The 144179-nt window shown below is 44.9% G+C and overlaps 1 protein-coding gene across 1 annotated transcript; it reads right to left on the bottom strand.

Moving 5' to 3' along the window:
* Window positions 1–64586: 64586 nt before the first annotated feature.
* Window positions 64587–138148, bottom strand: LOC147700935 (C-type lectin domain family 2 member B-like). Its single transcript, XM_086929777.1, has 5 exons — window positions 137921–138148; window positions 135155–135256; window positions 130627–130823; window positions 96112–96212; window positions 64587–65501 (listed from the first exon to the last, which is right to left on the bottom strand). Exons 1-5 carry the CDS (start codon window positions 137973–137975, stop codon window positions 65387–65389), a joined length of 570 nt encoding a protein of 189 aa, XP_086785903.1. The 5' UTR covers window positions 137976–138148; the 3' UTR covers window positions 64587–65386.
* Window positions 138149–144179: the final 6031 nt, after the last annotated feature.

Genomic DNA, 144179 nt, shown 5'->3' with positions numbered 1-144179 from the left:
ACACTGAACCTCTTCCACCTCACAGGTCTGGAATATATCTAAGCCACTCCTTTTGGGATCACTCCCCAATGCCTCCTCAGACTCTCTGGAATCCACCAAGAGGTCTGCCTCCAACGCAAGCTCTCTGGGATCAGAGAACTCACACTCCACCGGGTGTTGGCATAGCTCTGGAAAACAGGGACTTAATAATATGCTCTCCAACAAATGAATCACACAGCCGCCCACAGTTGTTAACCAAGCTACCCTTTGCCTCACCCTCCAGTGCCTCACACAAGTACCCCACACCACTCTCCTGAGACTGGCAAGACAGTATCTGACTGCCTCTGTCACACAACCCACACTCTTCTGGCTGGTCTTCACACACACAGACACCAAGGTTTCTACCATGGGGGAACGCCTCTCCCTGTAACTCTCATCTAGAGTCAGTAGAGTGTCTCTCCCACCACTAGGAATATGGTCCCCTGTGCCAGTCCCCCAATCTACTTCAGGGACACTGCACTCCACTGGAACTACATCATAAACCTGAACCCCCTGGTGTATGTCAACCCCATCCCTCAAGTCAGGCGCCACATCTCTGGGTGTTTGTACCTTTCTCTCAGCACTGGAAACTATAATCTTGCTGCCACCATCTGAGCTGGAATCCACCTCCAACTCAGCAAAGCTCACCCCTTGAGCTACCCATGTTTCTTCTTCAGCTGAGACCCTCATGGCCTCACGCCTCTTGAGCTCCAATTCAAGTTTCCTCATTCTTAATTCATGGGCCAAGGTCAATTTCAATTCTTCCAGGGCACGGGCATTTTTGCTCTCCTTCGCCGCCCTTTCTCTTTCTTTTTCCATCTGCTTCAACTCCATTTCAAGCCTCAACATTTCCAACACATGATCTCTAGCCCTTTAGTTTTCCTCCAACTCCTCTGGGGGAAAACTGTCAGCTGAATGGTTGCTGCTAGCCCTTGAGGCCGCTCTGGACACAGACAGATCCTGTGGCCTGAAACCATCCTTTTGTGCATCCTCATCCACTTCTGCATCATCTGTCTCCCCAGCCTCTTTGGTCTCCCACCAGGCCCTTACGGCCTCCTGTAGCTCCTCCTTCTTGGAGCTGCGCTTCATGGGACATCCAAAGCTCCTGCAGAACTGCCTGAGTTGACCTACTTTGTAATCGCTTAACATTAAAATATCAAACTCCAGTTCTGCAACATCACTTGCTGGTTTATCATTCTGAGACATGATGCTTGGATCCTTTCAGGGTTACGATCAAAAATAGAACCAAAAATAAAAAACGTAACCGTATTATGCGGCGGCGTAGTGGTCTGCACTCACTAGTGATGTACACCAATCACTGTGGGTCTAGTACAAATACAAGTTCAAATCCCCACCGCTGACCAACAATGTTAGAACTGGGGGTCTCTAGTTGGCAGAGGTAGGTACCACTGTCCAAATAGGGACCCTTGATTCTAGTGAGGGTAAGGAGGAAACCATCTGGGATAACCTCTGCTCACTCTCTAGGTAGCTTGGCACGAGCAGACAAGGCTAATCAGAAGGCAATGTGTAAAGTATTTATACCAACACTCACAGTAACACAGTGAAAACACCCCAAACTGACTCCACAACAGTTTAGAAAAATAAAGGTATTTAATCTAAACTACACAAGACCAAAATGACAAAACTCCAACATTCACAGTTCAAGAATATGGTTTAAAAAGAGTTCTTAAGGTTGCAATAAAAGTTCTTTAGGTTGCGATAAAAGAATCCACAGATGCGTGAAAAGTTCACAGTTGCGTCACATTTAGCCAACAGTACCTTTAAATGCGACAAAGTTCCAAAAGCAGAAGCTGGTGCGTTGGAAAACAAGCGATGCGTTGCTCCTGAGACCCTGGGGAGCCGTTTGCGACAGCCCCGCTGCAGCAGCGGGCGTGTTGCGACGAATCCGGTCTGTATGGGGAGGAAGGCCACGTGTATGGATTCCGGTGCGTAGGTTCCGTGGGAAGTTTGTTCTCGTAAAGGCACGATGCGACGGTCTTTGGAGTTGCGACGATCTCCGAAGCGACGATGCGCGGACCAGTGGCGATCTCTCCCGCAGCTCCTCGATGCGATTGCTTCGGCTATGACTCTCGCAGCGACGTGATGCGGCCCGCAAGCAGGCAGTGCAGCGATCTCACCCAGCGACGACAGGCTCTGCAACGACACTCGCAGCGATGTTAGACTTCCCGCACCGATCGGGTGCGTCCCGCAAACGAAGGATGCAACGGCTCTGACAGCGGCAACAGGCGCTGCGACGATCTCGACCTTCGTTGCGGCGGGAATCTTCTCGCACTGTCGGGGATGCGCTCCGCAGCGAGCGATGCGATAACTTTTCTTTAGCAAAGTCTCTCAAGCTTAGTTTCCAGCTTCCCAACACAGGTACAACTTCCAGAGGCATCACACATGGGTCAAGCACTCCGGGAAGGACAGAACTCTCTCAGTAGAGCTCAGGGGAAGTTGGGGGTTAAGTCTTTTTGTTCCTGGGACTTCAGAACAGGGAGCCAGCTCTTCTTCTGGCCCTTGGAGATTCCTTCAAGCAAGGGGACACAGCAGAAAGCAAAGTACTTCCCCTCTCCGTGGCAACAAAGGTACTGCAGGTCAGCCCTGGCAACACATCAGGGCATTCTTCCTTCTTCAGTCTTCCAGCTTGATCCATGGCAGCGGTTCCTTAAAGTCTTTGTTCTCTTTGTGCAAGTGGGCCCTGAGCCCGGTCTGAACCAGTTCTGGGTGTTTCTTGAGCACTTTGTTTTCCTGGCTTTTCCTTTCCTTTCAGAGTGAGGGCCAGGGTCATCAGCCACCCAGCAGGAGGTGGAGCCAGCATTGTGGAAGGCAGGCACAGCCCTATTAAGGCCCAGGTGCTATGTCCTCCCACCACTCAAGTTGCAAATGCAGTCATTCAGCCTAGGGCTGACTCAGCCAGCCTCCTGGGGAATCCCCAGCCCCTGTCACTCTCAAACCAGACAGTCAATACACAAACAGGCCAAGGCACACAGAAGGGTCAGACAAGAGAACAGTAACTTTCTAAAAGTGCTGTTCTCAAACACAGAATTTAAAAACAACCTTTCCTAAAAGATGTGTTATTAAATTCTGAGTTCAGGGATACTAGACTCTTATGTCCTATCTTGTTCCTATGGGAAGAAATGCTGGTAGCCACTGTAGCCAGCATCCCCCATGTTAACCTATAGAGCAAGATAGCCTTACAATAGTGAAAAACGAAAAATGGCTGTAATTCAGTACCAGAGCATGTCACCTGCACCAGTACATGCTCTACCTTTCACATACACTGCACCCTGCCCAGGGGGGTACCTTGGGCCTTCCATAGGGGTGACCAATGTGCACAAAAGGGAAGGGTTAGGCCTGGTCAGTGGGGACACTGACCAGGAGGACATGGCAGTTCACAGACTGCACACAGGCACTGCGGTGGCAGGCCTGAGACACCATTTTAGGGCTACTCATGTGGGTGGCACAATCAGTGCTGCAGGCCCACTAGTAGCATTTGTCATCACCAGCCCTGGCACACCCAGTGCACTTTACTAGGGACTTCATGGTGATACAAATATGCCAATCATGTATATCCAATCATAATAACAATTTACACAGAGAGCATGTGCACTTTAGCACTGATCAGCAGTGGTAAAGTGCGCAGAGTCCTATTGCCAACAGCCACGGGTCAGGAAAAATAAGGGAGGAAGAAGCAAAAAGTTTGGGGATGACCCTGCAAGAGTGGTCAGTTCCAACAGACCCCAAACCCCATTTTGAGGAAAATCTTCTCAAGAGTGGCCCAGTGCATCGGGTATGTCACAGATTTTACAAAAAATATGCATTTTCTAAACTACTGTCAATCCCTTATGTTTCAAGACATTTACCACCATGTGCAGCTTATCATCATGTTCACTGAGGTACCCTATGAAATAAGAAAAGGGACAGGGTTACAAAGTAGAATCACTAATAAAAAAGTCTTCCTTTTCTCCGCAAGCATTTATTGACTTATATCCACCGTTCAAACTGACTACTAAATGACTGATTGTCAAAAGAAAAAATCTATATCACTAAACATCATTTAAAGATTACCACTGAACACCAATACCTGTATTTATGTAAAAAGTCAGATTTATTACGGGTTGTAACCCCACGCAGGTGAATTTAAACCTCAAACCGGTAAGGGAAGCTATGGGAGGCACAAAGGTAAGATATCCCTGCCCCTAGCTTGTGCCTCACCATGCCGACCAGCTTGAGCCACTGTTTACTTTTGGTGGAGGCAGGGGCAGGAGGATAGGATGGGAGGAGCAGTGCAGCCAATTCTACTACCTCTTCTATAAATCTTCATTTTTGATTCACTTTCATACTGTTCCTTACTCTCCCAATGTTGATCTATCCAAGAGAAGTACCTTGAGAGATTGGAACTGTGTGTCTGTGCCCCAGCAAAGAGCTAGTCACAATTTAGATTTTTTTTTCTTATCTTTACAAGAAATCCTGTATTCCAACAAGGAGCCAGATGCTCTTTAAATAGCCTATGGAATTATATACAAACATCTTCCTCACTCTCTGGTGAACCAATGAAATGTCTTCACCTGCAGTCATCGGGTATGTAAGCAAACGTTCTAACCCCAGAAATTTCTGATTTCAGTTCCCTTGAGAAGTTCCGGGTGGTGCAGCTTGCATGGGATGCCACACAGAGCCTCGTTTGTTAAAGAATATGAGCGGGGGCCCAAAGTTTTGCTTAGAAGCCTGCGGCCAGCACTATCGTAGGTAGGGGTGCCAAACGACAAATCTGAGTAGTCTTTATTTTACCTCATGCCTTTTTAATTTACCACCAGAAACTCCCAGCTTCTTCATCTTAGTCTTGCAGGCCCTGCTTTCTACATTTGTCATTGTTTTTCTGTCTTTCTTTCTCCTTCTTTCCTATTGTTTGGGTTTCTCTATCATGCTTAGGTCAACGTTTTTGAGAAATTAAAAGTCCTCAACAATGAGTATTGGTGCACCCTACTTGCAACTCATGGCTCAAATTAAGCGCCATTAAGTGTCCCCACACTTCTACCAATACAATCAGAAACTTACATGTGGATGGGTCGATCATAACTGACAGAAACAGACCAAATGTTTTCAATGTGTGAAATAACTACAGTGTCAATGTTACCCTCACCTGGTAACAATTTTTGCTTAGTCCTATTCCGTTCAAACAACCCACCCATGTGCAATACCATTTTTAACCACGAGAAGTGTGAAAAACGTGGATGGTCAGACTTTTGTAATTTGCCTGAAGTTCTGACATTTTAAATCACAGAAAGCACAATATCTGTAACTTTTGTTTACTCATAGTGGACATTTGCAGCAAATTCTGAGTAATAAAGCATGCTGGGATTCAGGCAAGCCACATCCCCATGGATTCACATATGTTTCTTGTTTTCAGAAATGTTTTGGTTTGGTAAATTCTGCTTGGTTCTTGTGGACACGAAGGGCAAACACTGAAGGCATCCTCCATAGACTCCCCCTTCAGAAACATAGCCTGGTGTCTAGTGTATGGACTATTTCTCAAACCCATGCAGACACCACACATTTCTAATAAGCTCACACTCAAGTCCTAGGGGAACACAGATTTGGGGCAATACTGGTCATGGATTTTTCTTTGTGAGGAACACAGAAGGAAAACTACCATGTTTAAAGGAACAAAAGCTGACATTCAGAAAAAGAGTCTTGTTCAGCATGTTGGACCATACAGCCAACAAGATTGAGGATGGCCTGGCATACAGCGATAGAAATCTTATGATGTGGTAGGGCTCCACACAGCCCTAGGAAAGGCCTATGACCCAAATACAAGTGGATTAAACAAGCATTTTGCTTGTGGTTGCTAAGTAATAAAGGTCACAAAACAAAGAATGAAAGTGTTTTCTAGCAGCCTTTGACTGGTAACAGCTCCAACACCAAGTACAACTGAATTTGAATAAGAGGACGGTGAGAGTGCATGGGAGAACTGGCATAAAGGAAGACAGGTAGAAAGAACAGGAGGCACGGGGACTAAAGGGGAAAGGAAACAGGAGTCAATGTGAACGGCAAAGAGAGAAATCTAAACATAAGCAATAATATAACATAGTAATCAGAACACATTTCATCCTGTAATAAATTTAACAAATCATGCATAGTCCTGGAGGAGATTTATTTTGTAATAAAGTCTTGTGATATAGCTCATAGTCAGCAAATGAGGAAGAACTTGAGAATCACCTGTGTCAAGAGTAGGTGAACCAGGACTTCCATCTTCTTGAGTATCAAGGATGACACCACCACCACACATAGCTGTAGGAACTGTAGGTAAAGAAGCATCAACAACATCATGAGAAAGAAACTTCTGATGAAAACCCACTGAGTCAGATCATTTTTATTGTATTGAGAGTCTTGCAAATTATCTTCTTTTGACTAGAAAATGTAGATCAAGCTTAATATCTCTAGCACAAACTCAACAATTTAACTCACTTTTTTAAGTTCTACCATACACATATTAATTGTTGATTCCTACACACGTTCTAACTCATGCGTAGAAACTTGTACTTTTTTTCTTGATTCTATCCAACTGGGAGGGACTCCAGCCAGTAAACGTGGTGCAATTATTCATGGTTTCAAATGGAGAAAAAAATGGTTGAATGTGGTGCACAACTGTAAGACCATAGATTTTAACGTACCAACCTTTCCACACTAAGGGCTCGATTACCTCGGGACTGACAGACCTCTGGTCGGCGGTCCCGACACCACTATTACGATGCGACCATTTCTCTATGGGAGCTTGTGTTGTGGCACTAAAACCGGCCGCAACACAAGCTCCCTTACAGAAATGGGAGATTGTGTTAATCCCTGCACCCAGTGGCAGGCACCTCAGGGTGCGTGCCACAAGGTGCAGGGATGAACAAGGCCCCCAACCGGAGGCCGCAATCAGAAGGGGGCCCTGCTAGGGGCCCCCAAACATGCTTTCCAACAGGATTTCCATGTCGGAAAGCCCGGCATGGAAAGCCTGTCATAAACAGTGCATTGTAAACTGGACAGCGTAAAATGCCGTCCTCATGAATTAAGGGCCGGCTTTCAACAGGTTGATGGGCTCCTTGAGCCTGTAGGAATCTAGCCAGCATGACCATCCAGTTTCAATTCCGACTGGCTGTATTTTAATCTGCGAGTCGGAATAGAAACAGACGATCCCAGTTGGAGGCTTGCTGATTGTATCGTAATAGGCTCCTAAGTCTGTTGGAAATTTCCATTCAACCCATTTTGAATAATAATCAACAAGATTGATAAAAAGACTTTTGTAACTACTAGTACCTTGATAAGGGTCAAGAAAATCTAGAGTTAGATGTAGCCATGGAGCTTCAGGAAATGGTGTAGGACAAATTGGTGCACTTTATCATGCAAGACTAATCAGAACATGAGCAGTTCACATAGTTCTTCACAAACAAGGATCAGGAAATTCATGTAGTACACCAATTAGTGGTCGAGGCAACTTTCTTTGTCAAATTTTCACCCATATATCCTTTGTGGGCAATTTCAATGATTCTATTATGGACATTCACTGGAGGAATAAACTATTCATTCCTTATAATAATGCCATTTTTTAGAAGGCAATATATATTTCACTATCCAGAAGACTTACAATTCTTTTGACAAAGAAACCTCTCTGTGACAACTACTCACAATGAAACTTTGAACTTGATTCAAAACTGTGTATTGTCTAGAAAAAGCATTACTAGTGCAATTTTGGAGAAGAAAAGTAAAAAGTTTGTTATCTGTTTTTAAGAGAAAAAGTCTTCACCAAAGAAAGGCCTTAAAATGATTAGCAGCCTACATACAGCAAATAGCTTTGTGCTCATCGATATAGTATATTTCTTCTGCATCAAAAAGTGCCCTAGATGCGAAAGCAATGGGGTGGTAGGGCTTCAGAGTACTTTTACCTGTCTATCGCATCAAAATAGCTCTCAAACCAGTCTGACTAGCATAGAGAGTAACAATGCATGTTTGCTTTGATCTAAAGGTGTATGGGCAGAACTGTTAATGATCTTACTCGTAATATCTTCAGAATTGCACGTGATCTGCTATATTCAAACAAACTTGTCATGTTGTCCATAAGGTTCCTCGTGGAAGAAGTGATAGAAGAAAACCCTCAACGAACCTGGAATAGTACTCCTACAATCCAAGAAACAAGGATAAAGTGGTCTTTGTTTCTAGGCATCTGTACATTCCAGACAGCGTGCAAAGTGACTTTGGAGGTTTGATACCATTAGAGTGACACAGTGAGCCATCTACTCTACTTTTTTGCACAAGCATTTGTTCAAATTGCATTACAGGTTGCCTTCATGGTGCCAACCAAACAAATGTTAGTTTTTTTGCAACATGCACTTTACCAACAATAGAATTATTCTTGAATTGGAATATCAATTGAGTTGCCACAACAAAAAAAGTTTTGCCAATGTTGACTGAAGTAGTTTTAGCAGTTTAGAATTCCATGTAGGATACGTCATCAACATTTGAACATGAAAAAACAGAGACTGCTAGTATTTGACTTCAACTGCACCGAGAAAATATGACACAGTCGGAAAGCAAGGTCCATTGTAGTTATCTTTAAGTTGGGAACAAATTACTGCAATACTATCTTTGCCATTAGAATCTAAGATGGAAGTTTCAGTGTTGTCAAGATATCCATTAGAGTTGTCCTATATCCAATATGAGATCTGATTTTGTTCTCTACAGTGAAATCCTCTCTTTATTATAATGTATTGGCTCTTCTTGGAAGGGCTTTGCAAATATTAGCTAAATGGCCTGACTTGGGACATTTTAAGCATCCCTGCCACACAGCGTTAGAGGCAGAACTCTTTGTAGAATAAAAGTGCAAACCACAGCGATGGAGATACTTTTATCCCTAGTTTTAAACTAAGTTACTTCTTCTGGCATGGCTTTACTTTGAACTTAAAATGAACCCATACAATAATGATTGTGTAGAACAGTATGCACTACATTATGAATTTATCGAAAAGTCATACACAAATGTCATCAATATATTGAGTGTATACATATAATTATCAATTGTCACGCTTGTTTCAAAAAAAGTTTGTTTAACATAATACAAGTTAGCATCAAATACTGCTATTTTACAAAATCATTTTTATGCTTCATGGACATGTGCTTCGTGTGATTTATGCCCAATGCATTTCGGAATTCGAGGATTCTTTCAGGGGCAACTGAAAAAGTCAGGACAGGATAAATATATTTGAAAGTTTATCATGGTTCTATGTGATCAACCATAAGTTAAACAAGCATTGGCATAGCCAATAGGTCTTGCTTTTGGGACTTTATATAAGTTTTTAGCCATGCAACAGTTGAAGTTGTTGCACAAAAAGGATATTGTGCTGCATTTTACAGGTGTAATGCCACCTACAGTTCACGGGATTTCATTAATTGAGTTATTTGAGAAAATATGTTTTTTCTTGTCAATATTGAGTCCATCGTAAAAAGCTCACAGTCTGAGAATCAATTTACTTTCCTTTTACATTGGTATCAATCGACTACTACAGCTTTTTGTGAGGGGGGGTGCAATAAGGCAGAATGCATGAAATCTTGAGTGCGTGGATGAGTTTTGTTACACAGCACAGTCCCACTGTTGTCATCACGGCTCTCTCAGTGTTTCTGAAGTCCTAGATGTATTGTGCTTCAAAATGTATATGTTGTGATGGGCTTTGCTGGAATATACATCTCCATTATTGGCAATTTTGGTAAACAATTTACACAGCGAGCAATATTATATTTCCTGCATGTGTTGCATATTGGGTTGCTCTGCTCATTTTGCACATTGTGCAGGTACAGAAATAACATGTGTTGCGCCAGAGAGGGGAAGCCATGAATACCCTCTTGCTGCTGAGATTGACTTCTCACCCATACACCACATTTTAGCTACATGGCAGAACAGGTCACAGGTCACATTTTACCTCACAGTCACCACCATCCAGCCCAAAAGTGGTTCCATTTATTAAATTATCGTCACCTCTACCAGAAACACCTCCGGTCAACCCTGATAAATCTTTGTTCTGCATATATTTTGTTGTAAAAATAAACATATTTTTCCTGCACGGTGCAAATTGGATCACCTCTAGGCGCTGTGAAGTATGGCCAGGCACAATTTCCGTGGTGGCACAGGGAGATAAAGGGTGATTGCCCCAGGAGCACACCCTTTGGTCCTCAAGTGAGGGAAGCCGTGACTCTAAACTAACTCTACTGACTGTAATAATTGCTTTTTAGCCAAAGGGCCCCTGAATATTTTAGCACCGCCAACCCCCTATTCTAAGAGGGTCTTTGTTGGCCTCAAATATCACACATTGGAACAGCACTTTTACCATATTAGCTGTATTTTCAGGAAATGTACAGCATCCAGTTTAATGGCAGTAGTGGGTCAGTTACCCTAGCGCATCCCTGAGTGAGGCTAACTGCATGAGCCGTGAGCCCAGGCCATTAACTCATCACCTGCTGCCGCAGGTATCACTAACGGGCCAGTAATAAAGGAACTACTAACACAGGGAGGCAGTTGGGAGCCGTGCAACCCTCAGCAGGGCCTGGCTCGGGTTCAGTGACCTCTAAGCAGGACATTCACTGATTCCCAGAAGCAAGCTCGCTACTGACGCAGGAGGTGAAGAGCAGTCCACGATTCCAAGAATCCATAAAAGGCCACCTCAGCCGTTCATCGTTCGGCAAACGGAGTACCATTAAATTGGGAGATAGTGACACCTGTTCCACACAGCATGCAAAAGTGAGACAAGAAGTGCTATAAGAAATCTTACTGACTTCCCCCAGCCATGCTGATATCGCCCTGCAGTCAGTAGTTGTGGTCATTGAGACATCACCTGCCCCCTGTCTGAGCCACTCAGCAAAGATTACAGCCGAGAATGTAAAGCAGTTGTCACAGCAACAGACTTACAGTCTGATTACCAGGGAAACAAAAGGTGCTTCTAGCGGCCCTGCCCGCCCTGGCACTCGGCAGTGTGACTGCACCAAACACCCTTTCATGTTCTAAGTGTGTTTGCAGAAGTCTCCTCCGCTGGTGTGAGCAGCCTGGGGCATCAAAAGCACGCCTGTGGCTGCATCGTGTGTCTGGGGCTGCTTGGATTTGACGAGCTGCCCATTGTGAGATCAGACCCTGAAGGCGAGTCTGACAAAAATCAGTTTATCCTGGGAATGCAGAGTATTAAAGTGCCTTAACACAAACCTGTAAAGCGCCTTGAGGTTACTGTGTTTTGTAAGGAGCTGGGGAGCATTGTGTTTTTTTGTTATCAGCGGCATCTTCACTGGAGCCCTAGGGGCCATGATCACGTTATTTCATATACGTGAGACTCGTGGAATTACCACCAACGATCACTATCAAAGCATATGCACTTATTTCTAATGGATATAATGTCTCAGAAGTTTGCGTTTGTTTTATTAATGCTCAAAAGCAGTCTCCAGCCTTTCTGAGTGCTAGACAAAAACAACAATCAGCTAGATATTGTCATAAATGCAAATGTAAAATGAACACGAAAAGCTGTTCCACCAATTACAAATCTCAGGTGTATTTTCCACATATTAATGAGCTGTTGACTTAAAAGGTGGCTCATAGTGAGAACCTGTAAAACCGAAGGGGGCATACATTTTGTTTGTGCATTTGCAAAAAGCAGTTTTTCAATAAATTCAACAAAAGGACTGTGTTTAATGTCATAAGAACTTGATATTAACTGTCTGCTGGGTGAGAAACGTCATGAAACTGTTATCTTACATGGCAGGGACGCTCACATCCTGTGATTCTGAGCAAATCACCTAATCTCCCCGTACCTAGCAAAATGAACGTGTCAAGCTGTAACACAACTGGTGCTCATGTAAAGAGCGTCAATACCTTCGGGTCGAGTTCGCTGTGCGCTATATAAAACTCTCCCCCTCCTGCCAACCCCCCCAAAAAAAACAAGCGCGGGCGCCTCGCGCTCACAAGTGGGTTAATGTGGGAAGTACACACAGCGTTTTCCTTTGCGGGAGCGAGCCAGGGGCACCATGTGTTTGTAAGTTAATTACAAACATATGGTGTCAAGCACGCTCCCGCAAGTGAATCGCCAAGCGTGCACGCATTGCCATTGAAGGCAATGGAACGCTTGCACGTTTTAAGGGCAAAAAGTGAATCCATTGCAAAGGTCTTTTTGTCTATGCAGTGCATGCGCGCTGCGTAGGCGAGACCTAAAAACCTTTGTGTTTGTGTGCACCTTCTCTCAACCATCAAGCCAAACACCAAGAAAGTGTGTAGTGAAAAAGGAAACCTCCTCATCCAACCATGGTAAATGCCTGCTACCAACATTGTTTTTAAGAGAATCCATGTTCTAGCATGCTTCAAAAAAAGTATTCAGTGCTCCATACTTTAAAAAAAACGTTAACACTCATGTAGTAACAAGACCCATGATATCGAGTCAAAGAAGACACAGGACCGCCAAAAACACTCCCCCGTTTATTGGTCGCACTATTCCTGCCGTGTTGCTAAACAATATTAATAACCTTTCAGAGATGGTCTCCATTAAGCGTTACCATTCGATTGCTCAAAAATATGAGAACTTCTTACCTAGCTAGCCACGCCAGCTGCAGGAAGGAGTGGTGGGGCCAGGTGAGGGGCGGGGTGGGAGGGGGGTTTTGAGAGACGACCGCGAGGGAAAATTAAATAAATAATTATCCCTTGTGGTCATATCTCAAAATCCCCCCTTACCTGGCCCCCGCCTCACCGCTCTTACCTCTAGCGTCCATGGCTACTAACCACTCTCTCGATCCTGTCCGTGATCACAACATCTCTACCACGCCAAACCGGAATGTCTTTGCCATCCCACTCCCTCCTGATTAAAACTAGATTGCATCCATGCTTTACTTTGAACTGCACAGATATCAGAATTAGGATTTAGCCAAGTCTTGCCTGAACATAAAGATACCTCCAAACCTTTCACAATTTCCACTGTTTCATCAAGAGATTGGTTTCTGTGCTAGAGTAGTTGCTCTTGCACATTTTTATTTAGGTAATGTACTACTATCTAGTATCCGATGTGCAAGTCTGAAGTACCAACAAATCCATACTAAGATGTTAAAACCCTTAACACTACACAATAATATTTTACAGGTTCATTACGTAATTGTACTCTGGTATAAAATATACGTCATTCCATTACAATATGAGTTTTATCTACAAAACAGATTTTTAACCTGTCAACAGTTTATGTGTATTAATTGGGGTCTCCTGATGCTATACCCAAGTGTTTAGGGCATGTGGTTAAACATCCAAATGTAAACAATGATTCTCCCAAAATTTGGTGCTCTGGGCTAATATTACAAATTTGATTGTGCAGAACACATTCCTTAGGAATAACCACCGATATCTGGTACTGCCAGACTCAAGGCCCCTGGTTAGCATTTGAGGATTTATGCATGTCCATTTGGGAAATCCAACAAAACATTGAGCAAATTTGTTAAAACATTTTCATATTTTCATTTTATCATCAGGATGAAATGAAATCTTGAAGTAGGGTTTGCACTACAACATGTATTCATGTATTGTTATAGATGCTCCATGAGCAGCAGCATCCCTCCACCACAACACAGAACTTTTCAGAATAACTGTCTTTAATTTGTGTGTGTATATATGTTATTGTTTGTTAACCTACTGGTGGTAGCCATTAGGTAGTTATAGTTAAGAACCAGTTTCCATAGGAAAAGCATTTTTTGTTTGACAATAACTTTGGCGCTATTTGAAGAATCCTCACAACATTTTCAAAACCGGTATCACAGTCGGTGCAGCTCATGTTTTTAAAGTGTGAGTGATTCATCAAGTGGGGGTTGAAAAAATGGAGGGGGGTCCCTAAATATGTTTTCCCCATGCAATTTCCTATAGGCATTTTAGACACAGCTACAGGCCGAACTGCTAAACGAAATTCCATCAAATGTGGCAGATAGGTAGCTGTAGGGCCAGAAAGCGACCTTTTTGTAAAATTGGAGTAAGTCAGTTCAGTAGTTTCGGAGATATTAAAGAACAAACAAATTTGTATATATAGGGACGCGAAGGCACAGCGAACCCTCTTGATCTCGTACTGAGATTTGATTGGCTGCCAAAACTTCAACCAGGAAGTGTTGGCAGCCATCTTTGGACTCGCTTCAGCCGAGTCCCAGAAAAAACATTTAAAAAACAAAATGAATGGAGGCAGGGCAGGAATACCCAGACACGCTAGATTTGGACCTGTGGTCCTCCTGGGACCCCAACAGGGCCAAAACTGCAGATCTGTGGATCTAGCCCGTGCTTGTTTTGAAATGAGATCCCGGGTGAGCCACGTACTGGGGCATTTGTTAAAAAAATATGTAGGAAAAAAAGGGGAGGGGGCGCATGAGTCTCCGAGACCCACCACTTCCCCGGGGTTTCATTTACATATTGGGGGAGAGCCACACAGACCCCGCTCCCCATGGGCTTTTTTGATCCCCAGGGACAACCATCTCCTCAGGACTTTACAGCAAAAAAAAGCGAGTGTCCAAGCAGACCCCCGAGGACCACCACCTTTCCGGGGCCAGCTAATAAACATGTGGGGTAGGGCCTGCTCCTGTTACCACCAATAAGTCCCACACAGCGGGATTGCTGAGAGCTTGAAGGCCCAGTCCCCTTTTTCCTCCTCTCTGCAAACATGCCTCCTGGTACACTATTGATTAGGGGATGAAGTCCCCTTGGATGTGGAGGGTCCTTGGGGGCCAATAACTCCTCCTGTTGCCACCAGTATGTCCCACACAGTTGTATTGCTGGGATTTTGTCAGAGGCCCTGCTCCATTTGTCCAGCATTCTGCAAACATGCCTCCTGGGGCACTACTGGTTGGGGGATTAAGTCCACTTGGATGCTGAGGATTGTCAGGATCCAAGAAACCCTCCTGTTTCCACCAGTAAGTCCCACACAGCAGGATTGCTGAGAGGTCAGAGGCCCCATCCCCTATGTCCAGCACTCTGCAAACATGCCTCCTGGTGCACTACTTGTTGGGGAGATGAGGTCTCCTTGGGTGCTGAGGATCATCGGGGCCAAAAACCTCTCCTGTGACAACCAGTAAGTCCCAGACACCTGGATTGAGGAAAGCTCATTGGAGGCCCTGTCCCCTCTATTCACTCACTGTCCAGATCCATATCGACACTCACAGACCCATAACGCCACTTGTAACCCCACTCACACACCCACACAGCTACTCACACCCCAATCAGAGACATATACAGCCACTCACACAGCTACTCACACACCCTCACAGCTACTCACATGCCTTCACAGCTACTCACAGACCCAGTTGTAGACCCATACAGCCACTCACACACCTAGTCACAGACCCACAGACACTCACACACCCAGTCACAGACCCACACGGGCACTCGTACACCCACTCACAGACCCATATACCCACACACATCCACTCACAGACCCAAGCAACCGCTAACACACTCTCAGACCCATAAGCAGGGACCTATACCCCCACTCACACAGTTAGGAAATAAAAAAAATGTAAACCATAGAAATTCACTGAAAAACCAAAGGTTACAGGGATGTTATAGTTAGGCTTAGATTTCACTCATACAAAACCATAGCAATTCAGCAGTTGTAGTTACCTGTGCGAACCATAACTTATGCCCCCTCACTGCACTGCTTATGACCTCACTTATTACTTTACTGATGACATCACTAATGACATCATCCACAGAACCACTCACACACACACTCACACCTATACAACCTCTCATATACCGACTCACACAACCATTCACAGACCCATAGAATTACTCACACAACTACTAACTAACGCATAAGGCCTCTCACATACCCACTGACTCACTCATACAGCCACACTCAAAATCACTCACTCACCCATACAGTACTCATACAACCAGTTTCACACCCATACAGCCAATCACACAGCCACACATTAAACCATACAGCTACTTACACACCCACTTATTCACATACACAGCCAATCACACACCCACTCACTCACCCATATAGTCTCTCAACACAGCTACTCACTCATCACACACAAGCACAAACATATCCATTCCCACATCCATACAAGCACTCACACATCAGCTCACTCACCCTCACAGCCATTTACACAAACACTCACTCTCCAATACAGCCACACTCACAATAACTCACTTACCCAAACACCCACTCCCTCATCCATACAGCCACTTACACACTCAGTCACTCACTCATTCAGCCAGTCACCCATAGTCACTCACACACACACACATTCACCCACACAGCCACTAATATGCCCTCTCACTCACCACTATAGCTACTCCCACAGCCATTCACTCACCTACACAGATGCTCACACCCCCACATATACACTCATACAGCTACTCTCACACCCACTCACACACTGATACAACCACTCACACACAGATACAGTCACATAGCCATTCACATATTTATGTTAAGTAGTATCACTCGGTAGTATATTAATATAAGCTTTGTAGTAGCTTAGTATATGTGTTTAACAATCAAACTCTTACAAAAAATGGACACACACTGGATGAGGTCATGAGTGATGTCACTGGCCATGTCATGAGTGATGTAATATATTCTGTCATAAGCAGTGCATTGAGGGTGCATAATTTCTAGTTAGCTCAAGTAACTAGAACAGCTGAATGTCTATGGTGTTTTATCAGTGAAATCTGAGCCCATCTAAAACATCTCTGTAACCTTTGTTTTTTTCAGTGAATATATAAATATCCAACAGCAGAAATGCAAGTCGAGTGAGCCACACTGGAGTGAAGTGCTTTTTAAGTAGATTTATTCACTTGGCTGAAAGAATAAAGCTTTTTGAATACAAAGTCTTGTTCACACAAACTCGATCCTGATACATAAGTGTACGAATACAAATGCAAAGACTGAATAACGATGTAGTGAAAACAAATGCATACCAGTGATAGTTCTAAATGGACACATACAGGCCGAACAGGCTCGTACTGATAATTAATCAATCTCAAGATACGTTAATAAAAGGAACAAAAAAAGGGCAAAATGTGCCATTACTCAAAGAAAATAAATACATTAAGTAGAGGTAAGTAATTCAGAATATTGGTTTCGTTTATACAATAGTCACTGAAAATAGACTATCGTATCATTGCAGCAATGATTAGGGCAGGAAACGAGCCCGGTCCATAATCATAATATAAAAGTAGATGATAAAATACAGCAACCTTTCATCAATAGCCATGTGGTGGCAAAATACATGATAACATAATTATTCATTGTACTTAATAAATCTATAATCTAAATTGTACTACTTAGAACACATCAGACCATGCATGGAGCCCACCTTCAATAATAACCTTGTGATTGAACACTACAGTATTGTATCCGATGTCTATGATAAGCTCTGTATCATGCATATCTGGAAAATGATTGGCATCCCAATGGGTGGACAAGGTGCAGCAGAGGTTGAACACAGATTAAAATTGCATCAGGGATAAGGGGAAGCTTTGCAGCACACCTCAATTAATCATGTCACATGGTGAAAGGTGACCAACCTTACCAATTGAGAGAACCCTATCAAGAAGGATCTAAAGTAATCGCACAGCATAGTATTGAACACAGAGTGTGCAAGTCTTCTCAACAGCCCTGACTGATGTACCATATCAAAGTCAAAAGAGAGATGCAGCAGTACCATTCTACCTGCTCTAGTTCTAGTATGGAGCTGATGTCCTCTGTCAGAGGCTAGTGCCATCTATGTGCCCTTCCTTTGCCCAGTCTTTCAAAAGTGTGCCTTCTTTCAGGACCATAGCAGTTGTTTATATAACCAGCTTTTCCACTCTAAATGAGGGCCCTCCTGCAGTGCAGGGTACAGATGTTCTACAATTGCATGCTACTTCCATCTTGAAGAAAAGTTCTACTAAAATGCTCTTGCTATTGAATGTGTTGAAACATATGTAAACGTTTGAAAGAGCTAAATTGTAGAGGAGTTATCCTTCATGCACTATAGCAGATTTTTATTCTCAGCTATTACCACTAATTTAAATTCTGCAACTGCCACAATTTATAGATGAATTGGAAGTTTGGGCATCCATAATTTGCTCCGGGGAACCAAGTATAGCCAAACCGTGTGCTCGGTTTCTATGTTTCTTTTTGTTTTATATCCTGTAGCTTTCCAAACAGGGACTGCCTTTACAGGTCTTGTAGTGTATAGCATTACAAAATCAGCAGGATTCAATGTTAAATGGAATTAATGGTTAATACATAGTACAAGAGTAGACACTTTCTGCATTCTGGGTGTTTAAGAGCTTGTCTACGAGGCAGCTTGCCCACGACAGCAAGACAGTCATCTTATGTTCTAATGTCCTATCCTATGAATACACTAAAGACAGGAAATGCTGAGGATGTCTCAATAGAAAGTAACTAAAGAACTTTGTTTAAATACACCACTGACCACTAATTTTCAAAAACAGTTCAGAGATGGGAGGGGTGGAGGTAGGCGAGTTATCCCAAATATCTGGAATAGAGGTTTTAAACCCTATTCAAATGAGCTCTATGTGTTTATAACGCACAATGCGCTAGTGATTGTCCTACAAACTGCAGCATGAATTTACGAATCTCACTGAGTGTTAAAATCAAACGTTTACCAGCGGAGGGAGAACCTAAGTGTAATTTCGACTCCAAGTTTGATTATGGCTTAGGTCCAACATCCAAATTCTAGCATTCCCCCTCTCCCCAAAGTTTGCGCCCATTTACATACCCAACAGTAAAAGTACAAAATCCATCCCTCAGCTATCATCCTGTGTTTATACAATTTATAACAACAAATGCAGGTGGTAGGTTCACACGCCCTGCTACTGAAAAAGTATATTAACTCACCTGCATAGTAAATTAGGCAAATTCCAATTGCCAATTTCACTGCAACAAAACAACATGTGACTCCTTTTTTCAAAATACTGCATTCATTTTCACCTAAAAATACATAAAAGGATGTACTGTCAATGGTTCTGAAGATAAACCATACAATCAACAAAATACATATTTAAGAAGGACTCAAAACCAATTGGTCAGATTTTTGTTTTTTTTTAGCAAGTGAAATTGCTTCTTCGTTGAGTGGATGAAAGCGAAGAGGACTCAATGGCTGGAAGAATGAATGGATGAGCGCATGGGTGAATGGGAATGCGAGTGCATGAAGGAGCGGAATGCCAAGAGTATATGGATGGAAGGATGGCTGGGTGAGTAAATGAGTTAGCGAATGGCTGGATGAACAGGCAGCCACTGAGAGAAACATGGAAGCATCAATCTCAGGAAGCACTAGTATAGCCTTCTTCTAGGAGGAGCTTGTGAGCTACTTGTAGCTCTCCAGCTATCTTTGTGCATCTCGCCTGCATGCAGCTAAGCCTATTGAATTAGAAGCTTTTGCATGGCTAAATTAATATATTCATACCAAAACTGAACGGTATTTTTCTAGATAAAATGAGTGCATTTTCAGAACGTATAAGATGGTGTACATATTACTGATATTTCTTTGTCGCCACAAGCACTGGAGTTGCGCGAATATGTGTTACCTCTGTAAAGGGATTTCAAGTTGACAAAGACTTTAAGCTACTGCTGGTAACCCTTTTTATTGCACTGAGGTGATCACTCAAGTGACTCTTGTACAGTGTGGCCACTAATATACTCTTGCAACACAAAAATTATACTTGAGGTATTCTTGTGTCAGCTATATCCTAATCGTTTCACTGGCTTCTCATAGGTGTGGGTCATCAAAAGATTTTTGAGAAGTTGTCTCAACCTCAACTTATCGTGACATGCTTCATCCTTTGACGACCTCTCACACCGGGGTAGGACCAGTGCCGCCCCAGCGGACTAAACTAAGGAAAGCTAATCTATCCCTAGGAGATCTTATAAATCTCAAATCAGGACAATACCCTGGGTCCTATTTTTTAGGGGGAAGAAAATAAATATATAATATACCTAGATGTATACTCAAAATCATATTTATTCAATGAGCTCCTCTGGTATGTTTAGGAGCCTTAAAAATAAGCGGTTGTAAGGGGAAGAGCAATGGATCACCTAACCTAATATGTGTTACCAACATTTTTCGTCCTAAACACAAGCCCAAAAGGGGCTAATGTCTTCTTCAGGGTAGAACAACTATAGGGCAATTGTGTGCATTCAAACCATGAGAGAAGGTGAATAATGGGCACCCTGCTGATCCTCTCAAGGTACAGAAAATGCCTGAAAGAAATGAGAAAGAGAAAAGGGGGGGGGCAAGGTGAGATATAAAATCTATGAGAACAATGAGACTCGTTGTTAATTAAAAACCGCCATTAGGCTTGTGTACCATAACACCTGATAGCCTTGGCTTACATCATCCGTGGTGGCTAACATTAAATTATGTACCTATTCTATCTGTAGCATTATTTTAAAACAAGGAAGAGAAGGAGGGTGGGCGAGAGCGAATTGAACTCACAAGCTGTGGGGGAGAAAATATATTACTGTATTAGTGTATCATATATAATGTGCAATTCACCTCCTGACGCTTACTTTTTTTTACATGCGGCTCTGCACTTTTACTTACCCCAGTCATATTAAACAGCGGGCTCCATAGCTAAGTGTGGGGTCCGCCTCCTCCAAAGTCACACACTAGTAGTACAAAATGGGTGTTAAAGAGAAACAGAACAATAAATGTTTATAGAGTCACACCAATCCCATGGTAGCATTCCTTATTTTGTGCATGCCCCTAGCAGGCCTGCAGGCAAGAATAAGCTTACCCAACACAATGGCAGCTGGCAACTGCAGGAGCAGAGGCAGTGTTTTTCTGAGCTCCATTCTCCTGGTGAAGAGAGTCCGTGATCTCCCATTGTCTTTCCCCCAATGACACATTGAGCGTCCTATTTCATCAGATGACCTGTAGGATGTCCTCTCTGCGATTCCATTAGCGATTAGTAAGTGTTCTTTCCCACAGCCTTGACACAATGATCTAAGGTCACTGTTCTGACCTCAAGGCGTCCTCTTGGCAATCGGGGGTCTCCAATTTCAACTCACACAGGCAACAGCCCAGGCTTCATGGTGGACCCCTCCTGTAAAGAAGTGGATGGCGACTTCAGCGCTCACAGCAGGACCCCCTCCTCCTGCCCAGCTTGTTGAACATTATGGGGATTTGCCATCACTGTGAAAATTATATAAAATGGCCAGTGACTTTTTGGAAACAGCAGATGTGAAGGGTGGGTGTACGAGTGGACACTGATACAACCTGAAGTGAGGCACAATGAAAAATGTAGAACTACCACCAATGAACTTAGTGAGAATGATATATTATGGTCTCTAATTAGTGTATAATGGTTACTCCCCTTTTCATGTTCTTCTCTGAGCTCAGTTATCCTCCTGAGAATCTGGCACAAGATGTGCAGCACAGTGGATTGTGACACAAGATGTATATACAGCAGAAACCTCGATGGACCTTGATGTTCTTCTTTCCACCTATATTCAGCTTTTTGTTATGTATAAGTCTTGGTGTCTATATTCTCTTGCAATAGAGTATGTAAAGGGATATTTGATGGTAATCCTACTTATCTATGTATACTTTGGAGGATGCACTTTGATTGATTGATTTATGTATAATTATTTTAATTCTTACCCTCAACATACACACTAATCATGCCTCCAGTACTCTGTGGACTCAACCGTCTCTCGGATTACTACTTTGACCTTCCTTACTCTCTGTTGGACCCCTACCGCAATGAGGAAGCATAGAGGGACATTGACTTAGATTCACCTCAGCCTCTTCAAAATACATTTTTTTCTAGCATTTGTGGCAAGAATTTTCAGTTCTATTAGGGACACAGAGGAAAAGATTATGCTAGACCCAGCCTTATATAACCCTAGACAGACTGTAATCACTCCTCTTCCTTTGCATCAGTCCAATGCAATAAGTAACAGTTTGAGACCCTGCAAAAACAAGATCTGCAACCACAAAAGTCAGCATCAGCTCCAATGGGAGGACCAATTCCAGAACCCGGATCATGAGCCCAGAATCCTCAGACTGATACAACAGACCATCACCAACCATGATAAACTCAAGAAAATAGTGAGGAACATCCCCAACGTCTGGTGCAACGTTGCAAAACAGCTCACTTGTCCTCATTTCCTATTGAAAGAATAAAATACCAAGCCAAAAAAACTGCTTCCCAAATTAAACGTATGACAAAGCAACAATATTACATGGGAGGGAAAAGCAAAATAATTGAATAATTCAGCAGAACACATAAGTATCAAAAATGTTATGAGCTAACAGTGGAAACTTCTCACAGCCAGCACCTAATCTATTATTGCTCTCAAAATTATTATCCCTTTTATGCTTACAAAGGGGCCGTGTGCACACCGAATAGAACCCGCCATTACAGTGCTTATTCCCTCAGGAACTTGAAAATTTAAACCAAAAAGCTAAGGTGCACCACATAGCAACAATAGATCAAAATAGCAATTACTGTAAAGTTCATATCCAACAGAAACACTAAGTTTATTCTCCCTTTATTCCATTTTCATGAAAAAAACACACAGTAGAGCCGTCGCGTTTCGTCCTAGTGTAGGACTTCTTCAGGGCACTAGATGAAAAGAGACAAATGTCTCCATGGGCTGGGGAAGACATAGAGAAAAGTACTGCTCAAAGGCTGTGTTCACTTCCGGCAAACTATTTATGCAAGAGTCTTTAATGCTGTCATTATACAGGCCGCTGCTGGGCAAGAGATTGAAAGACTGGACTCACAAATACAGAGTCCAGTACTGCCACCATCTATTTGCAGAGGAAGTACAGGTTCAAATCTTCGGAAAGTCAAATGGGGATCTACGTATCAGTAGGGACGCCAAATAAGATGAAAGATTAGTTGTAAATAGAAAACTGCTGGACCTATAATAAATTCAGGTGAAGGGATCATCCCTTCATCTAACAGCTCTTCGCTTGAAGCCAAGTAAGGTCGGAGAAAGAATTCTTGATTCCGGTCCAGGGAAGACATGGCTTGGCAGTTCGGGCTGGACTGTTCCCATGAGGCACAGGGTCACGGCTGATTTGCATGTGGCCATGTCTGAACTAGCTTGATGCGGTGAACAAAAAAACGATGGATTTAGGCCCAGATCTCTGTACTGGGGTGAATGTATGACATTGTTCTGCATTCTGTCCATCAACTCTTGTTTTTGCATTTGTCACACCGAGATGGACGGGTATGCTCAGACATGAGTCCCGTGCTCTCCACGCCACTGGAGTCAAGCTATCCTGGCTGAAGACGGCTGATAGCCAGAAACCGGTCCTAGGATGCTTGATTCCGGTCCAGGGAAGACATGGCCTGTGCAGTTAGGTCTGGACTGTTCCCATGAGGCACAGGGTCAAGGCTGATTTGCATATGGCCATGTATGAACTGGCTTGGTGTGGTGAGCAAAAAACGACGGATTCAGTCCCAGATCTCTTTACTGGGGTGAATGTATGACATTGTTCTGCATTCTGTGCATCAACTGTTGTTTTTGCATTTGTCACCCCGAGTGGACGGGTATGCTCAGACGTGAGTCCCATGTTCTTCACGCCACTGGAGTCAAGCTATCCTGGCGGAAGACGGCTGATAGCCAGAAACCGGTCCTAGGATGCTTGATTCCGGTTCAGGGAAGACATGGCCTGGCAGTTCGGGCTGGACTGTTCCCAGTACTGGGGTTAATGTCTGACATTGTTCTGCATTCTGTCCATCAACTGTTGTTTTTGCTTTCAAACATTGTACAGCGCAGTGCGTAAAATTTTCAATGAAAGCTCGGTAAGATAGGGACCTGTAATTACAATTAGTCCATCTTGTTATGGATAAAATAATACCGTCACGAGAAAAGAGTCTTCTGCCTAGATCTAAAGCTCGTATGTCGGATTCACGAAATCAAGCACAAAAGCATGGTCTGAGAGAGAATTTGTTCCCCAGCGAGGACTCTAAAAACCAAAGAACAACATTAACGTCCCTTAAAACTGAGTACTTAGATTGAGAGGGTCTGTCCATTCGAATACCCTTCAATAGTTTACAAACTATGGGATGTTCGCCTACAAGCCTACTATCAACAGGAATGTTACCAGCTGAAATGGTGGATCGAAAATTATTCACTGACCTGTACGCCATCCAAGATGAGACGAGAAAGAATACAAAATGTATTACCAAATGAAAATCCACTCCAACAGGATCTGCACCTTGCTCTCTGCACCAGCCACACCAGAGTCGCTAGGCTGACGCATATGTCTTGTCAGTCTTGGAAGACCAGGCCTGCGTGATGAAATCCTTGGCTTCCTGTGAAACTCCCAGGAAGCTCCACCTTTCACAGTAACTGTCCAAGATAGTAGAGAGAGGTATTCTGATAGTATTAGAGAATGTGGAATGCCCCTGGATCCAGAAGGAGGTTCGAACAGAATCAAAAACGTGTAAGCACAGGCCATCTCCAGAAGCCCTTGAAAGTCGCCCCCTGAAGGATCCAGCCCTGCCAAACAGTGGGCAGAAGATTTTCTTTAACCCCATTGATGCTCATGATGAGCTCAGCTTGTCATGTGGCACGGTTGACCTGCACTCATGACGAGCTGAGCTCGTCGTGAAAATGTCCACTAACATTAAGGCCCAGCACAGCATGATAATCTCCCTAGCAGCCAAGGCGTTAAGGACACCTGGGCTATATCCAGGTTACTGTATGTACAAATTTAGATATCTCCTTCAGAAAGGGGTTCCCAAACAGTAATCCCTGCGCCATGGGACCTTATTCAGATGATGTAATTTCTGGAATGTGAGGGTCCAGTTTGAGGTGAATGGAGCGGCGCCTTTCACTGGAAACAGCACAGTTAGCATTTCCAAGCTGATATATCGCTCTCAGAGCCCAACTTACCACGATGTCTGGATCAGCAGGGGTAGCCGACTCTTTAGAGTGATAATCTATCCCAAAGACCCTGGTTAAAGGGCCTAATTCATCCAGCAATTTATCCTGGCAGCCCTGATCAATACCCTTTTTAGGGTCTTTAGAGAAATTCTTGAGGTAAGTAACTAGAGTTGGATACATCTCAAGGGTGTCTTTGACCTATCCAGATCAGGGAGATCAGGTGTGGGACACCCGGAACGTATCCGAGCTCTGACATCCTTGTTGAATGCCTGCTGTATGTGTGATTGAACATAATCCGCCTCTTCCTGGGGTGGGAGTTATAAGTTAGATCTTGGATGCACAATATACTTAAGCTCAAATGTTAGGACATTCGGTTGCTCTATATCAGCAGAATGGTGAGACTTACACTTTCATTTGCTAGGGGCCGGTTCATTGCCCTGCGCAGAGCTCTGGGATGAAGAGTAATCTGAGCCATAATTCTTTGAGGCTCGAAGTCGAGGGAGCAACTGGAACCCTATAGTCGTGCTCTCGTTGGAGCGAGTCTGCCAACTTCTCAAAATCCACAGCACGGGGGCCTTTAGCAGCCAACTGATGTCTAAAAATAAGCAACAGGAGCTTTGGTAGCCAGATTTGCAGCTCTACATACCTCAGGGGTCCCTCCCAGAGGAGAGGCTGGACAGAGGTGAGATGCTCCCATGCACTTTGTCCAGTTTCACGCCAGAGCGGGAGACAAGGGCTCCCAGAACTGGATATAACTAGCGTATGAAATGAGGGTACCAAATGTTTCCTTCAAAGCAGTCTGGTGGCACTCGTAAGTGCCCCCATCCTTAGCCCAATACAGTAAGTCCTGCCTGGGAGGTGCTCACACCTCCCTGTGAATGAAAACCTATTGTTCTACCTTCTACTCGAGCACAGCAGCAGGAGGGCAGAGATGTGTCTGGGGTCAGCAGCAGTACTAGTTTGCTGGTAGACCTTGGAAGGCTGATACCGGGAGTGCCGGGGGCTTCCCAAAGGAGGACCCAGTGCATGGAATCATACCTCCAACATTGGTAACTGTGTTGGGGTATGATTCCAACATGCTTGACACAAAACATCCCCAGGCTCGGCACAGCCACTATATAGTTAGCCATTGCGTAATGACGCATGGGCACTATATGTATCAAAATGACTAACCACAATTACAAAGCCTGGAGAATATACTCCACGGTTTATAGGGGTGTCCTGCTCATGCAGGGGCACCCTCATGCTTATAACCCAGCACCCTGCCTTCAGGATTGAAAGGCCTATCTTAGAGGCGACTTATATGTTTTAAGTGTAGTGACCTCAGATATAAGAAAACATATCTGTTGTAAGGGATGCTAGCAACAGCTTACACAGGCTGACATGGCAGGCCTGTAGTCACAGTTTGAGTGGTATCTCATGGAAGGCCCCAGGTGTACCTATGCCCTGGGTACCTTAGTACTATATACTAGGGACTTACAAGGGTACATCAGTAGCCAATCGTGGTACAAAATTACTTAGAAAGTTAGATTTAGGGAGGAAGCACAGTAACTGGGGTCCTGAACAGGAGAATCCCAGTCAGACTAGTCAAAAAACCCACGAACACCAGGAAAAAAGTTGGGGTAAACATGCTAGAAGGATGCTACCTTCCCTCAATAGTACTCCTTTATTATATTCAATAAAGGTCTTCTTCAAATGATTTGTAGCATTAGGTCCATCTCCTTTCCTGTTTATGTAGGGTTTCCTGTAGATCACCACCTCTTAGTGGTTTAGTAATAATCAGCAGAATATGATATCTAATATTGCTCTTTTTGTGATCTCTCTCATTAAAACAAGTTACCAACAGGGCACTGGCTTCCTTAGATCATACCCTGCCCCTAGGCTGGCCTATTCTGCCTTTAAGCACACCATAAAGTATATTACAAAGGTGGCATGGAATATGTAAAGAAAAAGTTACATTTATGCACAATGTTGCATGGTAAAAAAATGTTGGTGTTGACACACTGGAAATGTTCCAACATTTATAGTGGTCCATTAATTCTGGTTAACGCCACTTACTGGTACAAGAGTTTTTTTGTCAACGTGTGGGAACCTCAAGGTGCACAAAGGTGACCCTAAAATCAAGGATTACATGGCACAGACACTGGGAAGTTGCCAATTTGTAAAACATTCCAACAACAAAACAGCTACAACTGTCAGTAGCCAGACCAAAAACAGACTGAGCAGTAGGATGCACCCTATGCATTTTAGAGTTTAATGATGGTGTCTCTTCATGGGATGGCTGAAGAGGTTTATGTATTGTTGGAACGTAACAGTCTACTCTACTTGGACACAGACATGCATCCTTGCCCTGAGTGCACAACTGCACTCATATCTAGATCACTAATGCTGATTTTTGTTGTCATAGGCAGACACGGAATTCATGCGTGCCATAACATAGGCCTGTCTCACGGATTGCAGACTTCTTTGACCCGGAGGGGTACCAAAAGCACTACCCTCATAGTGATGGATGCCATCTCCACCAGGAGTTAAGCAGTACGAGCACAGTAGTGGCAGCATACCATGAAGACATCAGTAGGACTGAACAGGTCCTTTTTAACCTGTGTCACTAGAATGAGGCCAAAAGGCTCACTAACTTTTAAAGTTCCCCTGCTATGTGCTTAACCCATCCATGGCTTACATCTGTTTGTTGTGAAGTGCTGCACAAAGGCGGTGCATCTCTGCTGGCTTTGTGTGCACCTGGGAAGGGTACAATACAGGGATTCTGCAGTGCGTGCATGGTGAATTCAAGGGAATGCGGGATATGTACCTGTGAGTGGTAAAGTCCCTAAATGGTGTAATGCTGTGCAGTGTACTGCAATGCATGCATGCATGCATGATAAGTACAATTGGTGGGTGTATATGTACCTGTGAGTAGAACTATACATGAAGGGTACAGTGCTGGGAAGTGAGTGCATGTTAAATTCAAGTGTTGGATGTATATGTGGCCCTGAGTAGCACAGTACATGAAGGAAAAAGTACTGTGTCGTGCATGTATGTTGCATACTGGCACTGGGTGCATGCGTGCTTGTGGATGGAACAATACATGGAGGGCCCTGGGTTCCAGTATGGGAGACTCGTGTGTGCATGGTGAAACTTTGAGGGGAAGTAGAGGAATCTGCCAGACAGATGTATGTATTACTGCATTCCTGTAAGCTTGGTGGGACACACACTGGGGAGAGGAGGACCACCCGCTCCCAGTACACTTCTAAGGGTGCTCTTTGATTCCGTGGGAAGTCACAAGAAAGGGTCCTGGGCCCATCTCAGGAAGTAGATGCGACTGATAAGAGAATAAAATAGTGTATGGCTGGGGCCCTGGGCTAACATTTTGATTCACATATCACTGTGGCTGACATCTAGTTGTGAACTCTAGTCACATGTTGTGTGCGGCCGACTCACATGAACTTGGCGGCAGCCGCTGCAAGCTCCCACGGATGGGGCACAGTCAAGAACTCGGAATGCTTCAAACCTGCCAGAATGGGTAACACTGGAACACTACTGACTTTAAGTCTTTGAGTCAGAGACTTAAAGTCAGAGCCATAGTGGACTCTTGAGACTCAGACTACTACTGCTGCATACCCCACTAGTTCTCTATTGACATATATTACCAATGTGAATGCTTGGGAAGACCACTGTCAGAAACCCTGCATAGGGAAGCCATGTCCAAATCTTCAGTGCAAAGGAACACACAGCCTGCGGATTGTTTTATGTAATAAAATACAGGCATGGCCCCTGAACAAGACATATAGAAGCATGTGCAAGTCGTCTCACAGCACAGTCCTTATTTTATTTTATTACAATGCACACACAATCCACACACTGTCTTTCTGCACCACATAAATACAGAGTACACAGGGTAAGAGAATATACAAGTTTTCATTATAGTGTTAAAATCATAAGTATCATTATTATTTCGCAATTTTTTAAATGCGAACTCAACCCAAACGTATTGGACGTGTTTACAGTAGCATTGGTACAATACACAAGGTCAGACTGAATTTCTTTTGGGCATAGGGAGATTAAGTGGATTCTCCAGATTCACAGGGTGTTGAGCCAAAGCTGTGACTAGAACCTAGCAGAAAGCTTTCAGAGAAGGAGAGAAAAAGGGATGTATGGACAGAGAGAGCCATCAGGAGGAGATGAAGGGAGTGGGCAGGTTTGTGCATGTTTGCCAAGGCTGCTTTTCGGTTACCAGTTCCAGAGTCTGCAGCTTTGGCCAAAAGGCTGCATTATATATTCTTTCTCCCTAGGGTATGGGTACTCACAGTCATTTTAGCGGGGGCCAAAAAGTAGTCTGTGGATGTGCTGAAGGGTCACATAAATGCCATGGCATTCCCAAAGAGATGGGGCAGGTTGGTGGATTACGGGGATGAAAAAGGAAAAAATTAACATTTCCAAAAATCCCTAGGTATAAAAATTATTTTTCCCATTTTGCACAAGTTTATCTTAAACTCTATATAGCCTATTGGTTAATTTGGGTAGCCTATGTACAATATAATAGAATTTATAAACTAATGAATTACATATTTAGAGTGCTTACTCTCACAGGATGGGGCCTCATAGAATTTTAAAAACACATCACTCTTCCCCTGAGCATCTGAATTATGTAGTGATTGCTGGTATTTTCTACCACAACAACGCATTTCTACAGTGTAGCTTAACTTGTATTGATTTTCATTTAGGGTGTACAATTAGATATTCAATTACCTGTAGGACATAAGACAAACAAAACAGTTACAGATTATTCGGTTCTTTTTAACACCATTTCGGATACCCTGCTCTCCAAACTCACTGACCCTTTTCCCACAGTACTCATGGTCACTGTTCTTGTGGTAACTTCCCGTTCTCACCGTGTTGTACTTGGCCCTTTTTTGCAGGGGCATCTCAGAACGTTTTGCCTTCCTCCTGTTTTGTTTCTGACCTGTTTTTGTCGGATTTATGACTCTGGGCACTTTACCTCTGCTGATCGGTGCTAAATTGCATATGCTCTCCCTGTAAATTGTTGTTATGGATTAGTGATTCCATGATTACTATATGATGTACTAGTCAGTCCCTAGTAAAGTGCACTGTGTGTACCCATGGCCTGTAAATCAAATGCTGCTAGTGGGCTTGCAGCACTGATTGTGCCACCCGCAGAAGCAGCCTGTATGATGCAAATATGACCTGCCATTGCGGAGCAACTGCACACACTCCCCAGTCCCTAAACCTTCCCTTCTCTGACATGTTAGTCACCCCTAAGGTAGGACCAAGATACCCCCGTGGGCAGGGTGCTTTGTATGTGAAAGGCAGGACATGCCCTGGTGTGTAAGTGGCATGTCCTGATAGTGAATTACTGCTAATTTTGTTTTTCACTATTGCAAGGCTACCTTTTCCCATAGGACAGAATGGGTAGTTTGTTAATTGCATCTTATAAACATAACTGGCCATGGGAACAAGGTAGGAAAATGCTGTTTAGTATGCCTGAACTCAGAATGTTAAAAAGCATCTTTTAGTGAGGGTTATTTTTATATTCTGTGTTTGAAAATACCACTTTTTAAAAGTAGATCTTTTCTTGCCTAACCATACAGTATGCTTCTGTTAGGTTTGCGTATTGCATGTCTGGCTTTTGGATAACATGGGCTGGATAGGGGCAGTGGCTCCAAGATCTCCAAGGGCTTGAAACTGAGCTGGCCTCCTGTTTTGAAGTCTCAGGAACACAAAGACTTCACTTCTTCTGTCTCTCTGCATCTGGAACTGCTGTTTCAGGTGCCACTGAAGGAAATTGCAAAACCGACGCTGGCGAGCGACGCCATAACCTGCACCGAAGCCGTGAACATTGCTTGTGAAGAGCACGATGCACCGCCCCGACTTGCACCATAGGCCCAACGCCTGCTGACGGCGTGCCGCATCGACTCCGAAGCCGTCATCGAGGCCACTGGCTGCACCGGAGCCGAGGACACCGTTCATGATGTCTACAACGCAACGTTATGACTCACACCATAGCCCCGACATCACCGATGCCAGTGCTTCATCAATATAAAGCCTATCCTCGACGTGGGTGACTTTTGAATCCATCAACACTGCACTGTCATAAGGAACCAACTCCTCGCCGCCATTTGTAACGTCATCTCCCTGACACCGTAAGGAACCAATGCTTCACCTCCCCTGCACCGCAGTAAGGAACAGGCCTCACCTCCCCTTGGGTCATAAGGAGCAGGCTCCGCTCTGTACCAACAAAGCATCACCTCGCCGATGCCATGCACCATCTTTACTTTCATCGTTTCCAAGGTACTGTTCTTTGTGGGCCCGACGCCGGGCCCCTCATCGTCGGAGCCGTACTTTGGGATTTTCATCTGTCACATGGTAATAACTCCAGTGGAATTATTTGTTGCCACAAACTTTATTTGAGCAAATAACCTATTCTTAAGGATATCTTGAAAACCGTACTGTGGATTTTTGTTGTTTGGTCTGGTTTTGGTTTAGATAAAGATTACTGGTGTGGTTTCCATTTGTAATGTTTTCCCTGTATTACTGTATGTGTTCACAAATTCTTCACACACTGCCTCTAAGATAAGCCTGTCTGCTCATACCAAGCTACCAAGAGGGCAACGCTGACTAGAAGCAAGGATCCCTATTTGGACAAAGGTGCAAACCATTGCCACTAGGCACCCCCATTTCTAACATTGGTGGTCAGCAGTGAGGATCTAGACTTGCACTTGTGACTTACATACAGTGATTTGTGTACACTACTAGTATAGTGCAGACCATTAATCGACCACATACTATCTTTTTCTGGTCTCCTCCTGGAAATATTTTTTGTTATTAGGACTCTGGTTAGTTGTTGCAAAATGGAACTTGACTTCTGGCACATGTTCATCTACACAATGAAGGAGCTACGTGTGTCCTGCAAGGAAAGGGGGGATCGCCTATAAAAAGAAGGTCCGGGGAGGATCTAGAGGGATCCCTATTACATTATGGGTTACCCCGCTAGGGGCCAACACTACCAATGGAGTCTGAGGAGGAGGACTCACCAGAAAGTGAGGGAGAAACAGAAAAAGATGGCTGGCTTCTGGTTTGTGAGCAGAGGCTGAGAGAGCTTGATGAGGAGCTCGAGAGGGATGAGACCAAGAGGGCCTTAGCTAAAAAAAAGATATGTGTCTAGCTCAGGAAGTGAGCTTGGCTGGACTGGAGGTGGAGCCCAGTTCAGATGGTGGCAGCAAAATTGAGTTATCTAGTGCTGAGGGAGTAGTACACACACCCGGAGATGTGGCGCCTGACTTGAAGGAGGGGGTTAGCATCCACCATTGGGTTCATGGATATGAGGTCGCTCCAGTGGTGCATAGTGTCCCTGGGGTGGATTGGTGAACTGACACAGGGGTTCATAGTCCTAGTGGTAGGTGGGACACTCTACTGACTCTAGATGAGAGGTACAGGGAGAGGGGTTCTCCCATGGTGGAAGACCTGGTGTATGAGTGCTGAGACTGCCCAGAAGAGTGTGGGTTGAGTGACGGAGACAGTCAGACACTGTCTTGCCAATCTCAGGAGAGTGATGTGAGATACTTGTGCAAGGCACTGTCTGGTGAGGCAAATGGTAGCTTGATTAACATCTGTGTGATTAAATTGGTGGAGAGCATATTTTAAGTCCCTGTTTTCCAGAGCTATGCCAGAACCTAGTGGAGTGTGAGTTCTCTGACCCCAGGGAGCTCACACTGGAGACAGACCTTTTGGTGGATTCCAGGGGGTCTGAGGAAGCATCTGGGGGTGATCCAGAAGGAGATGGCTCTGGTTTTCCCCAACCCAGTGTAGTGGGAAGGGTTGTGGTAGCCCAGATAGGTCCCAGTGTAGTGGGAGGGGTGTAGGGTCCCATGTCCTGTCTCAGAGTAGAAGGAGTGGGAGTGTGCTGTGTCTCGAGGTGCCTGAAAGCCAGTCTCAAGGTCTGGCTGGTTCCATGAGGGAAAACCAGGAGGGGGGGCCTGGTTTGAAACGGGAGGCCACCCCTCAGTGGGATCCCAAGATGTCAGTTAAGCTGGGGGAGACTGCTGTAACTCGCATCCCACCAGCTCAGGTGTCTGGCAGCACCTCTCCAGTAGGGAGAGGGCATTAGTCCAGGGAGATGGGTGAGAGGGCAACCCAGTCCCCAGTGGAAGAACCAGTGGGTCAGGTTGTCAGCTCTGAGGTCAGAGCACCTCAGGACTGACCCTGGTGAGACCACCTCTGGCCTGGGGGTCTTCTTGCTCTGTGAGGTGGACAGGAGGCTGGAGACCTGCATCATTCAGACCCTTAAACAACTCTAGAGGAGTGTGTTTCCCTTGGGGGGCTTGGGGTACTCCCCCAGAAGACTTGGGTTGCCAGGCACAGGACCAGCCTAAGGGTACAGACCCTAGCAGGAATCCCAGTTGCTGTATAGAACCCTGAACTGGTCGGCAAACTATGCAGGGCACCTGTCACAGGTGCCCTGACAATTCTGGAAGGGGGTACCACTCCAGGTGGGCTGTACAGAGCCCCAGGGAGGAGGACCCGGGTGTGGGAGAGCCCTTTCCTGCCCTGTCTCAGGGTACAGGCCCTAGGCTGGGGGGTTAGAGTCAGGATGTCATTCCTTACCTGACTGAAGCCAGAGTGAACAAAAGGTGCCTGGCACCTGGGGCTACTGCCTGTGGCCTGGCTCTCATCACTGATAGCTGTCAGTGGCCACTGTAGCTTTCTTTCCTAGTTGACAGTGTTGCCCCTGGGATGGGGACAGGAGTCACACTCGAGGAGTGGACTGGGCCACACCACAGTGTTTTTTTTCCATGTGGGTACTGTCTGTCTGTTGGGACACACCTGTGAGCCTGCTACGGTTAGGTGCTGCACAGATGATGTCCACAGGTGAGGAGAAGGGTTTCCTATGGGTTAGCTTAGTGGGCCCTGAGAGTATGGACAGAGGGATCCAAATGGGTTCAGATTGGTGTAGAACTAGAATATGCCCCTGTGATTCAGTCCAGGGTCCATGTTCTATCGCCCCAAGCAGGAAAGCCTATCAAGGTATTGAATAGTCTACCCTGGCTTTAGGCTGGAAGAGGGTCATGTTGGTCTTGGCCCTTTTTTGCTGGGTCATCCTAGAACTTTTTGCCTTCCTCCTGTATTGTTTCTGACATTTTTTTTGTTGACTTCATGACTCTGGATACTTTACCACTGCTGATCAGCACTAAATTGCATATGATCTCCCTGTAAATTGTTGTTATGGATTAGTAATTCCATGATTGGCTATTTGATTTACTAGTAAGCATTGGCCAAAAATCCGTTCCGCTCGCGAAATTTGCAGATTTTAGGCAATTTTGCGATCCGCAAATTCCGCAAAATTGCCGCAAAATTCGCAAATTCGCTCGCGTGCAGATTTTCTTTTTTTTTTTAGATAGCCAGCTCACTCAAGGGACCAAAGTTACAGGAACACACGGTCACTGGAGGCATATCTTCTGGCCCTTTACGCAGCTGCAGTGTAGGAAAAGCACTGTACATTTACCCAACGAGGTAGCACTTACTGATTAGCCAGTAGAAAGTACTCCAGTTGAGTAGAGGTATTGCACAAAACGGTGGCATCTTCGTGGATAACTATGCAGTTCAAGATTCATTCTGGCACGAGGCTCCTGTCACAAAAATAAAACCTCAACAGGAAGCACTTACAGATATAAATAAAGCAGGTGCCCGATTTGAAGTTCAAATTCAGTAATGTTTTAATCAGCCGAAAATATTAGTGAGCAGGGTCGAGGCTGGGCAAGTGTGCTTTAACCCCATATCTGCAGTCGAAAATTAGCTGTAATACTCGAGGGAGGTCTTTGAATCCATGAGTTTCTCGAGTGCAATCCCAGTGTAGTTCCTGTGACCAGGAGGCTGCTTTCTCCTCACCTGCTGCCCTGCTCGCTCTCTGACCCTTTATACACAAGAGGCATGTTGACACGCATAGAAGCCCCGCCCATTTGGCCCCGCACCATATACTAGCGGTATCAAACGTCTTCCCGCCCTTTCCCAACTATGATGGACAGCTCACTCAAAGGACCTCAGCGCCTTTTGGCGCGGTGGCAAAGTTACAGGCACACATGGTCAGTGGAGACAAATATTCTGGCCCTTTACGCAGCTGCAGTGTAGGAAAAGCACTATACATTTACCCAATGAGGTAGCACTTACTGATTAGCCAGTAGAGAGTACTCCAGTTGAGTAGAATGCAAAACACAAAAAAATCTGCGATTTCGCAGGAAAATCTGCGAATTCGCTGATTTTTTTTGCAATTTTGCGCGAATTCGCGGACCGCAGGTCGGCAAAATTCGCCCATACTTATTTACTAGTCAGTGCCTAGTACAGTGAGCCGTGTGTGCCCAGGAACTGTAAATTAAATGCTGCTAGTGGGCTTGCAGCACTGATTGTGCCATCCATAGAAGCAGCACCTTAGATGTAACTAGGGCCTGCCATTGCAGAGCCTGTGTGCAGTCTGTGACTGCCATGGCGTCCCTAAACCTTCCCTTTTATTAACTGTTAGTCACCCCTAAGGTAGGCCCAAGTCTGTGGGCAGGGTGCATTGTATGTGAAAGGTAGGACATGCCCTGGTTTGTGTAGCATGTCCTGATAGTCAAATACTGCCAATTTTGTTTTTCACTACTGCACGTCAACCTGTTCCCATAGGACAGAATGGGATGTTTGTTTATAACATCTTAGAAACATAACTGGCCCTTTTCGGAGACATCCTGGCACACTGAATTTTCAGGGAGGCTTGCCAATATTTTGTGAAGGAAAAAAAAAGAAAAGAACTGTAAATAATTATTTGAGGTTGGAACTTGGCCGCTTAACACATCGAGTTCAAAAATGCAAAATTGTCTGTATGCAAAATATCTCAGATGTTTGTCTCTGTGCATTCGTCCATCTACTTGTAACTACGTCAGATGAGACAAAGTACATTGAGTTGCACGTTCTTGCCAGGGCTTGAGAAACTTCATTTACTAGTCCAGAGGAAACCACTCAAAAAGAAATATATATAAAATTTCGGAAACATCATTTTATCATGCAGAAGAATAAAATACAATCTTTGGTATTTTAAGGCCTCCAAAAACACCATCACCATCACAAAAAGTTGTAGCTAAAATGTAGTGACCACCACCAATTATCAACAATCAAAGGCCTTACCCAAACAGTGCGTCAATATTGAACTGAGACTGCAAGTACTCCATCCGGAGGTCAGCCCTTAAAGTAGCTAGCCTTCTCACTATAAAAACCTAGTGCTTGAACCATTTGATGTGAGCTCACCCTTTGTCCTTGGTAATTATCTTGGTGTTTTTGTTAAGCACTAACTTGCAGCTGTTTGTAACATTAGAGCAGGACCCCACTGACTAGATAGTTCTACGGTCTTTTCATAATATTGTAAAAAGTATTAAAAAAAATACTCGTACTGCTTATGAATGTTTTATTTAGGTAACACTCTTAGAGCCTGTTCCAACTTTCTTCTAAGTCTTTCATTTACTGTGATACACCTGCACTTTATAGCCTAGATGGGATAATAACAGTTTACAGTGATCTGTGTTACAAATGGGATTTAACCTGTCTATTACCCATGTATATATGTTTTACTTTTATGGATTTTCAATGTCTATGACCATGAGATCTGATTATTCATACATATATATATATATATATATATATATATATATATATATATATATATATATATATATATATATATATATATATATATATATATATATATATATATGTATATATATATATATATATTTATATATATATATATATATATCTATATAGAGTCATTTTTTATTATATTTATTGTGAATATTTATATGAATAATTTTGCATTTGGTTGTATTCATTTTAGCAGTAGGAGGTTGAATCTGAATCAAAAAAGTTGCTGGCACAATATATTATATTTTACAGAATAATACACCCCCAAGGTGCTAGATCTCATTGAGTCACTATGTTTACATCCATTTCCCCAGGTCCCCTTATGTCAGCATCTATATGAATATTCCCTATTGATAAGAGGTACAGTCCAAATGTATTTGGAATATATGGATATGCTCAAGATTTATCTGATTATATAGTCTTTTGTATTTATACACTTGAACTTTAAAGAAAACTTTATTGCCGACCCAGAAATAATAATGCAGGAGATTAATGGCAATACAGAGCACATAACACTTTTTCACCTTGCACACTTTTTTCTTATAGGGCATCACTACACGTGTTATTTTATATAAAAGTACATGCACTTTAAAATATTTGCATAATTTGAAATTCAGACCTGGAAGGACAGGTATTTTGGGCATTTAAGCATATATCGCTTGGCGGATACAACGTCCATGTAGAGGTAAATCAAGAATTGCTGAGCTGTTCCTGAAAAGGGGGAGAGCGTATGTGCCAAGGGATGCGGTGGATATTGTTAGGGTAAAGAAGAATTACACCAGGGTATCCATTTTGTTGGATTTAATGCCCTCATACACCTTTGCAGGTGTCATGCTTCATCATTTAGGCCTGCTCCTCGTTGGGTCGGCGGTGCAATACCCAACTGGCAACACCTCAAAGAGGGGCTCTTTAGCGGAGATCTTTTTCCAACAGCCGTGTAGGTGAAGTGCGGGTGTGGGGCCAATTAAGGGTGTAGACGTTATAAAGTGATTAAAATAAAGCTAGGGGTACCAAGGAATGATTTATTCTGGGGGTCCGCTGCTTTAATTAAAAGGAGAATCTGGAAGAGACCATTGGAATGTTATGCTTCCAGAGGACTTCCAGAGTGTGCTAATGGTCGGTCAACATGTTTCTAGCTAATGTTTACTAACAGGCGATTCTTCAGGACCAACTGAACTATTTAGCAAGTATCTACAGGGTGACTGTCTACAGGAATTCCTAATGTATTCATAGTATACACTAGTGTGAGTTAAAAAAACAAATGTATTAATAACTGGAAAGAACTTGGGGGATTAATTGTATCCCTATGTTACCGTTCTTCCGTGAAAGGGCTGTGTTAAGCTGTCCATACCTGTTAAGGAAAGAGGAGAAGCAAATCACAGCAGGAAATTAATCAACGCATTAATTGGCTACATCTCACATGCCAGTGTGGTGTATCACTAGTGTGCATTAACATACTAATAGTTGTGTACATGCACTCTCCTATGTGGAACATACAGTGGGAGTGCTCCTGTGGGATAAAAACAGTAATTAGAGGAATAAAATAAAGTACCAATATGGTATGGGATGCAGCGTGTGTTCCTTAGGTGATGGAGGTTGAAACTCACCTAAAAAGTGTAATGTTCAGTTAACAACAGTATCCAGCGGGTAAAGCTTCAGGTTAGATCTTCCAACGCAAGGCTATGTATAGGGGGGGAAGACTTAAGGTTAAACAATCCTAAAAATTCTATTCTGTTTGTAGATATTGTGGTCTAAATAGGTGGTAATGTAACCAACCCAAACACATTGTATGATAATAAGTTCCGAAGTAATCAATGATAAGGGTGACCCAAAACTCTAGGCCACTATAGTCGGGGCTGGTATGATGCGCCAGGGTGCCTGTAACAACTGATCACTGGCAGGGGATGCCAGTTCGAACCCGTTAGAAACCTAGGTCACAGTCTCTAAGCTGCCTTCAGTATATCTTATATAGCAAACCTGGTAGCTAGACCCTGAACTAGGATGGGCTGGAGCCTATGGGTAGATAAAACTTACTAAACAATAAACAATCCACTAGGCAGTATTGTTAGTATGGGATCTCAATTAGGGCAGTATTAGTGGGGTCCATGTAGAGTCATGACAACAAAACATATTCATGCAATACAGGGATCTGTGTGCAGAAAATATTATATAATTAAAAGTTGTAACTTTTCTGTGGCCATGGTGAAATGGTTGCTATGGCAACAATGATGCCGCCGCGCAGACCAATGAGCACTTTGCATGTTTAAAAAGCACTCACTTACCTGAATTCTTTGTTGTGAGCAAGACGGTCTCATCCGTCGAAACGCGTCGAACTTTGCACTTGTGATAAATATTAAAACTTGTTCCTGAATGAGACCCCACGGTATCAGTGCCTGTTTATGATCGTGTAAACACAGGAGTGGAGAGTATATTATATATATATATATATATATATATATAGATATATATATATATATCTATATATATATATATATCCTTGTTATTGCCTCCAGCACACAGGAATCGTTTCTCCCAAGAGACGAAGCGTACCCAAGGTCATGCTAAATATTTTTATTATATATATATATATATATATATATATATATATATATATATATATATATATATATATATATATATATATATATATATATATCCACCCTTACTTCGGCGAAGAAAAGCTTTGATGGCCACTAGCAGCGGCGGGCCGGGACAGGATCGCCACTCCCCCGTATTCCATCGACATTCGTTCTCCCTTTCAGACAAGAACGATATCCAGGCCACAGTTCCGTCTTAAAGTGTATTTATTTCAAGAACGCACTCGACGCGTTTCGGGAAACAAGTTCCCTTGTTCACAAGGGAACTTGCTTCCCGAAACGCGTCGATTGCGTTCTTGAAATAAATACACTTTAAGACGGAACTGTGGCCTGGATATCGTTCTTGTCTGAAAGGGAGAACGAATGTCGATGGAATATATATATATATATATATATGTATATATATATATATATATATATATATATAGATGACAATCCTGCTTAGCACAGTGAAAAAACAGGCGCTGACTCCGTGGGTTGCGGTGCTCTCAAGGATAAGTTTTCATTCCTTTCGTGATGGCGAAGAGTTTCGGATGATGTATCCGCCTTGCTCACAACATCGCTACTCACTACAGTGCAGTGCAGTATAATATTGAAAAAAGAAGGTGTAAACGAAACTGAATTGTCATGGTTACCGACTTGACATCCAAAGCAATGGAAAAAATACATACAACCAAGAAATGCTTGTCATCGTGAGTGTGTGTAGTATTTTTTCTAATCCAAACGATATTGTCAGAAGAAACTACATCATTAAAAATATAAATGTAAATATATACACATTTGCTAAATAAGGCACAAATCTGAATACGCTTTTTATACAGTGACAAAACGAAATAAGCGCTGGAAAAAATAAATAACAGTTAAATACATGTGTGTTACGCCACATGCCTATTTGGTTGTAGGGGTAGGTAACATTTCCCTACATATGTGATTGAATGTTCTCACGAGCTCATGGGTGTATTGTATCTAACTAGGAAAGTAATCCTAAGTTATATAGGCACGTTCCTTATGACGTTCTGCGAAAGAATTGTGCCCAAGTGGGCAGTAGAGTATACACAAATTGTTGTGCGTAGTTCTGTGATGCCAAAAGGACGCCCACTGAGGATGCTCATGATTGTGTGATTGCGGTCTCAGGTAGTCGGTAAACAGATGTGCATGAATGTCCGTATTTTCAATATATATATTACCTACTGGCGGTCGCCAGTAGGTAGTTATAGTTAGGACTTATTTTCCATAGGAAATCCGCAACATTCTATTTGGAATAACTTTGGCGCCGGTTGATGAATCTTCGAGAACTTTTCAAAACTAGTGGGGCGCTCTGGCCCACTCCTATCCTGAATGTCTCGGGGTGATTCGTGAAGAAGGGGCAGAGAAAAAAGGGGGTCCTAAATTGTGTTTTCCCCATGCAATTTTCCATAGGAACCGTTAATCGCGGCTACAGCCTGAACTGCTGAACGGAATTACACCAAATTTGGCAAAGAGGTAGTACCTGGTTCAGACTCGTGCCTTTTGCTTAAATGATGTAAATCCGTTCAGTAGTTCCTGAGAAAATCACAATTAAAAGTACATATATATCTATGGCCTCGGTGGATCAGCGCGCCCTGCCGTGCACGAGCTGTATTCTAATTGGCTGTCAACACTCCAAATCAGGAAGTGTTGGCAGCCATATTGTGCCTCGGAAACCTAAATGCAAAACGTGAAAAGGGGGCAGGGTTGAAAACACTCTGACCTCTAGGCCTGTTCAGGGGGTCCCACAAGGACCCCCAAGGCCCAAAATTTATTATTTTCTTTTTAAATGGGTAAAATCCGCGCAGGATGCACAGATCTTGCCGATACATTAAAAAACGAAGCCCGGTCTCCCGTGCTTCTTTATTTATTTATTATTTATTTGAAGGTTTTATATAGCGCGAACAAGACTCTTCCGAGTTTTAGAGCGCTTTACATGAAAAGTAGAAATATATACAGTATATATTACAATATAGTGAACCACGAAATAAGTAAGTAATTCATACATCTAGATCAAGAGAAGGCAGTGCGAGGCTATTGCAAAACAGCAAAGATAAACAGAAGGACGAAGTAAAGCGAAGAAAAGCAAGTAATATAGTACAGTGAATAGAACTTGAAGGAAGCAGAGGAAGGGTTCATTCTAGTTTCACTGGGCAGAGCGTTCCATATCCTTGGAGCCATACCGGAGAAGGAACGGTTATACATTTTTTCTTGGCAAATCGTTGAGGTTGTAGGAAAAGAGTCTTGGCACTCCTGGAAGCTCTGCTGCCCACTGAGAGCACCAGTTTCTGAGCTTGGTATTGTGGTGAGGGGAAACGACCTTTAAAACGACTCAGTCACCACGAAGGGCCTGAACCACGACTCCTTAACAACGACTGAACATGAATCACGAGTCTTTTAACCACTAATGTATTTACAACTACCTCTGGCCAGTAGATGGCACTCTTGGATTGTATATGAAAGATGTATTACTATTGCTAAAATGATGGTTGGCTGTATTTTATATGCTTTTGTAGAGTGGATTTATTTTTAACAGAATAAGTTTAGGAAACCGTTTTTTAAAAAAGGTTAATTTGAGGATTTAGGGTGGGTATGGGTTTTTGAGATTGCAAGGGTATTTTTAGGGTTTAGGGTAGGAATGGGTTTTTGTGTGGAAAGGGATTTTTTTAGGGATTAGGTTGGGTGTGGGTTTGTAGGAGGCAAGGGTAAATTTAGTGTTTTGGATGGGTATGGGTATTTTGATGGTAAGGGAAATTTTAGCGTGGGTAAGGGTTTTCGGGTGGTAACTATATTTTTAGGTTTAAGGGTGGGTATGGGTCTTTTGGTGTCAAGGGTAATTTAAGGGTGGGTATGGATTTTTGGGTGGCAAGGGAAATTTTAGGGTTTAGGGTTTAGGGTTGGTATGGGTTTTTGGGATTGCAAGGGTATTTTTAGGGTTTATGGTGGGTGTGGGTTTTTGGATGGAAATGGAATTTGTAGGGTATAGGGTGGGTATAGGTTATGGGTGGAAAGGGAATTTTAAAGGTGTGGGGTGGGTGTAGGTTTTTTGGGTGGAAAGGGATTTTATAACATTAATAGTGAGTATAGGTATTTGCGTGTGTGTGTATATATATATATATATATATATATATATATATATATATATATATATTAGTGTTAATACTTACCAATATTAACTTTACAACGCTTATCTCTTTGGCATGAATGCCTTTACCACGAAGTTCAAGTGTTTTACAGGTACATACAAATCCATTACCCATACATAAATGTGTATATAAATATATAAATATGGATTTATACTAACCAGTAAAATAAATACATTAATGGGGTAAAGGCAAGCGAGGTAAAGGCATAGTTGTAAAAGATAGTTGTTGTTAAAACTTTAGTGGTTTAGACTAAGTAGTGGTTAAGGAGTAGTTGTTTAGACTGTAGTTGTTCAAGTGGTAGTTGTTCCATCATACAACCGTGGTGAGTTGTGGTAGAGAGCCTTCTGGGTCATACAAGTGATTTTTAAATGAATTCTGGCTTCAAACGGTAGTCAGTTGAGGGCCCTCAGGTCTGGGGAAATGTTGGTGTTTCTCTTAGAACCTGTGATGAGTCTTGCAGCTGAGTTGATCGTGGCTCTTAGCGGGGCTGTCGATGACCTCGGGAGTCTGCATAAGGTTACTGCTCCGTATTCCAAGCGGGGGATGACTAAGGCTTGAACTGCTTGTTTGAAATCGAAGACGGGCAGATACGGTTTCAGTTTTCAAAGGGTCTTTAGGTGGATGTTGACTCCCTTAGTGGAGGCGCTGATGTGTTTCAGCATCTTGAGGTTATTGTCCAGCGTTACCCCAAGAGTCGACTAGGAGTGGTTGCCCATTGAGAGCTGTTAGGTGCTTCGTCCAGTCTGTGATAGTTTGAGTTTTGTTAGCGGGAGTGATTACAAGGAATTCCGTTTTGAGGGCATTAAGTTTCAAGTGGTTTTCGGCCAGCCAGATTTGGGGTTTTTGTACTGTGGAGTTGGGTGATTTGATGTCTTCCAGAGAGTGAATTTTGAAGTAAATTTGGGTGTCGTCACCATACATGTGGAATTGAATCTTGGAGAGGCTGAGAAGATCAGTGAGGGGTTCCATGAAAAGGTTGAATAGGGTGGGAGAGAGGGAGGAACCTTGAGGAACTCCCAGAGTGCCAGACGAGGGGAAGGACAGGGATTGGTTGACCTTGAATCTATGGGATCTGTTTTGTAGGAAAGAGGGGAACCAGTTAAATATACTTCCAGACAAACCCAAATCCCCCAAATCCAGAGCCTGAATATCCATTTCTATTCTTTCGTGAACAGATATTTCGAGATATCACTAATGTGTGACGGTACGAATGGTTTTTCTAATACTGTCCACTGAAAATCTTCTTCTCCATGGTTCATATCTACAAAATGTTTTGTAAGTCTCGTCATAGTCTTTTTGCATCTGAATGAACTTTTGTGTTCCAACATGCATGCACGCACTTTACGTGTTGTCATTCTGACATATCTGGTGGAACATGGGCAAGTCAAAAGATAAATAGATTTGTGGACCTGAATGTGTGGTGCTGGGCCATGGGCAGAGGGTTCCGGGAGGCAGGGTTTGGGGATTGAAAATGGGGGCAACCGGGAGTCATGCAAGAGAGTGAAAACATGGGAATGGGCATAGAAGGTGCAGAGAAGTTAGTGTTAGATCTAGGAAACATGGTGTGGCGTCACTGTCTTGAGCTTTCTTCCCGAGGGTGTTTACAGCCAGCACCATGGGAGGGGAGGAAAGGAAGGGATGGGGGAAGGGGTCTTCTTTGAGATATCTTTGGGGGGAGGCATACCCTCACATTGACTACATTGGTAATCTGTGTTCTCCACACTCCCAAATAGCCAGTTCAACCAACCCAAGGCAGTTGCCAAAGGGATGTGGCCTGGGGGGCAGTGGCTAGTGCCCAGTGACCATTCAAGTGAACAAGTGCTCACAGGTTTATTTTTGGACAAACTGCTTTTGTCGTGACACCGAATGCATTTCAGAGCACAGTGCATAAAGGCTGCAACAGGGCACACAGGAGTGGAATAGAGCATCTCTCTCAACACCCCACAAGAAAATGTATCAAGACAGAATTGTCATGTAAGCACAGCCCTGTGTGGCAATGCAGAGCCCAACAGCACGAGCTAACACTAAATAATTTTCCATGTCATAATAATTTAATCTACCTTAAAGAAATGCACAAAAGAGTTTCTTTGAAAGCACAAATCTAATGCCAGTAAACAAGATCAACTACTCCATTAACCACTAACCCAGGGTCTCAGAAGTGCATGCTGCTCGCCACAAAGTTTCCCAGAGTCTCGCAGGGCTGTGCGTGCTGTATAAATGCAATGACAACACATACATCTGGCGAGCAATTGACAAGCAAGTGGGAACCATACTTCGGTCTCACTGATCGAATACCAAGAACATTCCCTTACAACTTCAGAATCAGAATCAGAACAAAGCTTTATTTTGATTGTGAAACAACAATCATAAAAATCACAGATAAACGTTAAAATCAAGTTAAAAAGCATCATGTGTTCTTAAAAGACATATTAAAAGTCAATTAATAGTACATATAAAAAGAAGCAAACATCCTGATTCTAGATAACAATGCTCTTTCTCTGGTTAAGAATTGTTTTAAAAAACATAGATAGCCTGCAAGCAACGCGTTCATTATCCAAGAGCTGAAGCTTCATAAAAGCTGTCCGTCATTGTCTCAGCCCCCATTTCCGTAATATTGGTAAAATCCAGACCTTTCTTGTCTCCCGATATAATTTACAAAATAAAACAATATGCATAGATGATTAGGGCGACCGGTTGTCACATGGGCAAGGTTGTAACTCGTTAGCCCAGTGATTCAAGGTGGGAAAAGAGACAAGCCTGTGTATTGTGCCCAGTCGGAATCTTATTAGGAAGAACTTGTCGTAAACACCCATTACAACAAGCATTTGCAATGCAATAGGTCCCGCATTAGGAAAGTTTGAGATATTGGTCTTGTAAATGACAATTTTTTTATTTATGTGTTGTTTTTGAAAATAGCTAAATTATTAGCTTTGTCATTTACAATGCCAATAGTTATAACTTACGCAAATGTGACACCTATAGCATTTGTAATGCAACATGTTTTGTATTTACGTGACTGAGATGTATTAATATTACAAATAACAATGGCTTTTAATTTTTTAAAATAATTAATACTTAAATAAAAGTGATTGTAATTTATAATGGCAATAGCTTAAACTTTTGTAAATAACTTTTGTGAAGATTATGTTCAGTGTATTTTATTGTGACGAAAATCCTAGAACAGAAGTGAAATATTAACATCTTTTTGTGACATTTGTAATAAAGCTTGAAACATTGAGAGAACATATTTGAACCAGTGGTGGTGCTGAGTGGTGCTGTGGTGGTGCTGAGTGGTGCTGTGGTGGGGCTGAGTGGTGCTGTGGTGTGGCTGAATGGTGCTGTGGTGGGGCTGAGTGGTGCTGTGGTGGGGCTGAGTGGTGCTGTGGTGGGGCTGAGTGGTGCTGTGGTGTGGCTTAGTGGTGCTGTGGTGTGGCTTAGTGGTGCTGTGGTGGGGCTGAGTGGTGCTGTGGTGGGGCTGAGTGGTGCTGGGGTGGGGCTGAGTGATAATGTGGTGGTGCTGAGTGATAATGTGGTGCTGCTGAGTGATGCTGGGGTAGCGCTGAGTGATGATGTGGTGATGCAGATGGCAGAAAGGCACAACAAGGGGCAGAGAGGAGAAGTAGAACAAACCCCAAGGGTAGAACAGGCCCAGAGGCCAGGGGAGGGTAGAACAGGCACAGAGGCCAGGGGGAGGGCAGACAGGGACAGTGATTAGAGGCAGAGAGCATGTGAAGGTACAGTATACCCTGATGGTATAAAGCAGGGGTACTCATAGTACGGCCCGCGGGCCAGTGGCGGCCCGGCAAGCCTTCCCTGGCGGCCCGCGGACCTTTCAGACATCGTACCCGAGTTTTTTTTTTTAAATTAAAGGCTGTCTGCAACCAGAGCTCGACTCATAGACTCTGCTGCCTGTGGGGGCCGGGCGATTTCCGCCGTAGTCAGAGTGGGGCTGCAGGGGCGCTGAGAGGTGAAAATAGCCTCATTAACATGCTAATGGTCTTTTGAAGACCTGTGAAATGCTTGGGTGCGGCTGTGTGCGCGCGCCTGGAAGCTGTCACCGGGGGGGGGGGGGGAGGTAGGGAGACACACAGGCAGGGTCACGAGATGGAGGCAGTCAGAGAAAAGGTGGAGGGACTGAATGAGGCACAGGCAGGCATTAGCAACAGGTTAATAACTACATTTAATTGTACATAGCATTACATGGCACACGGGGGTCTCGGAGCGCCTAAAAAGAAACAGCGAGGCCAAAAAGTAAGAAAAGTCGTAAAAACTGAGGAAGTCAGTGGGGAGCTCAGGTTCCCTTCTCCCGAGCTCCCCGTAACCCTGGCGCAGATGCCTCTGCCCTCTCCGCTGATACCCACCTCCTGGAAAGGGTGCCCTCGGCACTACCACACGCACAGACACAATGTCACGGGGCATCTCTGGCCCCACCACATCACCATTTCAGCCCTCTCCTTACTGCGCCCGTTTATATCATTCCTTCGGTATAGTGCCACGTGCAGCCGGGAGCTGCTTCGCGGCACTTGAGAATGTAGCGGTGCTAGTTTAGAATAAGCAGAGATGTCTACCAGGGCCCAGCCCGCCGAGGAGGACGTGTACAAGTGCCCACCAACTCCGTGGCTGGAACAAGCCTGCGACCACAGTCTTCGGGAACCATGAGGCTGGGCGGCGGGTCATAAAAAGGAGGGCGGAGAGGAAAGAGCACCTTGGCAGAATTAGGGCCCGGGGTGGCAAGAGTTTAGAACTAGTGAGGAAAAAATGTATTTGTTTACAACAGCTAGAGCAAACTGCGCCACTTTGCCTGCAAGTTCTCGCCTCCCGGCGTAGCAGTGAGTGGGCTGCTTGTCTGCATGCTGCTGCCTGTGTGTTTTATCTAGGATTGCGCATTCCATTTGAATCCAATTTCCTTGCATTGCGTCTGCCCAGGTCAAGGATAAATGGCTGTCAGATTCCCCGCGTAATGAAAAGAAGAAAAACAACAGCAGGAGCACGAGATAATCAGAGAAAAATGTTAATGGGCGGGAGGCGGGGAGGTGTAAATACACACTGCGAGAGCACAACCTGGAGAGCAGGTTTAGGCAGGAGGGGGAGGAGTGTTCATGCTGGGGTCAGCCGGGAGCAGCAGACTGGTGGGTCAGTTACTATACATATAAGTGGTTGTGCGCTGTAATTTGTATATAGCAATAAAGGGGATTACCACTGCCACCCTAGGGGTGACCTACCAAACAAGCCGAGTTTATGGGAAAATGTAAATTATTTGTAATCCACGCTGTATCTCCGCAGTCCGGCCCCATCCACAAAGGGGCTCATTGAGCCTGCCTCGTGCCTACATGAAGGGGGGATTGCAGGGCAACAGCAGATGGAGGGGCCGGGGAGGAGGCTGGGAGGAGAGGAGAGGCTGAGAGGAAAGCAAAGAAAGGTGAGAAAAGGGAGAGCAGGAATAGAAAGCGGTGCGAGTGGGAAGAAGGAGAGAGAAGGAGGAAAGGCGGAACAGAAAAGAGGAATGGTTTAGGGGTTAGATGACAGCTAGCATGGAAGATAATTATGTACAAAATTCCCTTCTGAAAAGCAAGACTGCATCTAGGGCCAGGACTCGGAGTCTGCGCCGACAGGATTCTGTTTAAATGACACTCACACACAGTCTCACAGAGCTCGGTAGTGAATCTATGGCCAGTAGATGGCAGCAAATGTATGGGAATGATTAATAGAACAGAATGCTAGTCGTGACTGAAAGTTTATTAAAGCAGATGGGCTATCTAATTTTAAATACTCCTCGCTGCTAAAACAAGGAAGCCCATCCATGCGGCTGTTGAACAGAGCATTTACCATCCCCCTCAGCATGAAAATAATTTAATAAAAATACATAAAAGGTGGCGCACGTCTACATAAACACGCTTTTAAACAAGCAGTGGTAAAGGAGTCACGGCCGAAAAAGTGAAGTGAACGAGCGCACACTGGGGAAGCCTGGAACTCGAGCTACCATATGGAGAGGGAGGGGGGTGGGCTGCCTGCTGGGAGAAGGGCTGCCTTTGATGTGGTGTCGCGACCATATGGAGAGTGAGGGGGGTGCCTCAAGTAGTGGTTGGGGCTCAGATTTGCATGCAGCCACTGGAGAAGCCTGCTTGTGGGGACTGGGAGGAAGGGTGACAAGACGCAGGCTCTGCAGTGAATAATTATGGGAGGAGAGATGCTGGCCTGAGGCAGAGCGCACCATATGGAGAGGGAGGGCGGTGGGCTGCCTGCTGGGAGAAGCTTGTGTGCCTTTGATGATCGAATGCAAGCTCGTGCACGAGGAGCTTGTGGTCACGTGATTTCACGTGAACTGTTGAAAATCCTCATCATAAAAAGTCAGCTTTGTGGATGGACGGCAAAAGGTCTCTCTACAAGACCTAAAAACTAGGTATGGTTGCAAGCCAAAAGTTGTAAGAACCATCTGATGCTTCATCACGCTGGGTTTAGTTATTGCCCTTGATAGTCTTTGGGTCTCCAGATATGAGAGAACTTCTTTTCTGAACATTTTCCTGGTGATCAAGGTAATAGTGTCGGGGTGGGTGAAATATTCCAGTTTGTCAATATCTTTCATAAAATCTTGGATAAACTTGGCCCAGGGTATCCTTTGTACACCATTCAAATTAAGACTATCCAGTAATAACTCTCTATTGAGGGTGGTCTCTTTGCACGACCAAATCCGGTGCCACAAAAGGATAGGCTCTACTTTAATGAGGTCTGATATAGTTCAGCATGTGAGACATAGGTGGGGGTACTGGAGGGGACTGATAAAACATATTTTAATAACTTGTTTTCAAATATTTGAAACGAGTCAGTATTCATAAAATCCCAGATATCCACCTCATAAGTGGCGGTTGTTACACACTTGGCTTTATATATTTTTAAAAGCTCTAGAGGAGGTTTACATCCCAGTTTGTTTGCGAAGCTGCCTAGAGCGGACGTAGTTCTAATTAGTGCCAGCTTCTTTGCTTCAACTGCCCTAGCCCAGGTGTTGTTATTACTAAATAAGACACTTAGATAAGAAAAGCTCTTGGTGGCAGTGATCCGATTTCCCTCCATGAAAATATCCCTACGCTTTTTAATACCATGTCCACATCTCACTATAAATGTTTTTGAGATATTAATTCTGAAATCAAGATCCTTCGTTAAATTATGGAAATTGTTTAAGGTCTTCTGCAGGCCATTATGGGTGCGAGACAAGATCACAGCATCGTCCGCATACTACAATGCTGGGATTGGGCGATTTCCTATCTGTGGAAAGTCATTGACATCTTAAAGGAGTGCCTTCCCTAACCCGTTAATGTAAAGATTGACAAGAAAGGGGGCTAGGACACAGTCTTGCCTAACCCTCCCTTCCTATCGGGAAAGCAGCAGTACGTTCTCCTCCCAATCCAAATTGCACACTTGATTTGGCTCCATTGTAGAGGAGGCAGATAAAATTAATAATGTTGCTATCGACCCCCAACAATAGCATGCTCTCCCAGAGCTTTGAGTGCCTTACGCATTCAAACGCTGCTGAGAGGTCTACGAAGGCCAAATACAGATTACCCTTTTTAGCCCTGGTGTACTTTCCCATGAATATCGCTAGGTTTAGGCTCTGCTCCACGGTCCCTAGGCCGTCTCTGAAACCATATTGAAGATCTGATAAAATTCGTTTTTCCTCAGCCCAGAGCTGCAGGCGCTCTAAAATAATGTGTCCCACGATCTTGGCCATCGATTCCAGTAAGGAAATGGGCCTATAACAAAGCGGATCCTGTTGATCCCCCTTTTTAAATATGGGGACAATGGTGGATTCCACCCAAGTTGATGGGAAAGCGGCCTTACAGCTGGCGTTAACTATTTGAGTTATTATTGGAACCCACGACCAAGGCCCGAGCTACCTCAACAGCCGAGTCAACTTCTACGCTCCCAAACGCCACCTCCGATCAGCCAACCACGCCCTCGCCGCCGTCCCCCGCATCCGAAGAGCGACTACAGGAGGAAGGTCCTTCTCCTACCTGGCCGCCAAGACCTGGAACTCCCTCCCGACCGACCTGCGCCTGACCCAAGACCACCTCTCCTTCAGGAAGAAGCTGAAGACCTGGCTGTTCGAGCAGTAGCGCCCCCCCCCCCCCCCCCCCAGCGCCTTGAGACCCTACGGGTATGTAGCGCGCTTTACAAGTGTCAATGATTGATTGATTGATTGATTGACAAGGTGACATTAGACTTATACAGGTCCACAGGAATCCCATCTGGCCCAGAGGCCTACCCACCTGCACTTGCTGAAAGAGCCCTACTCACTTCATCGATATTAAAATCTAGGTTAGAAGGATAAGTGATCAGTCCTAAATTTTCACTAACTTGGCAAGTGTCAGTACTTGCCCCGTTGTATATTTTAGAAAAATTATCAATCCATTGACCCTCTGAGATGGCTACTTCGATTGTTGGGCCCCCAACCGGGGTCAGCAACGGTGTTTTGACCACTTGCTAAAAAGCGGCACTATCTTTTGAGTGTGCAGCTTCAGAAAGCTTCTCCCATGCCTCTTTTCTAAGAGCGTTCTTCGTACCTTGGGGAGCTAATCTATAGTTCTACCTCTCCAGTCTAATAATACTGATGTTCCTGGGTACATTATGCAGTTCTTGTTTCAGATGGGAATGTGCGCGTGAGCAATTTAAATGAAACCATCGCTGCATGGCAGGCTTTTTACCCCAACGCTTGAACATTACGTCCCGAATTTGAAATGAGGTCAATATACTCTCAGGGGATGCTAATTCGTTAAGACAGATGTCAATGTCCGAACTATACATTGTGATTATTGTTTTATTGACTACCTCAGGGTCCATCATATTCCAACAGACTGTATAACCATTCGTTTTGTCTAGTTTTAAATTTACCAGGGTATCATCTATCTCCTGGTTCTTTCTCCCCTGGCCATTCACTACAAGAGTCAACGTGATCCATAAAGGGAAGTGATCACTCAGGGAGATTGTATCTACTTTAAAAGTGAGTAATCTAGGGGCAAGGCTGTTCGACAACAGAATATAGTCTATTGTGGAACGGTGGACCCCACCATTATATGCCTGCGGCATTGGGACAGATCTTGTACATAAATCATAGGCAAATCCTAAGTCTAGGTTGAAAACCAGTTCATTAAAAAGATTGCCTGTACCCTGGTGGCAGAAGTGCGTATTCTGCGTGCCTTCTAACTCATTGGTACTACATATCCTTTTGTCCTCAAAGGGACAGAGGGCACAGTTAAAATCCCCACATAAAATGATCATATTTTTAAGGCCCTTTGCATTACACATAGTATTTAACTCTTTAGGTACTGTGTAAACCACCTTGGAGGTACTATCAGGTAAAATGTTATTATAAAAGTTAACCAAAGGTATTGAGTTAGAAACAGATGAATGTAAGGTTAGAAGTTGGTAGTAAGGGGACACCAGGTGAGAGACAGTTCTAACAAAATTCAGCTTACTACTTACATATATACAGAGACCACCTTTAGCTCTTCCGTGAGACCCCCCTATCGCGTGGGTATCAAATGTTCTATAACCATTCAGGTGGATTTATTCATTTGACCAAGTTTCTTGCAGGCAAATAATGTACTGTTTTAAAACATATTCAGACCATAAGGGATTTCTAATCTTGGAGCGCAAACCAGCTATGTTTCAGGATGCCAAGTTTCACCCAGGGTTCATATTATCATTTGAAGAACTAGCTATCCCCAAATTGGTCACGTTAACAACAACATTGCCTCCCACGTGCCCTGTACTGGGGCGTAGGTTAGTTAAGGATTGCGGTGGTATTTGTTCCCAAGGCGAAAAGCCGTTTGGAGTGCCCTCATCCCCAATAGTATGCATGGGACAGTCGGTGCCCCACAGGAAGACACATTATCATGTAATTCAGCCACTGAGCCTTGTTCATGAAGTATAAGGCATTGGGTTTCTACTGTTGTATAAGGCAGCTTTCTATGGGTTCTCACCTTGCACCCCGGCTGCCCACCATTAGGACTATTATACTTCCTAGTGTATGGTTGTCAATCGATGTCATCCAACGTGCCGAAGACATCGAAACGATTACTAGTTGGGAGAGTGTATCTTACATGGTTACCATAAATGGGTGCCTTCTCCCTAGAAAAGTGCCATGGGTTGGCCGATGGAGCCTGAGAGGAAGGAGGGTAAAAGTGCCCTAAAGGTAGTATGGCTGGCTCATCTGGTCAAACTGGCCCATAGCCAGCCCTTACCAAAATTAAATGTACAAGGTCCAGTGATCTAAATGACATCACAATACAATCTCCTTTAAGCTGCTTCCTAGATTGACCCACCCAGCCAATTCTACGTGAAAATGTATATTCTGAGTACAAGAGATTTATATTAATCCCAGTCCTTGCACTAAGAAAGTAGAGAGATTTATTCCGCAAGGCAGACCATTGCTCACTATTGTTAGCTGGCAGTGTGGGAATATTTGCCACTACCGTAGTGTAGGGTGTTGTTTGCGGGGGTAAATGTAAATTTGTGACTGGTATTGGAATAGCATCACAAGCAGGGGACTTACTTCTCATAGAACTTGCGGGGGAACCACTCCCAGGTTGTATACATTTCTCCTTGCTTGTGTTGTCACTAGGGTAATTCCCAGATGCTCCGTGTAATGGAGGGGCATGGCTTTTTTCTGCACCTCCACTACAAGTGGGTGTTGAGGACACTAAACGTCCACTCTCCTTATTACTAGGGCATGTCTTCTGCCTTAGAGGGGCATCTAAAATGGGTTTTAAAGGCCCTTTATCAAGAAGACTATTATCGTGCCCACTGCACCCAGATTGGTACCTGACTGAGTTAACCCCCTTCAACCCTCCCCTGGTTTGACAGTACTGGTTGTGACGGGGTTGAGAGAATTGTTTCCAAGCTGGCTAGCCTGGCCTCGATATGAGAACGTTTTTGTACAAGAGGGTTAAGGAGGCGCGAGAGTATTAGTTCCATTTTACAGGGGGAATCCTCAGTGAATTAATTTGCTGAGGGTTCCACTATTGCCCCCTTGCCCCCTCAATCATGATTGAAGTTTTGCCTTGAGCATCTTCAGTGTGGGACTGGGAGGGTTTCCGACTTATATGTTTCCGTGTAGGTTGATTTATTTTTTGATTGCTCTGCCCTTTCCTTTTCTTAGATGGAGGCACTGAGACATGGGCCTGTGCGCTCTTTCTTTGCCTTTTGGCCCCTGGTAACAGTGGGGTGGGGGGAGCTCCTACTAATTACAGTCTGTGTCAGAACAGCTGATCCCTGACCTATAGCACCCACTTAAAGGGGGAGTAAACTCCACAATCTCCTCACTCTCCCCCGGACTCAAAGGGGGCGGTGTGGAACGATGGGGACTTTCGCATCAAAGGGCGTTGGGGGTCTAGGGATAGCCTCCTTTCCGTAAGTTCAATTTCGTGAACTAGAACCGATTTCGCCCTTTTCAGAAAGGCGTCCAAAGTCCCCACAACTCCCTGCCCAGATGGAAGCTTTTTACTCATGTTGAGGTCCCGCAAGACAATACAAGTACCCCCGGTATACCAAGGTGATTTTATAGCAGTTCAAACCAAAAAGGAGCTTAGAGGGATTTAATGGTGCTCAAGGGATAGCCCTCCACTCAACTACATACAATCACAACAAATCCCGGCACCAAGGACTGGATACAACTTGCTCTACTGGGCTAGATTTTGCGTGTATATCCTATGTCAATATACTTATTATTTGACATCAGTACCACTGAACCACTCTCTGTGTAGCTGTGGGTCAGGTAATGCCCGACAGTCCAACACTACATCACTGGTAGTGTAATCTCAAATTTATTTTAAGAGGCTCAAGCACATACATATTACAATTTGACAGTACCCGTACTGTCCGTTCTAAAAGGAACAGACCACTCACACATCTATGGCAAACATTCTGTCCAAAAAATATGTGGTGACAAAGAGAGGTACCTCACGGGCGCACACCATCGGGGTTGCTGGCTGATGGTACTGACTCTCACCCCTTTCTCATCATCGGTCACCTCTCTTTGTCGGAAGAGAAAAGAAATAAGTGTCCAACACAAAACTTATGAACAGAAAGTTCAAAGGAAAAACATTAAGGTGCACAATAAAAACCAAGTGTAGAGTCTTGGTGTGACTTATAGAGTGATGATTAAAATCCACAGCTACACTAATATAACTTTATTGGGAACCAGATGTAGGCTGAGGAGCTAAAAGGGCTGGTAGCTTAGACTAGCATACCATTACCTGTGGCCGACATGTTTCACTGCCTACTGAGTCTATTGGCAGTTTCATCAGGGCTCATCACATAGTCACTGCACCAGAGTTGGACTGTATCCGTACAGGCACTGTCAAATTAAAACCTACAGACAATCCTCTCTCAAACACCCTGGACCTCATCACATCCTGCTCATAATATATATAGAGTGTATATAATGAAAAATCATTTCTATATAGTCTCTAAAGCACATTACCCTAGTGTTGCCACGTCTTCTCATACCAGCAAGACAAGGTGCATTTCATAAAAACTGTCAGTTGTTGCATCAACCTAAGGAATAACATAAGAAATAGCGGGGTGTGAGAATCACCTCAGTACATTCATCAGCAAGGTATGGCCCTTATCCTAGATGGCATCACCTATAGCAAAGAGGTCATGTAAATAGTGCACCACCATGGCTCTGCGTTAAGGATACAGGCCCTATACGGTAAGGAGGTATCGGGCGGGAGCTTGTATTAAGCTGTTTAGTAAGCGTACCAACTGGGAGGCGCTATGGTAGCAGGCCCGTGGTGCCACTATTACACTAGAACGTTTTGCGAATGGGGACTAGTAAATATGCTGTAGAGGATAAAGCTTATGAGAGCCATAACACCGCACCCAATACGCCTTGAACACTCTTTCTATACAACGTGGGGCTAATTAAGAGCGCTAAGGCATTACTAGGGTTTGAGTTGGATTGCAATGTGGATAGTTAACATGAGGTAATGCTCCTACCCGGATGGGCTGTCTTTGAGGGTGCAGAGTGTGCTGTGTCCTTAACGCAGAGCCATGGTGGTGCACTATTTACATGACCTCTTTGCTATAGGTGATGCCATCTAGGATAAGGGCCATACCTTGCTGATGAATGTACTGAGGTGATTCTCACACCCCGCTATTTCTTATGTTATTCCTTAGGTTGATGCAACAACTGACAGTTTTTATGAAATGCACCTTGTCTTGCTGATATGAGAAGACGTGGCAACACTAGGGTAATGTGCTTTAGAGACTATATAGAAATGATTTTTCATTATATACACTCTATATACATTATGCGCAGGATGTGATGAGGTCCAGGGTGTTTGACAGAGGATTGTCTGTATGTTTTAATTTGACAGTGCCTGTACGGATGATGTCCAACTCTGGTGCAGTGACTATGTGATGAGCCCTGATGAAACTGCCAATAGACTCAGTAGGCAGTGAAACATGTCGGCCACAGGTAATGGTACGCTAGTCTAAGCTACCAGCCCTTTTAGCTCCTCAGCCTACATCTGGTTCCCAATAAAGTTATATTGGTGTAGCTGTGGATTTTAATCATCACTCTATAAGTCACACCAAGACTCTACACTTGGTTTTTCTTGTGCACCTTAATGTTTTTCCTTTGAACTTTCTGTTCATAAGTTTTGTGTTGGACACTTATTTCTTTTCTCTTCCGACAAAGAGAGGTGACCGATGATGAAAAAGGGGTGAGAGTCGGTACCATCAGCCAGCAACCCCGATGGTGTGCGCCCGTGAGGTACCTCTCTTTGTCACCACATATTTTTGGGACAGAATGTTTGCCATAGATGTGTGAGTGGTCTGTTCCTTTTAGAACGGACAGTACGGGTACTGTCAAATTGTAATATGTATGTGCTTGAGCCTCTTCAAATAAATTTGAGATTACACTACCAGTGATGTAGTGTTGGACTGTCGGGCATTACCTGACCCACAGCTACACAGAGAGTGGTTCAGTGGTACTGATGTCAAATAATAAGTATATTGACATAGGAGTATACACACAAAATCTAGCCCAGTAGAGCAAGTTGTATCCAGTCCTTGGTGCCAGGATTTGTTGTGATTGTATGTGATTTTATAGCAGTACCTTGTCGTTTTGTAGTCCAAGTCATGGATTCTCCAGTTTACCGATTAATAATGGAGCCCTGCCCAGCCTCCTTCGGGCTCCGACGGGCGAAGATGGGCCCGGGATATGCCTGCGCGCGTCCCGCGCTACGGGAGCCTGGCAGGCCTATTGAGCACCTCCTTGCACTCTGGGACAGCGCCAGCAGCGTGCGCGCCACAGGGGATGCTGGGAGGCGTAGTTTGTCTCTCTCGCAACCTCCAACTTCCAAGAATGGTGTTATGGCAGTGACTCTCAGCGGTGGCGGCCCCAGAAACAAAAGTCCAGCAGGTAGGTACGTTTTTCAATGAGCTCCAGTGCTGCGGGAGCCCTGCAGGCCTTTTGAGCGCCTCCTTGCGCTCTAAGACAGCGTCAGCGGCGTGCCTGCCGCAGGGCATAGTTAGTCTCTCCCCCGACCTCCAACCTCCAAGAATGGCATTATGGCAGTGGCTCTCGGCGGTGGCGACCCCAGAAACAAAAGTCCAGCAGGTAGGTATGTTTTTCAACGAGCTTACAACTTGTTAAGATAACATATTCCACAAACAGAGCCACATAACTGGTCAGACTATGGACAGCACATCTTTACAAGCGGAATCGGACTCTGCTCTCCAATGGAGGTAATGAATTCCATAGTTTGGATGCTTGAACACAGAAAGATGTACCATCCGTGATTTGTTTCTTGTATGCTAGGGTTTAAATGTGGGTTGCCAATCTGGAGCAGACGTTCCTTTGTTGTATGTATTTGGGTATTTTATTCCTGATGAAAAGTGGTCCTGTTCCATTTACTTCTTTGTGGGTGATACAAAGCAGCTTTTTTTTGTTTAAATGGGTTTATTTACATTATTTAGTGCACATTAACATTTTTACATCATCGTGTTGAATTGACACATAACTGCAATTAGAAACCGAGTGATTATAAAATACAGCTTACACACGTTTCCTGCATTCCAGTCCTATAAACGAGAAAGAGAATACAAAGGATTCATGACAACTGTGTGTTGATTCATATTTCTACAAGGATCCCATCTGTTGGTCCAATACAAATCAACTTAATGTTGCATCTTCTGGAAACTGGTAACCAATGCAGGGCCCTCAAGGCAGGGGAGATGTGGGCTTGTGGCTTTACATTTAGGTGTAGTCTGGCAGCAGAGTTCTGAATTAGTTCTAGTCTTTTCATAGTTGATAAAATGATCCGTGGTAAAGGCCATTGGCGTAATCAAGTTTAGACAGTACAAGGGAAAGAGTAGCTGGGGCCTTGTGTGGAAATCCTAGATGGGGAAAATGCTTCACAGATTTTTCATAATAACGAAGCTTGATCTTGATACCTTATCACTTGGGCATTCATTGATAGCTTGGGAGTCCATGGCAATTCCATGGTTTCGTAATTCCTTGGCTACTTTAGGAAGTGGTCCTAGATCATCAGGCCAATTGCAAAGTGGGTCATCATTTTTCCAAGCGCCATATGTATTTCAGTTTTGGACACATTCAATTTGAGATGGCTCCATATCATCTACTGAGCAACAGCTCAGAGGCAACTGAAGATTTTTGAAATTTCCAATGTTTTTGGGGCTTAACAGTTTAAGAAGTATTTGTATGTCATCTCCATATTTATAGCATGTGAGCTGAAATTCCTTGATAATTGCTGGTAATTACTTCATGTAGATGTTGAAAAGCATTGACAAGAAGATAGAACATTCAGGGGGGACTCCCTGCTTTTGTGAGGTACAGTTTGGATGAGAAAAGGATGGAGGGAGAGAATATGGATAACATTTGTTCTGTTTAGAAGGTTGGATACAATCCACTCAAGACTAATCCCATCTATGCCGGTTTTGCGGAGGCTTTGGTTAAGGGTGTCATAATGAACTGTGTTGAAGGCAGCTGAAAGGTACAATACAACGAGTGCAGTGACCACATTCTGGTCTACTGTGTTTTTAAGGTCATCCCAGATGACTGAGGGCAGATTCTGTACCCTTTCATGGACATAATTCTGTTTAATAGTCAGAAAGTATGGAGTTATCTTCAATAAATTATGGCATCTGGGTGACTGCTGCTCTTTCTATCAGTTTGACCAGGAAAGGTCCATTTGTATTTATTCTGTAGTTGTTTGGGTCATTTGTGTCCAGGTTTATTTTCTTAAATAATGGACCGATGTATGCCTTAAAGTCTTCTGTAAAGACTTGTAACGTTTAAGAATTATTGATTGTTCTCACTGCTGTGGCAGCAGATGTAGTTAAAAGAATGTTCAAGATTTGTGGCGACAAAGGCCAGAAGAACAATCCAGCTGCCCTGATTTTTTTTACAAGATTCATAACTTCTGTTTCTAATAGTTGTTTGAAGGAATGCAGAGGCTGGGTTAGCCTTCCATTGAAGGGGATTGATGGAAATGGATTGGTGCTGGTGGTGTTCCTTTGTTTTAATTCAGAGTCCAACATTTCTTCTTTGGTTGTGTAAATATTCACTAGTACATTTTTGGGAAATGGGATAAGTTCCTTCTGTGCATTTAGGTTTACGAAATTCAGTGAATATTGTATGAAATTCTATTTTTGCATATTTAGTACCTTTTTAGCTTTTTCGATTGTTGACTTGTATATTCTGTTAAGTTTGTGTAGGTGAAGTTTGTCTTTAGAGTTATTTCTTTTGAGCCAGGTGCGTTGCAACTTTGCAATATGTTATTTTATCTATTATATTTTTGTATTCATCCACGGTGCTTGTTTTCATGTGTCCTGTTTTGCTGTTTTTAGTGGTATCAGGGTATTAAAAGCTTACTGGAGCCACTCAGTTTTTCGGCTGAAGGTATTGGGTCTAAATCTGTGTTGGATGTTGGTTATGTTTGTAAGTATTCAAAATTGAGTTTGCTCCACGCTCGTATGTGGTTGGTTGCATGTAAGGTGGCCTTCGGTGTGCTGCATTGTGGTGTTTTGTGTTGGAAAGCTACCAGATGGTGATCTAACAATATGAATGGATTAATCCTTTGAAAGGTAATTTGTTCTGGATTTGCAAAAATGACATCTAGAATGTTGATGTGTGAGGGTTTGTGGATGATCTAATGTAGGTACAGTGTGTCTAGGCTAGTAATGCAAAAACTTTGATAAGACATATTGGGTTTGTCAAACCCATATGTTTAGGTCACCAAAGATGCATAGGTTGGAGTGTACAGTCATAAGGTTTGAAACTGTCTAGAAACGTGTCTGGGAATTTTTGGTGTACTTTAACATGTGGGGGTCTTCTCCTCAACTGCAATGGCTTCCTTTGGTAAAGTATAGAGAAAATGTACATATGTTTTTTAATTGAATTATAAATATTACAAATATTACAAATTAATGTAAATTAATTTGATATATTCACTTCAAATATAGAACAAAATAGAAAAAATGCTAAAGCACTATTCAATTAATTTTGAATGAAAACTAATGTAAATTCTTTTCCTGAAGTTTAAATTAAAACTAAATTCACACCTGAAGAATCGTTTTCAATGTGCATTATTAAAAGGGATGTATAGAACTAATTAACATTAATTTAATAACAGTTACATTAGTTTTAATTCAAAATAGGTTAAAAACTGTTATAAATGTACTATATTCATTTATTATTAACATTAATTTACATGTATTTATATTTTATTAAATGTAATTTGATTTTTTTTTAAATCCTATGGGGCTTTATTTTAAGTCTATATCTCCATTATTGTCTATGGGAGTGTGTTGCAGTACCAGCGGTTAGCCATCCGTAGTGCTGGGCTTACTAAAACATATACATTTATATAAAAGTTTAAGTTACTACAAAAGTGTAAGTTACTACAAAAGTGCAGTTTGTGAATCAGGCCCATTTAACTCAATGTATAATACATACATATAGAAAGTAGCTTTAAATCACTCTTTCTGTCACCTTAGATGCATTGGTTTGCTTTTTGAGGAATGCATGAAGAACTCAGCAAAGCAGACAGACATTACATGGTTAATTCGTCATCTAATTAATTAATAGTATACTCAAAGCAATTATTTTATGCTTGAACTGTAGCAGGATTTTTTATATTTGTTTTTGCCATTGGCAGACTAGAGGCCCAGAGCCTGCCAATAACCAAATATGTAAACTGCCAGTCCTCCTTTTACCCAATGCATCATGAGGTTGCTTCTGGCAACCAAGCTAGGACCAGGAAAGCTACAGTTTCACTATACAGCCAACAGATGCTTGAAAGCTGAAATTGCATGATAAAGATGTATTTAGAGAATAATGCAATGGAGATGGAAAGCTGCAGTTGCACTACTGTTTCAATAAAAGATGAATCCTCAGTATGCAGATAGTGTAGGATGTATGCTTAAGTTTATCTGAAGAACAAAGTCTTAGTTACAGGTGTCATATCAATGCCCCAGCAGAAGCAGCATCCTGCTGCTCAGCGCACTCTCTTCAACTGATCTCTCCAGGCATACATAAACATTCTAAGACATCACACACACACTGGCTGAGCAGCAGGCATCAGAGAAACTAGGGTGAGAGAATGCATTATACCAAAATCAGGATGTATCAACTATACTACCAACATATGTCCTCACAGACAATTGAGGACTGAAGTTGTACTAAAGGGAAGACAGGTATGCTCACATTAAATTATAATGTACGGGGGAGAGAGAGTACTGGGGCTGCATTAAACAGCCTCTTATAAAAGATTAAAGACAAAGTGACACAGGAGGGAGCATATAATTCAGAGGATGACAGCACTCTCTAAGTGTTACAACTCTTTCTGGGCGAGCATTCATCCATTTCAACCTTTCCACTGCATTCAGTTATTTGCAATCTTTTATGAATAAATACAGGCAGTAATAGCAGTATCCGAACCAAAAAGAAAATAAGTCTGACCTTCTTGTACTATTCATACATAGACTTAAGAAAGTGAGTTATGCATCCTCTGTATTTATTCTCTGCAAATACAAAACAATATAAGTATCATACAAAACAAAGGTACGAGTGTGCACTCACAAAGCTGACGTGACATTTTGAGAAAATGCATGCAGCCCAGCTCTGTATCTAGGTCTGGGATATCCAGCCTCAGACAAGAACTGGAAGGCCAAAGTGCCACTATGGAGCCTACAAATTTACTCACATGAGAGTACAATGAAGATGGAAAACTTATTGCACTGTCGTGGAAACGTTTGTCCTCAGAGGTGAATACAAGGGCACTTGAAAGCTGCACTACACTAACAAAAGAGGTCTTCACAAAAGAGTGCAATGAAGATGACAAAGGTTGTCAAACGATACTAACAACAAACGTCCTCAACAAGAAAGATGGCGTCATAGCCCATCCTGTTTGTGTACTTAAACATTTTAAAAAATAGGATATGTAAAAGGCACACAATATTGACACCATAAGAAAATACATACTGCACTGCTGTGCACCTAGATCCAAATTGTCCTATAATAAATGTAATCAACAAACATTGACTTCTGCAAGATCACATTTGCAATGGACTGACTTCAACCTTCAAACATTTTTTAAATCTTTTTAAGAATCAGGATGTGCATCCCATTGAAGTAGCAAAACTACACAACTATTCCACGATGACAGAAACATCCTGGAACTTTTGCACACAATGAATACATGTACCTGCAAAACCAGTGTATCAGAAAGAAGTACAAGGACTGCAGTTCCTCGAGTTGTTTTTAAAGACCCCTCTCAAGTCATATACCATAGCTTGAAATCACAAAGCTGTGGGGGTATAGCTTCAATATAGAAATCTGCATATACACTTGGGCTACTCTAATGCCTTGTGCTAGTGTTCCTATAGGATGAAAAAAGTATATCAAAGCTAGTTGATAGTGATCACTTCATTAATCAGAGAGGGTAGAAGCTATTTGTTTTGATAATACTTTGGTAAGGAAGCTTACATACTTTACAATTGCAAAAACAGAAATGATAACTCATAATTAATACCGGACATCAGGTGGGTAGATCCTTGTGGTTCTAATTCATTCTGATTAAAGAGCCTGTGCATCTGGCTTGCATCTGATTGTTATTAGCGGTGTGCCTCAGTTACAATTGTGAACATATATCGGAAGCTTATATCGACTCCATTACATAATCCCACTCCTCAATGGAATCTACAGAAAGTAATGTAAAGTAAACCACCTAAATAAAAGAAATAAATAAATCAGTAGAAAAGAGAGAGAGTTAGAAGAAAGGAGAGCTTACTCAGGGCCAAGGGTTACTCACTCACACCGCATTGGAACAGTTTGCATGTTGCAAGTGTTGCCTTCTGGCTCTTTCAATTTGATTTTACGGGGGTTTAAAAACCATAGCTGCCTCATCTAGGGACTTCCATATCTTCCTGTGTCTTGATTTCCAAGGGAAAACTAGTAGAGTGGTCTTATTTGCACCCCTCAAGAAGGTGAGCCACGCCTGCCAAATTTTGTATGAAATTTTATTAAAGCTTTTCCAGTTACACAGGACTATTTTACATGCCAAGGTCTGCATTAGGTCAAGCAGAAAGCGTTCATCGTCCCCTTTAAGGTCGAGTCCTGTCAATCAAATAAGGTATACGAAAACTCTTTCACCAGGGAGATGTTCAGTGTCTGGGATATAGGATTAAGGACCTTATTCCAGAAGTTCTGTAATAGTGGACAGAAGAGGAGCATGTGTGGCAAATCGCCTGTTTGGGAGACTGGATAAGTTTAAATGTGTGTAGTCTAGCAGGTGTCCAATGGCTTCTGTTTATTATCATGTATTTTGCTTGAGAGAGTGTAGGGGATATTTTGTGTTTAAGGGGCATCATATGGATTAGTTCCCAATCCAGTTTATTTGCTTGGCTATTATGTTCAGACTCCCACTTTCCCTCGTTAGATTTATGGGCCTTGAGAGACTCCGGTAGTATGGTTTCATATATTTTTTAGACCATGTGGTTGGTGCGACACAACTTATTCAATTTGGAAGGGAGCGAAGGGGGTAAAGAATGTGGATTCAGTTTAGAAATTTGTACCTTAAGCTTAAGGAATTTGTAAATATCTAAATCAGTCAACCCTCTCTCACTTTTGAGGACATAGAATGGAATGGGTAGAGTTTTCTCGTAGAGGTCTTTAATAAAAATGAATGCCTTTCTGCTCCTATTCCTTCCAATGGATTGTTTTCCTGTCTATTCTTATAAAGGGATTATGCCAAATCGGCGCTGTGTTTGAGGCACCAATTTTTGTATTGGATAGTGAGTCAAGACTTGACAGAGCTTTCAGTATGATGTATTTGGAGTGTTCTAACGTTGAGACCTGCATAGTCATTATAGCCAGTAGCGGGATATCATTGAGCAGATTAAGTTCTGCGTCTAGACACTGGGGTCTGCATTCAAAATTATCCCTGAACCACGCAGCCCCCTGTTTGCAAGGTAGGCTATTTGGTAATTCCTAAAATTTGGAAGCCCAATACCTCCTTTATTCTTGTCAAGCTTTAGTTTCTCCATGTTAATTCTAGTTCTTTTCCCTTGCAACAAAAAGTTACTGATGGATTTGTCTATTTTCTTGAGGAAGTTATCTGAGAGTATTCACAAAGAGTTGGAGGTACCCCTGTTAGAAAGGCAGGGAGGGGGGTTGTGACAGTATTATTAATCTATTCAGGATTACACAGAGGTATCGGGCTACACCCTTAATAAAGATAAAACAGAAGTAAAGCTACTAAAACTGTGCAGGTCCGGTGAGGTTTTGGGGTACTCAGGGCTGACATGGCAGGCATATACGATCAAATATATTTGCATTGAATTCTCAAATGACCTGATTTCTATGCTAGAGGAAAATGAAACTATCATCATAAAAAAAATCCCAGACCTCTTATATGGGTGGTCACCGAAATTCATAACATGGTGGGGAGAATAGAAACTGTAAAAATGATAACACCTCTCATAAACTATCTCATCAGTATGCTGCTCATGACACTCTCAGATAACTGTAGAAAAAAGTTTAGATTCCCTGACTATCTGAACAACGTAATACGAAGGGCTATGTTAATACTATCAGCAGTGGTCTGGCCTCAAGGGAAACAGTGCTCTATACCATATTCCAAAACTATACTAGGTAAAGTGAATGGTTAATTTTACAACACGAAGCTAAAAGACCCACTTAAATATAAAAAGCAGACGTTTTTGTGTAAGGTTAAAAATTGATCACAAATCATTTATTATTTTCCTCCCAACTGGGTTACAATCTAAAGTAATAGCACACAAACAAAATTTAAAAAAACCATTACGTGGTTATGCAGTGGACTAAAACAAGTCAAAGTTAAAAAGACAGTCGACGCAGCGTTTCGGTGCTTTTTCTTTGTGACACCTTCTTCAGGACCTTAAAACATTTGACTCCATTATTTCTGTTTAATAGCGAATGATGCTCTTTTTATAAAAAGGTTTTGTCGCCCGTATATGCGAGCTGCTTGGGTTATCAATTCCCTTTGGCTGTGCTCTCAATATTCGCGACTCTGATTTGTATTTACACGGAGGAGCCACCGTCAGAAATTTGAAAAACTTCTTATGGACTTTTTACCTGTTGTAGATTAAAACAAGTGTATTTCGTGAGTATCCTCTGAATTCTATGATGTAGAGGCTTGAATCTTGTCTTTTGGGCCAAGCGATCTTGCGTTTGAAAAACGGCCTCCCTGCTCCTCCGTGTCGTCGTCTTCCTGAAAATCTGATTTTCAGGAAAGGCACAAACAGTCTTGCAAAAACAAAGGCATGTAGTAGTGTGCACAAAAGCAGCATTATGACAGCAACGCTCATACTAACTTAACAATGTTAATGCCTTTAGCCAATGTATCTGAGTGACTTGATGTTAAGTGCATCATTGGGATTCCAAAGTTCCTTGGCTTCCTAAGCTCCAGTCAGATCAGTACTGGTGCAGGGCGTCTTTTGTCTGCCCCAATCCAAGTTTTGCCTTTTGATGACCTCTTTCCTTCTATTTGTATTTATCTCTCTTGCTGCAGATCCAGTGGCGGATAGCTGAACAACGGGCGCTGCTGACCCCTTGGTGGTTTACATATGCACAGTTCGATCTCCCTTTTATCTCAAACCTACAAAGCAAAAACAGGGCGAGTCAATCGCTACAAAAAAACTCTTAACGTAAAAACATTCTCAAGCTGAAGACTGGTTTACAGTTGAGTCCTCAATCCTCGGACCACTCATATCTGGAATGCTGTGGAAACTACAGTCAAATGATACATGGGTTGGCATAGGCATGTTGTCCGGAGGAACCATTGCATTATTAGTTGGTCAGCTCCTGCAATGACACAAGCAGGGTCCTGCATAGGGAGGACTGGATCCATGTAACAAATATACACATGAGGGATTTAAAAGGAACTCCATATATGGTAGTTGGTTACCCTGAAAACCTGCCATGGATCCAGTCCATCTGGACCAATATTGAGCAGCACTAGAATGAGGCAGCCAAGATCATCCTCTGCATTTCCACAATCTGAGATTTCAAAATACTGGTCCCACCAGTGCTATTTGCAACTTAGTCAGTAAAACCTTTATTCGATAACTTAATATCATAAAAGTAAACATAACATACAATACTACATTTCATTAATAAAAAAGCCTTCCTGATATTAGCTGAGTAGATAACTTGTAAAAATCTATACAAAAAACGTTGTGCACAACTCAGAGTGTAAGTGAACAAAAGCATATGAAAAAATACAAGACTTCCATTTCTTTTCCTATAATCCATCTTGTAAGGCTAAACTTTGCTATATGTATAGTACAGATTCATTTTACAAAATGCAAGGTGCTATCGGGCATAATCATATATTAGGATAATCCCTATTTATAACTCATGAATGGCCTTGGGAAAGGTACACATTAAAAACATTTGAATAGGATTCAAAGTGCAAATTAGCAAACATATTTTAATACGAAACTTCAATTACTTTCCCTATGATTCATCATACAGTGCAAAACTTTCATAAAGTGCAAAGTGCTAAACGGATATGCTCCAAAACAGGGTAAACCACAGTCATGTTTTTCTGGTGATCATAGAGAGTACCAGGTCTTGCTCCACATACAGTAAAAAACTTTATATAAAGTGCTAAGTGCAAAAGGGCAAACTTACATGTTAGGTTGATCCCCAATTATAGCACGTAATGGGCCTCCAATTGAAAAACAGGTTAAGAACCAGAATAACAATTAAAAGGCAATTTTTTTCCTATGCCTAGTGGCTCCAGTTAAAAAGCTTGCCACCCCAAAACATACCATAGGGAATGCTAGCATCTGAAGGTACAGTAGGGCCGGCCTGACTTGTACAAAGTGAAGATCTCGGAGCAATGGTAATATAAATTTCTTACGTAAAGGGGCATAATAGTGTCAAAAAAAGACAAAATGAAGGATGTCCTGTTCAGAAAAATTGTCAAACTGGCACGGTTTTAGTGTGCCATATTTATAAAAACCTTGGGGTACAGATAAAAACCAACAGGCCATATGCAGATGAAATCTTGTTAAAAGAAAACGATGGAAAGGTTTCCCAATGCTTAATAAGTAAGGTTGGACTTGGTTATTCATGGATAATGTGATTTAACGTCTAACAGATGGTTTCTGCAACTCCTCTTCTTCCCTTGTCCCTGGCGCTTTGACAGAAACTGAAGTCTAATGTTTTTCATTGTAGGTTTGTCCATGGGTTTAGGATATAAAAATAAGTTAGGACAACCTAACCAAGCAGTCAATTCCTTTAAATACCTAAGCCAGGGAATATACTTGGCTCTATCTAATGTTAGGCAACTAGTAATTAATATTTTGTTTAAAGTTGTAGTAGGACTTGCCCAAATTCTCAGCCAACCCATCAAAGGAGCCACTGCGATCTGATCTGCTATGTGTCCCATCCCTAATTCTTCATGAATTGTATATGTGGTTGTGGAGTACGGGACTCCCAACACCTTACATAAAAATGTATTTTCCTCCTGCTGGATACCCTTCCCTTCTTTATATCCCCAGATGTCGCTGCCAAAGGTTGCCATTGGGATACATTTTTCCTTGTATATCTTCAACAGGGCCGCGATGGGTTTAGTTCCCAATTTTTTAGCAAAATTCAATGTCGCTCCTCTGGCCCTTTCAAGGATATTCCTTTTATGTATAATTTGTGGACACCATGACTTTTTTTCGGCAAAAAGTACCCCGAGGTAAGGGAAAGTTGGGACCTTTGTAAGGTCTGTTATTTTGCAGAAAAATGTTGTTCCTTTTTGGGACTTTTCGGGGGCCGATGGACAGATTATGCGATTTTTTAAAATGCTTTGATAAATCTAAAGAATCCATAAATACTGTAAAAGCATTTAAAAGTAGTTGGAGCCCATTGCCGTTCTTGCCAAAATAACTATCATCTGCATATAATAATGCGGGAATCATCCTATCCCCAAATCGAAGGATATCTTTACAGCTGGCTATTAGGGAGTCTCCCAGATTATTTATATATAATGTGAATAAGAGGGGGGCCAGGATATATCCTTGGCGTACCCCTCTTTTCACATCCCAGGCCGATGTCAGGTCCCCATTGTTGTTATATCTAACAGCTGCATTGTTATTCTTGTGGATGACATATAAAAAATCCACCAGCTCTGGTTCGAGACCCATGTCACCTGGGATAGACCACAGCTTTGATCTGTTAACACAGTCAAATGCTTGTGTCAAAACCATGAAAGCCAAATGGATTGTTCCTTTTTTAGCAATGGTGTACTTTCCTACCGTTAAGTGTAAGTTTAAACATTGGTCCAGGGTCCCTTTGCCAGGCCTAAAGCCATATTGCAACTCGGAAATGACATTTCGGTCATCCAGCCATGTCATTAAACGATTTAATATGACCTTTCCTGTGATTTTGGCAGCAGAGTCTAAAAGAGAGATTGGCCTATAACATATGGGCTCATCCCTATTGCCCTTTTTAAAAATAGGAACAATGACTGCTTTCCCCCAAGATATAGGATATCCCTGTGAGCACCCGGCATTAAAAACATTAGTTAAAATGCTTGCCCATACATTTGGATCAGATTTTTATAAATTGTCCGGTACCCCATCGGGCCTGGGGCCTTTCCGCCGGCTGTAGTTACAATGGCGTCATAAACCTCCTCCACCCGGACATGGAGTAATTTACTTGGATGTCCCCTTTCCCTTCGCTCCTCTATAACTACCAAATTGGCATCGATAAAAATATTTCTAAAATGCGATACCCATTTATCTGCTGAGACTAAACAGTCAATATCAGAATTGGGAGTATCAGAGAGAAATTAGCTATTAACTACCGACCAGAAGTTCGCACTATCTTTCAATATGCTAGCTTGTTGTAAAGCATCCCAGGCTTGTTCTTTTAGCTCCTTTCTTCCTATTAACAACTGCTATTTGATAAGTTTCCTCTTGTCCCTAATTTCTATTTTATCTCTAGGGAACTTTTTTAGGGCTGATATAAGCTCCGTATGTTTTGCTGAACATGCTCCATTAAACCATCTTAACCCTTTCGATGCTCATGACGGAACGGTTCCGTCATGAGCATCGGTTGGGCTGTGCTCATGACGGAACCGTTCCGTCATGACCACACCCATTAACATTGGGCCCCAGCACCGGCGGTAAATCGTGGCAGCATGGATGAGGTTAAAGCCTTCGGACGTCTAGGCCCACCTGTAGTTGTAAGATCTGATTGAATCTGTTTTAATATTTTCTCGAAGGCTTTTAGAGTAGAACTATCCTGAGAATCAGGGTCTAAACAAAACTCAATTTCAGTAGCACAAACTGTGTATAAGTTGGTTAAAAAAAATCTTGAGCTATCCTTGCCCTATTTAGTCTGCGAGCCTGATCTTTAGTACTGATGTTCATATTTGCCAAAACGGTGGCTGATTCTCCCACTCTAATATGGAGTAATATATTACCCGTAAGTGGGTTATGATCACTAAGACTTGACCAAGTAACTAATAGGTCCTCAGTAAAAGAGACTAATGGAGCAGACATTAAAATATAATCAATAGTGCTGGCTCTACCATTTCCTACATAAGTGGGTACTGTGGCCATATGAACCGACTGAGAGACAATATAGATTTTGATTTGCTAAAATACTCTCAAGGAGATTACCCGAGGATGTATGCTCAAAATATTCTAATGGATAATTAAAATTCCCCTAATCTTGGTTTGAAAAACAGCTTAAATGACATTGGTGAATATTGAAGTCCCCAAAAATTATTATTATTCAAAGTAAGCTGGCTTAGCCTCCTCATAGTGTTCCAGGAAGTTTTTTAAATCTTGCAAATGTTCCAGCTCGTGCCCTCTGGTAAAAGAATTATAAAAAATGTATCACTAACACAGTGGGCCGATCGTTAAAAGCCAGTTCCACTGCCAAAACATTCTGGGTGTTGCAGTCAACCAAACAGTTCTTACAAGACAGTTTCAGTGAGAATATTAACAGTAAACTTCCTCTCGCTCTGCCCATAGTTAATGGATTGGCATATTTATGAAAAGAGGTGAAACCGTCCAAATAAAAACAATCGTTTGCGTCCCACGTTTCCTAGAGGGCGATATGATGTGATGCTAGAAAATTTTCTCAACATAAATTCCCTCTTCTAGCCCTTATATCCGCTATATTCCATGAAAGAGCTTTTCCATACTTTGCCCCCGTGGTATTTTGGATCTGGGGTAATTCTGAGACTGCAGCAGTTATTTCTACATGAACCTCGAGCACTGTTGCTTGTGTGTTTGGGGTCCTACTAATTGGGGAGGAACCCTGTTCGGATTTATCACCTCTCTCTAGTCAATCATTTTCATCCAAGTTTTGGCAATCTGCCAAAGCTTAGAATCTGTTATACATTGGCAGATTATTTCCTGACTTACTTATAACCGCCGAGCTCCCTGACTTTCGTGGTATTTGCCATTCTCCTTAGATAAAACCTCCACGCTGTCTTTGAGGGTAGAAGTATTGCAAGGGAACCACACTAATTTAAGAATTTTAATTATTCCGGTACGCACTGTCTGTCATAATATTTGCTTTCTCTGGGTCCTTAAAGTTAACAACTATGCAGTCTCCTACACTGATGGCCATTATAATATCAGATGATATATACTGACCACGTATTATATTTTTGGTGCACCAGTGAATCACTTTATGAATTAGGTCCTGGGTGGTTTCCCTGGTTTCATGGGAGAGAAGGGGAACCTCTAGTAGGACTGCTACTAACAGTGCAGATGCAGGGGGTAAGTCAAGGATACTTCGGTTCACGACTTTAGGTACACCATGATTGGGCTGACTATATGTGGATGAGGATACCCTATGATGATCCCAGGGTCCTCCGTCCTGAGCTGACTCGGCGTTTTGAACTACGAGTCCCATAGCTTCAGGTATGTTAAACTGACTTGGCCCATTGATATACAACTACCACTGCTTCCTGAAGCAATAGGGCTACCTGTACTTCGACCGCATAGATCCAGTTGCGTTTGTGTTTGGGTCTTATTTTGCAATACAGTTCTACCTCCTACCCCTAATATGTTGGCACAAAGGGCGTAGAGCATTTATTACAGTTAGTAATCAAATTATGCACCAGTTCCTCAACTTTATCAATTTTTTGTGTTAGGGGTACTAAGAGTGTCTTTATCATTTCTTCCAGCCTTATAATAGGGGAGTCCGATAACTGCCCTTGGCCCAGATCAGAATGTGAACATAACTGAGTCCGTGTCTGTAGCCATGGGGACTTCCTTATAGGCTTATTATAGACAATTTGTTTTCTCTTTTGTGGTGGGGTAAGTCTGGGGCCCCTTCGATTCCCTCTGTTATTTTATCGATTTTGGAACACACGTCCGACTTGGTAGTGATGGGTATCACGTTTGGGGGTGCAGAGACTATTTGGACTGCTGGGCATTCAGGAGAGGCCATATTTGCTGCAGGGTTCCTCTGTTCAACCTCCTCACTAGTGATTTGACTTTGGAGACATTTACTAGCCTCTATAAATAGCCTACGCTCAGTCGGGGCTATTTCTTTTGTGATTGCATGCGCAGCTTTAGTCAAGAAGGAATCGATTTTACCCACCATGCACCCCCCCCAGGACCTCCCGTGTGGCGTGTGTTTTCCTTTTGCCCATATCTACGTTTGTTACCAAAGGTCCACTGTGTCTGTTCAAAGTCTTTGTGGGGTATTTAAAAACTCAATGAAACAAAGTTATTAAAAGTTACCTTGCTACTTTTAAGTAAAAGTCATACCGGGACTTTAACTTCAAAACGTAGAACCACTCTTTGCAAATTTCGATCTAAAACAGCCAGGGTGTCTGGCCCAACCCGGCCTCCTCCGGTCGCTGACGGGCGCAGACGGGCCTGCCCTTGGCCCGGGCTTTGCCCGGGCGCCGCCCGCGCTGCGGTAGTCTGGCGCGGCTTTACTAGCGCCACCTGGTGCAGAGGGAGCGTCACCCAGCGCCCGATGGACAGGGGCTGCTGGGAGCAGTAGTTTTTCACATTGGCTGTTCCCCTCATCGCTTGTTGTGAGAGCTGCAATGCGTCAGCCGTTCCCCTTACGGCTAAAGGGCTGGAGTGCAGGAGTGCAGGGAAACAGCCATTTCCCTCACGAGACCCAGGTACACCGGTTTGCGCGTTGCAACTCAACAGAAGGTCATTCATCTGCTTTCCTAACACAAGTTAAGGGGGAGACAGGAGTGGAGCAGCTGCATCAGCCATTGACTGCAGTAGGGGGCTAGTGAGACTGTACAGTAAGTAGCTAGTGCTTAGGTAGGTCAGTAGCAAGTAACTTCAAGCCAACATGCCTTAAAAACACCACTGTAATAGTGGACTTTATATACACCATTTTAAGCATTTCTTTCATTTAGTAGTGCTGCATTTATCTTTTAATTTCCATATTGTGCCCCAGTTGTAACGTGTTGAGTTGGCGCATTTTCGATTCTAATACATAGTTCAAATTTGCAATATTTTAGCACGAGACAGATTTTTTTCTCATTCAACTAACTGCAGAAGACAAGTTTCCAACATGTGGGAAAATGGGTAGAACGTAAGGATGAAGGATTCGTTTTGTGACCTGCGGTATGCCAATCTTCCAATTCAGTAGGGCTGGCATGCACTGTAGCAGCATGCACACTGTGGTCAGATTACATTACGTCCTTGATTTCCTTCGTCTGCTCGTTATTCCACTGTGGTGAGTCCACCTTACCAGGCAGACAGACAGTATAGCAAGCCCATACTTTTACTTTAAAGAAAGCAAGTCCTTTGCTCCTCTTGGATACTGCCTCTACATTGAGAGGGCTCACAAAGTAGAATCTTGCCCTATGCTCACTCTTGTTTTGTTTGTCTCTTTTGAGACAGATGTTCAAGTTTAATTGTGCCAGGACCATGCCTTACTATAGTCGTTAGAGAAAAGTTTGGAAAATTAGTTGGTCTTTGATGACATCAGAGTTATCTTGAGGGGCTCACATGGCCCTTGATGGGATTGTGACATGGACAAATGATGGATAATCCTCCTGATGAAACGTATAGATGAAGTAGATAGCATAACAAGCAACTATGACATTGTAGTCAGTAACAGTATCTTCCCAGGTGCATCTGGCTAAAAGGTGGGTATAAACTACCTCCAGTCTGCGACAATTACATTCCACGGGAAAGATCCTGGAGTTCACAAGCTGTTGCAGGGAGACACACCTGCCTTCCTCAGGCAACACCCAGTCCTTTGCAGGGCCCGGGTGTTTCAGAAGATCGCGCTCTAGTGGCGAGAATGCTGGGTGGTAGAGAAAGAATCCACCTCAACAACAGTGGAGTCAAACGCTTTGGTATCCCCAAATGGGGATGGATGGGGAAGCTGTGTGCACATAGGACTCTTCTTTGAGGGTCAGCAAAGTTTCTTCCCATGAGGGTGTAAGGCCTCCAGGTTCATGGCTGACAATAGAATCTGCAGTGGTGGCATTGTAAAGTGGTGAGGCGTAAAAAAGAAGTGTGGGATGAGGGCCCTATGTCAACCAAGCGTAGCTAGCGAACACAGCCATTATAAGGGGTTTTGGGGGTGTTTGCCTCCCCCTGAGAATATTTTGGAAAAAAGTGGGCAAGTGATGCATTTTCAAACAAATTTGAGAAAGCAAGGAGGTTAATGTTAGAAATGGGGATATCTGGTTGGTTAAGGCTTGCGCCAAAGCCAGGCAGAGACCACCACTCTAGTCAGGGAAAGGGAGTAACATGCCAAAGATAACCCATGCTCACCCCCTTGGTAGCTTGGTACGAGCAGCTAGGCTTATCCCGGTGGCGATGTGTAAAGCATTTGCACAACACACACAGTAACAACACACTAGGCACACCACAAAACGAATTCCACACAAGGTTATATAAAAATAGCCTTTGTATTATAATAAGAACACATCAAACAGTAATCACACAATATACACTATGCCAACTGGCACGGGCCATATTTACAAGGGATTATTTACACATGACAGGGTCATGTGGGCCACTGTCAGAATTAGCACTTGGTAAAGAAATAGTAAAAAGTAAGATTGTATATGAACTTAGAACACAGTCAGTAATCACTGGCAGACACTATACTCAGCGTCAACCTGTAATATATATCAAAACAGGTACAGAATCACATAAGGCGAGAACTCTATTCTGCGCCAACCTCATAAGCAAAAATTGGATAAACCATAATCTCCTAAACATCAGGAAATACACTTAATCACATAACTTGCAGTAGGGAATAAATCAAACCTAGACCACAGTAGAGAATCACAATAAAACATAAGACAATAGGTAAAGCCTAATAATAAAAGCACATCTATAGCATAAATCAAGGTGCATAAAACTACTACTACAACATTACATGCCCTAGCACCTATATAAAAATGACGTTAGGGCCTTGCGCTCCACAAAACCTAATAGTCCCCTGGGCCAACTGGCCATCTCGAAGGGACTCAAAGGCCCTCTGTCCACAAAGTCAAGGCTGCTGCCTAAGCAGCGACAGTCACTGGGGTGCACTTGGCCAAACCTAAACGTGGCAGCCGCCAACTACTTGCTGGGCTGTTGGAAGTCTCAATGAAAGCCTAAACGTTGAAGCTGGCACTAAGTGCAGCACAGCTGTGCGGGCAGAAATGGGGGCAAAGGAGTGCGTCTCACTCCTGGATTCAAAGTACATGTCCCTCTAAAATGAAAGGTCCTAAACGGTGCAGCTGCCCACTACTTGCTGGGCAGCTGGGAAAGTCACAAATGCGGCAGGGGCTCTCGGTAGCCCTGAAACAAATATGCCAAACGTTGGAGCCATCTGGCTCTGAAAAGCAGCATGGCCCATGGAGCACACTAGCTCCTTCAAGAATAAGGCCACTCAATGAAACAAACTCGCCCTCAGCAATGAAGCCTGGGCCCCTCTGGGCCCGTGTAAGCAAGTATGGTCAAACGTTGGAGCCATCTAGGCTCTAAAGTCAGTAATGCCCCCAAACACTATCACTTTAACTAAATGAGGCCAGGTTATAGCCCCACAGGCTCTTTGAACAAATCATGCCCCTGTCGTTGGAGCGGCCCTCTGGCCAGCGGGGCCGCCCAGGCGCCGAAAATGCACATCAATATGGCCCCAAACACGGGGGACCTCGGGACCCCCACGGGGGCCCTCTACACAACTATGTCCACGTTGGAGCGGCCCGCTGCACAAACCGGGCCGCTCTAACTGGGGGCATCTGCCAGGCACCCTCAAACACGAGCGCTGCTCACCTGGCTTCAGTGGCAGGACTGGGGGCTCTGTAGTAATGGTATGTTTCTTTAATAAGAACACTGTATATGTAATTGGAATGTTTTCATACAAAGCACTGGATTCTAAGGTGGGAGCGGTTACTGGGGACTTGGGTTATTCTTGGATGACTACAGCTCCAGCTGCATGTATTCCTTTCACCACTTGAATAAATACTTACTATTGGATCCTTCTACTCCTATGTTTCATCTGCATTCATTCTTGCGAAGATACTACAATTTTTGGCGACATGGATGTGAGAAAAAAACGGCGGAATTTTGAAAAGGGACCGAAATACTCACATTTTTGGATTATCCAATCTGGAATATAATTTGTGAGTACCCTCAGAGAACTGTATGCGTACAGAGAACTGTATAGCTACAGGGTTTTGAATTCCTACGTTTTGAACTGTTTTATGTCTTGAATTTTTAAACTCTTCTACAAAAATCTGCAAGTGTTGCATGTTATTAAAACTACCGACTGAAATTTTACCATTTCCATGTGGGAACTACGTTTTGGTATTTTCGTCTCTTTTGGTTCAAACATCCCAGCATTTTTCTGGGTTAGCTCTAAGGAAGCGTTTTAATTTGCGAGTAAGGCAAGTCAACGCGGCAACAAAAGTACGTTAACAACTGTGTACCTTCAAATTCTTTATTTTGGAACGTCCTAGCTGTGGTGCGCTCAGTCTTCTGATGTCCTCGTATTGAGCGTGCAGGTGGAGTGTGACGTGACGTCCTTTCTTCACCCCTACGTGTGCAATGCCTGAAGGGCAACGTGACCATATCATCACTTATCCTATGCGCGGTGGCCATTTTAAAACATCTTCAGGTTTCCATAGTTACCAGACGTGACTTTTCATCATTTTACAGAAGCTTGTTTCTCACCATCTCCAGTTACGGTATTTATTTATTGACTTATTTTTTTTTTTTACAAATCCTTCCTAAAACCTACTTGAAGCATACATGCAGCAGGATTTTCACGAAGCATCGGTGAAAGTAAATAAGTGAACATTATTGTTTCTGATCATATGCAATGAGAAGGATTTCACGAAGCGCACTAAATGAATAACTTTGTATTTTTGTTGAGAAAAGATCTTTTATGAAGAAATAATTCACGAGGTGGTCATATTCAGTATTCAACAAGTACAATATTTCACATGTGTTAAGACATCTTTCATGAAGTGGTTGCGGTACCAAGACATTATTCACGAAGTGGTTGCAGGAATTTCATGAAGCATTAGTTTCATAACGGGATCTTTTATGAAGAAATAGTTCACGAAGAGGTCGTATTCAACAAGTACAATATTTTACATATTATTAGACATCTTTCATGAAGTGGTCGCATTTGATATAGTACAATTACTAACGGGTTGTTGTCTCTGGTATTCCGGTACATGAAGATATCATTCATAAAGTGGCAGCTTTCAATTTTCAACGAGTACAAGAACTAACAAGTGGTTGTTTTTGGTTTTCCTTTACATAGAGACGTTATTCACGAGGTGGTTCATTCAGTATTCAGCTGTTGTGTCACGAAGACATCGTTCATGAAGTGGTTGTTTCAAATAACTAATTAGTTATTGTGTTAAGTATTTCTTTTTCACGAAGACATCATTCACAAGGGGGTCATTTCCAATAACTAACCAGTTTTGTTTCAGGTATTTGTTTTCTTTAAAGCATCATGCCACTCGCAGCGAGCAGATCAAGAACTTCTGCAACCAGAGAAAAGAATCCTTTGGGTTTACTACTCAATTCACCTGGAGAATTTTTGTCAATTGTTGGTGAACCTGTTATTTCCTGGTTGGGTTGGAGAGCATGTTTCTTAAATTACATTGCAAACGTAGAGGATGTCAACGGTACATTCTTTCCTGACAAGAAGAAACCAATGTTGTCATATTCATTTGGTCCAGAGGGTTTGCATATTCTTGAAGAAGCGCATATGTATGAAAGAACAGTAGGAGATTTGGATGTTTTTAAAAATGCACTATTAGATTTGGATGTTTTTTTTTCTCCCTCAGTAGGTGTTGCTGAATTTGTGGAAGACTTTATTTCAGTTTTAAAAGGGTTAGCGAGGAAATGTGTATTTGCTCAATTACACAATGATCTAATCCTTAACCTAGTAGTAAGGTATTCCAAGAACTTATCCTTGCAGGACAAATTATGGGTTGAGGATAATAAATGTCTTAAAGATATAATTGCCTTAGTTAGAAAGACAGATTTGTCTGATCGTTGCGCTAAAGCTACGGTATCGCAGGATTACAGGATGCCAGCAGAAACTGTGGCGAAGGTGGTGGAAGAGGAAACAGGGTATATGTATTTTGAAACCAACAAGTTAGAGAAAGTGAAAATTGATTTCCATGTTAGAAGGAAATTTGGGGGTTTTGAGCAAATGGAGGGTGTTTGTTTTGGATGTGGTAATTATTCACATGCTGTTTTCCTTGAAAAGAGCCCTTCTGAATCTGCCAAGTGCTGGAAGTGCGGATTGGTGGGACACTTTTCGCGAGTGTGCAACAGGAAGAACAAGAAAATATTAAAAAAAAGAATGATGTATGTTCAACAAGAGGGTGATTTTTCTTCTTCAAATTTGGAAAATGATGTTGTTCAGGGGAACTTAGTACAGAGGGAAAATTTTGGTTTGAATACCCATAGTGACTAATCATTTAATCCTTTTTGTGATATTTCTTTGGGTGGAATTACAGTACATTTGGCGGCTGATTCAGGTTCACTGTTCACTGCTATACCACAAGAGTTGTGGAAAAGTCATTTTGTGGACAAAATAGGATGGTGGTTAGAACCCAACGATGTTACTGCCGAGTGTTTTACAGGCGAAAAAATTGATATGCTAGGGTTTAGAACCCTCATGTTTTGTTTTAGAGGAAGGCTTGCTAAGGGAAAATTATATGTTGCAAATAATTGTCCACCGGTATTAGGGTGGAAAGACCAAAAGTCACTGGACATCAGCCGTCACAACGTTTCAGAGGTTGAGGTCGAACCACATTTCTCAGGTCATTGTCTTCCAAGGCAATATTCTGATTATGGGCAAGGGAAAGATTCAGCAGTATACCGCTTTAAGGGAAGTTGTGTCCATTCTCAGAATCAGTATCTTGGTTGTGAAAGCAGCAACTGTATACTCTAAAAAAACAACGTAATTCTCTTTAAAACTAACGACATGTGCACTCATTTAGGGCAGGAAATTTCTCTTACGGTCAGACCACAAAACTTTAATTAAAATACTAACTATAGAAGATTTATCCAGAGCATCAGCTAGAATAGCCAGAATGTCCATAAGACTCAAAAATTTTGTTTATAAGGTACAGTTTGTTTCAAGCATGTCAGTGGGCATTTCTTACCGCTTAAGAAAATAGCCTAGTATTTGAAGATACTCTCAGTCTGTTAAAGCTCATGTGCAGATGATATGTTGCGTGCAGTTTCTGGTAGATTTATTCAGGGATGGTGTAAGAATGTTAAAATAGAGTCATTCAGGGATGGTGTCGAATGTAAGGTCATCCAGGAATCTCTTGGACCAAAAGACATATTAAATGTATTGATGTGAGCACTTATAGACATATGCGTAATTGTTTTTGGTGTGAAACTTCGGTTTAGCCACAGAAAATGGTTAATTCACTATCATCTTCGTTTGATTGTATTAGTTTGCTGTAGCAAAGGGTTTCTATGGATATTATGGGTCTCATGATTTAGCTGCTCTGATGAGGTACATTGTAGTGATCGTGGACTTATTTTCAAGACGGCTTGAAGTGAAGGTCGTGTATAAGTTGAATACATAGTGTCTGATTAGTTTATTTGACCCTGATTTTCGTAACTAGTACAGGTATTATGCTAGAGTTTACTGCTTTGCACTGTCCCAAGGGAAATTCTATGGTTGAAAGAGTGAATTGAATAGTTTTGCTCTAGCAGTGAACATCTGTGTGAAAGAGAAAGATTCTGCTAATTTAAAAAGAGTTTATGAGTGGTTAATTGTTTTTTTTCTCATTTCGGAAAGGGGGATGGTGAGGATTCTTGTCAGACACAAACACAAACACGGTTTGGACTTGATAGTTCTGATAAGTTCTACACAAAATTCCTATTTCTTTGGGGTTACACTATGAGCAGGTTTGTGAAGGTTTAGACTCCTTTAATCGGTGAAGTTAGTCCTGACATATTTGGACAACTGGGCTCACAGCATTTGAGCGTTGCAACCTGTCACTGGTAGAAGGTTCTAATCCACAGAAAGTTGTTGATGTAGTAAAGAGCTGTGTAGCTAAAAAAACATACTAGACACAAGAGGTAGATCGTTGCTCCAAAAAGACTTGAGGATTTTGTTCGTTTCTGGCTATTACTTGTATGTCACAAATATTTATATTTTATAGTTTTCTTGTTTCTTTCGTTTTGTTAAGAAGGGGGATGTGTAGTAATGGTATGTTTCTTTAATAAGAACACTGTATATGTAATTGGAATGTTTTCATACAAAGCACTGGATTCTAAGGTGGGAGCGGTTACTGGGGACTTGGGTCATTCTTGGATGACTACAGCTCCAGCTACATGTACTCCTTTCACCACTTGAATAATTACTTACTATTGGATCCTTCTACTCCTATGTTTCACCTGCATTCATTCTAGCGAAGATACTACATGCTCCTCTGACAATGCGGCAGCACCAGGGCTGCATGCGGGGCTCCATCCTTGTCACAGGAGCCCCTTGTAGAACCCGACCTCAATCTCTCTCTCTGGGAGACCTGTGAGGCATTGCACGGCTTCCCCCGGGCCGGGGGAAGTGGAAGGGGAATCCGCCAAGGCCCGACCACGTCCCAGGGCCGGCGCCTGTCTTCCAGGTTGCGCTGGAGCGGCCCAGCGCGGGGTGGGCTCCCGCTACGGACAGCAAAATATCATTGGCAAATGAGGGGTAGGCTCCCTCTTGATCTCGGGCATAGAAAGCGGGGTGGGCACCCGCTCCGTTAAAATATAAATAAGCGCGGTGGCACCTGCCAGTATTTAACATCTCTACACGGGGACGCAGGGTGGGCCCCTGTGCCTCGAAATAATTAAATACGTGGGAAAAATGCAGGGTGGGCACCTGCAATGGAATATTTAAAATAAGCGGGTGGGCACCCGCTTGGAGTGTAAGGAGGGGAATCCCCAGGCATGGGAAATCCCTTGAGGAAGCATTGCAGAAGAGCGCTGTGGAGGCAAAAGGTCCTCCCAGAAAAAGAAGGGATCCTGGGGCAAAGCAGGAGGATCACAAGGAAATCAAGTCTTTCAAGGCATCCAGCGGCAGGGCAGATCCCAGGGAGGCAAGCCTTCCCCTGAGCTACAGCAGCAGCATGCCCCTGATAGTTTCAAGTCCGCAAACAAGAAAATGTACTTGGGGTCACAGCCCCTCTTTTATACACACAAATCCTTTGTTATAGCAGTGTAGGCAAGGGGAGAACCAGATGGAACTGGTTTTGGAGCACTTTGTTTTGCTCAGCCCCTATCCTTATTCACAAGACAGGCCAGGAACATCAGACGCACCACAGGGGGTGGAACCAGCATTGTGGAGGGAAGCCCCAGCCCTATTCAGGTCCCAGGTGCACTCCTCCCTGTCATAAACATGCAGATCTCTCCATTCACCACCGGGGCAGACCGATCCTGACTCCTGGAGCCAGGCACACCAGCCAGCTCCAGCCAATCACAAGCCAGACAGTCAATTCACATTCACTGCACAGACATGCCAACTTCTAGAAGAGGCACTGCTACACTAGACACAAAAAATCTGCACACATCATTGCGCAGCATTTAATCTCACGAGTTTGCACATACCAAACTCGACCCAGCACTCCCCACATATCAGGAATTATCACAGGCGCACATATCCCGTATGCATTCCTATGGGAGGGCAGGCCACTTTCAGCACACACACTCAGAGTGCGCCCGCACTTTACACTGGGCCACAGTGCTAAAGTGCGCAGAGGCCTAAAATCACTACTACCATGCCAGAGGGTAAAGGCAAAAAGTTTAGGGGTGAAACTTCCAAAAAGGCCCAAGTCCAACAGTTAATAAGGCAATTGTGAAAATGTGATTATGAAACAAATAAAGAGACTTTTTATGATAATGGCATAGGTACAGTCTGAGGCCTGAGTTAATTACTGGTGCCGTAGCCACGTTCTTAAATTGACATTACAATGCAAACTACCGCCTTGAGACCCTTACGGGTGAGTAGTTGCGCTTTAACAAACTCCTGATTGATTGATTGATTACTAGTACAGGGGCAATGGTTTGCATGTCAAAATAAAGCTCATGTTGGGCCATAATTTCAATGACAACGGAGGACATCCCTTAGTAAGAGACCAATACACATTTGTTCCTAAAACAACTGCCAATGTAATGCTGCAAAATGAAATCACCTAAGGACAGCATGAGTCTGAAGTTAGGTGTATTGTTTTTAAAGGACATTCTAATACTTTCAAGTAGCGCTCATTCTTGCCATTTCGAGGTGCTGTAAATCTAACCCAAATATATTATCAAAACCAATTTTCACAATGGACAACTTTCAGCCTTGGAAGGTTGAGTGGGCTTAGTGCAGGCTGAGTTATTTACTGTTGCGCTAGCTACATTCTCAAATTTACATTACAATTCAAACTACCCTACTAGTACAGTGGCAATGGTTTGCATTTCAATAGAAAGTTCAGGATGAGCCACAATTTCAATGCCAGAGGACAACAGAGGACATTTCTAACACATCCCTTTTTTACATGTTTCAGCAGTTGCATGTCATTTTATAAAAGCAAATGCACTGAGAAAATCGCACACTATTGTTTTTTTAAAGTGGGAGGGGTATGATGCTAAGGAAGGGGTGACATCCTTGAAAGGTGAGTGCACATCGCAGCCGGCCTTGTGGTGCTCCAAAGTGCTGTGAAGGGTATGAAAGGCATCCCTTTTTCACTTTGCAAAGTGTTAAAAAATACATTACAATGAGAGTAGGCATGGGCGGAAAATCCGTTTCGCTCGCGGATTTTGCGGATTTTCGGTAAATTCGCAATCCGCGAGATTCGCGAATCTCCCGCAAAATCCGCAAATCCGCGAGCAGCGGATTTTGCTAGCACTGCTCGCACTGTTCGCGTGAGTTCGCGGCTTCCCAGTACAACTTCGCGCCCCGCGAATAAGTGCAAAATTGCAGAAATACGATCTTATCAAAACTGAAACTACTTACCAGGTTCAAAAGTTCAGGCTCATCATTAGTAGCCATTTCCTGTAGTGCTTGCTGAGGGGCCCCTCCAGAGTTCAGTTGCCAGTTGCAACTATTATGTGACCCTGCTCTGAACCTCAGAATAGTTACACATATGCCACAAAGGTCCTGAATTACAGCTAAGGGAGACAAGCAGGAGCCAGGCTGGCAGTTCAAATCCATTAATCAGCCCCTAATTCATTATTGTCAGTTGGGGCAGGGCAGGTGTTGTAACTAATTTTGCAACAATGAAAGCACTTAGCAAGTGCAAAAGTTCACTAATCAGGAAGCACTAAGGAAGCAGGTGCCAGCTAAAAAAATATTCTGTGACACATTAATCAGCCCCAAATTAATTCAGGTCACTTGAGGCAGGGAAGGTGTGCTTGCGTTGCCACAATAATGTACACTGACTGGACAACCAGAGGGTGCTGTGATGAAACAGAGGGTGGTATGGGTGGGCCAGAGGGTGGCATGAGTAGTCAGAGAGTGGCAGTGGTGACAGAGAGTGGCAGTGATGAAGAAGAGTGTCCCAAACAGGCTGGACACGTAGAAACAACAAGTTCGCGAAACTTGCGACCCGACAGGTAAGTTCGCAATTTGCGACATTGTACAAAACCCTCGCGAACTGGCAGAAACCCGCGCAAACACAAAAAAAAAATCTGCAAATTCGCGAGAATTCGCGGATTTTGCGGATTGCGAGATTCGCAAATCCGCAAAATTCGCGAACGCGAGATTCGCAAAATTCGCCCATGGTTGAATGAGAGTTTAGGACAACTTTAAAGGCTTACGTGGCAATTGGTGCATGGTGCATAAAAAAACAAAAATTTCTGATGCACTAAAATGAACAAACCATGGCGTTCATCACATCTGATGTATGTCCTTTAAATCTATTAAAGCAGTGTCCCCAGTCACGTAGGCAGAAAGTGTACAGCTATTGGAAAACCTTCCCCACATGAAAAGCTCGTGTGTAAAAAAAAAAAAAAAGAGACAACATGAGAAATGTTTAATGGCAATAACTGTGGCCCTTAATTTATTCTATAGATCAGAGGCCATGGGTGCCTATCATTGATGGTCGGGTCCCATTTGACTTTGAATGGGTGGGCCTCAGATTGTAGGCCTCTGGTCTGGTACAAGTATCTGCTCGGTACATGTGGTGGCAGAGTGCTTTGAAGCCATTGGGCGAAAGCAGCGCTCTATAAAACCCAATACTTCTAGATTTGTCACGACCCTTTATTTACCCAATATGTTAGCAAGGCTTGTTAGTGTTAAAGCAAGAGAGGGGCGCAGGACTAACCCTTAGACCAGTACAAATTACTCATACACACGAGGCACACCAGCTCACAAAAAAGCATGTGCTTTCAGCCCTGAAGCAAGTGCTTCCTGGAGACAACGATTCTTCAAAAACCGGAAACAATAGCTATCTTCACACGTGGAAAAAGCAAAATACAACCTACGGCACTGTGACTCGATAATTACATTTTAAAATGGACATAGCAGCAATAGATAATAAAAAACAGGATTTAAAAAAAATAATATCAATAATAATATCAAATTAAAAGTGATGAAAATACAGAGCCTTGAGAGTCACTCGTTCCTCCAAAAATGCTAACGAAATGTTCCCTTTTCAGGCCCCTCTAGATTTCCAGGCCCGAGTGAGTTGGTCACTTGTTTCCCCATGAGGCCTACTAAGTTTTGTTTTTTTACATACCCGCTCATTGAGGGTGCAGGGCATCGTCGGAACTGGGGGAAACCTTCAAGTTAGGTGACGACTCCTTTATTCTTTGGACTGCACACGCCATCTGCAGTGCACAACTTCTCCCCAAGTCACGAGTCTGACTGGAGCTGGAAATGGCGTCCTGCATAACTGCAGCGTGGGAAGCAGTCACCTCGAGTCTGCGCAGTGTGTCTTCAAAAGTCCAGCGGACATACTTGCAGACTCAATTTCTCTGCTTCCCTCCTGCCTCCTCTACCTCACCCATTCCCAAATCATAAGAGGGACCCGCCCCCCTGTGACGAGTTGAGAAAGGGTGTGGTGACCATTATCTCTATTCCCTGATTGACAGGAGTCCCCAGCACCATAGGCTTCTGCCTAAGCCGCCCCGGGGCAAATTTTACACTCACGTCGCCAGGGGGTGGAAAATGGTCTGCAAGGCTCTATCTTTGCTGAGCTAATGACCTCACAGGCCTCAGGGCTGTGAGATCGGCAGCCCAGCAAATACTCTTGAGTCTGGAACCGCCCAGGGGCAACATGTTTAAGGCAACAAAGCAAGAAGCACATGAGTCGCTGAGTGCAGCAGCCCCATAGCCATCAAGAAGCCTGTAAGACCTAAGTATTTTATTTCAGAAAAATAAATTAGTCAAATCTAATTTGAACAAATTACTTAAATTGTAGCCTAGCTGGGGGTGAAATTAAAGGGGGCGGAGCCCCGACGCGCTCAAGCAGAAACCGCACCTGATTATTTTAGGTTTGCTTTCCATTATTTGCCGAGACCTCCAGCTGACTCCTTTCTCACTCAGTTTCAAGGGTTCTTGCAAGACTCCAGTATATCAACATAACAGGAAGCCTTGTGGGACAGATCTGCTGCTGGTGGTAGAGCTGGCACCTTTTGTTTTTAATTCAGGGTCAAGAGAAGGGCTAGTGAGGCATGGAGTGCAGTGTCTGCATGAGCCACTCTCGGGGTCAAGGGTGGCCGCCCAGGGCTGAAGCGGTACCTTTTTCAAGGCTGTGACATTCGTTGGAAGTTTTAATAGAGTGGATCAGGGTTCTGACTACTTTAGCAATCTAGGATCCTGAGGTGCAGAATCAACCTTGCAATCAGTTCAAGCTGGGAGAATGATTCCCCCAGGAGGTGACAGGTTGTAAAATAATGGTGCAATTCCTTAGTTTGAACTTCTTCTCCTGAGATGCTCGCCCCTGCTATGTTGCCTGTGGAAGGGCTACGTTGAGGAGTTTGCAATAATGTCATGGCACCTTCCAACTCACATGTGTTGAGGAGTTACTTCCTCTGTAGCATCATGAGACCAATGTCAAGGTAACAGCTATTATGTTCCCTCAGCATTTAACAAGGGTTGGCTCACTCTCCAATAGGATGCCATGACTAGTCACCAGCCTCTTGGTTGGGGTCACTAGAGACTTACATGGAGTTTGATGAATCTTCGAGCAGGGGCATGTGAAACAAAAGAGAAGATGCAACAGAGATTCAGGGCCATTCCTGGACCTGGAGATTTCCTGTCACTTATTAGAACCTTCATTTAGCCAACATGAGGACTTGGTGGATGGAGTGCTCACTGAAGACTGGTCTGATTTGTGGATCATGAATTCAAACTCAGGTGAGAGGCCTAGTCCAACTTGGGCACAGCTTCCTTTCCCTCCAGGGACAATAGAATTCCGCTCATTGGCTTTGGTATCTGCACCACATATTCATAGGAAGATTGAGGTTTTGAGCAGTCAAGCACAGTTACTAGTAAGAAAGGTGGTCTTACCATACATCTCTGGGTTGGCAAACAATTGGGGTTATTTTCACAAAGGTCCTTTGTGGGTCAGACATCTTGTTTGTGTGATATGGCCCTGATCTCTGGCTGTCTTGTGTAAATGTTCTCGCAATAGCAGAGCTCACAGTAGGTCTAGAGACCTTGCGGACTATCTTTTGGGAGAGCATTTCAATATTTTTCAGATATTATGAAGTAATGTGGATGTCTGGCTATTTTCTGGCAAGCAGTTATCAGTAATTTGTAAGAACCCTTATGCCAGATTCCTGCTAGAGCTTTGGTGCACTCTTACATTTTTCCGTCTAGAGTATTTTACCTATGGAGGACACTAGACGAGGGACAGCTTTGTAAAGACTAGCCTTGTAGAAACCAGCATTGGGGCACAACTGGCTTGTAAAGACCCACCTTCGGGCTTTGTTGGACAGGCCACGTGAAGGGCCGCTCTCCCCCGGCTCAACCAGGCCCGAGCCCGGTCACGCAAGTACCACACACCACCATTGCACGTCCTCCATCCCCTCAGGGACCCCTGCCTCGAGCACGTTAACCTCGTGGGTCCGATCCACTGCCGGCCCACGCGCCCAGCCTGGGCCGCCATCTTGGACACTTCATCACGAGGCCGCCTGGCCCCCGATCGACCCCAACCCTGGGCCCAGCCCGGCCTCAGACATTCCGGCACCACCCTCCACCCAGGAGGTGAGCGGGCTACTTGGCAAGTCAATGGGAGAAAGAGGTGCCGATGGCTCTCCCCCGCCAAGTGCCGCTCGCCCATCGCCTCCCCGGGCGCTGGCTCCACCCCCCTGCTGGGTGTCTGGACTCCCTCATCCCGGACCTCCCGACCTCCAGGTGCGAGGGTCCGGACATCAAAGCACGCCAGCCCTATAACTGGGGCAGCTCCAGAGCAGGAAGGCAGTTGTATCTTGGAGTCGAGAGACGTAAAGAGGAACTCATCCTAGACGGACTACTGGCGCTGCCGTAGCTCTGTCCTGTGCACCATCATCCTGCCTGTTGGCGCTGCCACAGCCGTCGTAACTTACAGTCTTCATCGTCGTCGGAACCTGCTGGCGTGGCCGCGGACCGTTGTAACCGTCATCTTTCACCGGGACCTGCAGGCTCCGCCGCGGACCGTCATCTTTCCTTCATCCATCTCGGGACCTGCTTGGCTCCGCCACGGCCCGATCATCTCGAACACCGAGCTCGAAGATTGAGAGCTATTTTGTACTCATTGGTAACTAAGACTGTCCCGCTACCCCATTCCTCAGCCAAAGACTTGAATCGAGGGGACCCCTGAGTCCAGACCTCCTTGTATCATACCATCGTAACCTAAGAATTGCATATAAAGTCTCGTTAACCTTCAGTCTTGTGTGGTGTCCGTCTGTGGGGGGGGGAAGTTACTTTTCTGTACAGTCGTTGGAGACGGCTCTCCCCGGAGACCTCTCCCCGTAATCTCGGCCGACCCTCCCGGTCCGTCTAACATTGGTGGCCAGCGGCGCGATCCGAATCACCGCATAACGTACAGAGAGTAGCTCACCCCACAACGAACCACAATGACAACTAAAGAAAGCGGATCAACTGAGAAGTTCCAAATGGAAAAACTAGAGGAGTACAGTCATCGTGAACTAAAGCAGTTCTGCATCGAACTAGGTATCGCTACCACCGGACTAAGCACCAAGGACGATTTTAAGCATGCCCTAGAATCGTGGGCAGAGACCGGGGATGCCGAAGCCCCTGAGCAAAGCACCGCGAAAAAAACCAACACGGCCCCTGAAGGGCAAAGAACCGGTCTCTCGCAAGACGAGATCCAAGAAAGAGAAAAAACGCGACTACACGAGCTAGAAATGGCCCGACTCAAGATGGACGTAGAACTCAAGTTGGCCGAACAAAAAATCAACTTAGAGCACCTACGTCTCCGAGAAGAAAGAGAGGAGAAACAGAGACAAAGGGAGCTCGAGGAAAAGAAACTGGCGTACGAGCACGAACGGAACCTAGCCGAGATCAACCTGCGCAAGCAGAATAAAGAGTTAGGGGTGCCCGAGAGACCACACACCCCAGGGACCACGGAGAAAAAGGTACACATCCCCAAGGATGTGGTCCGAGAATATTTCCGAGAGGACGACATCCAGCAATGGTTTAAGGCCTATGAAATCGCTATGACTGCGCACCGGATCGATAGAAACGATTGGGGAGCCGGCCTATGGGGCAGATTCCTCAATGAGGGCCGCGATACCCTGTTACAGCTCCCAGACCACCAGATGACCTCCTACGACCATATGAAAGCGGCCCTCCTCACCCGCTATGGCCTCACGCCCGAGATGTACCGTCAGAGGTTCCGAGACTGCACACGCATCCCGGGTACAACTTGGGTGGACTATGTAACGTACTTTAGCCGAGCTTTCGAAGGCTGGATCAAGGGAAACAACGTCACGACCTACGAGCAGCTGTTCAATCTGATGGTATGGGAGCATCTGTCCAACAATTGCTTCATTGAACTACGCCAACACCTCCTCGACAGCAAGTTAACCGATCCCCGGCAGCTCGCAGCCGAAGCTGACCGGTGGGAGATCACCAGAGTGGGCCGGAATGGGTCCTACGAGCAGAGCAGGAACAACAATGGTCACCACCGACCCAGAGGAGGAGGAGGGGGCCAAGGACGAGGAAGAGACAACACTCCGGCCGCCCCCGCTACCAGCACCACCCCCCCGGCCAACCGGGGCAGCACCCCGGCGCGACCGGGGTACAGAGCCAATGTCACGTGCCACCGATGCCAACGAGTCGGCCACTATGCAAACGACCCAAGCTGCCCGCAGTATCAGAGTCCAAAACCCCGCCAAGTGGCCGCCGCGGCACTAGGGGAAGAACAGATCTCCGAGGAACCAGAAACAGGCGAGCAAGAGTATCAGGAGTGGGAGCCAGCCGCCATGACTCTCGCGTGCTTAGGGGGAAGAGACATGGTCCCGCGGGTCCCCCTACCCGCTAACACCCAGAAGTACAGCCAATGGGTGAGCATCAATGGACGACGGGCCGAAGCCCTTCGGGACACCGGGGCCAGTGTGACAGCCGTCCGCTGTCACCTGGTGACCCCAGAACAATATCTACCGAACATTCTCTGCCCTGTGCGATCAGCCGACAACTCGGAAAGTCTGTGTCGGATGGCCTGCGTCCCCTTTGAGTGGGGAGGGGTCTCCGGCATGTTGAAGGTGACGGTCCGAGACGACGCCCCCGTGGACTGCCTCCTCGGAAATGACCTGGAGAGCTCCCCGTGGGCAGCCGTGGAGCGAAAAGAACACTTGGGGATGTTAGGCGTCCCGGACTGGGCGTGCGTCACCACCCGGTCCATGGCCGCCCGTGCCAACCATCACCCGGAAGAACCAGAATGGCCGGCGCCACCGCCTCCGGTCGCCCCAGCCGAGACCTCCGACCATGACACCCCCCTCGAACCTGCTCAACCTTCCGACCTCGCTAACCTTGACCAGTGGGCCCAAGAGGGGGGGCCCACACAAGAACAATTTCGCCAGGAACAGAAGACCTGTCCCTCCCTAGAGGGACTTCGCCAACAAGCGCTCGCCCAAAGCGCAGGGGATACCTCCGGAATTCATTGGGTCTACTGGGACAGTGATCTGTTGTACAGCGAGCAAAGAGTCGCCGAGCTGGGGGCCAACCGAGTACTAGTAGTGCCCCTCCGCTTTAGAGACTTTCTGCTAAACCTGGCCCACGATGTCCCCCTGGCAGGGCACCTGGGACAAGATAAGACCTACAGTCGCCTAGTGACCCACTTCTTCTGGCCCAAAATGAGAAACGATGTGCACCAGCATTGCCGATCTTGCCCCACGTGCCAAGCCAGTGGGAAGAGCGGCCGCAAACTAAAAGCCCCCTTGCAACCTTTTCCAGTAGTCACGACCCCATTTGAGAGGGTCGGAATAGACATTGTGGGACCCCTGGACCCGCGTACAAAACAAGGCCATCGCTTCATTCTGGTGCTAGTGGACCACGCCACCCGCTACCCTGAGGCTGTTCCTCTCCGGACCGTGACAGCCCCAGTGGTCGGCCGGGCCCTGATGGGGATCTTCTCCCGTGTAGGGTTCCCCCGAGAAGTCGTCAGCGACAGAGGCACGAACTTTATCTCTAAATACATGAAATCCCTCTGGCAACAGTGTGGGGTCACCTACCGATTCACGACCCCCTATCACCCCCAAGGGAACGGACTTGTTGAGCGGTTCAACCGCACGCTAAAAGGGATGATCGGGGGATTGGAAGAGCCCCTCCGTCGCCAGTGGGATGTGCTGCTGCCGTGCCTCCTCTTCGCCTACCGAGAGGTCCCACAGAAATCCCTAGGCTTCAGCCCATTTGAACTGCTATACGGGCACCCAGTGCGGGGGCCGCTCAGCCTGATCAAGGAAGGCTGGGAGATGCCTCCGGCCAAGAACCCTCCAGATGTCTTCCGGTACCTCCTCACCCTCCGCAACCAGTCCCGGCGGTTCAGAGACCTAGCAAAAGCCAACCTAGAGGCCAGTCAAGAGGACATGAAAAAATGGTATGACCAGAACGCCTCATCCATTGAATTCGAACCGGGACAACAGGTATGGGTAATGTCCCCCACGGAGCCATGCGCTCTCCAAGACAAATGGACGGGGCCCTTCAAGGTAATCGAGCGCAAGGGTCCTGCCACCTATCTGATCGATATGGAGTCCTCCCGGAACCCACTCCGAGTCCTCCACACCAACAGACTGAAACCCCACTTTGCACGAACAGAACTCAGCCTACTGATGGCCACAGACAATGGGGTTGAAGACGACTCCGAGCCTCTCCCTGACCTCCTGCGGACCCAGGAGCAGGACGGCTCCGTGGATGGGGTCCGACTCTCGGAGACCCTCACCAGAGAACAACGCCAAGAGTGCCAAGCCCTCCTGTCACAGTTCGCCAGTCTGTTCTCCCTCACCCCAGGTGTCACTTCCTGGTGTGTGCACGATGTGGACACCGGAGACAGCCCTCCTATCCGCCACCGGGCCTACCGCGTACCTGATCGGGTACGGGCCTGCATCCAGGCGGAAGTGGCCAAGATGCTCACGCTCGGGGTCATCGAGCCCTCAGACAGTCCATGGGCCTGCCCGGTCGTACTGGTCCCCAAAGCAGCCGCCCCCGGAGCCACACCAGAACTACGGTTCTGCGTCGACTACCGGGGCCTGAATGAAGTCACCAAAACAGACGCACATCCCATCCCCCGGGCAGATGAACTGGTCGACCGAATGGGAGCTGCCCGCTACCTCAGCATCTTCGACCTGACAGCAGGTTATTGGCAGATCGGCCTCACACCCCGAGCACAAGAACGTTCTGCCTTCTCCACCCCCGATGGCCACTACCATTTTTCGGTCATGCCCTTCGGCATGAAGAATGCCCCAGCGACTTTCCAACGGCTCGTCAATCAGGTCCTGGCGGGGCTCGAAGGGTTCAGCGCCGCCTACCTCGACGACATCGCTGTGTACAGCCACCATTGGACCGAGCACCTCCACCACCTCCGAGCAGTGCTGCAAGCCCTTCAGCGAGCTGGCCTCACGATCAAGGCCAGCAAGTGTCAAATTGGACAAGGGTCTGTGACCTACCTCGGACACCAGGTGGGAAGCGGCCTAGTGGCCCCTCTACAGCTGAAGATTGCCGCCATCCAGAACTGGCAGCCCCCTATCACCCAAACCGAGGTACGAGCCTTCCTGGGCCTCACGGGCTATTACCGAAGGTTCGTGAAAGACTATGGTACCATAGTGGGGCCGCTCACAGAACTCACGTCAAAGAATCAGCCCAAGAAAGTGAACTGGACCCCAGAGTGTCAAACGGCCTTCGAACAGTTGAAGGCCGCCATGTGTTCCGCCCCTGTGCTCCAGGCCCCAGACTACAGCCGGGAGTTCGTCGTCCAGACGGACGCCTCCGACCAGGGCATTGGGGCGGTCCTGTCTCAAGTGAACACCGAAGGCCTTGATCAACCGGTGGCCTTCATCAGCCGGAGACTCCTACCACGGGAGCAACGCTGGAGCACCATAGAGAGGGAAGCCTTCGCGGTGGTATGGGCCCTCAAGAAGCTCCGGCCCTACCTTTTTGGCACCCACTTTCGGGTGCAGACCGACCACCGACCCCTGCAGTGGCTGATGCATATGCGGGGGGAAAACCCAAAGTTGCTACGCTGGTCCATCTCCTTGCAAGGTATGGACTTCACAGTCGAACACCGGCCCGGGCCAGATCACGCCAACGCGGATGGCCTGTCCCGGTTTTTCCGCCTCGACGAGGAGAGTCCCCAAGAGGATGGGTAACTCTCCCCGCCTTCAGCTGGGGGGGACGCATGTTGGACAGGCCACGTGAAGGGCCGCTCTCCCCCGGCTCAACCAGGCCCGAGCCCGGTCACGCAAGTACCACACACCACCATTGCACGTCCTCCATCCCCTCAGGGACCCCTGCCTCGAGCACGTTAACCTCGTGGGTCCGATCCACTGCCGGCCCACGCGCCCAGCCTGGGCCGCCATCTTGGACACTTCATCACGAGGCCGCCTGGCCCCCGATCGACCCCAACCCTGGGCCCAGCCCGGCCTCAGACATTCCGGCACCACCCTCCACCCAGGAGGTGAGCGGGCTACTTGGCAAGTCAATGGGAGAAAGAGGTGCCGATGGCTCTCCCCCGCCAAGTGCCGCTCGCCCATCGCCTCCCCGGGCGCTGGCTCCACCCCCCTGCTGGGTGTCTGGACTCCCTCATCCCGGACCTCCCGACCTCCAGGTGCGAGGGTCCGGACATCAAAGCACGCCAGCCCTATAACTGGGGCAGCTCCAGAGCAGGAAGGCAGTTGTATCTTGGAGTCGAGAGACGTAAAGAGGAACTCATCCTAGACGGACTACTGGCGCTGCCGTAGCTCTGTCCTGTGCACCATCATCCTGCCTGTTGGCGCTGCCACAGCCGTCGTAACCTACAGTCTTCATCGTCGTCGGAACCTGCTGGCGTGGCCGCGGACCGTTGTAACCGTCATCTTTCACCGGGACCTGCAGGCTCCGCCGCGGACCGTCATCTTTCCTTCATCCATCTCGGGACCTGCTTGGCTCCGCCACGGCCCGATCATCTCGAACACCGAGCTCGAAGATTGAGAGCTATTTTGTACTCATTGGTAACTAAGACTGTCCCGCTACCCCATTCCTCAGCCAAAGACTTGAATCGAGGGGACCCCTGAGTCCAGACCTCCTTGTATCATACCATCGTAACCTAAGAATTGCATATAAAGTCTCGTTAACCTTCAGTCTTGTGTGGTGTCCGTCTGTGGGGGGGGGAAGTTACTTTTCTGTACAGTCGTTGGAGACGGCTCTCCCCGGAGACCTCTCCCCGTAATCTCGGCCGACCCTCCCGGTCCGTCTAACAGGCTTGTAAAGACTAACCTTGTAGAAACCAGCCTTTGGGCACAACCAGCTAGCAAATACCCGCCTTCGGGCTTCTAAAGACCCGCCTTTGGGCACAACCGGCTTGTAAAGACATGCTTTTGCCCAACAGGCCTGTAAAGACCCGCCTTCAGGCTTGTAAAGACTAGCCTTGTAGAAACCAGTCTTGGGGCACAATCGGCTTGTAAAGACCCGCTTTTGGGCTTGTAAAGACACACCTTTGAGCTTGTACAGACCCGCCTTTGGGCACACCCAGCTTTTGCACATATAATTTAAACTAAAGTCTGTTATATGAAAGTTTTTCTTATACATGAAAATATTGATTGCTGTTGTGCATTTTAGTGTATTAGGAGTACATTTACCATGTCTTAAAGTGGCCATCCAGTGAAGAAATATGAAACGGAGCTTGATTCAGTTCAAGAATAGGGGGCTGGGATCCCAATGCCATCACAATCCCAAGGGGATCTAGATAGTTCGCATGTTCAAGGTCAACTTGGGTTGAGAGCTCTATTGTGACATCATTCACTGGAAGACGATCAATCACAAAATACCCCAACAACCATAAATCAATCCTAGTTAGTTCATATACCTCTGGGTCTATGCATTTAATTACTTAGAATCACTCCTGAATGCATTCACACCCCTTTCTACCCATGCAGGTTTAAGTCCTCCATCTTTGATTAGTCAATGAAACAATGAGAAATACTGTATAGTGTGTGATATCCTGTTATTGTATCTTTTGAAAATGACACACGGTACAGATCAACCACAAAAAACTGTTTCTACAAACAATGCAAAATACTTAAAATGGAAGGATATTAAGTTCAGCTGCAGTAGAATCAGTGTGACTGCGGGAACAGTAGGCTTTGAAGAAGCCGGCAACCCAAAGATCAGGGAAGATGCGTGAGCTAAGCGGAGACTTGATGAAATGATCATTCCAGATACAATTGACAAAGCCAGAACCATTTTGGTCCCTTCAGTCTTACTAGCTGCCAACAAGGAGTGAGATTGGAATCCCTAATCTCCCACTTTCTCAGCCACAAGTTTCTATTCTAAAACCCTTCACCTCCTTGCTTCCTCTGGGTCCATAGGGTTACACCCCAATGCGTCAAAGTACGGTTACCTCTTGAACAGGCCCGGCGCATGCGCAGTCCGGTCTCTAGGCTTACACCAGCGAGACTAATGCGCATGCACATTCCTCTGAGAAGGACGGATCCATGCATGCCTACAGGCAAGATGCTTTACATACGGCAACCGACATTTAACTATTTAACGCAATTGGACAAACTGTTCCGGGGACCATATTTGGGCACTACATAGATTCCGGATCTCACACAGCGGCTCAGAGGCAGCGCTCATTAATCACCACGTTAATCACTTAATTGCTATGGTTTAGAGTATAAATACAAGTCAGCATTGAATTCATCTCACCAGCGAGGAGCGAAGGCATGCAAACATAGGCATAGAGGCGGAGACCACGTCATTGAACAGTAAGAGTATGAGTGTGGTGCTGAATGGTTTCTCTCCCTACAGGTCACACGATCTATTTTAATGGCATTTAGATAGAAATGTTATTTCTTGAGACAGGCTCCCCAGTGGCCTTTAACAGAGCGATTTTCTGTTCTCTTTCTCCCCACATCATTCTAGTTCCTGAACCTAATGGGTTCATCTGTCACTTCCCTCCTATGGGGCCATCCTGACCTCATCTTAGTGTAAGCACAATGGGGATAATCTCTCCAATAATGGTGCACAGATTGTTTTCTCACTTGACAGTTGCACTTTTAGCCACTCACGCTAGAACCATGGTGATTATGGCTTGTTTTGGTAATGTGTGCACTAGTTATATGACAGTGTTATTAGTTTATTCACTTTGTTTTTCTTTCAAGCAATAAAGATCTAGCCATTTCTAAGTGGAGGTTGATCACCATCACCCCACTGAGTGGAACCCTCTGGCCACAGTTTGGTAAGAGCGGAGCCCGTTTGTTCATAGTCCTGAAGAATGCCGCAGACCCACATGGGCCTACAGGCAGAAACATGTTGACCTCTATCACAGCGGTGGGGGGACACTAATATCCCCATGACACTGATCACCTTCTTTTAAACTACCATATGATTGCCGGCACTATTACATTTAAGCTGACATTCATAATGGCTTTCTAACTCACTCTTTAGTTTTCTTTGGCCCCCCACTTAGTTTAGAAGTGCACCCCTGTCGTCAGGTGTATGCCCGCCCTCTATCAAACCAAGTTTTTAGAGGACGAGGACTGGTCAATGATAAAGCATCACACCCGGTGGTGTGATAGACCAGTCCTTCACTTTTTGTGAGATGCCAGCACTCACAGTTGGAACACTGCACTTCCACTAGTGACACCAAAACTGGTAGGGGCTCATTGTGATACACAGTTTTTGTTTGAGGCTGCCGTCTACCAGTACCCCGTGACTCTGGTTCACTCTGTCCAGATTTATCTGGCCTTTTGTGGTTACACAAGTTTCCAATCCAGCCACTGAGCATGATTATTAGCGGACAGGGTACAGAGGCACCCTACCAGACTTATGCCTGAGCGCCAGAAAATTCAAGAGTAAGGGTGTTATACGCCCCAATCATCAGATTTACAATATCCAATGGTACGACGCAGTTGGCAAGTGATCTGGAGACAACCATGCCTGCTGAGCTACTTTATGCACCAGGTAAGAGAAGTAATAAATATACATGCCCCTGGCGTTGCTGCTTCTCGCTCAGTTCTGCTCATATATTCAGGTCAGTATCCTCAGGGACAATCGGGCAACATGCATTAAGGTTAAATCACGTGTCAGTGATGGGTGTATTCTTAAAAAGTGGCAATTAAAATAGTGATCACGAGTTCAGCACATACTTGAAAACCTACCAAGGATCGTAAGCGCTGCCATCCACCCACGTCCATCTCTCTTTTTGCTTCATGAGACCAATCCAGCGATCAACAACACCTTTATGTTGAATCATGAAATTCTGAAAACAAGAAAAGATAAGTTTGGCATTTGCACATTGCTGGCTACATTCAGCTCATAGTAAGTTAAGGCAGAACATATCACATGTCATTGCTGTGCTGGGGAAAGATGCAGGAAAACATTTGAACTCAGCAGGTATTGTGGGCTAAAAAAAATGTATTTGCCCTCATCTCTTTGGAGTCTCCTCTTCTCTGAGCAGATGAAAATGTTATTTCCCAGTTACAATGGTTTCCTAGCCTCTGCCATAGATTTGTCAACTCCCATGACTTATCCTTAGCACGACTCAGGATCTCAAAATATGCTAAAAGGTTTGCAGTTTTATATGACTTCTGAGATAAAAGGGTCCAGGGGCACATTTATCAAGCAATCACACAGCACATCAAGCCACCCTGCTGCGCTGAGTGAAATGGAAAGGCAGGAAAGCGCAATATTAGACATGATATGGTTAATTCCTGTCTTTTCCCTGCCCTGCCGCACAATATGCAGCCTCGCACCTACACAGGCACTCTTGCACTATGGTGCAAGGGTGACACTGTTGCAGACAGGATTAATTTATTTGCAGGAAGGGATGGCTTCCTGCACATAAACAATCCTTTGAGGCTATTTCCTCTTTTTACATAGAAAGAGGAAAAAAGGAGAAATACAAACATTTCTCCTCGTTACTCCTACCCTGGGGAGGCATGGCATTTTGACGCATTCCCAGTCAGTAATGGAAAATCTGGGGATGGGCAAAATCTATGGGTGGAAGCGTGGGAACACCCATGCTCAACCCATGGAGCACCTCCCAGGGACAGAGTAACGCAACGCCGCAATGTGTGGTGCGTTCCATTACTCTGGATTTATCAAGTCATGTAGGGCCACTCAAGTGGCCTTTTGGGGCATGTTAACTCTGACTTTTTTGCGCCGCCCTTGCACGTCCCTTGCGTAGCACAAGGGCTACGCAAAACATACATAAATATGCCCGCCAGTTTATAAGGTGATGTCAGATGCTGGTGCAAGAGTAAAATTCAAGCATTAACCCCTTCACTGCGGCCGCTATTCCGCCGCAGTGCTAATGGGGCGAGGCAGCCGCATGCTGGTGACGGAACCGCTCCGTCACCAGCCTCGGTTGAGCTGTGCTCATGACGGAGCGGTTCTGTCATGGCCCGCCCCGCTCAATAGAATGCTCAGCGCAGGCGCGGAATTCGCGCCGCGCATGAGCGGCGAGCGGGCCATGACGGAACCGCTCCGTCATCAGCACAGCGCACCCGCAGCGGATGACGGAGCGGTTTCGTCATCAGCGTGCAAGGGGTTAACCTGTATTTTTTTTTATTGGATAAACAGCGAGATGGCATAGTTCACTACTAGTAGAGTTGTTACTCTTCAGAGTATTTTAACACTTTCCCACCTGAAGCTAATCAAAAGATATCACTTATTAAACGTAAGAAGGTAATCAAGTGTTATCCATGGGAGAGGTTGGCCTTGCAGTAGTGGCAAATGAAAGTAAGAGTTTTTTCATTATCCAGACATGTAAAACTTACAAGTACATGTCCAACATTTTAAATACATTGCACCCTGCCGTAGGGGCTGTTTAGGGCCTACCCTTGGAATGACTTGTATGTATTAAAAATGAAGGTTTAGGCCTAGCAAAAGGTTTACTTCGCCAGGTCTAAATGGCATTTTACAACTGCATACAGAGGCTGTCATTGCAGGGCTGAGACACGTTTAAAAGGCTACTTAAGTGAGTGGCAAAAATCAGTGCTGCCGGCCCATAGTAGCATTTAGCTTACAGGCACGAGTACCTAGTACCACTTTACTAATGATGTACAAGTAAATTAAATGTGACAATTATGTATAAGCCAATGTTATCAAAGTTAATGGAGAAAGCACCCGCACTTTAGCAATAGTTAGCAGCGGTAAAGTGCATCGGGTCCTAAAATGCAACACAAAACTGTTTCAGTAGAGAGGAGGGTGAAGACAAAAAAGTGTTGGGATGATCCTGCAGAGAGGGCCAAGTTCAATAGGGTGGAGAATTATTATCCGTATAGTGTGATAGTGTTTAGGTGCTAAGGCAACATGACCTTTATTTTTCATGTGTTCTAATTTGTGATGTGAGCATATGTATAATTTCATCAGCAGTGACTCTGTAGTATATGTTAACTTCACATGCAAATATGATATTTATAAAAACTCTATTGTTGGGGTGAGCTAGAAGAATTTTCTAGTCTATTATGGATGCTGTCCAAACTGTCCATTCTTTCCCGATGTTTCTTCCCACTTCGGACTTAGAATAATTTCTGAATTTTTACTTGTCTGTACTGACGACACATGACTACATGATATTGCTTCTGTATCACCTTCCTTTTGATTTTTTTTTAATAAAACCCCTTAACGTTTCTTTGACCTAGAGCTCAGGTATTGGGCCCATTTACTTATTTGATTTCCTGATATTTTGGGGCACTGGGAGGTATCTTAAAGCGGGGACACATGGCTTCATGAAATTCAGGTTTAAGTGCACCTCCGATCCAGTAAAAGTGGGCCTTGTGATTAAGGACAATGTTGATGTATCTAGAGTTTGTGGTACCCCACACACACAGTTACCCTAACCCGTACAAAGAATCTCAGAATAAATATCCTGTTCAGACCCTCAGCAATACTTAGCCGAGGGGCTGGCAGCAACCATCAGCATGCCGGGATGGGACTTCAAAATCGGCCCGATGCCAAGTACCAGGCGATGATTAGCACTTCGAGCTGCTGTTATGGTAAAACAGAGCAGACAAATTTGCCAGGACCAATACATGAATAGTCTGTCCATCCGAGCTCTTTCATATATTATTCATTAATTCATTTAATGCTGGGACTTGTACCCACGATTGAAATTAAAACCAGGCAAGGAAAAGGGTTACTGACATCCTCCTTCATTTAAACATTATGTAGGGCTTGCATTTTTTACTTTATCCCAAACAATGGATCTAAACTAAAATAGGCCACCGGGTGGCAGCAAAGCATTACACTTGTCTTTTTCTTTACGCTCAGGGTGTTCAATTCAAACGTTCAGTGGAGCTCTCTAACTTGTTTTCAGAACGTGTGAAATAGATCCCGATAGACCAGTACTAACTGGGAAGTATTTGGCTTCCGATGCCCAGAGACAATGGTTTAAGGTTAAGACATATGCCTGGAACACACTAGGGTTTTCTGAAATCTTCACAATTGGAAAAAAGAGCTACTGCAAGACTCCTTCTCCGCTTCCACCCAAGACAATGTATGACTCCAGTTGTGCATTCATTTCACAGGCTTCCAATATCTAAATGGGCAATGTTCGAGACATTCTGCACAAAATTCAGTGAAGACATCACGGACTTCATCTCTCCACACGCGCTCCCCTCCAAAGACTATATTCTTCTGGGAGACCTCAACTTTCACCTTGAAAAGATAAACGACCACAACACCGCCACCCTCGTGGACAACCTCGCCAACCTCGGACTTAAACAACTAGTCACTTCCCCCACCCACATCGCAGGTCACACACTCGACCCCATCTTCACATCCAGCAATCATGTCTCCTTCAGCCACACTACGGATCTCCTATGGACCGACCACAGCTGCGTTCACTTCACCTACAACAAGCCGAAACCCATCAACCACTCTCAACCTACCCTGCAAAGAAACTGGAACAAAATCACCACGGACCAAATCTCCGCATCGCTCCTTCGAAACTCCCCAGCCCTCTCTTCTAACGCCAACGAAGCCGCCGCCAACCTCACCCTATGGTTATCCAACACCGCCGACACCTTAGCTCCACTGAAAAAACGTCAAAGCAAACCTAGCAGCAAGAAGGCCTCATGGTTCAACGATGATCTCAAGAAGTCCAAGAAACTCTGCCGCTCCCTTGAAAAGGCCTGGAAAAAAGACCCAACCACCAGCACCAAGGACGCCTTCAAAAGCGCCACCCGCACTCACCACCAACTGATCCGAAAAGCCAAGAAAACAGCATTCAAGGATCGACTTGACAACAACGCCCACAACAGCAAGGAACTTTTCAACATCGTCAAGGAATTTTCCAATCCCTCGGCCAACTCCAACGACATCACCCCCTCTCAAACCCTCTGCGACTCCCTTGCCTCTTTTTTCCACAACAAGATTGCAGACATCCACAACAGCTTCGACAACCAACCCGGAAACCAACCCACCCTACCATCTGGTGACCATCTTCCCCCCGTGAACACCCTTAACGCCTGGAACCCAATCTCCACTGAGGACACCATCCGCCTGATGAATTCCATCCACTCAGGATCCCCCACAGACCCATGCCCTCACCACATCTTCAACAAAGCAGACTCCGTCATAGCACCGCACCTCCGAGACGTCATCAACTGCTCCTTCAACTCCGCTACCTTCCCAGAAGACTGGAAACACGCTGAACTCACCGCCCTTCTGAAAAAACCAACAGCGGACCCCACCGAACTCAAAAATTACCGCCCCATCTCGCTTCTTCCAATCCCGGCCAAAGTCATCGAGAAAGCCGTCAACAACCAGCTCGCCGCCTTCCTCGAAGCCAACAAATCCCTCGACCCCTCACAATCTGGCTTCCGAGCAAAACACAGCACTGAGACCGCCCTCATCGCAGCAACAGACGACATTCGAACTCTACTGGACAATGGAGACACAGTCGCCCTCATCCTCCTCGACCTCTCTGCAGCATTCGATACAGTCTGCCACAGCACCCTTCTACAACGCCTCAATAACATCGGAATTCAAGGAAAAGCACTTGAATGGATCACCTCGTTCCTCACCGGAAGAACCCAGAGAGTCCGCCTTCCTCCATTCAAGTCCGAGGCCTCTGAAGTCATCTGCGGCGTACCTCAAGGATCCTCACTCAGTCCCACCCTCTTCAACGTATACATGAGCCCCCTCGCGGCCATCGCACGCCAACACAACCTCAACATCATCTCTTACGCGGATGACACTCAACTAATCCTTTCTCTCACCAATGACCCCAGCACCGCCAAAACTAACCTACACGAAGGAATGAAAGAAGTTGCCGAATGGATGAAACAAAGCCGTCTGAAACTGAACTCAGACAAAACAGAAGTCCTCATCTTAGGTACATCCCCCTCTGCTTGGGACGACTCCTGGTGGCCGGAAGCCCTCGGAAAAGCACCCATCCCGACAGACCACGCACGGAACCTTGGCGTCATCCTGGATTCTTCACTCTCAATGAACAGACAAGTCAGCGCCGTATCCTCTTCCTGCTTCAACATTCTTCGCATGCTCAGAAAAACATTTCGCTGGATCCCCTCCGAAACAAGGAAAACAGTCACCCACGCTCTGGTCACGAGCCGACTGGACTACGGAAACACCCTCTACGCAGGTACCACCGCTAAACTCCAGAAGACCCCCTGGCGCCTGTTCTTTCGTGGTTATTTTTACGGCCTAGTTTGCACGGGTACCCCAAAAAATGCACCCAGCTGCTAACTAGCATTCTCCTTACCGTAAACGTGCATTAGTGTGGCCTCCGCTCACCCTGCGTCTGGCCCGATTCTCCCGGTATACGCATTTCAAACCCGGGCGTCTTGGTCATGTGATGGTGGCGTTCAACGATACGTCTGTAAGATGTACTTGGCGGCCATCTTGGAACGGGGTATTTTTCTTCACATATTGTGCACATGTTGCAAATGAATTATGCGATTCTCAGTTATGATTACTGCCCTGGCCTACTACATGATGGTGATTATTATAAAATATAGACCTACACGTAGATTTACTTCTGGAAGACCCCATGGTTACACCTGGGGATTTTTATTATTATGTTTAATGTTCTCTGTATGTGCACCTGCATCACGCTAAACTGCTCGATCTGTTCATCTCGGTGACTCGAGGAACCAAGGCTTCGCTGTGATCAATATCCAGTTGCCCATGTGTCTGGCCGCTGTAGGATGTAGTGATAGGGTATTGTTTCTGTCATGATCAGAAACTATTCTGTAACCTCACTCAACCTATTGGGTATATGTCCATATATAATGGACAATACATGGTTGTGTCCTGAATTCGGGACCCCTAATTGGCTGATATCCTGTTCCATTCAGTAATGTAATTAAGGCCCTGCTGGTCCGTGGCCTCTTCAAAGATCCAACGTGCCTCTTTCCTAAGTAGTCTGTTCTCCATGTTAAACTGGTCACCCATCACTCTTTCAATCACCGTCCAACGCAGATCCCTGGGTTGGTGTTTTTGACTCATGAAATGTTGCACCAGTTTAGTAGTGAGTTTGGCAGCTTTAAGTGTACTAAGATGTTCCTGGATTCTGACTGATCTTTCTAGTCGTTAGTCCTATGTAGTACAGTCCGCAGGGGCACGAAAGCCTGTAAATCAAATTGCAGGTGTTACAATTACTAAAACTATTTAAGTGCCAGATCTTGCCGTTGGCTCTGGTGATCGACTTAGTTTTCGTGGTGAGGGCACAGGTTGTACAGCCTCCGCATGGATAGTGACCCGGCGGGATGCTCGAGTCTGTCACCCTTAATTGTGGACGTGAGTGGACCAGCCCGTCTTTCAGACTAGAAGATCGCTTGAAAGCAAATCTCGGTTGTGGCATTTTCATAGAGTTGGTGCTCAGCAAATGCCAGTGTTTTCTGATTATTTGGTGGATTTTTGTTGAGTGAGGCCCGAAGGTGGTAACTATCGGGATACACTCCTTCTGCTCATTGATCTGTCGGTCAAGGAGGGCTTCCCTCGGGGTGTTGAGTGCCCGCTTTTTAGCTTGCTTCACTATTTTCTGTGGGTAGGCTCTTACGGCGAGTTTATTCGCTAGTTCTTCAGTCTGTTCCAGGAAGCTCTCTGTTGATGTACAGTTGCTACGGTATCTCATAAATTGCCCCACCGGGATATTGTCCCGCAGGGCCCTAGGATGAAACGACCTGTAGTGCAGCAGAGAGTTTTTGTCCGTAGGTTTCTGGTGGACTGTAGTTATAAGTTTGTTATCCCTGGCCTGTATATCCAGGTCTAGATATGTTGCTTTTTGCCGGTCCACATTCCATGTGAATCTCAGGCACCGGTCGAGACTGTTCAACCTTGTCAGGAACTGGTCCAGTACATCTGCAGAACCCCTCCAGATGCACAAGATGTCATCTATGTACCTCTTCCAGAGAATGATGTTCCCCTGGAAGAGGTTAGATGCGTGGTAGATGTAATTAGTCTCGAACTGGCTGACAGATGCATGCCAGGCTGGGGGCAAAAGTTGCCCCCATCGAGGTCCCTGAGGTCTGCAGGTAAAGCTGGTCTTTATTTGCAAAAAAATTGCATGTCAGTGCAATCTCAATGCACTGCAACACGAAAGTCGGTGCAGTGTCATAAAACCACTCACATTCCCCCAGAGAGCGAGCTGCTGCCACCAGCGTCGCCTCCTGGGGTATGTTCGTGTATAGTGACTCGATATCGATCGTCACTAAAAATTGCTCTTCAGGGTCATATGTTACTGTTTGTAGGTGCCTCAGGATATCGGTTGTATCCTGCACATAAGATGGTTGACTCATGAAATGTTGCACACACATTCACGTAGGAAGAAGTCTGAAAACTGCGAGAGCGGCTCAAGTATAGAATTGATGCCTGAAACTATCGGCCGTCCAGGAGGGGGCCGCTGTGCTTTGTGAATTTTAGGCACAATATATTGATCACAGCAAAGCCTTGGTTCCTCGAGTCACCGAGATAAACAGATCGAGCAGTTTAGTGTGATGCAGGTGCACATACAGCGAACATTAGATATAATAATAAAAAAACCCAGGTGTAACCATGGGGTCTTCCAGAAGTAAATCTACGTGTAGGTCTATATTTTATAATAATCACCATCATGTAGTAACACAATAGGCCAGGGCAGTAATCATAACTGAGAATCGCATAATTAATTTGGAACATGTGCACAATATGTGAAGAAAAATACCCTGTTCCAAGATGGCCGCCAAGTACATCTTACATGCTGATCACGTCATACAGACGTAGCATCGAACGCCACCATCACATGACCAAGACGCCCGGGTTTGAAATGCGTATACCGGGAGAATCGGGCCAGACGCAGGGTGAGCGGAGGCCACACTAATGCGCGTTTACGGTAAGGAGAACGCTAGTTAGCAACTGGGTGCATTTTTTGGGGTACCCGTGCAAACTAGGCCGTAAAAATAACGACGAAAGAACAGGCGCCAGGGGGTCCGGTCTGTCTGTTTATTTTCAGAACGAGGGACCAAGTCATGATATGTTCCCAGCAGCGACTTCCCAAATAAAACAGGGGGTTACCGCTACTTATTAGCAACGGGAAGAGCTAGGCATGAAAGGATGGTTTACGGCCAAAAACTTTCATTACTTGGAGCCGAATAAAAGCGAGAGTGGAGAGTAATTGGTTATGCCGGCTACTTAGAGTAGATTACACTCAGAGACACTGAATAACCCATAAGATGTAAACATAGAGATCACAACGTTCAGGGAAAAGGGCCCGTGAGGGTGATTTGCTAATGATGAATTGATAAGGTAGTACATATCCTTTTTCGTTTGTCTTTGCAGATACCGACCTATAGGCAGTACACGGAACCCATTAACTGTTTAATAGGGTCCGACAGTCCCAGATTCTTCTACGGGGGCCTGGTAGGCTCAACCAAAGGGGCCACCTGGTAATGTATGATGAATACCTACAGAACCATATGTAGAGATGCCAATTTTTTATCTTTTAGTTTTCTAATTTGCACTCCCACCGAGACACAGTGAATGAATATATGTGTATGTGTGATTGTATTCCATGTGTAACTACAGGTACAAAAAAAGGGAGAATCAAGACGTGCAAGACTCACGCTGACCCAAAAACCCTGATGAAATCGCCGGTAAAGTATACTTCGGTGATGAAACATGTCGGTTGTTTTTAGTGGAGTGGGCATACAGCACAGAATAAAGTTGTGGTTGCCAGTATAGCTCAGCTCTTTTTAAGGTGGTGGGTCCAGATCTCGAGTATATGAGGTTTGGCATACCGCATTGGGTAACTAAACACTTGTAACACAATGTTTTTTGTTTTCTTTGCACAGCCTTTATCCCCTTTTCTTTCCTGGTTGGCAGTAGCTGATGATGAGAAGTGAGGATTCGGGCGAGTACCAGCCTGTCATATCCTCCCCGGGTGTTGCTCCTGTGAGGCTCTGCCAACCCTCCCTCCCCCTTTTTCACAGTAGAAAAGTCTAGTGAGGTGATAGGATTAGCCTGGGGTCTCATGCATACACATATAAGATTTTTAAGCTTTTAGTATTGAAGGCAGTGACTGTGACTAGCATATACAGACAGAAGGCCGTAGAGTACCCTCTGTTTATCTAAACAAATTTAATATTAACTAGGGGCATTGACCTCATAGTATATAGGGGCAGGCCATTGATTGTTCATGAGGCATTCAAAGGAGCCTTGAGAGGCAAAATGATTACTTTCACGCCTCACCATTTAAAAATACAACTGCTGTGGGCACTCACTTAAAACAGAGTTAAAGCGGCATCTGTAAAAATCCTGGAAAACTGAGAAACATCTAAGCTCAAGTTTAGAATATTTTTTTTATCTTCATAAAAAAAAAGTTTCCAGCCCTCTCACAATGGGGCAGTGGGTAGGAGGAAGAGAAGATATGGGCCAATCCGGTGGTCCGCTGTTGGGAATGCCTTTATTCCTAGATGGCAGCTGGTAACACACACTAACTTTTTGACTGAAGCCATAGAGTTACATGTTGCTTTGCATATTCCGGATCACTGATTTTTCTCACCATATTGTATATATCTAAAGTCATTCTCGGATTGCTGCTTTTGCCCAGGAGTGCATATCATTTCATTCGATTAGCTCCAGCAATCCTGTGATTAATTGTCTTCATAGCCTCTTTGTTTATTTTCCATACAGTGATTATTTTTTCCGGGCGAGGAGGTTGTGCAGTAAGGATGAATAATATGTGATATATACAAAAGATTTTGTCAAAGAATTAGACCAGGAGACTACTAAGACTGTATAATTGATAAAGAGATTGCTAAACACAGTATTATGTATATATCACAAGTGTAAAAATTAAGTAGTGTGGAACATCTTAGAGACCTATGCAACGGAGGCAAGAAATACCCAATGTCTATACTTTGGGAAAGGAAAATAGTAAAACTGATAGGATTAAGATCGATTTTGAGCAATAGTCAGTTTCCCCAAACACAAGCAAGGATGCAATGGAGATCTCAGTTTATGAAAATGTAAAAACTTTTGGATTCATAAATGGGGTGTAGTAGAAGAGGGTTTGCCTAAAACAAAACAAAATTGAAGTGAGTTAGATCTGGGGGTCTCTAGTTGACAGAGGTAGGCACAACTGTCCAAACAGGGACCCTTGCTTCTACTCAGGGTAAGGGGGATACACTCTTTAGATAACCCCTGCTCACCCCTTTGGTAGCTTGGCACGAGAAGACAGGCTTATCAATGGCAATGTGTAAAGTATTTGTACCAACACTCACAGTAACACAGTGAAAACACCACAAATGGACTCCACAACAGTTTAGAAAACTAAACGTATTTAATCTAAACTAGACAAGACCAAAAAGACAAAAATCCAACATACACAGTTCAAGAATATGGTTTCAAAAGTGTTCTTAAGGTTGTGTTAAAATAATCCACAGTTGCGTCACGTTTTAGCCAACAGTACCTTTAGATGCATCACTCCTGAGACCCTGGGGAGGCGATGCGACAAACCAGATAGACGCAGCGGGCGTGTTGCGGTGACTACGGTCTGTATGGGGAGGGATGCGATACCTTGCGTGGATTCCGGTGCGCAGGTTTCGGTGGAAGCGGCTCGCAAAAGGTACAATGCGACGATCTCCGGTGCGGCGACGATGCACGGCTCAGAGGCGATCTTCTCCTCTCGCGGCCCCTCAATGCAATGGCTCTGCGACGACTCTCGCAGCGACGTGATGCGGTCCGCAAGCGAGTGATGCGATGATCTCACCCAGTGACGACAGGCTCTGCGACAATACTCGCAGCGATGGTAATCTTCCCGCACCGGACTGGTGCGTCCCGCAAACACAGGATGCGACAACTCTGGCAGCAGAAACAGGCGCTTCGACGATCTCGACCCTCGTGGCGGCGGGAATTTCCTCACACTGACGAGGATGCGCTCCGCAGCGAGCGATGCGTGAAACTTTTCAGAAAGTCTTTAACATCTTGGTTTCCAGCTTCTCAACACAGGTAAAACTTCCAGAGGCACCACAACTGGCCCAAGCACTCTAGGAAGGACAGAACTCTCTCAATAGAGTTCAGGGAAGCAGGGGGTGACGTACTTTTGTTCCTGGGACTTCTTAACAGGGAGCCAGCTCTTCTCCAGGTCCTTGGAGATTCCTTCAAGCAAGGGGACACAGCACAAAGCAAAGTCCTTCCCCTCTCCCTGGCAGCAAAGCAACTGCAGGTCAGTCACAGCATCCAGCAGGACAGTCTTCCTTCTTCAGTCTTCCAGCTTTCTCCTTGGCAGACGTTCCTTCTTGATTCCTGGATGATCTAGTTTTCTGTAGTCTGGGGTCCTATACTTATACCCCTAAAAGTCTTTGTTCCCTTTGTGCAGGAGGGCTCTGAGCCCGGTCTGAACCAGTTCTGAGAGTTCCTTGAGCACTTTGTTTTCCTGGCCTCTCCTTTCCTTTCAGAGAGAGGGGCAGGGTCGTCAGCCGACCAGCAGGAGGTGGAGCCAGCATTGTGGAAGGCAGGCACAGCCCTATTCAGGCCCAGGTGCTATCCCCTCCCACCACTCTAGATGCAGATGGAGCTATTCAGCCCAGGGATGGCCCACTCAGCCTCTGGGAGCCACCCAGCCCCTGTCACTCACAAAACAGACAGCCAATTCACAAACAGGCCAAGGCACATAGGAAGATCAGACAAGAGAAAAGCCACTTTCTAAAAGTGCTGTTCTCAAACACAGGATTTAAAAACAACCTTTCCTAAAAGATGTGTTATTACATTCTGAGTTCAGGGATACCAGACTTTTATGTCCTTTCTTGCTTGTATGGGAAGATATGCGGGTAGCCATTGTAGCCAGCATTCCCCATGTGAGCATATGGGGCAAGATAGCCTTACAATAGTGAAAAACGAAAATGGCTGTAATTCACTAGCAGAGCATGTCACCTGCACTAGTACGTGCTCTACCTTTCACATACGCTGCACCCTGCCCAAGGGGATACCTTGGACCTTCCATAGGGGTGACCAATGTGTACAGAAAGGGAAGGGTTGGGCCTGGTCAGTGGGGACACTGGTCATGTTGACATGTCAGTTCACAGACTGCACACCGGCACTGCGGTGGGAGGCCTGAGACACCATTTTAGGGCTACTCATGTGGGTGGCACAATCAGTGCTGCAGGCCCATTAGTAGCATTTGACTTACCAACCCTGGCACACCCAACGCACTTTACTAGGGCCTTACTGGTAAACAAATATGCCAATCATGGATAATCAATCATCATAACAAATTATACAGGGAGCACTTGCACTTTGACACTGATCAGCAGTGGCAAGGTTCCCAAAGCATCTACACCAGCAAAAACGATATCCAACACAGCATCAAAAAATACAGGAGGCAGAGGCAAAAAGACAGGGGAAACCACACCAAGGATGCCAGGTCTAACAAAGTGTTTTAAGGGATAGACAAAAAGGGTGCAAAATATAACACTACATCATGCACTGTAATGGCATACATTACAATTGCGAGTTCTCAGTAGTAAGATTGTAAAGGATGTTGGAATGTGCTTTTTTTTAATCAAGCTAAATTACAGAAGGTTTTTCCAGTTCACTAGAGTGATGTAATTACATTGTAATCAGCACAAAGATGGAAAGTATAGAAAATGTACTTTTGAGAGTACCATATAACTCCAATTGAAAAGTATACTACCTTGATATAAATATAATACTGGTCTTAAAGTTGGGTGTTTATAAATGGAGAATGTATCTGATGAGGATCACAAGACAGTTGATGATAAACACCTATGTGGTATTAAATTCCATAGATATTTCAATGTGATTATATACTCCCAGCCATAGATAGAAGAAATATTAATATACTGCACTTGGAGCACCTAAGAGCCTTTATACATTTTTTAGAAAAATCATAAAAACGGACTGACAAATGAAATATGATGCCACGCACAGGTCTGGATCTGCCCCAAATAAAATATATATATATATATATATATTTAGATTAAGAACACATCAGGCTGAGAACAGTGCCATGCAATCAGTGATGATTAACATATCATTACCCATACATTTGAGGCATTGATTTTATGCACTTTTGAATGTGTTGATATGTTCCTGGATGGATGGATGGATGTAGTATTTGTATTTTGCAAAACCAGTCAAAAAGCAGCATGCAGCGCTACAGGTTCAAAGGCAAGCAGGCCTCGAAACGAAAAATGTACTCATCCGCTCGCTTTGGTGGGTCAGAGTTTATCAGGTCGAGCTATTTTTAGCACCTACTAACCCATTCTGGGGAGTGATCTAAGGAGGAAGGAACAGGTGTTCTGTTAGTTCAGAAAATGAAATGAACAAGCAATAAAGACTCCTTTAAATCTTGTTTTTATCTTGACACACTTGTTGTTTGTGCCAGGACAGAGGTACAATGTCGGTAATTCTTTTTGCTACTTGTTGTTTACCTTATCCGGGAAAATGGCTTTGCTGGACTTGGCCCTTTTCCCCAAAATGTTTTCGCTTTTACCCCCCTATTGTAGGATGTCGCCCCCATGGTAAACGTTACCGAATAGGCCATGTGAGGTAGGAGATGCCCTGTGTAATGTCAAATGCAACGCAATGGCGTGTACATTTATTTTCCCCCATTGTAAACATGTACCCTGGTGAAATGCTGAATTTGTGTTTTGCATTTAAAATGGCTGCCAAGGCTATGCGTTGTGCCACCTGACTGCAGGAGGTTAGCAGTCTAGTTGTTAGGTACCCAGCCACCCCTGCATTTGGAGGGAAAGCCTGGCACCCAGGGTGCTCTACTCCTCCCCCTGAGCCAGTTAGAACTAGTTCACCTGTCTGAGGTGGGTTAGCGGTCTAGTTGTCTGGTACCCAGCAATCCCAGCATTTGGAGGGACCTTCTAGAAGCTTCCAGCCTTTCTGGTATAGGTAGAGCAGTAGAGTTGTCAGGTGCTGAGACAGAGCTGGGACAGGAATGTGAGGGGACCTGCTGCAAGGGGATACTGCCACATGGGCCTGTGTGCTGGGCCCTGCACCCATCTAGGACCCCCCTAATGTCCCCAGGGCTTGTGAAGCCCCACTTCAGGTGTTCAGGCTGCCGTGTGGGAGGAGGGCCACGCTGCAGTGGGGATGGTGAAAGCCTACCACCCTGCTTTGATGATGCCCCCACTACCTGCTGACCAGGCCCAGTAGTGCCTACTGCTCTGTCCCCCGGGCCCCTGAGGAAGGAGGGCCCCCTAGGTCCCTGGAGCTGCCGGGACCCTGTGCTATGCAAGCACTGCGCAAAGAAGCACCCAGAAGGGAAGGATCATCTTGGACCCCCCCAGGAGGTGAGGAGTGTTACCTCGGGGCTTGCTGCTGGGACTGTCCGCCCCCTTGCGCTGTGTGCTTGGAAGTGCTGGCCTGCAGAAGACTGCTTGTGTCCCAAGAGCGCTGTGACCAAGACTGCCCTGCTGATTGCCTGCCAATAGCTATAATCTGGGAAGCGCTGGCCTGTTAAAGAACTGAATTGCTGAGTGCCTGCTAAGCGCTATAATCGTGGAAGCGCTGTGCTGCAGAAGCCCTGGGTGGTCTTAAACTGCCTGAACTGTACTGCCTGCTGTGTGTGACTGCAAAGCGCCGCTTCAACCAAGCACTGGACTATTGGAAGGGCTGCCAGGCCCTGGATAAGTGCTGCCTGCTAAGCGCTGTGATCTAGAAGCGCTGTATGAGGAGCTGGGCTGAGGAGAAGCGCTGTGTGGTGGCTAGCGCTGCACAGCTGGAAGAGGCTGCTTTTGTGTTCCTAAGCACTACCGTGCTAGATCCCGCCGCCTCTCAGCCTTGTAAATAGGGCAGGAGCCTACCCCACCTCCTCTCTGGGAGCAGTGTCTGAGTCTGTCTGGTGAGGCCTCGAGGCACATTGTCGGTGCCTGCCTCCCACCCTACTGCCCAGGAAGCCCGGAGCGAGGAGCAGAAGCGTGGAGACATTGCCCAGAGCCCTGTGAGTGTGGTGCTCAAACAGACTGTGCTGGCGGGTGTATCGGGGAATACTGTCGGTGCTCAAACCCCAGTGCCAGAATTCCGTGGTGAACTGCCGCCCCCGGGACTTGTACTTTGCTGCGACGGAGGCGCCCTGCCCCTGCTGAGAACTGTTGTTGGGCCCCGTTAGCCCCCGTTAAGCCGAGGAGGCCCTGGCCCAGGGGAGGTAGTGACTGAGGGTCCCCCTGAACTGGTCCAGTGCTCAAATTAAGTGCTGGTTGGCTGTCGTAGGAGACAAGGTTGACCCCTGGCTAGTGAGGGTTTTAAGTCAATAGTGGCTCCCTGTTACCATTTTATGCCTGGGGTGCAAGTCAGGCTATGAAATTTATTCGCAGGTGTTTCTGCCTCATGATGCCTGCCTAGGCTTGATATCAAAGTTGTTGCCTATGAAAATGCTATGCTAAAGTGATGGTCTTGCGCCTAATGTTTATGGTATGCTGAATATCTTGCTAAAGGTTTCATGCCCCATGTTTTAGGCCTGCTACGCCCTATGCCAGGTGTTGATGCTAGGTGCGTGAGGTTCTTTTTGCACGAGGTGCTAACGCAAGTCTGGTTGTGTTCCTGCCTAATGTCTTATTTCACCCTTACAGCTTGCTTCTAGGTGAGGCCAAGGATTAAGGCCTGAGTTTGCCCTGCGTTATTGACCTTGGGCTTCAGCATTAGTATTTCTTTCCCTCACGTATTCTCCTAAGGTTTCATGCCAATGATAACACGTTTTTATTTCAGCTATGGACTCACAGACTTAACCTTTTATTTCTGCCCCTTTCCCATGCAAATAACCCCCTTTGCATTCATTGCTTTGTGATTACTGCTATTATATTATCTCCAACCTGCAAAGGTAAAACACAACAACACTTATTCTTTTTCCAACCAGAAGCGGTGTCGTGTCTCTTTTGTGGTGTGCCTGGTGTGTCGTCTGTGAGTACTGCGTGGATGCTTTACACATGTCCTCTGAAGCTTGGCCTGCCCGCTCTGCTCCATGCTACCCCTCGTAGAATTGGTAACCCCATTTCTAACAGACGTTTAAACAGTTAGAGGTTTTAATCAAGTGAGCCGTCTGACAATCATTGTCAAAACAAAGGACCAAGATTTCAGTGTTTTCAAACACAACATTTAAATAGCTTGTAAATGAATAGTACAAGTATTTCAAAATATATCAGGAATTACGAAAGAAGATTTTCTTGCAATTCAGAAGTATGATGCAAATAATGAACTGAAATTAAATGAAAAGATTCGAATTATGTATGGAGCAAATGTTTAGTCTATTAAATTAAACGAAAGTTCTTTTGTACAGCAGACTTGAAAGTCCTTTCATATGTGATGAAGAAGAAAATGGCATCTCACTGAATTAAAACAATTGCCCAGGATCACATAATTTGAAACCAGTTTATGGATCAAGAGCATTATAATTAGGACCAGTAGATTATTTAAGTCACTAGACCTGCAGGTTTAGTAACATATTTATGATTTTCGAGGGCTAGCAAGCATACCGTCACTGTGTACTAGGAGTGGTAGCTGGTTTGCGGCCAGTTTAGGCATTGTGGTTCTGTAAAGGAGCGAGTCTTCAACTCTTTCCTAATCTGCAGCAGCACAGTGGCCATCCTTATGGATACAGGAATGTTGTTCCAGAGCATGGCTGCATTGTTTCTCTTCCTAACATTTATTGGTCTGCAGCCTAGTGGTGCCCTGGTTGTGAATATTCCTAAACGCACTAGAGCTGGCAAGCTTATCTACAAGAAAAACAGGAGTGCTGGGCATGATTGCTTTGTAAACGCTGCAGCTGACTTTGAATATGATGCGGTCCAGCAAGAGGAGCCACTAGAGTTTCTTTAGGATAAGGGTGATGTGATCATAATTCTTCCGGCCATCAATCCTTAAGGGTTGCCAATGTAGAGTCTGGGAGGACACAGAGCAGGGTGTTACCACCTTCCAGTTACGAGAGTACAAGGGCTTGAACATTAGTTTTGAAGTTGCTTTCTGTAAGAAAATGTTTCACTTTGTTTGTTTTTTTCTTGGTAATGTTTTCCTGAGAGGGAGGTTCGTGTCCATGTTTAATCCAAGTGACTTGGCATTCGATGAAAGTTGGGGTGTAAAGATGTCTTGGTTCATCTCATTTAGCCAGATTTGCGCTATTTCTTGCTTGTTGTTTTTGGCAAATAGGAGGAATTCTGTTTTGGGTGGGTTGTGATACAAGTAGGCACTCGACATCCAGATCTGAGGTGTTTGAAGCCTTTGGTTTCTTTGAGCAGCGGAGGATTTCTGGTACAGTTCTGTATAACTGGCATATTAGTAAGTTTACGCTGTTATCTGTGAATAGCGCTCCATCTGGAGAATAAAGAAGACCAGAGAAAGCATAGAATACCGGGAGGACTTCACAAGTGATGGGAATCTTTTGGGACTTGGAGGTACCCATTTGAATACACTGGCGTGAATTTGAAATGTAGGAGTGAAAGACACTGCCAGTGAATCCCACTTGAGACTTGTTGTACATTGTATCTTCTTTATATGTATTGTTCATGTCCCCTTTAAGTCCCATTCAGAATGTCGGTGTGACATTCTAAGCTGACTCGGCTGATGTGTTCCAGACAAGACAGTTGGTATATGGCTGCCTGGAGGTTAGGACGTTGTTCTGCTTTCTACCAAATAAAGCCACGTTTCCTGCATAAGTAACTTGTGTCGGTCTGCAATTTATCTACAACATTTTTGGTGACTTGGAACTACTGGCAGCGGGTCAGATGAGACTGACACTTCTACATCTGAAATTACGGAAGTTATATGTTATAAAGGTATTTATATATCGCGCACTGCTACTCGAGAGTGTCCTGGCGCGTAGGGGAAACAGTAAACATGGGAGGCAGGAGGGACTAAATGGACTGTTTAAACAGATGAGTTTTTAGCCTTTTTTAAAATGTAGACAGTTCCTTGATATGCCGGAGATCATCAGGGAGCGCATTCCAGAGAGTGGAGGCCTTGACTGTAAAGGACATCCCCCCCAGACGAGCTCTCCGAAATCTAGGGATCACCAGCCGTCTCTGCATAGCTGAACGCAAAGGACGATTGGGAGTGTAGAGGGAGAGCCTGGAACTGATATAGGCAGGGCCCTGACCGTGAAGTGCCTTGTGAGTCATAGTAAGTGCTTTAAAATGCACACGCTGGGCAACAGGTAACCAGTGCAGATTGCTCAGCTGCTTGCGCATGCTTAGGCATCTGGGGATGTTAAATACAAGCCTAACTGCCGCGCTCTGGATGACCTGTAATTTTCCCAGACGGTACCCTGGAATGCCAAGGTAAAGGGCATTGGCATAATCCAGGCGTGCCAGTACTAGTGCCCTGACCACCGTCTCCCTGGCAGCGCGGTGAAGCAAGGGAAAAAATCTTCTCAGGGCTTTCAGTGTGCCAAAGCACACCCCTGACAGACGCATGATTTGTTCATGGAAGCCTAAGTCGCCCCCAAACCAAATTCCCAGGTTTTTTGCTACACCGCAATCTCCTGAGGGGCAAGGAAATCCGGGAGGCCAGAGAGACTCCCTAAAGGCAGGTGGAAAATGACCATAGAGGAGCACCTCAGATTTCTCTTCATTACATTTCAGGCTGGCCTGGGCCAGCCATGAAAAGACCGCTGACAAGCAGCGATGGGCCACCTCCGTTTGCAGATCATCCCCCTTCCAGGTAAAGAGAAGCTGGGTGTCGTCAGCATAAGCCATAATTTTGGCACCCAGCTTCTCCGCCAGACCGATCAGGGGGTAAGGTAGACATCTAACAAAAGGGGGCTCAAGGTAGACCCTGGAGGGACACCTGTGGCTACCATGGTATCTGATGAAGAGAAAGGGGGCATCCACACCTGTTGGGAGCGGTTATCCAAAAAGGATCTAACCCATTCCCAGGCCGTGCCATTAATACCGATGTCAGACAGGCGGGAGAGGAGCTGGAGGTGGGGTACCGTATCGAAGGCGGCAGAGAGGTCGAGTAAAATCAGAGCCGCCCTGCCGCCTGCATCCAGACACTCCCTAATAGCCTCCGAAATTTCCACAAGAGCAGTTTCAGTGCTGAATGCTGTTCTGAATCCGGATTGAGCCGGATGTAAGGCTCCTGTGGACTCCACAAATCTCTCCGGTTGTTTAAAGGCCACCTTCTCGCACACCTTAGCTAGGGCTGGAAGGAGGGAAATGGGGCGATAATTAGAGAGAAGTGAGGGATCAGCAGAAGGTTTCTTAAAGAGGGGAAGTGAACAACGTGGTGAACAACGTGAGCCTACCTCCAAGAAAACGAACTCATCGCGTGACGTCCTCCTGTGCCCACTACCGAAGGAAAGATATTTTGGGTGGATCTTTATCTCAATATATTTGTGAAGACTATTGGAGGGCTGGAGTAAGCTCGAGCTTGCTCACGTGAGTGTTCCGCGAGAGGATTCTGTGCAGCTTCACGACGTACGTGTCGGCTGTGAAGCACTATCTCAGGAAAGTACCTTAGCGTATGCAGTGTTCTTCTCGCGTCTGCTTAGGACGTGTCAGTGTCTACGCTCCTATGCATTCACACGTCTTGCACTTCCAGGATTTGAGTGCACAAGCGCGAGTAGTGCTGCCGTTTCCTGTGTGGTTCTTCACACGGAGATTTCCTCTTCGTGGCCGCATTGGAATTGGATGTGAGCATGTTTACGATGACACGCTCATCTTGATGGAGATTCTTAGATCAGTAAGTTTACAGTGACTTTGCTCATCATCTTCATCACTTCCTGTCAACTGCTTGGTCGAGCCGTTGAAATTAGTTTTGTTTATTGTTCTTCACATTCTGATGGTTGGATAACACTCGTGTCACGTACCAGTTTACTTTTTCAACTACGCAATCACTCTGCATCTGGACTGTGTTATCTTCCGAGTGATATTGTCTGTTTTTGATTTTGTGTTTCTTATGATGGCTCAACAGGTGGTTGTAGCGCTGCCGCCACAATTTTTAAGTGAGCCGGGTACGCCATCTATCTAGTGGGAAGACTGGATAAAAATGTTTGATAATTATATCGAAGCGTTAGATGGTCAAGATTTCTCGGCTAAGCGTAAAAAGGCTTTATTGCTAAGTGCTTTGGGGAAGGAGGGTCAGAGAGTTTTTCAGTACCTTCCCCAAGCGCTGCAATCTGGACAATCTTCAGTTGATGAATACAAGGAAGCTGTTATGAGACTGTAAATTAGGTTCGCTAATGAAGAGAACTTAGTCATGAATAGGTATAAGTTCTACATCAACAAGCAAAGAGGAGATGAGTCTATAGATGATTTTGTTGGACGCCTTCGTGAGTTGTCTGTCAAGTGTAATTTTGGGCAGATGACTGATGAGTTAATACAAGATCAACTCATCATCCAATGCAACAATAGAAAAATCCAGGAGAGATTATGGGCAGCCAAGAATCCCCCACTGAAGTTAGCAATTGACTTAGCGAAAGTAGTGGAGGAATCCGAGAGGTGCATGCGGGAATTACAAAAATGTAACACTCAGAGTCAGATTTCAGCAGTGTCTGAGCGGGTGTTGGATGAGGATACTCATCTTGACGAGGAAAGTGTGGCGTTTGTTAAGAGTAAAAGCAAGAATGTACAAAAGAAAACTTTTAATAATAGAACGCAGGGTAAAATGTTGTGTATGAGATGTGGGAGTAATGCTCATACGTCCGAGGCGAGATTCTGTTACACAAACAACAAAGAGTGCCTCAGTTGTGGAAAGATTGGCCACTTTTCAAGAATGTGTCGTAACAAGTTAAAGACAAAGGTTGCTGTGGTCGATGAGGGAACTGCTGATGTTAAGAGGGACAGAAATAAGATTTTGGTTGTTGAAGATTCATTTCCTGATGCTGTCACCTTTAATGAATTTAGAGAAAACAGGCCCACAGCCGAATTTGTCATTGATGGTCACACTGTTAGTCTCATGGTAGATACCGGATCGAGGTACACCATCATACCTGAGGATATGTTTGTGAGTGTGTGGGGTGATGTATCTTTGAATGATGTTGATATTTGTCCCACAAGCTACCAGGGACATACTATTGACTTGATAGGGTGTCTGGACTCTGATATTGTATTTAAAAAAGGTCTATTCATGGTAGAGTATATGTCGCTGTAGATGGCCCACCTATCTTGAGATGGATCCACCAATACGATCTCAACTTCATGGTCAATCCCAGGGCTGCTGTACAAGTCATGGTGGTTGATGAGTATTCTGTTGATGATATAATCAAAGGTGAGGAGAGAGTGTTCAGGGAAGAGTTGGGTCTATTAAAAGGGTATGTCCACAAAATTCTGATCAAGAACAATTTCACACCGGTTCAACATAAAGTACGGAGAACACCTATTGCTGTCAAGGATGAAGTGAGAGCGGTTTTGGATTAAATGTTACAGGGTGGAATTATTGAGCCTGTTGAAGCGTCGCCATGGATTTCTCCAGTGGTCATCACCCAGAAATCAGATTAAAAAAATTGTTTCTGTGTGGACCTGCGTTCATTGAACAAGTGTGTTGTTGCAGATGTGTTTCCGCTTCCCAATATTGGGGAGTTGGTGTCAACTTTGAATGGCGCAAAGTTCTTTAGCAAGCTGGACTTGAAGAGTGCTTACCACCAGGTTTGTCTGCATGAGGAGTCGAAACATTTAACGGCTTTTATAACAAGTGAAGGCACGTTTCAATTCACCAAGCTTCCCTTTGGGTTGATATCAGTGGCCAGTGATTTTCAGAGAATGGTCACGGAATTGTCCAAGGGTGTGAGAAAAGTTGTGTTCTTTCAGGACGACATTTTGATTTTTGGTGACACTTTTGCTGAGCATAATCAAATTTTGAAGTTTGTGTTGAATAGGATTGGGGAGGCAGGTTTGACTCTGCGGAAGGACAAGTGTTTGTTTCTGGTACAAAAGGTAGACTACGAAATATCTTCAGAGGGCGTTAGACCGAAGAAGAATCTTTTGGAAGCGATACAGTTGGCTCCATGTCCTTCCAATAAGGATCAATTGCGTTCCTTCGTGGGACTAATTGAGTTTTATGCTAAATTTGTTTAAAAAATTTCAGACAAGACAGCTGTGTTGAGGGTTTTGCTTAAGAAGGGAGTGAGGTTTGTGTGGGAGGATACTCACTCTAGTTGCTTTAATGCCATCAAGAAAGAGTTGTGTGAGGCGGGTGTCTTGGCACCTTTCGATAGTAAGCGTTTGTCAATTCTGATGGTTGATGCTAGTTGTCTGGGCCTGGGGGCTGTCCTTTTGCAAAGGTGTGGGCAGGGAGAAAGGACAGTTGCCTTTGCTTCTCGTTCACTCACGGTGTGTGAGAAGAATTACTCGGTCATAGAGAAAGAGGCGTTGGCTGCTGCATGGGGTGTACATTATTTTAGATCCTATTTGTGGGGGACAAAGTTTCAGTTGAGAACTGACCACAAGCCTTTGTTGAGTGTATTGTCTCCTGGAGGTACCGGTAAGGGTTCTCCTAGGTTGGCGAGGCTTGCTTCTAAGCTCCAGGAGTATCAATATGACATCTCATTTGTCCCGGGTTGGCGCAATGTGCAGGCTGATTGTCTTTCTCGTCTTCCCATGGCTGATGCTAGCATTGATTTTGAGGATCTTGAGTGCCAGGATGTGAGTACTGTTGCTTATATTGATGATGTTGTGCAATTATCTGGTGGTACTTTTTCCAAGAAAGAGTGGTGTCTGGCTATGAGTAAGGATTTAGTGCTGAAGGAAGTTATTGAGATGGTTAAACTAGGTGCAAAAAGGGAGAGTTGTGTTACACCTTCCGTACGCCCTTTCATAAAGATTTTAGATGAGCTTTCATTGTATGGTGATGTAGTACTTTTAAGAGGCGATAGGTTTATTCCTCCTTTTGACTTGAGACATAATTATTATTATTGAGCCTGGCTCATGAGGGGCACCTGGGTCAGACCTTTACTCAGCGTAGGATCCAGGCTGATTTCTGGTGGCCAGGTATTGACTCACAAACGGCTTCATGGGTTGAAGATTGCCGTACTTGTAGGGAGGGGGAGAAAAGGTTAAAGGTTGCTGGCAACCATAATGTTTCTCGCATTGAGTCCACAGAATAGTGTCTGGCTTGATTTTATTGGTCCCATGGACGAGTTGCCTATGTCTTGTCGCTTTGCAATTGTAGCCATAGATGTATTTTCAAAGTGGCTAGTGGTTGAATTTGTGAAGGAGATTACGACGGATTGTACAATTTTTTTCCTCAAAAGGATGAGGGTTTTCCATCTGTACTTATAACGGATAATGGCACACAACTCACGTCCAATAAGATGAGTTTGTTTTTATTCAGTTGTGGAATTTCCCATCACCGCACCACTCTGTACAATCCACAAGGTAATGGCTTGTGTGAAAGGGTCAACAGGGTGGTTAAAGGCATAATACAAATGTCTTGTGCATCCAATTCTTTCTCTAATGAGGTTGTTCAAGAGATGGTGTGGGCGTATCGCACCACTGCCCATGGGAAAGATGAAAAGAGTCCTTTTGAGCTTATGCGCGGGAGGCGTGCAGGCACGAAACTTATTCCTTCCTGGCTTAAAAATCAACAGTCGGGAGATGATATTCCCTCATCTTCTAGTTTCAAAGCGGGTAAGTTCGCTATTGGTGATTTGGTGAAGGTTAAGTCAGGTAGAGTAACTAGAGGTCTTGCCAAATTTAGAGGTCCTTTCCGCATTAAGAAAGTGTTTCAAGACTATGTTTTGTTGGAGAATGGTGAGAAATGGAATGTGCGGAAAGTGGCTCTTTATCAGAGGTTGGCGTTCTGTTCCTCCTTTGAGTGACTGATTCGAGTGGGAAGAAGTGCATTCCCTTGCAGAACAATGGGTATATGTTTTCCTCTCCTGTGGAAGCGTGTGTTCCTTTACTTTCAAATTATTCTAATCGCAGGAGGAGGGTGGTGGTGATGCTGATGGTCATGATAATGTTGTTAATGTTGATAATCTTGTTACCGCTCGCACCAATGAACAAAGTGAGGTTGCTCAAGATCATTCTGTTTCTCGTAGTTCCAGATGCTCACGTCTTCATAGGCTTCCTCTTTATTTAAGTGATTACATATGTTAGAGTTTGATCAACATGTCTCCCTAAGGGAAGGAGGTGTGTTGTACATTGTATCTTCTTTATATGTATTGTTCGTGTCCCCTTTAAGTCCCATTCAGAATGTCTGTGTGACATTCTAAGCTGACTCGGCTGATGTGTTCCAGACGAGACAGTTGGTGTCTGGCTGGCTGGAGGTTATGACGTTGTTCTGCTTTCTACCAAATATAGCCACGTTTCCTTCATAAGTAACTTGTGTTGGTCTGCAATTTATCTACAACAAGACTCTGGGTGTGGATAAGGTTTCAAGAGCTCAGAGGTCCCGCAATATCAGGAGTCATCTTTGTAAGAAAGTTCCCCTTTGTGCATGGTTGCCCCAACTTTTTGCCAAACCGTTGATGTACTTTGTCTGATTGTGCCCTGGGTTCCTGCTAAACCGGTACCCCGAGCCTATGTTCTTTCCCTAAACTATACTGTTGCAAACCCCAATTGGCACTCTCAGGCAACATGTTAGTCCCTTGTAAAAGGTACCATAGGTACTAAGGGCACTGTAACCAGGTAAGGCCTCTAAGGGCTGCAGCACTTATTGTGTCACCCTCAGAGGCCCGTACCTTTACACAAACACACTGCCATTGCAGGCTGCACGTTTTGGTGCGGAACAAAGTGAAGAGTCAACATGGCACACATTCCTGTGTGCCATGCCTACAATCCACTGCCCTGGCCTAGGTAAGCCACCCCTCTACCTGGGTGACATACAGGTGCATGGGCCCTGTACCCCTACAGTGTGTAAGTCAATTCTTAGACATTGTAAGTGCAGTAATGCCATAAAGAGTATATGGTGCTGAGAGTTTGTAATTACGAACTCCCCAGCACCATAATGGCCTTACTGAAAACTGGGAAACATATCAGCACATTAAACCCATACTGATGCCAGTGTGGGATTTTATTTATTAAAATGCACTCAGCGGGCATCTTATAGAAGTCCCCTGAAAAACGACCTAAGGTTAGTGTCCTGGCTGAGTGGCTGCTCGCCAGCTGCCACCACATGACATGTTTCTGGACCCCTGGGTCGATAGCCTGCCACTCTCATGGTCCTGAAACACTGCACATCCTGGGACGAGGTGCCAAGCTTCCCTCCCCCAGGAACGAAGGGAAAGGTTTAAAGGATTGCCGCCTTTGTGAGCAACCCCAGCCATTTGCTGCTCCTAGCAACTAGCCCCCACTAGTTCAGACCCACACTTTGGGTGGGAGAATCTGCGGGAAAAACAAGTTAAGAGGAGATGTGTGCCCTCCTTGCCAACTACACTCCTCGGGTGGGGGAGGCGAGGTGAAGCACAACTCTCAGTCTTCGCCATCTTGAAGATGGGGGGACCCAGCCAATCAGAGAGAGGCTTATGCCCCCTCCCACTGGAGGGTGGCATGATAGGGGGTGTGCCCACCGCAGGGAAGAGACCCATTGGTCCCAACCTGTACCTACCTGTAATGCCCCTAAATTTAGTAGTTAGGGGCAACCCCGAGCCTTGCCTACTCAAACAAGAATAGAGAAGAAGAAAGACGGAAGAAACTGTGCTGAACTAAGAAAAGTTAGACACCTTTTGAGTTGGCCCCAGCCCTACCAGCCTGTCCCCACCTCGAACCTGCTCCAGAGGAATCCCGGCATGTTCTGCAGCCAGCAACCCCTGAGAACCCGGAGGACCTGTCCTGCCTTCACAGAAAAGACTGTCTCCCGTGGGCACCGGATTTTCTCACCAACGAACTCCTCGCGGTTGAAGTCTGGAACGCCAGTGTCGGGTGCTGTGGTGCAAAGTGCACTGGTGCGGCGTGCGGTGCCTTCAGGTTGCTTTGCAGGCTGCGGCAGGGTGAGGGCCATCCAGCGGCGTCGGTGAGATCAGGGCGGTGCGGAGTGATGCGGTGCAATGGCAGGCCAGAGTTATATTTACAGGCTGCTTGGGTGGGTGGCACAACCCGTGCTACAAGCCCACAAGCAGCATTTGATTTACAGGCCCTGGGCACCCACGGTGCACTGTACTAGGGACTGACTAGTAAATCAACTCAGCCAATCATGGAAACAACAAACCATAATAACAATTTGCAACAGGAGCAGTTGCACTTTAACACTGAACAGCAGTGAGAAAGTGCACAGATACAATAAGCCACCACAACTAGGAGGTCAGAAAGCAAAAAGTCTGGGGAAACATGCCAAAAGATGCCAAGTCTAACAAGTACCCTGCACTGGGATGCCCCAGTGCCGCTGTGGGTGTACCTTGGGTGCTAACTTGAAACCCCATTTGCCCTGAGCTTAAGTCCAGGAGCTTTGCTTCCACAACCTTGTGGCCTGCTCGTGAGCAGACACCAACCTGAGGCACCCTATTCCCCTACTGGATAACATTGGGTCTCAGCACTCTGCACCCGGCCACCCTAGTGCCGCTGAGGGTGCTTTAAGAGTGCATCCTTGACCCTGAGAGACCCGGAAGCCTAACCACAGAAAACTAACTCCCAAAACAAAGTACTTACCTGTTAACCGATAACTCCATTTCCTCCCGTAGGATAACATTGACAGTTTTCATGTGAAAAAGTTTAGAAGTGTAGAGTTTGAAATTCTATAAAAACATATATAGCTGTGTCTATTATCAAACCTGCTTTTACTTACTTTCATATTGGAAATGTCCCAGTGTAGTATCCAGGTATACTACACTGTGTAAGAAAAGTAACCCAATATAGCCAACACTATGAAAGTATTTACAAAGTATATGTACAGTATTTTCAATTGTTGCATTACAAATGAATAATCTGTAACCAAATTCAAGTGTATACAACTGCATTCAACTGTAATGTTTACTGCAAAGTATAAATCCACTTACCTGTACCAGGCTTGGCTTGGTTCTAGAAAATAAATACAACTTACATATCTTTATACCAAACAAATTGGTCAAGAGTTCAGTCCTGGAGTGTGTGATATCATTTCTTGCCTGAGTGTGTACAATAAATGCTTAGCACGCCCCTCTGATAAGGCCTTACTGTTCACCCACACTACCTCAAATAGAGAGTAAGGTGATATCTACTTGAACCTCTGCCTCCCACTGGGCTCTGTGCACACTATACCTCACTTTGGTATAGTATATACATAGCCAGCTTCCTACAATCTTCATCTGTGGTCAAGAGGGCACCGTCTATGACTAGTAAGTTAAGGGTCTCTGTCCTGCAGTGGGATCTAAATCCAGATTTATAGTCATTTAGATAGACAGCACTGATGTGATCTTGTAGTTCACCGTAGTCTTTTTCCAATGATTATGCCAATGAAGGGTAGTTGGTGATGGGCTAGTAGTTGGCAAGGTCATCAGGTATAATGTAGGTTTCCTTGGGACATTAGAGGGAGAGTTGGGCTTGTATTAAGAGCTTCTGGAAAGATGCATTGAGTGAGGGAGTTGTCAGTGGTGAGTAGGGGTGGGAGAGAATCACAGGAATGAACTTTGATGAAAGATGAGAGTAAAACATCATCTTCATAGTAAGTAACTTTGATGGAGTTGAGTATGTTGGACGAGATCTGTGACAGACATGGCTTTGAAAGATGATCCTTGTGGGATTCTAAAAGGGGTGAATCTAAGTGGAGAAGCAGACTTGATGGTGACATAAGCACCGCCAATCTTTATTTTTTCACTGTAGAAAAGGTTGATGGCATTGCACTGATCAAGGTTTAGGTCATGCATATATTTACCGACACCATTGATGAAAATATAAAGCAAGGCTGGAGTCAGAATGCAGCCCTGTCTGACCCCTAAATTTATTGCAAAGCGGTGTTGATTTCTCCTCTTGAGCCATGTCTAACGAATTACAATTTTATCTTATAAAAGAGTCCGATAGTGGTCACCAATTTCTCAAGGCATCCCAGGAGAGATAAAATCTTATATAGCAGATGCCATTCGACAAAGCTAACGGACATTTAAAGATCCATAAATGTCATTTACAGCCTTGAGTTCTTTATTCAGGTGCATTTGAGACCAAGGATGTCAAACTGCATTGCTTGTTCAATTTTGCCTTGGCCTTTTCTGAAGCCTGCTTGTGAAGCGGTGATGATCTCATTGTACGTGACCCAATCTTCGAGACAGGTGAGTAACAGTTTAGCGCAGATCTTGCCAATTCTTTCAAGCGGAAAAATGGCATGATGATTGGCTGGACTATTCTGTGGTCTTTTCTTTTGAGACGTATGATAATTGCTGCCCTCCATGAAGCTGTAAACTTCTCCTAAATTCAAATTGCATTATAGGCGGTCGTTAAAGGAGTACCAAGACGTAAAGATGAGGTCGAAAGATGTCATCTGGTACCCCATCAGGACCCGGGGCCTTATGTTGCTTTAGTCTATGAATAGCAATTGAATCTTTCTTCAGTAAATTCATAACAAGATTCGACAATGACTGTTAATACATGTAAACATTGGGTTTGGATACTAGAATGTCGTGTAGCGTCCTCCCCAGCCTGGGTACCTGACAATGACTAAGCCACACACAGAGCTTAATATTACACATCTTTATTCATTTGTGTGTAACGGTGTACTCAACATTCTAAAGCAAGCTTTCATTGCATCCCACCTGGACACCTATGTGTCAGCTCTATGGAGTCTGTTATTAGCCAAAAGGGTTCCGTCATAAAACACGCAAGTTAAATCTAATTAAAAACAAATACAAATCAGTGTATATGTACAATTACATCTCTTCAATCCACTTTCTTGGCACTTTATTTATTCCACCCAATCTGGTTACTGGAAGCGGTCATCTTCAGTTTCAGAGATTCCAAAGAAGGTGAAGAGGTAACAGCAATAATTTTCAGGTTCAGTCTTTCTTCACCATCTCGATCAGAAGACCGATGAATCAGATGGCGAAAGTGAGAAGAGTCTCTAGTATCAGACTTTCCAGGGTGCTGGGTAGTCATCATGTGTCCCTTGGTGGACACTATGTGGAAAGGTTAACCATCATATGGAGCATCAGATTTCCTTTTTTGCATTTGTTGATCAATCAATAGATCTCGCTTAAACTTAATGCTATTTGCATGTCGCCGCTTGTCTGCATAGGCTTTCATTTTCTGCTTGTTAACCAAATCCTACGTACGAGTTGTGTTCTCATTTCCTTCTCTTTTGTTGGTCCATTGAGGTATCTCTATTGTCATTGCTCTCCCAAACATAAAAGTCACAGGTCTGTGGTAGAGTGAGGTGTTGAACAATAGGCTTGTAGGGTGGAATTCAATATAGTTTTTAAACTGGGTCTCTGGTCATAAAACACTTAACAAGTCAGTTGGCCTGCGGCCATAAAGATGTACTCTTCTAATGCTTTATATTCAGATGGTCAAGGAAATCCGTGAATTATTGACTGTTAAAAGATGTGCAATTAGCAGACTTCAAAATGACTGGAACACCCCATGTCATAAAGATGCCATCTCACCTCTCAGTGACTCACTCATCAGTTGTGGATGAGAGGTCTTTCATTAATGGAAAACAGGAGTACACATCCACAATTACCATCAGATTAGGTTAATTATCAAGTGGACCAAACAAATCGATAGCTGTTCTCTCCCACACATGCTTATGGAGTTCTAACATGTTAAGAATATGTTGTGTAATATTTGTATTGACAGACCTTGAGTTCCTTTTCAACCCGCTCATCAAAATATGGGAACCAAACTTGGTCTTGGAGAGCTCTTTGGTGGCAACAATACTGTGTTGTCCTTCGTGAGTGCCTTCAATTGTTTCTGTTGCAGACTCTCTGGAATCAGTATTCTCGACCCTCCCAGTATAACTCCTTCCCAAGTCATGGACAGTTCATCTTTAATGTTTTTGTATTTTTAATCTTCACCTTTACTGGCTAGAGAGGTCAAGTGCATCAGCTCCATGAACAATGTGTAATGCTGTAATCACACTATCCCCAGGGGCTCCTGGGGGAGAGAACTAGAGGAGCAGGGCACTAGGAGCAGGCCAGCCTCCAACACAGAATGCGCAACATAAAATGGGGCCGCTCCCAGAATAGTGACCTCAGTGAAGGGTACTTAGTTTGTGGATGTGGGCATCTCACAAAATGTGACGGACTGGTCTCACACACCACCTGGTGTCATGCTTCATCATTTACTAGTCCTCGCCCTCCAGAAACTCTGTTTGGTGGTGGGCGGGCATACACCTGACGACAGGGATGCACTTCTAAACTAAGTGGGGGCCCTTGGAGAGTGAGTAAGATTTAAAAACCTTTATAGTTACCCAATTAATTTTAATGTGACAGGCAACTATATGGTATTAAAAACAAGTGAACGGTGCAATAGGAAAATTACTGTCCCCTCACTGTTGTAGGTGCGGTCAACATGTTTCTGCTGTGTGGTCCTAAAGGGTTCATGGCATTCATCATGACCTAAGCGTAAAGTGAAATGTAGGGCTCCGTTATTACTAACCTTGTGGTGATAAGAAGCCACTGGGTGGGGTGACCTGTGTCACACTCCACTAAGAAAGAGGCTCACTTTGAGACCTAGAAAACAAATTAAATTATCAAAATACACTAAGGCCCCTAAGAAGTCACCTAGCAAATTTGTCAACCTACCACATGCACAATTCATTAATAGTGAGTGCCTAAATGTGTAACACGTGACGTTCATCTGTGCACAATCAAGAGTCATATTACTTGGAAGCTTAATTTATCTTACCCTAGGACATGAAACGAATTGTACCATGGGAGGAGGGAAAAGAGTAGACATCTGTAGTCAAACACTAGATGGAAAAAGGATAAAAACACAGAAAGTTGCAAACATAAAGTTAAGATTTCTTTTGCACAACAAAAAGAGCCCAAAAGTGCTCTTTTCCCAGGCATTCGTTTCAGTCATCCACTTACTACGTCAAGGCACGACTCCCGTAGGTGCACCTATGCATGTGCCTCTCACCTCCCTGACGTTAAATGACTGAGTTGAGAGCGTGGTCTTTAAAGTGCTCAAAAGTGGGCGGGTCGATCTAATTGGTTGTATAATTAAATAAGTGCTTTCCAGGTGTCCCAAAACGCACTGATACATGTGTCTGTGGAAAAGCCTGACCTGCTCCCAGCCGGGTTGAAAAGCTGTTGCATACCTAATTCGCAAGGTTCCGGTGTCCCTACGAGCCTTGCAATCAGTGAGGCAGTGAGGCGCCTTATCACGGGTGTGTCCTATAACTGCAAATTAGGACGCGATCTGCTGGGCGGGGGCAGGGTGGTCCCCACGTGGGTTCTACTGGGCGGAAGAGCCATAACTTCTCTTGCGAGGGCTTGGCCATCCGTCATGCGGAACCCAGCCGTGGAAAAGACCACGTGGGTTGACTGGGAGGGTGCACCTAAGAAATGAAACAGAGCGGCTCAGCCTATAGCCTGAGGATGTCTTTAGTCACGTGAGCACCAAACATTCAGTGATTTCTATAATGTTAATGTACTGGCTATCGAACAGAGGGGAAGTGACTGTCATTATCAGCAGTGGATCAATGTTAATAAGATCTTGCGAAGATTTAAAAGTGAAGGATATCACAATTGCAAGAAAGGGCCACTCAGTGGTGTGTTGGGAGAGAGGCTTCCAATTGTTCTATACTGCAGAACATGGTTAACTATTGTTATAATAACCCAATGTGCTATATGTTAAAACAGGAGTTTAGTTAAGATGGGGTTGTGTCGTACCATATTCGCACAGGTCTAACGGTCAGTGGTATGTAAACCAGAACTCCTACTAGTTCTACACAACGAACTAGATGGTTTACCTTATGTCATGGGGACTCATTATGCCATAGGTAAATGTACGAAGTTACTATTATAAACATTGTACACCGATACAGCTGACAACGGTGTCTCTAGTAACATAGACAGAAAGATCCTTGTAGACTGTGTGATGTTCCCATAGCTGTAAAAAAGGTTTTTTTTTAGCGTGCCATCTGCAACCAAGGGATCTCATCGTTGAGACCTGTTTCCCATGTTCTGAGGCGGTAAGCCCACCTCTGTTCTCCGACATGTAAGGGTTTGGTCATGTCGGTTTTGTGTTTCTTCATCACCTCCAGAACCATCCATCTCAACTCAGTGTCCATATGGTTTTGTTCTAGGAAATGGCAGGTGAGTTTTGTATTAGTTTTCTTGCATTGGATGTGTAATTATATCTTTCAACTTTAGCCAGTCACTATCATGACTTAAAGCAGTGATGATCTGGGCTAAAGATATAGCAGCTGGTGTATTTGATTTTACAATGAAATTAATGTAGGCTTCAGCCATCTTGGATGGAGTACACTGACCTTGAATAGGCACTCTGGAAAAATTGTCAGCATGGTTGTGATCCTTCGCTGGATGATGCACAATGGTAAAACTGTATTCTTGTAATCGTAGTCCCCACCGTTCAATGTGAGGAGGCATCTTGGCTTTTGGGTTGTCAAAGATAGTTAGTAAAGCTTGATGATCAGTTACAAGTGTAAAAAGGCTTTCCTCACAGGAATACATTGAAATGTTCACACGCCCATACCACAGCTAAAATTTCTCAGGTTGTTTAAGCATGTTTTGTCTGGGACAAAGATCTACTGGCATATGCCACTATATGCCTTTGTGTATTTTGGCGTTCACTGTGCTGTAAAGGCCCGTGCCTAACCCGACTGGGCTAGCATCAAAAACAACCTCTGTCTGAAAGTTTGGATTGAAATAGGCCATTTCAGCGGCAGTTTCAATGGCTTGCTTGGTCTTCTTCAAACTTCTCTTACATGCTTGTGACCACTTGAATGAAACGTTTTTTTGTTAACTTGTCCCAGTTTCCAGATTTACTAGTATATAAATTGATCAGACTCCCAATTCCCAGTGCAACAGGTGCGTTGAGCAAGATAATCAAAAGGTATACATCCATCCAAGGGGCACAGTTTGTTCCTTAAAATAAAGGTGATGATTTGGATCCGCTCTTCGATTTACTAAATAATGGAACAGCCAGGTGAACCAAGATGCTTCCTGCAACTTCTTGAAGAACTTAGAGATCCAATAGTGAGGCATCGGGTCTGGTTTGAAAGACCCCACACACCAAAATGATGAGATGCTAGAGTCCAGGCTGACTGGGTCTCCGTTGTGGCAAGGAGTCGAAGCGAAGCGTACTAATGCATTTATCCAGTGCCTGAAGTTGTGCACAACAATCGGATGAATGCCTAGGTGGGAAATAAGCATTGGGTATGTCTAAATTCCAGAGTTGATGAGAAATTCGCAGCAGCTGGATATAATTTCTAACTTGGGAGTCAGTCTGATTAGCTATGACTAGGCTGACAGATACCAAGATCATTAGACCTTCTTTTGGGCTCTTTTTTTTATCCCAGAACAAAGAGTGAAACCCGCAATGTAGTGAAGAAGTGCGGCTCACTGGTTAGAGGCGGCAGACCCGTAAGCAGAGGACGGCCCGGAACCAGGGTTCGATTCCCGACGCGGCAGGGTCGTGGACCAGGGTCAGCAGACTCGATAATTCTCGCCTCGGTGCCTACTCTAGTCAGGGACCACACTCGGCAACTCTGGGCATTAGCTTGCCTCATCTTCACAACGGCCCCCCCAGACCGCCGGGGATGCTTGGTCACACCTTAGAGATACCCATCAGGGACCATCTCTCAGGGTGAGCCAGGACGGGTTCCCCAGCGGTCGAAGCGCGGAGATACTCCTCTGGGAGTCGATTCTAGCGCTATATAAACCCACAATTAAATTAAAAAATCACAAGGGAAATGGTGACACGCTTAAAATATAAGTTCTTATTTTCTGGAGCTGAACATTATCTTCCACAAAAACAAGTTTCATACACCCGTCAGAATCCTCTATTTTCCTAGTACACCCCAACTTAATATATTTTTTAATTGTGTATCACTTTTTCAGTTTGTTCTATAACCCTAGTATGAAATATCGTAGGTTATATGTCACTAGTATAACAACAAAAAGAACATTTGTATGTGATATGTTACGTGTACTTGCACAAGATTGATGTCAGTGAAGAGTCTTAAAGGCTGCATACAATCTGGGGCCAGTGCATGCTTTTTACAGCCAGAACCAACAACGATGCAGGTGTTGGAAGAGTGGAGCAATATTTATCGGCCATCACTGGTTTTTCAGGTCGCCCAGAGAGTATGAAACAAGGGTGCATCAGTATGCAGGGTTATCAGAAAAAGGGGGGTCACAGCGGACAGTGAGATTGCTGGATTTTTACAGCTCTTACCAGATCATCTTGGTCTTCAATGACAGCCAGGGAAGAATGAAGAGAAGTGCAGTAGTCATTGGCCGTGGTCCAGTTTCCTTCAACAACAGAGATATTGAAACACTTCTTGTGGTACCTGATCCAGCCATCACCACAAGAGGACACTATTACTCCATCCTTCGAATCGGTTTGCTGATCTGAATTTGTTTTTGAAGGCACTAAATAATAATAATATTAATAAGTAATAGTGAAATGTCAGATTCATTTGTAAAAAAAAAAACAAAAAACATGGTGTTCAATGATCACTACTACTAAACTATTACACTGAGCAAGACACAAGGCTTCTAATCCTGAGTTTTCATTAAAGGAGCCAAGCTTTGGTACAAATCCACATATAATATATGCACTTATGCTTTTACACTAAAAATCATCTACTGGTGCGACATAAATGACTATTTTAGCCACATAGTTATTTCTAGGCTGATAAACTTTGTGGGTGATACAAAATATATCCCTTCTAAAAGAAAATCCAAGATAGAAAACGGATTTAATAGTCTCTAGTGATATGCTGAAATCTTCAAACTTTGTAACAGTTGCAAGAAAGGTAAGAAAATCAGCCGCCAAGCTGTTGCACGCGCCACTTGAATTTTTCAGGCAATTTTTTCACTGGACAGGCGTTGTCAACAACTGACACAAAAATGCATTGTGCACGAAAACATAGTGCTAAATGACGTATTTGCAATTTGTGTATATATGCATAATTTCCCCAGAATTTTGATAATTACGACTTATCAAATTGCAAAGGCCCCTGTATAAACAGGAATGCAGAGTGCACACCAATCTACAGGAAGACTGCTTTTTGTGATTTAGTGAAAATCCACTCTGCAGTGTTTGTCAAATTAAGGTTCAAATTATGTATATTTCACACCACAGCACCATTTATTTCCATCCTTACTGGATGTTCCCGTTGGGGGGCATTAAGTCTTATTGCCTATTCCTCTTGTCCATGAGCTTGTTCTGCAAAAGAGCCCTCCCCCACCAGATAGAGGTGTCTTTCTGCTTTTTGAAGTGAGTGGTCTAATTCAACACATTCAGCCGAGAGGTCTTGGCATATGGAGGTAAGATCTTTTATGAACTTTTGGAGGAGTGTTTGAATGTCACCTGGAAATCCACTGATTTGTGGAGCCTTTTGCTGCTGGAGTCACCCGGTGAGAGCTGGGCCGGGGGTCATCCCCTTTGTTAGGTTTCAACAAGTCCTTAACAGGAGCAGATTTCACCCTGTTTCCAGCCATTGTGAAAGTGGTTCTAAGGTTGCCTTTGGTTTCTGCCTGATATTTTGGTTGTCACTAAATGAGTGTAGGCACTGGAGGAGACACACGCCCCGCTGCCGTCGCTAGGAAGGAGCTTCAACAAGTCACTGGATGGGTTTCAGGCTAGTGTGATCCCTCCAGTGCTGTAGTAACCAGTCATAGTTGAGATTTCTACCAAACAGCAATGTCCAACCAGCGCTGCTGCTCCCCACACTAAGTCACAGCAGTGGCCTTCACACCCACGAGTATCCTATCCATACTGAAAACCACTAGGGAGTGCAACGCTGGTGTGGCCGCTAGTAGGTGCTCCCTCCAAGGCCAATGGAAAGAGCCCCATGGGGTAATGTTCAGCAGCGGCTGTCACCCTTGTCGAGTGGCTGTCTTATAGAAAATCATTCCCCCACCTGGCTGCAATTTTGAACGTCCTACGATAGGGGATCTCAAATGTTGCTTTCTCCCTCCAGCTTGCCAGCTGAGTTCCCTGCTGACCCACTTGCAGTTGCATCTCCATTTCAGGTTCTGAGGATTGCTGGGGCAGACCTCGCTATTCTCTGGTTTGTGGGCCCGCAGTCTGGTCATGCACCAGAATCAGGCTATGGTGAAGTTGGGATGGGTACCGCTCTCCCTTCTTGCTCCATCTCCCACCAGGCGGCTGCTCCAGAGGGCCCTCCGTAGTGGCCCCTATCCATGTCCTCCCACATCTGGCATGCAGATTGCTTCTCCTTCCTGACCCACCTGCTCACTGGGTTAAAAGTTCCCATCTGACCTCAGGAGTTGCCAATGTAGGGCTCCTCTGACTGAATCATACATTTTGGCTGGATGACTCATCACGGTGGCCATTTTAGATTTGCAGACCTTACGCACGCTGGACAAGCCAGTTGGTGTTGCAGGCTGGTGTGGGCTTAAAACACATTTTTAGTGATACCACCATTGATTCCTGTTTTTAAAGTTTCTCTGCTGACAATTTGGGTTTCATGCCAACTCTGAAAGCATCACAAAACGGTTGTGACGTGGTTGTGGAGCTCAGCAGAGATATATCTTTGCAGGTCTTCAGCCTAGCAACGCCCGCCGACACCATCATGTTTTAACAGAAAAATGCTGCAAATGACACACTTCTCATTCAGCACATTGTTTCAGCTGGGTAAATCAAGGAGAAGGTGGCCTGGCTCCCAGCAATAGAAAGATCATGATGTGTAGATATAGAAAATATATGGTTTTGGTAGATTTAGATACAGGCCAAAGGTGATAAAGACTGGTAGCCTAAAGCAGAATTTCGCTTTCATGTGCTTTCCAAATTTCCAAGATGCACTGCACCAAATGTATTGCTTGTGGGCACCCTAAAGCAACAGAAATACCATACATGACAGGTAGGCCCATGGTCAGGAGACACAAAAGAGCAAAGCTGGGTTCAAAATAACTGTGTGATCGATTTAAACCACTGCAACATATCTTAAACGAAATCACACATCATTCTGCAGCCTGAGAACAGATAGTAAAAGAAGGTTAGTAAGATGGTTAAGAAATACATGAATAAATAACTTTACAACAAAATTATATAGACAGGTGTTCAGTCTCTATCATTTAGGTAAAAAATAACAAATTGTTAAAAGTAGATTCAATAGGCATAGCATACCAATTATATCTGTGCTTTGCACAGAAATTTAACAAAACTCTCAACAGGTTTCAGATCGCCTCTATTTCAAGATGCTTAAACTGCAACTTTACATCTCCACACACCCATGGGATTATAAACAGGTCTCAAAATACTTCTACAGAGATGGTCTAGGCGGTGACAGTTACATAAACTAGAATTCAGCGATTCTATCCAGTTACAACAGCGTAACTCCTACACCCCAGGTTCGGTACAAACGGATCTGAACCGAGGAACAAGAAATGCCCCAGAGGAACAAAGTGGGGAACAAAACCCTTGCCATGGATGCATTTCTGTGTGGTAGAAACAGGAGGAAAACCCATGTTTTTTGAAAAAAAGTGTTACAAATCTGACAAACGTCGTATTCAATGTGTTCTACCGGCCAACCAGAGAAAGCAAGAGAGATCTGAATGCAACCAATACATTGCTTAGTTTGAAAGTAATTTTTTTACAGTCCAAATTTGATATCCGTTATCAAATGAACAGCTTATCATCGACAGCAATTCTGCCACAATTGAGTAATTGGTGCTAAAGTTACATCATTTAATGTGCAGAATAGATTCCCTAGGAAAACCCCATATTGGTATTGCCGGGCTCCAGACATTCCGGGCAGCAGTTTCAGTAGCGGCAGGCAACATTAAAATATGGTAGGGCAATGCCCAAAAAAACTCACCATATAGATGTTGCGTTTGTTGGCCTCATGGTCTGGTCGCTGTTGCTCTCTTCTCCTGGTGCTCCCCTCAGGGGGAAAGGGAGGGACTTCCTCCTTTGTGCCACGCGAATCCAAACACTCAGGATTGGCTGGAGCAGGCTAACCCAGTGCTCATTTGGAAGCTGGAGCCCTGCGGCTGCAATCCCTCGCCTTTTTGTCAGCCCTGGGATTGAACGCTCTGACGTGCGCAGGTCAGATTGGCCGGCTTTAGTCAGAAGGCCAATCTGATATGTGCACTGGCAGGGATCAGAAGTAATAGTGCAATTGCACGAATCAGCCCCGCCCCTGCCCTCGCTCTGTAGCAGCGCGAACATGTGATACATAATAAAATGGTATTTATTACCATTTTATGAATGCGTGTGCCTGCTGCGCTGACAGCAGGCGGGGCGACACTCCACGAGTGTTGGTGTAATTCTTACAAACGTGTTAACAAACCGCGAGCCCCATCATACACCTATAGTCGGCAAAGCAGCTAATGGAAGTGGTTTACAGAACTGTAGGGTGTCTCCACCTCCGAGTGCCCTTACCTGATAGCAGGATATGCATGCATGTTAACGCTGATTGTCTGTTTTTCTCCCTCTTTAAAAAAAAAATGTTTTTCTTTTTTTTTAAAGTCATACCCTTAAGAGAATTTTACTCTGATCATCGCGTGAAAAATCAGACTGTTTTTCTTTATGAATGAGCACCTCTAAGAGCAGACCTCAGCCTAGCGAGTTGTCCAATTTTAACTTTAGTTTCCACGCCACACCTTAATTATTTCTCCGCAGTAAAAGCATAGGAACCATCTGTCAGCTCTCATCATAGGTTTATGTCATTTCTGATACCTGTGCATGTTATGTTCATGGGTCTGCTAGTATAAAAGGAATATAAACTCACCTGCAAAGTAAATAACCAATATGAGGCCGACCGCCAAGCAGAAGCAGACTACAATGACGGCAGGGAAGACACATTTTTTCGAAAGGCTGCGTACAGGCCAACCTAAAAAAAAAAAAAAAAAAACTTCAAGTACAATCTGGCTGTGAAGACAAAAAAGCAGCATCGAACAGAGTTCATATTTAACACGAGCGCATAAACGTCAATAGGTCCGCCATTTTTAGCATCTGAAATTGCTTCTTTTTTGATAGTCACGTGAGTGGGTGACAGAAAGGAACCCACCCATGGCAAGATGCATGAATTGATGAATAACTGAATTCATGGAAAATGGGTATTTGAGTGCACAAGTGGCCAAAAAGGTGAGATTGTGGACTGACAGGTGGCTGGGTAGCAGCTGAGAGAAACACACGAACATAAGTTACAGAAAGCTTTAGTAGAACCCCCGGATGTGACGCACCATTGCAGACAAGTTCGAAGAACAAACCAAGGACCCCTAAAAATGAGGCTGAAACAAGTCCATCCAGACAACAAAGACAAATTACTATAACATCATGCGCGCTCTTTGAACTTTCGAGAGTACAGCGACAGGACAGGGCTTCAGAGCTGACTGCCCAGAACAACAGTTTGATTCCACACTATTGGTAGGTGCCCCACTGCCGAGAATGTGCACTGTCGCTGCTGTGAGAAGTGGGGACCCCTGGCTCCCCATCTGTGGCTCAGGAGTCGCGCATCGTCAGCTTTGCCTCCTACGAAGGCCCCGGGCCCCATCAGGAGGTGTTGGGGGCCGCAGTCTGAGGAAGGAGGTGGGGGGGGGGGGTTGATGGCGCAGAGGTCACGCAGGCGACAAACAAGCTCTATTTCACCTCCGCCTTTTAACGAGAATCGTAAGGTTTTGTACGAAAAACAACCCTCGGTAAAGGCAGGAATCACTATAACATGGCACACAGACTTCTCTAGGGAGATATTAAAACGAAAAATGCGGATAAACAAACACCTTTGTATATGCTTGATAATAATTAGATATAACAAGTGTGTAAACTGCGTTTTACCTTGTTTCAATCTTTAATAAGGGTAAGACACTGAAATTAAAGAAGTTGGAAAGAGCCCCGTGAATTGTCGCTTAGTTCGCCCAGGAGTAGGTTACCCAAAAATCGAATTTATTTTCCACTTAATCAAAGAGCCCAAGTTAAGTTTGAATGGGTCTTGTCTGCTTCCCTAACGAGTTACAAAGTGTATCTACTGTTGTTCAACGTGAGAGGGGCGGAGGGGCTTCTTTTGTAGTCTGGTGCCGGTGTAAAGTGCTCACATTGGTTACACTTCGCGCTATATTAAAAATGCAATCAAAAGAAACGGGAAAAAAATCAAAAGAAACGGAAAGAAAGTTCTGGGCTCTGGTTCCGTCGGCAAAGACTGGATCAAGGCTTAAACCCCTTTTATTTCTCTATTTTGGTGCAAACTGCGCAGGTGTTCCTCAGGGTCGTTCGGATGTTTTGTGTTTTTATTCCACTCCCCCACTGAGAATTCTCTCTTCGAGAGATGTCGTCGACTGTAAAGCCACGTCACAAACAGAATACAATGTTCATTTCATAATTATAGATTTGTTTAGGAGGGGGGGGGGGCAAAAGCTGGTACCGTCTAACCCCGACTACCGCCAAAAAGCGGAAAACGTATTTGGTGTCTGAATCCAGACCTCATACTCTGGTATTTACCACATAATTCTGAATGTAACGCTTTCGACACAATTTGCCACATAACAAATCACAGGTGTACCTAAAATGTTTCTAGTTCAAATAAACGAATTCATTTGTGTTTTTGCCGTGGTGTAGGCAACCCTCTTGCATAATGTATATTGTTTGGAGCCTCGACAATGACGCAGCTACGCTGAATGGTTTGAGGGCGCTCATTATCAGTACATTCAAATTCCAATGAGAAACATAAAACATGTCCCAGTCCCCTTTATATGTGGGCGTTTATATCTCTGGATTTTGGGTACAAAAAACCCCCGTCTGCCTTGTTTTGTTTAATGAAACGCAGACGTGGTCACTGAACGAGGCGCATTGAAGCGTCTACGCGTTGTCCACAGTGACAGCGCTAGCTTTCTTTATGGTGCACAGAAGGTGCACACGCCCTCTCACCGCCTTCCTGAACCCATAGATAAAATAGTAATTCCCATTCCTCGTAACCAGTGCACGCTTTAACACTGAAGTTAAACATTATTTGCCGTTTTCTGAGCGCAAACTGCACCCGAAGGCACTGGAGCGCGTCACAGGAGCACCAGTCTCCTTACATGATGTCACGTGAATGTACATGTTTTTTTTTTGTAAAGGGGAGCGGGGGCGGAGGGTAAAGGGATTTGGCCACACCCCCACTGCTTTGAGCCTCCGCTGAGAGCCGAACTTGGGAGAAAGTTCAGAGGGAGAAAAGAATATGTGAGAGTGAGACACAGGTCTTTAAAAGACCAGAATGTTGATTAGGCCTTGCAGTTGTTTCACCCCTGTAGCTCCACTCTGCCTACTGATTAAAGGTTCAGCCTCCCTACGTTTTTTCTTAGCACCCCCCCCCCCCCCGAAATTTGGCTCTAGTTGCGCCTCTGATCTGGGACGACCCCCCCCTTGGTGGGGGGAGGCCACTGGGGGTATACTGGGGGTATTAGGGAGATGAATAAGAAGGGGGTCTCCACTGTAACCCCCCCCCCCCCCCCCCCCCCCCCCATCCACCGCCCCATTACTTGCAGCTGGACAGGAGTGGCGAGTGCAGACCGGTGCTTACCGCCGTCTCTCTCCACGTCTGCTCCGGTGCTGCCCGGGTCCTGGCACGAGGCCATCTCCTCGCCTGGGTCAGGGTGGATCTGGGTGCTTCCTCCGCGATCCGCCTCACATCCTCCGGTCCTTGCACCCACGGCAGCGAACTGCGCGGATCGGGACGATGAGCAGAAAGGCCAGATCTACGATGAATGCTCAGTGATGTCTACCGCCGGTGACACTCCCCCTTCTCAGCGGGCGCATGCCTGGCGGGACGGCCTGCCCAGAGGGGCCGTGCCAGTGTGAGCAGTAAACAGCCCTGCACATTGTGAAAACAGCTCTCAAACGGGCATGGCGAGCGTGCCTGAGCACTACAAGCGGTCACTAGGGGGGTGCGACCGCATCGGGTGACACCATCACGTGGGGTGACACCCTGAGCCTCTCGAAGGCTTCGAGAGGCTCAGGTTGTAGTTGTATGAATCTATCTGAGGAGAAAGTGGCAGCAAGGAAGCAATGGCGAAGCCGACAGAGCGGCGGCAGACAGGGAAGTAATAAACCGACGAGTAATTCGAAGAAAGAAAGAGAAATTAAAATCATGGCGAAAGATGTGAGCCAAGGAAGAAGGGAAGCGCGCAAACATACAGACCGGCAAGGGGGACACATTCAGGAGCTATAGACCCGAAGACAGGTCTGGGGGGTGGGAAGAAACGAAAAGCGACTAGAGCTAAGAGTATATGTTTGGAGAGTGACAGTAAAAACTTTCAGAGAGCCAGTTTGCAACATATATACAAAAAATAGTAATGCATGCATTCTCACTTTTTTAACTTTGAAACAGTTTGTTACGCCCTGCCACTTTTAAATCTCACCAGCCACCACTGAGGCGCGCGCTGCCGTCCAGCCAATTACAAAGCTAATGGAAGTGGGCATTCAAAATCCGGGCCTCGCCAGCACAGTGCAGCAACCCAGAGCTCAAACCCAACTGAAATAAATTAATAAAAAAATGTACGCAATATCAGGGGGGGGGGGGGGCGGCATAGCAATGCAACTTAACTTAACATAACGGCAGCTTTGGATCTCTGCGCCTTTGTGTGCCAATGGCTCATTACTAAGTAATGGGACTGAAATAATATATATATATGTATAAATATATTTACACACACATGGTTTTTGTGACTTGTTATTGTGGACTTCGGACACACATACGGATCTGGCATTGCACGTATGAAATTTTGTTGTAATTATTCAGTAATATACCCTCACCAATCGACATAAGACGCTAGGTAAAAAAAAAAGTAAAGACATCCAAGAATACATACACAAAGGGACAGGATCGAACCCTTCTGTCCTGGTATGTAAGTATAATGTAAATATTTAGTAATATAAACACGTCGAAAGAAGACAGCTTGTGCAGTCTGGTACACTTAACCTAAAATTGCATTATGCACTAAAAAAGTTTGGGAACACTGCACCAGATTTACGAAAAACTGATCCCAAGATGCTGACCGCAAACTGCGACCACTATTTTTGCAAGCAGTAAATAGTGAGAACCAACATATGTGCTCATTGCTTCGGTTCATACAGTTCTGAATCATTGTGGGTCGCAGCCGGACCTCCCTTGAGAATATTTATGAGGCACGTTGCAAATTGTAACTCGCTACAATTGGAGGCCATCGCATGGATTATGACCTGCTTGAGTCAGGATTTGCTCCTGAATAAAGCATTACATTTTTTTAATGCAGACTATTTTAATTGAAGGAAAGCGCCTGCATTGACAAAAAAAGTAAAAAAAAAAAAATCTAACGAGTAGTCATTGGTTTCCTGGATCACTGCCTACTCTTTAACAAATAGTTTTTTTCCATTCGCAAAGGGTCCCAGTGGTGTAACACAGGCCCCTGTGGCGCCTGCGGTGTGGCCCCCCACTTAGTTCATGCCCCCCCACTCAGCACAGTACTCTGCCCAGAGAGCTCATTGATGAATCTGGAGGGGGCCCCTCCACGTTCCTAGCAGGGGGAGGTCTCATCAAGTGTTAGGCCAGTGAAGCCCTATTAACTTGTGCAAACAAATAACCACTTCCTGCGAGGCGTTAACAGATTTGCAAAGTTTTGCAACCAAAAATGATATACGAGATACTGATTCGGTATCAAATCTGCATCTTTTAGGAATACCATTTGAGGAGTTGGAAACATTTTTTGACTAAAAAAAATGGGATTTGTGCGGAGGAAAAAGCAAATGGCAAATTTGCCAACGTTAAAATGCTTAATACATCCGCCCCCTAGTTCCAAGTAGACCCGGCCCACTTAGACCACTCTGCTGAACTCTTATTGAGAGTCCTGCACTAACTGCAGCTTGTGCATTATCCATCTCAGCTCTCTTGGAATGTGTGCTATTGGGACTGAAAGCACTGATGTTCAAGTTACAAACTAAATGCTCACATAATCTCTCTCCACTCCCTTTTCAGCCTCCCACTCTCTCACCTTTCGTTTTCAGCATCTGATCCCTCCCACCCTTGCCACTCACTGAGGCTGGTGATGCTAGAGTGCCCTTAAGTCCAGGGCTTTAAATCGCATGAAAAACGGGGGAGGGAGTGTCTCCCAAAGGGGCGTGGCCCATGTAATTAAGGGCATCGCTGCAAAACACCTAGGATAAAATCTGTGCTTAGCATTGTGGCCCCCCAACTAGTATTTTACAGCTTCTGTCATTGTATCCACATACTGAACACAACAGCATTACACCTACAAGAAGTCAGGACTATTGGCTTTGTCAATGGTTATTAGTTGCATAAGATAAATAAACCAATTTCGGCTTCGTTGTATATAATAATTGTAGGAGAGTAGGGTCTGCAATCCTATGATCACCCAGATTTTTTTGCTTTTGTTTCACTGGTTTACGACTTTCTCTGGCTGTGGGCCTGCCAATCAGACCCACAGCCTAGCTGTTCTCTCACTAAATTGACATGTGTACCTTAGGTGCATTATCCAATTGGTACTGGGCCACCTTATCAGACCCTGTAACTCAAGGCATAGGTGTACCCAGGGCCTACCAGAGGCTGAAGCATGTATTATGCCACCCCTGGATGGCCATCTAAATCTGACACAACTGGCTGCACGACAGCTGGGGCAAGGTGGTGTAATCACCCTTTGCTTTAGATATAGTATACCTATATCTAACCCTAAAAATGGACACACAGATTCCTATCAGTCACTCCTATGGCAGGCCTTGACAATCCTGAAGGCAGAGTGCTTGGAATCGTGTGAGATGGTGCTCTGGCATGAGCTGAGCCTGTCTGCAGCTTGCGGAACCAAGTCCTAATAGCTGTTCCATGATAACGCATACCATATACTCTTAAGTGCATTATAATCCTCGCGGTTAAATGCTATCTTTGGTATTGCTTTATCAAAACATGTCGAATTGGAATACTAACCCCTCGCCAATACTGGCGACGGGGTTAGCATTCCACCCTTCTAGAGGGACACGACATGTATGTAACTGTGAACCCCGTTTAAAGTTAACTCAAGCCTCAGCTCCACAAAATGGATGCTGCCACCACAGACACGAGTCTGACCTCCTGCTGCTGGGAGTCCTTCCAGCGAGGAGTGCTTGGACAAAGGGTTTCCTGTCAGGGGCGGTGCTAGCACCATCCCAGACAGGGTTTTGTGTATCCTGGGTAGGCAGGGCTTTACAGGAAGGTGACTGCAAGTGGCACCCCGGTGCTCACTGTGCATAGAACCAGCGGCTAGAACCAGTTCCAGGGGCACACCAGCCCCTGGCCTGGGGAAAGTCCGGCACGGGAGAGGGGTGTAACCACCGCCCTATCTGGTCCCACCCCTAGGGCCGGACCTAATCGCGTACCCACCCCTTTCTTTAGGATAAAGGCAGGAGCGGGGACCCTTCCAAATTAGATCATCTTTGAATCAAGAACTACTTTCTACGAAAGGAAACTCAAGACTCTTCTCAAGATTTCTCCCTTGTGGCTAAGGAGTAGTCACCCTGCACCCGCAGGCACCATCTACGAACTCTGCGGTTTGCTACACGTCCTTCCTCAGGAATCCGACCGACCAGCACGACGAGACCCGGCTTCCCTGGCACCTCTGACTTCTACCTACCTCTACAGCTAAGCTGAGAACCGTAGGTGCGACGAGACCTCGAGGGACCGGCCATCATCAGAACTGCACGACTTCAATCCAGCACAACCGCCGAGGGATCCTCTGGTGAGTGCTTTGGGGTCCGAGAAGCCCCGACCCTGAGCAGCTCCAGCACTGAAGTCCAGCACCCCAGCATCTCCACGATCTGCGTAGGGCCCTTCTGCTTTTTGCTGCTCACCGCGTTGTTTGGCTACTAGCCCGCTGGCTTGTGGCCTTCTTAACGATTGCCGACGACATCACTGCTGCTGGTCTGGTTGCTCCAGACTGGCCCTTGCTCCCTTCCAAAAGAGGAGCACCCCGGACCCTCCTGGTCCACTCCAGACGCCATTTTAGGTCCACCGCATGGGCTTGAATTTGCCAAGACTTGTTGCCCCAATCCTGGGTCCAGCGACGTCGACAGCATAATCCATCGTGGGCAGCTCGCACCTCCATCCTGGTTGCCGACAACGCCTCCTGGTCCGTGAGACTGCCGAGCCCAGCGTCGCCCACTCACCTAGTCGAGGTGACTACCATCCGGTGCCCTCCTGGTGCCACCTGACTACTGGCTAGTAGTCACGAACTTGGTCCCCTCTGCTTTCAGGTGTCATCCATCTTCGATCCAGGCTTGGATCACTCGAACAATCTTCACTGGTCGCCTGCCAGCAACTTCTTTCTTCAGGCTCGTGGTTCGTCTACGAGGATTCCCAACGTCTTTTGAGACCTATGCAGCTGCAGCCCCTGGGCTAGGTAACTTCGGCATTTCGGTGCCCCAGCATAGCCTCACTATCCAAGGGTCAGGATCCACTGTCGTTTTCGATCTACCTAGTCGGGTTCGCCCGGGAACACTAACTTTGCCTTTACTAGCCTCCATAGACTTTGTCCCGCATCCCGCGTGAGAGTGCACACTCTGCACCCGAGTCCCCTAGGCCTCCTATTAGTAATCTGAAGGTTCAGTAGTCAAGTCCTAGCGATTCCAAAGCCTATTAGTACAGTACTTACCTGCTAGTAATTTCGCATTCCACTTTTAGAGTATATGGTTTTTCGTGCCCCTCGGGCAATTGTGTAAATTGTGCAACTTAAAGTATTTTCGTAAGAGTTTTGTTGTGTGCTTAGTACCCTGTCCTCATAAAGAGTACAGGGCTGTTGTGATCTAAATAAATACACTGTTTATTTTCATAACACTTGTGTGGTGTCCTTTCACTTGGTGTTCAAGGGGTATATGTGATGGTATAACAGCTGGCTTAACACGCCCTCTAGAGTTTAGCCCGAAGACTGCTCGTATCCACGCTACTAGGATAGCTGGTCATAAGGTTGACTTACAACCAATCATCAATAAGGGTTGTTTGGACTGATACAAAGTGCTCACTAGAATAGTGAACATTATATATCAGGCCAACTTCTCACATTGGTGAGCAGCGGTTGGGATTTGAGCTTGCTGTTGTTTTACCACACGTATCCTAAGAATATCTTGTGAAAGATCACATAAGTACTCCAGGTACATATAACTTAGCTTAGAATACTCTGAGTTCTACTGAACCAGCTGTTGTAGCTCCTCAAGGCTTAGCACACCTTGGCTGCAACTCTTAGCAAGGGATCAGTAGGCAAACATATAGTGTAGGTAGGTGCATCACTTACACCACACTAGAATCAGCATGTCAGACAAAGGAGGAAACTCTGAGTCTCCCCTTGTGTCAGTGGACCCTCCACAGGTCGCTTCCAGATATGCTGTTCTTAGTTTCCAGGAGATGAGACAAGTGTGTACCTCCAGGAAACTAAAACAGGGGTATAACCCCACAATCCCATTCCTGATTGGTCTCTTAGAGACTTATGATGCCAGGAGGGCTGGTAACCCAGACCCTTCTAATCCAGATGGGAACATGCCTCCCCTAGAGGGAACCTCAGGTGACCCTGACCTTATCCATCTCTCTGCAGAAGGTGAAGAGGAGGATGAGGATCTACAGCCATCTGAGGATGAGGCAGACAAAAGTCCAGGAGTAGTTAGCCAGCTAACTAGGGACAACTTAAGCAGGCATGAGAATGGTACTAGGAGACCCCTGGGACCCCTCTCAGGCCAGCTTAACATTGGGAATGGACGAGTTAGGTCTCTATCTAGAGGCTCTAACAGATCCATTCGAACCAATGGCTCTCAGGCCTCTTCTCAAAGAG

The sequence above is a fragment of the Lissotriton vulgaris genome, chromosome 7 (assembly GCF_964263255.1).
Source record: "Lissotriton vulgaris chromosome 7, aLisVul1.2, whole genome shotgun sequence".
Lineage (NCBI taxonomy): Eukaryota > Metazoa > Chordata > Amphibia > Caudata > Salamandridae > Lissotriton > Lissotriton vulgaris.
Note: the sequence above shows the minus strand (reverse complement) of the source record. Positions and strands in the feature narration are given on the sequence as shown.

Coding starts and splice junctions, on each gene's coding strand:
- LOC147700935 (XM_086929777.1), bottom strand. CDS start 137,975: ATGGCCTCGTGCCAGGACCCGGGCAGCACCGGAGCAGACGTGGAGAGA. Junction 135,257..137,920: donor AGACGTGGAGAGAGACGGCG/GTAAGCACCGGT, acceptor TTTTTTTTTTAG/GTTGGCCTGTACGCAGCCTT. Junction 65,502..96,111: donor GGCAGCGCTTACGATCCTTG/GTAGGTTTTCAA, acceptor TTTGCTTTGTAG/GTTTGAGATAAAAGGGAGAT.